This window comes from Strigops habroptila, chromosome 2 (genome assembly GCF_004027225.2).
Source record: "Strigops habroptila isolate Jane chromosome 2, bStrHab1.2.pri, whole genome shotgun sequence".
Taxonomy (NCBI): domain Eukaryota; kingdom Metazoa; phylum Chordata; class Aves; order Psittaciformes; family Psittacidae; genus Strigops; species Strigops habroptila.
In genome coordinates, this window is record NC_044278.2 from 105724888 (window position 1) to 105869066 (window position 144179).

General features: G+C 39.6%; 2 protein-coding genes across 6 annotated transcripts; one reads left to right on the forward strand and one right to left on the reverse strand.

The window, feature by feature from the left end:
- The first annotated feature begins 2370 nt into the window (after window positions 1-2370).
- Window positions 2371-18661, forward strand: CENPJ (centromere protein J). 5 transcript variants are annotated; one of them, XM_030477149.1, is made up of 17 exons: window positions 2371-2452; window positions 3599-4097; window positions 5129-5252; window positions 6062-6358; window positions 7444-7591; window positions 9109-9214; window positions 9524-11162; window positions 12608-12740; window positions 13589-13754; window positions 14497-14736; window positions 15329-15428; window positions 15974-16074; window positions 16754-16852; window positions 16964-17104; window positions 17218-17302; window positions 17415-17535; window positions 18154-18661. In XM_030477149.1, exons 2-17 carry the CDS (start codon window positions 3684-3686, stop codon window positions 18344-18346), a joined length of 4107 nt encoding a protein of 1368 aa, XP_030333009.1. In that variant the 5' UTR covers window positions 2371-2452; window positions 3599-3683; the 3' UTR covers window positions 18347-18661. The 5 variants fall into 5 exon arrangements, 4 of the variants coding, with proteins under 4 accessions (XP_030333009.1, XP_030333011.1, XP_030333013.1 ...); XM_030477151.1 differs by having other exon boundaries at window positions 9524-11144; XM_030477153.1 differs by having other exon boundaries at window positions 6062-6295.
- A 721-nt stretch (window positions 18662-19382) lies between these two features.
- RNF17 (ring finger protein 17) lies at window positions 19383-68543 on the reverse strand. The gene is made up of 38 exons (XM_030477286.1): window positions 68486-68543; window positions 67924-68005; window positions 67198-67289; window positions 66443-66501; window positions 65658-65713; window positions 64196-64286; window positions 61962-62042; window positions 60465-60565; window positions 59482-59653; window positions 58017-58093; window positions 57033-57107; window positions 55614-55888; window positions 54332-54409; window positions 51640-51798; window positions 50827-51016; window positions 50177-50342; window positions 48669-48859; window positions 47537-47675; window positions 46920-47073; window positions 46098-46213; window positions 44030-44150; window positions 43243-43360; window positions 39351-39572; window positions 38245-38395; window positions 37093-37211; window positions 36212-36302; window positions 35227-35342; window positions 34600-34907; window positions 33217-33380; window positions 32288-32407; window positions 31071-31151; window positions 30245-30370; window positions 25591-25698; window positions 23489-23645; window positions 22363-22498; window positions 20904-21093; window positions 20430-20531; window positions 19383-20069 (listed from the first exon to the last, which is right to left on the reverse strand). The coding sequence occupies exons 2-37, from the start codon at window positions 67995-67997 to the stop codon at window positions 20433-20435; spliced, it is 4773 nt and encodes a 1590-aa protein (XP_030333146.1). The 5' UTR covers window positions 67998-68005; window positions 68486-68543; the 3' UTR covers window positions 19383-20069; window positions 20430-20432.
- Between the last annotated feature and the right edge of the window lie 75636 nt (window positions 68544-144179).

Here is a 144179-nt window from a genome sequence, read left to right on the forward strand (position 1 = left end):
AGCCTGTCTGCAAAGACACCTGCCTTCTCTGTTCCCAGCACGAGAGGTATCAAATGAACCCCGATCATCTTTAGGTTCTGAGGGAGCCAAATAGTTTACACTCACCTGCTCAGGCAGCTGTCCTCCCTGAAGGATCTTCCTGCTTCCCCAACAGCGTGAGGTATAACTGGAAGGAGAACCTGGCTGTTGCAGGCAGGGAGGGCCAGGGCACACTGGTAGCTCCTTGTAAAACACCCAAAGGGACAGCAACCCTGCCAAATAAATAAACCAAGCAAAGTGTAGTCTCCTGCAGCATTCGGGGCAGTAACCATCACTGCACTTGGAAGGGGGAGGAAATAGTCGCTGCTAAAGCATAACTGAACTTTCAAATATCTGACAGAGAGCAAGAAATTGAGTTAAAACCTGTTCAAAGTCTGTCCCCAGCAGCTTTTCTCTCTGTTAAGTGAAGATTTTATTCTCATTCATTGTTGATGAATGCTACCACTGAATAGTAGCCTGTCTTCTATTTCCTTAGAGAAACAAACTTCTCAAGGAATTTTAGCAGTGTTTGGCTTTATTCTTTTTGAATGGAAACATTTCCAATATTCAAAATCAGCAAGAAAAACTATTGTATTTAATCTGTGTGTTGAGAATTAACTGCTGGTAAACACTTTTATAACTGGAATACTGCGTTGTTGCAGCACCAAATAAGGAAGCTATGTAAAGAGGAACTGCTGAAAAATTGGCACTGGCTTAAGTTTAACAATTTTAATTTATGTTGGTGGAGATCCGTAAGGCCCCAGTAGCCTCAAAAGGATTTCACACAAGCACATGAGCTTGTACTTCATGAGCAAGCCACAAATTGAACACCATTGTTAGCAATGGATTATATTTTTTGGCACAGAGAAGAAGCCAACAATAAGATTTTACCATCCAACAATAGACCATGAATAATCTGCAGTCCTGTAAGGCCTTCAGTGTGCAGGTGAACTCAAAACAAACCTCTTCTGTATCAGGGCCTGAGGGAACTAGTGGATGAAGTGGCCAAGCACTATCCATCATATTTGAGAAGTTGTGGCAGTCCAGTGAAGTCCCCACTGACTGGAAAAGGGGAAACACATCCCACATTTTTAAAAAGAGAAAAAAGGAAGATGCAGGGAACTAGAGGCCAGTCAGTCTCACCTTAATGCCTGCCAAGATCATGGAGCAGATCCTCCCAGAAACTATGCTAAGGCATATGGGCAATATGGAGGTAATTGGTGACAGCCAACATGGCTTCACTAGGAACAAATCATGCCTGACAAATTTGGTGGCCTTCTGCAATAGGGTTACAGTTGGTGGATAATGGAAGAACGACTGACATCACGTACCTGGACTTCTGCAAAACCTTTGACAGAGTCCCACATGGCATCCTTGTCTTTAAACTGGAGAGATATGGATTTGATGGGTGGACCACTTGGTGCATAAGGAATTGGCTGGATGGTCGCACAAAGGGGGTTGGACTAGATGAACTTTAAGGCCCGTTCTATGATTCTATAATTTTCCTACTGAAGATGTCAAATGGACTGAATGAGATGCTATGCTTTAAAAAAAGCACCAGCACAAATCCTTGTATTTTGTAGCACAGTAGCTTATCACTCCTAACTTATCACAGAATCCAGTCTGAGGACGATTGTGTAGACAATATATTCACAACTGGCAAAATCAAAGTACTGGGAAGTTCAGCACAAAGAACCCTGTGGAACCATGCACAGTAATGGTGGAAATCAAAACAAGCAGTAGGCAATGAGAGGTCTGCACTGGGTTTACACAACCTAGAGCTCGGTTTTGTACCTGCCTGCAACAGCTGCAAAAACAGGTCACTGCCCACAACATGCAAGTTTTTGGAGTAACTCTGCCACTTCATGGAGTTCAGAGGAAAACACTGATTTTGGTCAGTAAGATACAGCATGTCTGAAGCACAAAATGTCAGAAAGCCAGGAGGCGCTTTTTGCCTGTTTATCTTCCCTTTCCCCCCTGACTACAGCTATTTAACAATTAAAAGGGTCTCGCGGACAGCTCACTAGACACGATGCCGGGACAGCCGCTGAACACCGCCGCCGTCTGCGGCCTCTCAGCGGCGCTGCCTGACGAGAACCCCCAGCTCCCAAAGGGGCCACCAGCGGGGAGGACCCGGGAGCCGCCTCCACCTGCGGGCCGTGCCCAGGAGCGACTGCCAGGATCCCCGCCGCTCTTCCCGCCCCACACAGCCCGGCAGGACCGGGGCGACGGCGACTGCGGACGGGCAGCTGCGCTGTTGATGCCCATCAACGGCCTTTTCGCCGCGGGGGCTCTCGGGAGCTGTAGTCCCAGCGCTGAAGCACCGCCTTGCTGCTGGGCGGGAAGGCGGCGGCTCGGGACTACAACTCCCAGCATGCTCAGCGCTGGGGCGGTGCCCAGCCTATGGCGCCGGGAGGCCGTGAGATGGCGGCAGGTTTGTAATAGACGGAGCGGGGTGGTGGACGGTGTGGAGCGGGGCTGTGGCTTGAGGAGTGGTGCCGTCGCCGCCGCCGCCGCCGTCCTGGAGTCTGTGAGGGGCCGCGGGTCGGAGCTGTCGTGGTGCGGGTGCTGTGGGGCTGGGAGAGCGGCAGGTGCTTGCGGCGTCCTTGGGGCGTCGTCTGCGAGGGGGTGGCGGTGCCGCGGGCCGGGGCAGTGCCCGCGCCCGTGCCCTCGTCCGCGCCCGTGCCCTCGTCCGCGCCCGTGCCCGTGTCCGCGGGGGCAGGAGGGCGTCGGGCCTGGCCCCTCGGCTCGGCTGAGGAACGCGGCGGTGCGTCTCTTCCCACCTTCGTCCCTCCTCGCCTTGCCGGGCCGGGCCGGCTCCAGCCCTGCCAGCTGTCTCGGGTGGCGATGAGGGGCTGCTGCCCATAAACTTCAGGGGAAGCTTTTAACTGTCAGCTGCCGCGAAAGGGTCTCCTAAAGGTGACAGGAAAAATAGCGTGTGCGCCCTGTGGGCTCGTTTGCCTCAGCAGGAATCTGTTCCTCGCTCGGAGACTTCCAGTGGCGTCTCAAACAGAAGGCAGTAGAAAAGCATTTTCTTAAGGATATTTCGCTGTTTCTCTTAGTCATAGTCATTGTTTCAAACCGAAGCCTTTTTACAGTAGAAGCAGCTAACAGGCAGCATGGTTGTAGAGTTCCCATGAGAAGCTGGCACAAAAATGATAAATGCTGCATTGAAATGTTTGCAGTAAAATGTTTGTATTTAGATGGACATATTTGAAACTTGGTGTTAATATGAAGGTCCTGTGCAGGAAGTCTCTCAGCTCCTCAAATCACTTCTTTTGTTGTAGGCATTTAAAAAAAATTCTGAATCCCTCTGTGTACTACTGAAGAAAATATTATACTTTATAGTACTTGAGATAATATTAACTGCACTCAAATAAGTTTAAAAGTTGGATTATGTTGATTTCCTATATAGAAAGTGTTTGTTACTCGTTGTCCAAATTGTTTCTGTTGCCAACAGAAAAGTAGATTGTGACTTATTTTTATAAATAAACTAGGTTGGTTATAAGAGAGTAAGTTTATTTTGCTGGTAATCTGTTACTTGTAGATTTATTATTCTGTTTATCTGTTTAATTTCTAGGTGCTAAAAGTAGGTAACCATCCATATGAAATACCTGGGACTTTGAACATGATACTCTCCTAACCCTACATAACATAATATTGTTATGTTAATGCTACACCAGCAAATAACTTGGAATACAGTTTACAAGATGCCAACTGTTGAAGATCTGAGTAGTGAACAAAACTTCATTGCGCGTTGGATGTCTGATAGTTCCCGTGCTGGAGTCTTACTAGATCCTAGTTTTACTGGTTTGAAAATCAACAAAGAAAACTTGTTATCTGGACCTGAAAATATCACAGCTTTCCCTGCCGAGAGGTTGCATCTTTCAGACAGCTGTTCTGTAAGTGATGACTCCTTGTGTGAAGACTCTTGTACACTTCAGCAATATACCACTGAAACATCTTCTCCAGCAGCAGCATGTAACACAGAAACTTTTAAACCAGACTTTGTCCATGGTGGAATGGATGTTCAGAATAAATCCGATCGCAGCGATCCGCTCTTACAGAAGCTTGAACAGGTAAGAGGCCTGAAATTTGTTGATGTATATCATTAAGATTTATTTTGTTCCTGCATATGATTTGTCATACCTGGAAGTAAGCAAACTCTCTGCAACATACAGAATACAGCTTAAAGAGCAAGTCCTAAGTCAGTTATGCATGCATAGAAGTCGGTGTTCTCCCCATTGATGTGCAGTTATTGAGAGTCTACCTTCTGTTGTTTCCAGCTGGCACAGGTTCCAGTTTAAAATGAAATTGCACTCAGTGGCAGTGTGCTTGTTCTTAAAATCTTTTTACCTGGAGAGGTGCACACAGTTTTATCACAGGTGTGGTCCAGTTGTTAGTCTGTGGAAGGATTTAATCAGGCTTTCTGTCTCTCCTTTGGAGGAACTGGAAGTAGCACATATGTATGCATTGGAGATAGAGATAGGCATGGAGTCCCACCACCACTGTGGTGGTTGGTGGGGTACAGAATGCCCTGCCTTTGCATAGGCCTTGAGACAGGGCCAGGGACTCTGCTACACGAGAAAATGAAGACTGGATTACTGAATTTAACCAGTATTTTAGTTCTTTTTTTCAGGCAGCTTTGTGAATCTTAGTGTTCTCTGATGATCTTTTTCCCCCAGTCTTGGTCTTCTGTATCAGTACTGTTCACTAGGAGATCTTGGGGGGGGTGTGGGGTGGAAACCCCACCGCGCTTTCTCTAAAGCTTTAATTATTATGAAGTATTTCACATTTGAATAAAACCACAGCTTAGTAGAAGTTAATTTTAAAAAAGCAGAATTTGAATGCTTTTCCCATGCAACAGAAACGAATGTTCTGATTCCTGTTGTTTGCAGATTGGTCAATTAAAGACTAGTGGAACTGTTAACTGGACAAACTGGAAATAGCATGTGTATTCATACATAGGAAAATTCTTAATTTCCTCATGTTACACTTACCTAATGGAACATCTTTAAAACAAGAAATACCCGTTGTCTCCATGACACTAATCCTGTGGTACATTCTAAGTAAACTTAGCCTCAATGCACTTGTATTTTTGTTTGAAAAGCTGAAGGAATTGCAACAACAGAAACAGGAGCAGCTAAAGAAACAACAGATGGAACAACTTCAAAGGCTAATGGAAGAGCAGCAGAAGCTACTTAGCATGGTATCTGGCCAGACGGCAGTTCTTGGTAAGTTGGGAAAGAAACCATATGACATACTTTGAGTAAACTGAAGAATTTAATCTCATTTTCCAGTTAAAACCTGAAAGCATATTCAGTGTTCTTCACCTTAAGACTACTTGAGTAGTTATGCTGCATTGCTTCAGTGCTTGAAATTCAAGTGCTACTGTAGAAGAAATACTGTCCTGTTTTCATAAAATGCCAGCTGTAATTGTAATGTGATCAATATGTGCCCTGATGGGAGCCCTTGTTTCGAAGAACGTAATTTAAATAACAGTGTAAAACAAATGGTTGCTTTCCTTTCTGATTAGCTATTTCTCACAATACTTTTGATTGCTTTAAGCTCTCAGCATAGCCAAGCGAAGTGGTCCCTCCTTGCCTGTGCTCCCACAGCACAAATTCCTTCTGGTGATGAACTGAGCTGGACTAGGGAGCAGATCTGTATTTAAAAACAAACACTTGTAACCTGTATCAGTTTTCCAGTCTCATTTGTTGTCTGCAAGAGGAGGGGACAGTGCTGGGCTGGAAAAAGCTTTGAGAGCTGAGCAGGGGTATTTTCTCTTGTTGGCAGTATAAGTCCAACCTGACCGAAATGATTATTTTTCTTTCACTCTGCGTACCTAAGAAAATGAACTTAGGGCTTAGTTTAGGAGAACAAAAACCCAGATTGCCTAATCACTTATTCTTGATCACTAACATAAGGATGGAGCTGGGTGGTCAATCTTGCCCTTCAGTGCCATTTCTTTTGTCCTGTGGAACAGTGGTGGTGTAATACACATAGAATGACACAGACTTTTTTTTTCTCTGTTAATTTCAAGGCTATCCTCTAATAGCTGAAAGTCAAAAGCTGAGACCTGGGCATTCAGCAGGCTCAGCTACTTTACACCAGTTGCCATCATCTGGGTATCAGAACATCTTTGAAGACAGAGCTTATGCTCCGATTGGTTCTCCACATGCACAAGACACTGATTTTTTACAAAAGTTAAACAACAAAGAATGCACCTTATCTTTGAAGAACAGCCCTTCAGGAGTGCCTGCCTATGAGAAACAAGGTCTGGATGTGCCTATGAAAATGCAGAATTGTTTGAAAAATGAGGAAGACAAACACATTACTGGTTAGTCATTTATAGAAGATAACTTGTTGTGTGGTGGGTTTTTTTTCCTATTGTAGTTAATGAGTGTAATTTTCTATTACTTATTACTTATTGTGAAGATTTTATACAAGTGTTGGTTTACTTGGTTTGTGGTTTAGTTTACTGACATTTTACAGATCTCAGACTGCTCCTGTAGATGTCCATGTGGGTTTTATTAAAAGCAGCATGAGGCAAAAATCAAGTTTTTCTGTCTGTATGAAATGCTTGTCTGTTTTAGGAAAAATTTAAAACCATTATTCCTAAGGCTTGCATAAAGACTGAAAATAGCAAATAATGACAGATACTGGATATCTGAATTGTTTAGGCTGAACTGTACCCACATTTTCATGAGGAAAATGGAAAATGACAATCTGTCCAGGGATACAGAATGTCTTTAGACCAGCTCTATTGTATGGATTTGTAACTGAACTGGAATTAAGAATCAAGATGAGTTGATGGGTCCCACCATATGCCTAAAAATTCTTTGTACATCAGGAGCACTGCGAAGGGGTTCTTTCTTTCCTACACAGTTTTAACATTGGCACCAGATGACTAATCTGCTGCTATGTCTGGAAGAGTCGTTTTGGTTTGAATCTAGCAATTTAATAAGGTTAAACCTTATTAACCTGTAGAGATTATAGGGAAAAGGTACGAGATTGCATTTCATTATACTTCATAACAGCTTTAAAACTTTTAATCAGAGGGCTTGGTTCAAGAGTATGTGAAAGAATAAATTGAAACTATTTTGTACCTATATACATGGGAAACAGAAGTTTGGTAAGAAAGCTCTTCAGTATAGCAGACATCCAAATTTGTTCATTTATTTTATTTTTAAGCCATAAATTAATAACAGCAAAGAAGATGAACAATCAGGATGGGTTATTTAAGGTCTATGGAAAAGTTTAGATCTGTGGAAAAATCTTAGGGCTATTTGATGTAGGAGTTCAGACAGACTACATTACCATAAAGCTCCCTCTTGGTTTTAATCTGACCTGAATGTTGCTTCAAGTATGAGCTGAAAATCATTTTGTTGATGGCAAGGAAAAAAAATTCTATTAATTTCATAGGAAAAAACATGTGGTGTCCAGAACAAAAGAAGATGGAAATATTAATGGAGAGTGAAGATGATCACATTGATCCTTTATGTGTGGAAAGTGCAGATCTCTCTGAAAATTCAAGCAGAGGAAAACATTTGTGGACTAACACAGAGGAAAGGTAAATCAGACAATTGTTATGCAGTTTGTATCAAGTAACTTGAGTTTGGTTGAATTCTGAGTCCTGATTGAAAGGGTCTGATATTCTCAATTTGTGTAGTTTTCTCAACGAAGAATTGCATTTTGCTAGGTACTGTGGAGACCTGTAGTAAGAGAGGCTCCAGCTTGAAACTGCTTATGCTGTGAAAGATGTACTATTGTGTATTGGCTGAAGAGGTGTGTGCAGCCTGAGGTAATGGTAGTTTAGAAGCACAGGTTAGTATATATGCAGTTATAATTACTGTTCCCAATTTGATTTGTTACAATCTCCTATTCACTGGTGAAAGTAGTAAAGTGAAGGAGGAGTGTAAGGCTGTGACTTTTTAGTTTGTTACCAGGACTTATATTTGTTTAAACATCTGATATGGCTAAGAAGTAATAATAATGCCTCTGGCAGAAGCCTTTGTTTATGGAGCTGATAGAGTAACAGTAGTGGTCGGCATTGTTTTAAACCTCAGCTGTGTCTGACAGGTCATCAGTAAAACGAGAAATACTTGCTCCAGGCTATGGTGGGTTGGGCCCAGCAAGAAACTAAGCGCTCACCCAGCTGCTCACTTACTCTGTCCCCCAGAGCAGAATGGGAGAGAGCATCTGAGGAGCCAACTTGAGAAAACTTGTGGGTTGAGATGAAAACTGTTTCATAAGGAAAGAGGGGGGAAGAACCCCAAGTGGTGCATAGGCAGTCACCCTCCACCTCCCACAAGCAGAGTGATGCTCATTTGGTCTCTGAGCAACAGCTACTTTTAGAAGACCAAGCCCCCAGTTTTTACTGTTGAACATGATGTTATATTGCATGGAATGGCTCTTTGGTCAATCTGGATCAGCTGTTCTGGCTGTGTCCCCTCTCAGTGTCTTGCCCACCCCCAGCCTACTTCCTGGGGGTAGGGAGCAGCATGAAAAACCAAAGCAAGCTTTGATGCCATCCAGGCAGTGTTCAGTAATAGCTAAAACATTTGTGTGTGTCAACACTGCTGTAGTCACAAATCCAAACCACACCACCATATGGACTGCTATGAAGAAAGTTCACTCAATGCCAGCCAGACCCAGTACTGCTGTGGAGGAGGAGGAGTATCAAAGGGGGAGGTAAGGAACACTATCTCAGTAGCGTCACTGAACTGGGTAGGTGATACTGTAGAAATTGGCAGTATGACTAAAAGATGAGTGAAAGTTTGGTGATCTGGGCAGAAGAGTCATTGAGAAAACCAATGAAAGAAGAAAGACCAAAACCTGCATACAGTATCTTTTAGAGATGTGTATTAATGATGGCAGGGATTTGATAAACCATTTCTCAAAAGTGGAACAGCTAGTGTTACAATGCATTTCTCAGGTTGGTCATTAAGTGTCAAAGTATCTCATAATTTGTCATGTTTTATATAATTACACCTTAGGTCTTTGAACAGCAGTGACTTTAAACACAGTTATTTTGCATAGAAATGTAAAACTTGCTTTTTCTCTACATATTTTCTTTAATTACACTAGACCTATTAAAGCTGCGATTCAGGAGAAGAAACAGACATTTGAAGAATACCTGGAAGAACAGATACAACTAGAAGAGCAGCGTCTGGAGGAAACCCAGAAGTTACAGGTTAGGTTTTTTTTGTTTTTTATCTTTATAGTTCTTTATATTTTGTGACAAGATGTGGTAGCTGCTTTAGAAATGTGCAAGGAAGATTCTAGCATCAAAAGCTAACTCCAAATGCAGTATTCACATTCTTAAAAAAAACCAGTAAGCTCCAAATATTTCACTTGTTTAAGATGTCTTTAGAAATCCACTGGAAATGTACTATATAAACTCTTACTCATGTGGGGTTTATTTGAAGAAATCTTCAAACTCTATAAGGGGCTGTCTAACATTTTGTGTTTTACTTTATCTTTACTTTTTCTTTTTCTTCAGGAGACAAATGGATCAGCCATTCACAAACCAGTCATCAAACGACCCTTCCTGAAAAGAAGAGAAGGCTTAACAAGATTCACTAATGCCAAATCTAAAATTACAAAACCTGGAGAAAATGCCCTAAAACTTCACCAAAGGTCTTCAGATGACAGAAATGTTATTAAAGTGGACAGATCACAAATACAGAAGAAAACTGTGCCTCCTGGCAAAGAACTGCTTCCTGGGAACCCTTTTGCACCATCTAAAAAGTATAATCGTCCTGATAAAGCCAAGCATTGTCCTATTCAGAAGACCCTGATACTCAGGAATCACAATGGAAAAGATACCTTGCCATTAGAAACGAGAATGCAACCAGGAAAAAATCATGATGTACAGATGAAAGATTCTTTCCCATCAGAAATTAACAACAAAATAGAAAATAAAGAGAATATAGTAGAACTTATTAAGTCTAACACCAGTAAGATTGGAAACAAATTACCTGGCACAGAAAAGCCTCAGTTGTCTTACGAGCTGGCCAGTGCCTTTTCTAATTCTAAATGTCCTGTACGTCATCCTGTAAAAGATTCAGAACTGTCTTTTGAAGTTTCATTTCAGAATAAGCTGGAAAACTGGGAAAAGGAAAAAGAAAAAGAGAATCTAGAATTAGATGAATTTTTGTTTCTAGAACAAGCTGCAGATGAAATATCTTTCTCAAGTAATTCCTCATTTGTGCAGAGGATCTTGGATCAAGATCAGCAAACTTTAAAAGGCCGTAGAATGTCTTCTACCCCTATCAAGGCAAAACAGCAGCAAGTCAAGGCACTGGCTGTTGAACTTACAAATAAGATAAATAAAAAGGCAGACTGTATGATACAGGGAAATATGAATGATAGAGCAGTTATGCATACAGCCTCAGATTCAGGAACAGCTTTTAGGATGAAGGATCCATTGAATAAAACGGATGGTGTGATATTTTCAGCTTCTCCCATGACTGCAGCTCCTGATTTAAAAAGTAATCAGTGGATTGTAAATGAAGATAAGGGTGAGGGCAGTGATGATACTACTATAGATTCTGAGAGTGAATTAGAGTCCACATTAAAAAATGAAAATGAAGATGCTCAGACATCCTTTATGAGCCATAGAGAAAGTGATCTAGAATTTTTTGATTGTGGAGGTTCTGCTACAGATACCAGCAAAGAAAGCAAAAATGGAGATGCTGACTTTGGCATGTCAGACAAAGATTGCAGTGCACTGTCAAAGCAGAAGATTAGAAAAGCTTCAGACTGTCAAAGAAGTGTGTCTTGTATAAGTAGGAGTGAGTTTGAGTTTGATGATGAAAGAACATGGAGTGATCTTGATGAAAATCTTAACAGCGATTTACCTGAAAAGTATCCTAAAATACCTTTACAGATGGACTTTTCCAGTAAGAATGATACAGCTGTCCCAGAGAAAGCAATAAAGAGAAAAGTTGCCTCAAAGAGAGGAGATGAAATGTCCAAAGAGTCTGCAGTGGACAGCGATTCAAATGGACCTCCTGTATCAAACCTGATGAAGAAACTGTTCCCTTCACTGAAACCGAAACAGAAGGCAGGCTGTCATTCAGAGTGTGAAATCAAATCAAATGTGGAACAGGAGCCAGGAAGTGAGAGAACAGCAAGCGGTAGGAAATGTTGAAGATGACATATATTGCAAGTTTTTCCTTCTAACACTTTAGCTGCAACCTGACATTATACCAAAGGGTGTAAGTAGAGACTTCTACTGTAGGGAATGGCTCCGTTCTCACCTTTCATCTCCTCTCCTTGGTTGAGTGTCTGATGTCAGATCTAACAAATATGCAGCTCGCAGAATGAGCATGAGCAGTGCAAACCTGGCTTTTTTAAGGTATTTCTTTCCCCCTGGAGGCTAGTTTTCTGTCAGAGAAGCCCATTGAACTAACTTGATCTGGAGCTGCTTGATCACTGTTCCCAAATCAAGGGAAGTATCAAACACATGCCAAAAATTAAGTGGTACCTCCCTTTCCACTACCGTGCATGTTTACACCACAGCAGGGTAATGCTGTGCCCTGTTAGGTTGGCTTGTTCCCCTTATAAGGATGTGGCAGCCCTGTCTGTGTTTTCTGACATTAGTATTATATCTAAAGAATTTATGTGGAATATGGGAAACGTGGATTAATTTTTCTGCCTTACCCAAGCTGATGTCAATCATGCAGTTATAGTCTGGGGAAGGACTGCCTCTAAAGGCTCCTGTTGAAGATGTTGCGTTTATGTGAGATCATTAAAAATGCTGCTGTTCGGGGAAAGCATGGTGGCATAGCCTAGTATTTAAATCTCTTCCCTGTAAGGTGGTGAGATCTTGGTTTCATACTCTGCTGCAGTGAAGGTTTAGGATTTTGTTTAGGTTTTTGAGAAGTTCATAAGAAAGCTGCTACTTCTGCTTATTGTTTTGTGGAGAACTGATCTTGTAGGGTTGTCTGAGGATGCCTGCTAGATGTTGTTTGCAGGAAGAGGGGTAGGGTTTTTTTTACTGAGTCTCAGAGAATTTACAGGTGAACGAGGCAACTACCTACCTAGACTGCGGCTTCAGTGTTTAGGCTTTTCTTTTGCATATGCAGAAGTGGACTATTAAAACCCTGAGAGTGTTAGGTAGTGAATGAACAGGAAACTGGCACGGCAAAAAAGCCCACAAATCCTGTTGTTGGCCTCTGCAATAGCTCACACAGTGGTGATGGGTGTGAGCAGATTTTGTTGTGAGTAAAACTTGGAAAAACTTACAACTGTGAACTTTCCTGTTTGATGCTTGGCCCTTATACCTTCATCTAATTTCTCTGGATTGACATGAAGCTCTTCACATTCCATTTGCTAATATATTTAGTTCTACAAAGGTGATAGATGTATTTGAGCAAACGGCACCAAGTGCTTTGAAATGTCACTTCTGTGTTAGCCGAACAGTAGAAATGTTTCACAATACTACTCCTACCTCTAAAGCTGTACCGCTTGATTTTTAAATATATTTTTTAATTTTATTTTTTAACTGGTGTGGAATAATGGTTTACTTCAGCCTTACGGATGCTGCTTTGATAACTTGCACCTGGCTGTTCTTTGACAGGAAACACTGCTCCATCCCGGCTACTGAGAGAAAGACTCATCGAACTGGAAACCGAAATAGAGAGATTCAGAGCTGAAAACACAAGTCTGTCTAAACTCCGTGAAGAAAGAGAGCATGCATTGGCAAATATCAGGTAATTGTTAATGGGAACAATTCAAGCTAACATAGTATGTTCCAGACTATCCTAATGTCCAGGTACCAACAGCACAGGTAAATGATTGGTGTGTTTCAGTTACAGTGGAGACACAGGTCAAGAAACTGGTTGTTGCTCTATGTATGTATTAAACTGTAATTATTACTCACACACAAATGATAATATTAAGAACCCCTGCTAGTTTAATATAATATCCTTAAAGGCTATACTTGGGACAATTTGTATACTTTTGTTCCAAGTGATAACGCAGTCCTAAACTGGTCTTGTAAAACAAATCTTCATTCTATCATGACTGATGCTCTTTCTGTGGATCAGATGTTTGTGTGTACAAACTGAGACTATTTTCATTTGAACTGGGGGACATAGAAGTGGCATACGGAGCAGAATAATTATCTCTGGTGACTTAAATGTGGCACACCTATTCCTACCAAAGTCACTTTTGTTTTGTTTGGAAACAGCATCATGTTTTTTGGCTGATGTTTAATTTGTGACCTCCTGCTGTTAGCAGATTCTTTTTTTGAGGTACTTCTGGGGGCATGGCATTCTACTGCTTTGAAGAATGCTGGAAGATTTTAGTCAAAGCTTTGTTGAGTTAGGATAACTTTTGTGACTAGAAGATATAAAAATAGAAATTGTTGGACTTCAAACACTATGTGACAGTTCTTACTCTTTAAATAAGTAATACCATTTATAGCTTCAGTCTTCCTTGGCATAACATGCTGGATTGGAATCAATGACCACAAAATTCAGAGTCTTTATTTTCTTCCCTAAAATCCAGATGTGAAGTAGTTTTGGGTTTAAACAAATACTTTGTTTCATAATTACAGGAAAGAAATTGCAGACTTCCAACAGCAGAAAGCCCAAGAACTGGCTGAAATAGAAGAGTATAAGAAAAAGGAAAGGAAAAAACTGCAAAAGGAGCGTAAAGTTTTTGAAAAATATACGACAGAAGCAAGAGCAATTCCAGATAAAAAAGAACGTGATGAAATCCAGGTATAAAAATATATTATTCTTCTACTCCACGCAGGAACACGTAAATTCATTTAAAGGCAGTCAAGAGCTAAATTGTAACTTAATTGAAAGGTTGCAACTAGAACTGTACTTGAGTTTTATTCTGTCTATAAGTGTTGTACAATAAATACAGTAATCTACAATTTTCAAAGTCAATTTTGTTATTACTTCTAGGTCTTTAGGTATCAGAGATGTAAGAAACAAAATCCTTTGTTCCTTTATTGTCAGGATGTGTGGTATGACATATACAGACAAGTCGTATTAATCATCACACATGGATTTCCCTCCTCCTTCCCTGCAAATTTTCCTTATTGTAACAGATTGAAGTAATACTTGCTAAAGGGGCTAGGCAGATTCACGTGTGTCTTACGTGATTGTGTCCTCCCTGCTTTCCTGTGCCAAGATTTTTGAAGGGTCCTCTCAGGGGTAGCCTTAAAGATTTCATGTTTCTGTCTCAAGGGTATTTGTACTGGCCAATCTATGAAGTGCAAAGGATGTCAAGAGGGCAGCAAAGATGATTCCTGTGACTGAAGTTTAGCTTATAAAGTTGATAGTCTAAAGTAAATAATATGTCTTTCAGGGAAGAAAGCTTTTTCTGCTTTCCACCCTCTGCCCCATTAAGCTGGTCTTATTTTTTCCCCACTCTTGTGCTTTTTTTTTTTTTGTGTGGGTGTGCTTGTCATATAATAAAAACTGAAACTTCATAAACATGCATTTTTCTAAGGCTTTAAAACAGCAGATTGCAGAGTTACAGGAAGATTTAAAACGAAAAGAAGCAAAATGGTCAACCACCCATCGACGCCTGAAAGATCAAATAGAAGCTTTAGTAAATGAGAATATGGAGCTAAAAGAGGAAGTAAAAATTATGGAAAGGTTTCGTCTAGAAGCCTGGAAGAAAGTAGAAGCTGCTGGAAACAAGAGGAAAATAGAAAATCCTGGGATCAATCTAAAAAGGGGAGAATCTGTAAGTTACTAATCTTGGTATTTTTAAATTCATCTGTATGGATAATCTTGAGGTTTGGATCATAAACTTGGAATCCAGTAGCTACAACGTCAATGTTTACTTTTAATTTACTGATCTTGGAACTCCACGAGTGGTGACAGACACAGAATTTTGTTACTGTCACATTCTCTCCAAATGCGAATGTTCATAATGTGCAGCGTCCACTCTGTTGAGGAACTCCTCTTAGAAATTCAAAATGATGCAAGAGAACAATCATAGATGGGAATCTAACCTGTGAACGTCTGCAGCTTAAGGACCAGCCAGGCAAGCCCAGCAGTTCACCACTGTCTAAAGCATTTAGATTTCATTTTGAAACTGTAACACTTATTTTGGATTGCTTGCACCAAGTTAATGTTCTGCAGTTGTCCATAGCGAGGCAGCAGACAAGAGTTCCATAGGATAGCTTGGGCTACATCACACAAGCCCTCCGCTGACAAAGTCTCAAAAATGTACAGTTTGTGAGGAAAGCTTCTAGTAAATTTCATGTCACGTGGTGTGTAAATTTTGTTGCTATATGAACAGTTGCTATATGAACAGAAAAATTTCCTTTTAGTGTCTACCAAACAGATGGCCAAAAAGTCAAACTGCATCTCCGTTTCTTCCAGTTCAGAAGTGCACCAAGATAAATGGCAAAAGTTATTCTCAGACAAAAGGTATTAATGCTTGTCTATCAGAGAATTTATAACTCTTTAAAATTCATGTGGATTTTCACTTGTATTAAAAAGAGTGCATCACCACCTCAGAAGTAGGTAAGAGAATAGTTGGAATGGACTTGAGCATCTGGGTAAATACCTCGCAGGGTAGGGTTCTGGAGAAAATGGTGATGAGACCATTCTCAGAGTAAAAATGCTTCTGGTCATGTTCAGTGGTCTGGAGCATACCAGAAGCTGTGTTCTGTAATCCCAAATGGCATTCATCATGTGTTGGGGGCCGCGGAGCTGAACTGCAGTTATGGTCTCATGAGGGCGGAGTAGAGGGGCAGAATCCCCTCCCTTGACCTGCTGGTCATGCTCCTTTTGAATCAGCCCAGCACAGGGTTGGTTTCTGGGCTGCAAGTGCACACTGCTGGCTCATGTTGAGCTTGAATTCCTGTTTCTGCTGCACTTATGAAATGTAGGTGTCCTGTACAGTTTCACCTCATATATAACACTTAAACTGTAATTTCACTGTGCAAATTCTATTACATGTATCTGGGCAGGAAAGCTTTCTAGAACACCTGCATCAGGACCAGCTGCTAGTGACAGAAGCAACTCTGAGACAATGACAGCACCAGAAGATTCTTCTAGGACTTCGATGATAGTAAGTCCTGTATCTGGAGTTGATTTTTAAGGGGGAGGGGGAAAGCTTAAAATAACAGTTACTGATACTTAAACGAGTATCTGGAGCGTGACTGGTGAAACTGTTGACTCACCTTTTTATGTTCAACTGCACTTTTATTGTCATACAGGAAAACAGCTGTGCCGTAGTCAATGCTGTTTTACCTGTGTCTTGGAGTTGAATAATCTTTGGCTGAGGAAATAAAAATCTTGCACTCCCTTGAATTTTGCAAAATGTTTTACCTTTTGAGAGAGGAGATGTTTGTATGTGCCATGCAGGGCAACCATGCAAGAATCTTGTGATTAGTTGAATTAATTCTTACATTAGTTGCTGCAGGTAGCATTCAGGCTTTATGAAACTTCATCAGTTGTCTCATACCTTGCAAGGATGACTTCAGGCAGTTGAGCACCATGCTACAACACCCCACTGAATTCCACTTTAGTCCAGACTACAACCAATTATTCCTGAGTCTCTGTCTGTCTTACCACTTCAACTAACTAGGAGCTGCATGAAACCCAGATTGTGTTTATGCCTTCCTATACTTGTCTTTCTCCCCTGATGACCCTTGTTTCCTAAAATACCTGTCAGCTTAGGACAAAAAAGATGTATAAAGACAAAGCTTGATTTGGAGTTTATGCTTAGATTATTATTGTCATTTCAGGATGCTTCTCCTAATGAAGCTCATGTGTCACTACCATCTGGACCTGTATATACAGACACTGAAGAGATACAGAGAGAAACTGCTTATCCTGATGGAAAGGTAAAATGAGAGCTCAGCTATTTGAAATCCAGGAAGACATCTGTTGTGAAAGATGAATGAGAACGTGGCTGTGATGGCTCAATACTGACCTTTCCGTAATGTATTCATTAGGTTGAAAAGGTTTTGAAAAATGGCTGTCACCTCATATATTTCCCCAATGGGACATGGAAAAAAGTGGGTTCAGATGGGAAGACCATAACTATAACCTTCTTCAATGGGGATGTGAAGCAGGTTATGCCTGATCAAACAGTGGTATGTATCCTAAGTCTTCTGCATTTGTCTAGAAATACTTATTTATATGTACATGCATACACACATGTACAAAATCTCACTGGTTACAGTTAAATCTGAACTGTTTTCTGCAGATTTATTATTATGCTGATGCTAAGACTACACATACTACATACTCTGACGGCTTAGAGGTCCTGCAGTTTTCAAATGGACAAATAGGTAAAGAAATCATCCAACCCACCCTCAAAATTACTGTGCATATATATATGCATGTATATGTATGTATATATGCACATATCCACACCTGTATTTGTCTCAAAATACATTTCAGAGAAGCATTATCCTGATGGCAAGAAAGAGATTACCTTCCCTGATCAAACTATTAAAAACTTATTTACGGATGGGCAAGAAGAAAGTATTTTCCCAGACGGTACCATTGTTCGCATTCAGCGGTAAGCTTCACCTTTCAGGTACCCCCAGCCTGTACACTGGGAAGGAGCCATAGGGCTCCCTGACACAGGCAATATTTGGACATGTCTACTTCTACAAGTTCACATTTGAATATACTGTACTGTGAACATGTATTTACTGTGAACATGTATTTACTGTTAGAAATCTTGGGTTTTCTTTGGTAGCTTGGAGGAGGCACAAAGACAATGCCTGTGTGTATTGTCTCATTCCCTAACTTGAGAGATTTTTTTCAACTTGTACATAATTCTAATTCTAGAGAACATGTGAGAACATCACTCATCAGACCAAGCAGGTCTGACTGATGATACCTGATAACAGACAGTGCTCAAAACATTAAGTTTTAAACCTTTCTTGGACTGTTGCAGCAATAGATTTAGTGCAGAGAAAGTGCAGTTCTACTGCACTCAGTTTTGCAGAAACAGGTTTTTTGAGTATCAAACAGCTGCTATGGTATTCACAGGCTTTTTGGAAATACTGTATTTCTTAAGTTCTTCCTTCATTTAGGTTTGCATATTTAATGTTTGTTCAGAGATTAAGCTTAAGCCTATGTATAGTACAATGTTATTTAAAAAAACCCCAAACTTATTTATTTAATGCAGAGATGGAAGCAAAACTATAGAGTTCAATAATGGCCAGAGAGAACTACACACAGCACAGTTTAAGAGACGGGAGTATCCAGATGGTACTGTCAAGACTGTGTACATGAACGGACAGCAGGAAACAAAGTATGTCTCTGGGAGAGTAAGAGTAAAGGACAAGGATGGTAATATTATCATGGACACCAAGTTGTAGGTAATGTCAAAGTATTAGCACAGCAGCAAAACCAATGTACATTCCTGTAAACAAGAAGCAGAACCCCTTTAAGCTTGTTGTGTGTATATATTGTTTATAGTTTTCCTGAAACAAATAAATTTATTTTTTGGGGAGTGTTACTACATTGGAGCTTCTTCTAATATTTTTCCCATTTCTACTTTAAGAAGCAGTTCATTGATTCAGTGTTCTGTCATGTGTGGTTTAAAGGGTGGGGTTTTTTTTGTTTTTAAATCAGCTGTCAGAGAAAAAAGATAACAAAACTGCTCTAGGTCACCTTATTTTAGACATCTAAGAGGAATTTTCTCTATCCAAGGTAAAAAGCTGTGCTGTTGGAACCCTTGCTGTGGAAAAATACAGCAGGTGGCAAAATTCAAGAGTCTGGGTATCAGTTTACTTATTGCTTGACTTAAAAGAGTAAATGAATGGCAGCATCCCTCAGAGTTGATTAAAAAAAAAAAAAAAGTGTGGTTTGGTTTTTTTTTAATAAATAAAACTAAGAAACACATTTTGAAGATAAGCACATGACAGCTCTATAGCGTATTGCAACCCTGTACAGCACATGTCTGAGTCATACTAGAGTATGTACTAGAGCTGTGAAAGGATATGGGGCATTTGATCAATGTGTAGAAGTATCTGGAGGGAGGGTGTCAAGAGGATCGGGCCAGACTCTTCTTGGTGGTGCCAAGGGATAGGACAAGAGGCAATGGGTACAAACCTGTGGGATCTTGAGGGTATGAGTGTACGGGCTCAAACTGAAACACAGGAGGTTCCCTCTGAACATCAAGAAACACTTTTTTACTGTGTAGATGACTGACCATGGGAACTGGTTGCCCTGAGCGGTTGTGTAGTCTTCACTGTGCATGTTTTTTCATTGACGATCTAGACAGAATTCTCCATGAGGAGACTGAAAGGTGCTAAGTTTTAAATGTAAAGAATATACTACACTAGTACAATGGAGACATCCAAATAAACCTTACATACTATAGCAGTAAAGGAAAACAAGCTTTCACATGCATGCTGAGCAAGCTCCTGTTTATTCCAACACTTTCACGTGCACACGGCAGTTTCAGGAGTAGGAAGGAGGTGCAAGGACACCCAAAACACTTATCATAACAGAAACAAAGCCCCAGTGTGAACATGTTCCAGAACAAAGACAGTAACACTCCCCCCCTCTAAACTGTTCACTCTCTATACCAAAGTCATACTGGAGAAGTCTGTCACCAAATATGCCTGACACATAAATGAGAGTTACATCACAGTAATAGAACTATCATCTTCCCTCAAAGACATCTAACAAGACACTAGAACAAGTGTGCCCAGCATCAGCTTTTAATCTATTTCTTTACCACTATACACTAATGGCATCTACTCTTAAGAAAAAGGGTAGCATTGAACAGTACTTAAGTCTCTAAGGTCAAAAGAGATGACTGGGTTGTGAATATACAGCTTCACTATTTCAAGATTGGGAAGTGTTTGGGACATTATAAACATGAATTCGAAGAGCGCTTATTGAATAGGAGGAAAAAAGACTACTTAACAGAGTTGGCCAAGGAATTTTAAATCCATGTCCCCAGTATTCTCCGTAGACAATCACATAAAGCTTTTCATTAAAAATATTCCATGTTTGACTAGATATATGCACATCCATGCGGTATCCTGGATCTATCTGAGAGCCACTGGCACTGGACATTGAGGTCAAATGCTGAAAATAAAGAAAAACAATTAATTTTGGTAGTTTGGGCAGAGTACACTGCCACACATCAGCAACTTACCTCACTCAGTTAGTTACTGGCAGCAAAAGCTCTTTCTGTTGTATTGCCTTAGGGCTCTTTGTTTCAGTACCTGTTAGTTCTCAAAGCTACACTATGGGTGTCAGTAAGGGGTACTTAAAGAAATTCTATTTTTTTAAACAGCTTTTTATTTTATTAAAAAGAGTGGAAGTGTAGACAGAGGGGGTTTTTAAACAAATAAATTCTAGCTGTCAACATTACTGACAGTTTAGACTTCTGATCTAACACCTTTGCAATGGTATCAATATGTAGTTCATAATCACTGTACTTACATGTCACTCATCCAAATCTGCAAGTCCCATTTCTATCAGTTTCATATGAACTAGATTTTTGTCATCTTCATACAAAGAAATGGTGACCTCTGGTGCAAGAGCCTGAAAACCAGAAGTTCACAGAGTACCGACAGTTAACAGATTTAAATCTCAAGCTAACCAATAGCAGAAATTATTTTACTTGCTATACTCCCTGCCTAAATGGAACTGGGAACATACAAAGAATATTTCTGGTTTTAAGTAAAGGAAACTGATTTCAAACCAACAGGAATACTCAGAAACTTTTTGGCTGCAGTATTAAGAGCAGCACTGTAGGATTTTCTCTCTTCATCAGCATGCCTTCATGGTAAATGGTTCACAATTCTACATTATTAGGGTTCACAGTAAAACAAGTACTCAGAAATTAAGAGTGTGTTAGAATTTTAGGCTAAGCAAGAAGTAGGAGGGGGGGAAAGAAAAAAGAAGTGTTCTCACAACTATGGAAGCAGAGAGCTGTTTTCCTTCAATGCATTCTATCATAGCCCACAAAGCTTCCACGCTCCATTCTGGGGAATAAGGTATTCTTTCCACATTTCTGTCATATAAAGCAGGTTTAAATCCAGCCAACAGAGCTCGTACTGCCTGAACAGGATACTTCAGCAGGTGATAAGGTATGTGACGCAATCTAAAACAAAAATGGAATGTGTTTGCCTGCAATAATCCACCTGTCAAGCTGAATTGCCAGTATGGACATAGGGGCAGCTTAATGGTTCATGCAGTAGGTTTATGATGTGGAATCTGGGATCAGAATCCCTGCTCTACAATAACATGCCAGTGTCAGAATAAACAATTCACCAGGTAGGGCTAGGCCCTCTGAAGGAGTTCAGCACAGCAACTATCAAAAAGCAGGTCAGTATCACACAGGCCCCACACCTGCAGCCCACCAGGCACCCTGGCTCCCCATTACAACACTTGTGGAGGAGTCTCAAGTGCCTGACACAGATCTGAGCACAGGAATGCAAGAGCAAGTCACCACAGTGCAGGCTCCAAATCTGGTGCATCTGGAAAATGACACCTCCTTTGTGGTCCAAAGTGCTTCACACCCAGATATGCTTTAGACACACTGCTGGAAACAGGTACCTTAGTTTTATATTATCATCTTCTCATTCTTCTGTCTCAGACACAAGGGAATGGGGAAACTGAGCGGGAAAGTGCAACCCTGAAATAAAACACTCTTTCCTATGACCCTGTAGTCTGTGAAGCAGGGAATCTGTTCAAATCTCCATTTTGCCTCATCTTCAGCAAGGACCTGTAGGTTCCTCAATGAGTTCAAGAGCAAGTCAAGGTGATGAAGCAGTATATATAAAATGTGAAAATGCTTCCAGAGAGAAAATTCAGACAAGCTGGGGTGTTTGAGACACTTAGCTGACATCTGTGTGTCAGCACCAGGCAGAACAGGGATTTGAACTTTCATTTTCTACAGAAGCAGAACCAGTTGTGCCCCACTCACACACTCCCTTATCTTACTGCCCAGCTGTCTTCTGAGCAGACTGCAGTTGCACAGGATCAGAGGATTTGTTTGTACATCTGGAGGGCTCAACCCCTATTTTGTATAAGCTTCTTGGGTGCAAAAGCAGATATAAGCCTGAGCCTACTTTACAGGTTAAGTAACCTGAGAATCATGAACAAATTTCATATTATAATAGGCTTCTCAGAACAACCTGAGAAAGAGAAGCAGGTGCACAACCCCATACCCTGCAGACAGAAATTATTTAAATAGCCAACCAACTTTCTCTCCAACTGAAATTTAATGCTAAATTATTATATCTATAGTTATAGAAAAATAAGTAATAATAAACATAAACCACTTATTAGTATGTACATATTTTATAATGTAAGTGTATACACACATACGTATATAGATTTTACAAGCATTTTTTCCTTATGTATTTACCTGCTACTTGGGACAACTGAAAAACTACCGTAGTCAACAAACTGAACCAGGATCTTAACAGGGTCAGACTTCATAACGGAGAGGAGCTTTGCTCTATACCATAAACCATCCTGGTATTCTACAAGGCAAGGCATTTCTGTAAAAAGAAAAAAAAAAAACCTAACAACAAACCAACCACAAAACACCACAAAATATACTCACAGCGCAATACAAACTGACTGAGTTTGAAACTCCATTTTACTTTGTGACCAAGTTTTTGCATCTCTAATTCCTGCTACTATTTTGTTCTAGGTATCCTCCAATTCTCTCTGGACTCCACAATCATTAGTATGGAGTTTAAGTCAAGTTTCTCTGCCTCACAGGGCAATGATGAGAATTAACAGAAAACCACCTGGTAAAGATAGTGATCCAAACTGTTTAACATTTATACTTTTCAACTTCAACTAATCTGTATTTTTCAGTTAGTAAACAGATTGATCTGTAAGAGAATAGACAACAGTCTGGAAGACACAAGGCAGATGCTGCCTAAAACTTCAACCAGAATTTTACTAGTTGGTAGAACACCAGGTACTAGCAATAAGTGGTTTCTTCACAGAGTTTTAGACCCACATACTTCACGTTATTTCACGCACAACAACTGTGGACAAGAGAATGAAAGCCTATCTTTTCCCAAATGGAAAAGAATTAAAGTGAAGTGATGCTCTTTAGGGTTACGTAATTTCTAACTCTTGGTAACATGATTTTCTGTACGTAACTTGTGTCTCTTGAATATTTAATAGCAAGATTTTCAGTTACAGCTTCAGTGACAGTCACCTTAAGGGAAAAGTTTTATTACTGCCATACGCAATCTGAACTCAGTTCATCCACTTTAACACCATCAGAAGTGTGAGTTCTTTCCATCATTTTCCAGTGGAGCAGAATGACACAGAAGTCTCAATTTCATGAAAAGTAAAAAAAAGATATGAGTATAGTCTATCTTATGATTATAGTGTAGTGTTACTCCTTACTCACCAGAAGTTTTATTTAAAGATTCGTAGAAATACAGTTACTCTTATTCTTACAAAAGAATTTCAGGCTTTTTGCACACCCACATGAAACAACAGTGAAAATAAACACACTAACATACCTGTTTGGAAGTGTGTTAGAAGTGGAAAAGAGTTCACACTTTTATTGCACCACTTCAGGGCTTCATCAAGGCTCTCTAACCTCGAGTCACAGTTCGCATCTCCCCCTGTAGCAGGCTGCTTTATAAGGTTCTCCGAAGGATCAAGGCAAATATATACCTACCCAAAGAAAAGGCTCTCATATTACAAGTTTTTCAGATGACTCAGAATCTTCAAATTCCATCTGTGGTCAAGGATTATTAGAAGATTTCTGGTTCCCATCTTTATAAGGATCAGCACATCCTTGTTCCTCTTTCTTTCCTCAATTTATGAATAATTTCATACTTACAGATTTATTTCCCAAAAGCAGAACAGAGTCACGAATTATTAATGCCACATTTCAACATTAGAAAGTAAGAATGAAAGCAACACACATACTGGAGAATATGCCCACATAAGATTTCACAGCTGTCTCTCATTAGGATTCCTCCCTCCTGCTATTGATAAATAGTCTCACTCTGTAATATCAAACCAAAGATTAACTTTAAAGTTAATGAAAGAAGAATTTTTGAAATGGCGTTTTGTTTGCTATGCAAAGACATTCTATTCACCTATTTTATAATTGGGTCATCAGTATAATGCTGTAGGTTAGCAAAGGAAAGTTCAAACAACATGCAGAGGCAAATTAAAATCTATGTAACAGCTTCTAACTGAAATGCCTTTTTTACTTTTAAACAGAGCAATTTCAGAACATGATGATATTCTAATCGTAGTCCAAACAAATTAATGAATAGGTTACTATTTTTATTAAACTCAGCATTACAATTCACTAGCCAGGAAGAAAATTAATTGTAATTTTCTCATTTGTACACAAGATAAACTCCATCATGCAACTGCTACTTAAATCTACAGGAGTCTGAAGCAGCATCTAGTGTTCACAATTATATACCATGATCAAGAGTTCAAATCATTTGCACAAAAGGAACCAGAAAAATATTATAATGTTTCTCCTGTAAAAAAGGAAGCAGAATACATAATTTAGAAAAAGCCCTCTTCCAAGATACCTAAACACTTCCATCTTGTATTTAGTCAAAACAGTTGTATATTATAGAATCATAGAATCATTTAGGTAGGAAAAGACCTTTAAGATCACCGAGTCCAACTGTTAACCCAGCACTGCCAAGTCCACCGCTAAACCATGTCCCTTAAGCACCACATCTACAAGTCTTTTAAATACCTCCAGGGATGGTGACTCCACCACTTCCTTGGGCAACCTGTTCAATGCTTGACAAACCTTTTGGTGAAGAAATTCTTCCTAATATCCAATCTAAACCTCCCCGGCACAACTTAAGGCCATTTCCTCTTGTCCCATAGCTTGTTACTTGGGAGAAGAGACCAACACCCATCTTGCTATAACCTCCTTTCAGGCAGTTGTAGTTTTATAGCACTTTGGTACTATAAAACCTCTTATTTGGTTTACAGATTTACCAAAACAACGAACACTTGCACCAAGAATCCATTAAGAGTATGTTAGATTTTGTAACACCATCAGCTTCCCACCGCTTCCTTCTCTCCTATTTCATCATTCAACATTTAAAGTCCACGTAGGATTCTTTTATCTGATCAATGAACATTACATTCTGCCTTTTGCCTGGGAAACTACTTAGAAGGAAGCCGTGTGGGTTTACACAAAAATCAATGATCAATCATCGATCAAAGACAGTAAAATACAACTGTAACAGCCAGAAAATGTTCACATTACTGTATGTTCCAGTAATTTAATTTTTGGAGAATAAAGAAGAGGTAAGTTGTTACTGTTCCACCAACTTAAATCCAACAACCTGTTTGCTTATCATACAAGGTAAGTACCAAACTGCAGTATTCATAATTCTAAATATCCATTTTTTAGGGAAATGGCCAGTATTTATTTCTCTGCTGCTGCCCAAAAGGGTATTTCAAGTAGAGTTCATTCAGATAGTTGCTCTGCACAACCATCTGCATCAGTAACTCAGTAGCATTTTGCAACCTTACTAATACTTTTTGATATCACCTAAAATTGTTAGCCATGATTTCCTTTCACTGGCATGATGTGACTGCAATATATACAAGATGCTACAAAACGTACCTCCTTAGGGTTCACCAAGTGGGTAACTCTGACAGGGAAGGTATCTCCTGGAAGAGGTAGCAATGGTAACTTGTATGAAGGTGCAACAGGAACATCTCCAAGCAGCTCCTAGACCAAGAGAGACTTTACTCAAGCATCATATTTAGTAACAAAAGTGAAACTAGCTTTGGTATGATTTCTAGTTCAAAGGAGTTACCTAATAACAGTGTGTCCTTGATGCAAGAAATATTAATCAACATTTCCTTTCAATGCTGATTATGTTTTTAAAAAAGCCTCATCGAAAACAGAACTAGTTAACACTTTTAAACATAAAAAAGATGTACCTTTGAAGTTGCCCTAGCGTACTGACTTGCTAATTTGATTGCTGTTAATTCAAACATGCATTAAATATGGAATTCCCTTTAAAGAGAGAAAATCAAGAGAGAACAACTAGAATAATCACAGCGAAGTGGCACAGATTAATCTGAATGCTGTGCCCAATGTTCCTGCAGTTTGCCAGAGCAAGTTATCCCTTAAGAGAAAGGCAAAGGATAATTAGCCACCAGAATTACCACTCCTTCAAAAAGGTAATGGATCTTGCAAAGTACAGATACATACTGTTTCAGTAACACAGCATGCTCCAGTGTGTCTTCTTCTACAAATACATATTTTTATAGTTTGAATTCTGTACGCCATTAACTCATTTGCTTCATGACAAAATAAACCTTAGTGCATTGAATTATGCCTTTCTAAGGATGTATAGCATGTAGGTCAGCTGGACTGTAGGTCAGGAATACAGCTCCTATTCTGGCTTGTACTTCGATAGGGCAGGTAACAAATGGTACCATTTCTCTAAAATACTTTTTAATTTTTACATATGTACTTGGTAAAAAGTTTTCCTTATGCCCAGAACAAGAGAAGTGGAAGCAACCAGATAAATCTAACTGCAAAATGAAACAATAAATTCTGACCCTTTCTTCCCCCTGCATGATCTCATATAGAATACAGTACTAAAAATCATTATGTTCCTTATACTTAACAGGGAAAACAGAGTGCTTCCACTGAAAATATGTACACCTGAGATTAAGAAAAAAAAATTATCTTGACAAATGTTAGTAAAGAAAGGATGTCTAACTACATCATAGATACATACACACTAAATGCCAGATTCCTGCAAACAAATCAGGAACACTGTGACAGGCCACCTGACTACAACTGGCTTTAAATTGGACTTAAATTCCAGCTCCTTCCCAACTGAGCACTATACACAGCTGAGCTGGGTATCCTAGCTAGCTCTTGTGCGTCTCTTTGAAATAAAAACTGCATTTGCGTTTTTGTTGTTACAGACTTTCCTTATTGTCAGATTGGTTACTGCTAGATCTACCATGCTTAGGCACAGACAGTCCAGTTGTAAATACTGATACTAAAAAGATGTTCTGCCAAGCCATCTCTCGGAGTTACCTATTTCAAGCAGTTATCACTCATCCTTTCTGCCTTTGTGTCTGTTCTTTAAAAACCTAAAAAAACATTCCTTATGACATCTGTAAAGCCACAGCAGAAATGACGTACTCTTAATACATAATTTACACATCACATAATGCTGTATACTTAACAAGGCAACACAAGAGTGCTTCTCAGCAGGAAGAATTTCATCCAAACGACGTAAATGGTTAGCTGCAGTGCAGTGTGTTATGTTGTACTTCCTTCTCTACCACATGCAAAGCGTTGTTTATGAACAGCCTACATGAGCCCACCCTGTAGTGTGAGGCATTAAAGACATCTTCAGGATGATGAAGACCTGAAGACCTATCAGGATGATGACCTATCATCCTTCATCACCTTCAGGATGATGAAGACCTACCAAACTTCATCTGATGATAGCCTGGCAAGTCTCAGATTCTGTATTCCCCTGAAACAGACAAGGTATCTTAAACTTTACTCTCATATTGACAAAAGGAAAGCAGAAACGGCTTTCTATCTAGGTGTTTGCAAAATGTTTTTCCACTAGTCTTGTTGCAAACATCAGTGACAGAACAGGTCTTCTTGGTGTCAGGGATGGTGGGATTTATGACCCACACGGCTGGCCTTCCAACGCACTTCTACAGTCATCTGACAGCCCTGTCCTTTATCCAGATAAATCCTGATAAATTCCTAACAAGGAAACAGCAGCTTAGGATATCTGGTAGGTCTTTCAGTCATATAGATCATTGGTTTTAGAGGAAATTAACTGCCTGTTTAAAAGTAGGGAATGGGGACAGGAGGAGTAAGCCTTCCTCCAAGCTGAAGTGCCAAACCGCATAGCAATCTCTGGTCTAGAATTTGGCATGATGCATGCAGTAGGGCAATGCAAGATGCAGCATCTGCTCTTATCTAAACGAAAGTCCATGCAGAATCAAGAGGTGGAATTAGCCCTTTGTACACTGCTGTTTCTGCCTAAAGATTTCACTCTCTGCCTGAAAAGACAGTGCTAAAATTGCTGCTGAACAGCTCCTGGTGATGCTGAAAGTGTTCAGATGACAAGTCAGTAACATCAAGAACAACTTTGCATGAAATCTTTGCAGCATTGTCTGTTTTCGCAGATTATGAATTTAAAATCTGCAGACTTCAAGTACCTCACTGTAATGAGGCTGATATGCAATGCAGTTAAATAAAAAAGAAAAAAGTCTGTATAAGGAATTTTTGAACTGATTTTGGTTTAGATGGTTGGAAACGGTGCGTAGTCAACTGCTGTAGAAAAAATATATATAAAAATTGTTAGTTTAGCCCTAGCTCAGAATGAATAGATTAAAAACATGTGTGTTAAATGAAGCAAGGTCATAGTACCCCATGCCTGATTCTATGAGCACAAGGCAGCACCTGGCTACTCAGATATGACTCACAGTGGTAGAGAAACAAACAAAACCAACCAACCAAACCCCATCTCCCAAAGAGCCAAATAAAAAAATACCACGGTATAATGGTCTTGTATACATAGCTAAGTATGCAAGTGCATATGTTGTGTGTATACACACAAACACACGTGTGTACACATACACCCAGAATGAGATCCACTGCTGCAAGCTCACCACACCTGGGGTTCTGGTGTATTCCCCAATACCCTACTGCCTACTAGGGAATTTTCTGGCTAATGTCTAAGCTAGGATTGTTGTCATATGGAAACAAAGACCAGCTCCTAAACTCACCTGTGCAGCTCAACACAAATGCACCTCATAGACAATACTACACTCTGCAGCAAGACACAGGTGTAGTGGGCTCTGCTTCAGCAGCTTATTACCACTACTAATAGAAATACAACACTCACATAGTCCTTATCAGATTACTTACCTGAAGTTAATTAAATGAAGTTACAAAGCTATAAAATAAAAAAAAATATATAATGGCTATTCTATACATAATAATAGTATCCTTCAGTCAACACAGTGTATCAGTTGGCTTCTGAAGATGGCTGCTTAACCTCTACAGTTAAACCCAGAACTGATAATGTCTGAATGTTCTCAGAGGTACTTGCTTCCCACTTCCGCTATTCCTAAGGTTCTGTTTCTGGAACCAGCTTGAGCTCCTTTGCTCCTTTTATGGTCCACAACTGAACACCTTTGATATTAATTTTCCTACAAATTGTTCTGAACCACTTATTCCTGGAATGGATTTGCTTAATGCTACTATTCCTTGCAGAAAGCATTCCAGGCTTTATAAATGTTTCTTGCTTACAACCTTCTTACATGGTTTTATGATTATTTTATGCAATGGTTTTCCAAATTGCATTTTTATTTCAAGGGTACAACCTCATTTTAAGATCCACATTTAGTCTGGTGAAAGTTCTGTGTCATGTGGTGACTTTATGAAAATGCGGCAAGAGACCGATTTACAATTAGGTTTTCTACAGTTCCTAAGTTCTGATACACAGATTTTTCTAACTGCATCACAAGCCCACTGGGTACGTGCCAAGACTTACATCAGCACTGACAGCAGCATACTCCATATTGTAAAATGATTTTCTGAAGCAGAGACTCATGTTGGAAAGAAAAATACACTGGCGGGCTTAAACAGAATTAAGAGAAAAATACAACAAGCCCTTAGTAATTTAAATAAACCTGATCCTCGTATTTCAAGGGAAAAAAACCCAGAGAAAATACCTTTTTTTTTTTCTGTGTGCGCGTGTGTGTGTTAAGACATTGAAGTTTGGTGAAAATTTCAATCCTCCTCTAAGGAACACCAAACGGATGTCCCAGACACTTGGAATGAAAAGCCTGGGTAACTCCCTTAGGTATTACTAGGTTTATGTTGAAATACTTGATTGAATTTTTATTCCTTATCACTTTTGAGTATCTCCATACTTGGATATATTTCTATGATTAACTAATCCCTTCAAGTGATAAAAACATTACACTATTCCTACCACAAAATGTAATGGGACTTTAAACAGAAATGCAAAAATCTCTTTTCAGTAGGGAATCCAAGAACAAACTCCATGCTATTCCATACAATCTTGTCAACACATCGCATGTACACTTATACTACAGCCTTACTGCTGTTTACATCACAAAACTCTACAGAATTATAAAAAGAAACAACAATTCATCAAAGGTCACCACAAACAACTGAATAATCTTTTTAATGTCAGAATAGCGACAGCAAAAGACATGCTAACACATAAAACCACACAGATGAATCTCACCAGCTCTTTCATGTCCTGACAATCTTCAGCAACACAGTACTTCTGGTATGCCATGAAGGAAGAAAGCGACACTCCTCCAAAATACAGGCTGATAGACAATTTGCCCCATGGGTTATCTGGTAATTCCTACTTACACAAGACAAAATAAAGATTATAACAGGAATAGCATGACTGAGGTTTTAGACACAGTGACCAGGAAATTCAAACCTGTCCTTCCTATACACACCATACCCATCCATCAGAGATACAAAACCATTAAGGATGGCTATTAACACCAGTTATGACACAAGTAGGAATATATTTATTTCTGGAATGGCAGCACTGACAACTCACTCCTAACAGGGAAATATTACCCCATGTTTGCTCACTTAGCACTAAAACCTTCCCTTTTACAGTTTGTCATTAGAAATTACGCTATATGAAATCACAGGGTTTCAGACAATACAGATTATGTGTTTCTCTGTAATGTTAATATATTTATTTAAGCATGTCCATAGTTAATTATGCCAAATGTTAATAACTTGAATTTAGAAGAATGTATGTTATTGGTTGGTAGGTTGCTTCTAAAAATGACTACACATGATACAAACAAGGACCAAAAAATATTAATACTTCTAAAGGGACACATTTAAGGCCTGAAAACTATAATAGAGTAATTGGAGAAATAACTTTAGTTTTGGGTTTTGTTTCGTATAAGAAATACATCTACTGCTATACTACTTCACCTATTACTCCTAAGTTAAAAAAAAAAAAGGGAAGGAGAAAAACCCCCGAGAGAACAAAAAGCCTTGTTCCACAGCTACCATCTATGAATAAATTAAGCTACCTGAACATGTATTTCAACCTCTTCATTTGTAAGTAGTCCTTGAAGGCAGTCTACTGCATCCTGCTGCCAAAAATTTCCAATCTATTTGGTGAAAAGCAAGAAGCCCCCACACATTAAGATGCTGTCAAGTGATACTCTTACCATTCTTAACACAGAAAGAGGAAAATACATGACCATCACTGAAAAACTTATTTGAAAACACACATCATTAGTTTTGTCTAAAACAGTTTAAACATTATCTGCTATTTGGTACACTAAAACTAGCTGTGTGACTAAGCTGACCAGCAATTTTCACGTCTCGAAGTGGCTTAGAATGAGATGCTGCTTGCCAAGTCTAACCTTTACCATATGCAGAATAATGCATGTGTGCACAATTACCTGAAGCATAACCCAAAGATACAGAATTACCCCTGAAGATAAAACTTAACAGACAACAGAAAACACAGGATACTTTAAATATTTCTTTTATTCCCTGCAATATCTGTCTGTCCCCCAACCTGTAGGCTTATAAACCCACCTTTCTCAATCTATCAGTTGAACTGTTTCCAGCAGTAAAAAGGTTTTCTTTAAAAATAAGTTTAAAAGGAAGCTAGTCATTTCACAGAATCACAAACTGGTTGAGGTTGGAGAAGGGACCAACCAGGGGTCATTTAGTCCAACCTCCCTGCTCAAGCAGGGTCACCTACAGCATTTACTAAATGCACCATTCGAGTTTGAGTAAGATGTGATGATACGTGAAGATGTTATTTACATACCAATTACTAACAAAACCCCCTAGTATAATTCCCATATACTATTTAGCCTAACAGTTTCCCGCACAGCTAAGTTGAGAATGACAGAAACACTTTTGCAGGACTTGAAGATTTACAACTTTCTGGCAATTTTGCATTAAGAAATCCAGGCCTTACTTCTTGCAGCTGCTACTGGAAAATGAACTACCACTTCAGAGTATCATCCTGCCAACTACTGCAGTGTCCTGTCTCACAAAGATTTAATTCCAGTGACAGCTGGAATGGTCACTTCATAAAGCAATCTAGAAGCTCTTGATAATTGGCTCCCTGGCTGACATGACCCTCACCAGCTATTCTATGAATCCTTGTTGGCAAGAAAAAATTCTAGCAACTAGTCTCAACCTTTATATAGCTAAACAGTGTACTGATTTAAGTATCTACTGCTTCAAGTAGATAAAAACCCTCTCTGAGTTTACCATTACTCACTGGTATTGTCTTGTAGAGCTGACATGGTATGCAAAATGGAGGAATATCAGTATACAATGTAGTTGGATACAGATGACACTGAGGAATCCTCTCTATACAACCATGGTCTATGTACTGTACCTATATGAAAAGAAAAGCTTTCCTGAAATAATTCCTGGTTTTTAAGTCAACTTTTATAAGAGAAAGCATTCATTTACAGCACTCATTTCTCTAGAGGAATAAATAATAGTTTGCTGGTAAGTAGGTGATGTGACAAAATAGAAATGAAGGAAAGGATTAAAAAACTGGTATGGCAGGTAAATTCAGTCTCTAAACTTGTCTGGCAAGATACCTTAACTTTTGCGTAATAACCTACAACAGTTTAAAACTGAAAGAACTAAAAAATGTGTGAACTAGGATAGTGTCAGACATGCGAATCTACATTTAGAAAGCATGAGCAGACTCAAGAGTTTAGATAAATTTAACTCCTAGTTAGAAAACGTAGCTCTGTATTTGTGCAGCAGAAAGAATTAAAACCAGACAGCCACTACTTTGTGGGTGGGGGGAAGCTAAACCTAAGTGTTTTCAAAGCCTTCCACATATGCTAACAACAAAGAAAGAAAAAAAACCTAAAAGGGATTCCTTCCGGGTGATCAAGGGTAGTTTTTAACTTAACATTTATCATCACCACAAAAACTATGGGAAACATTGTGACGACTGAAATAAGTAGATACAATTCATTTTTAAAATAAATGCAGAAATCACGACACTCATCACACTTGATGAGCAGAATGAGCATCTGGACAAGCAGGTCAGCTGAATGAAAAAAGGTGTGATCGTAAATTTATTTTAGTCTTATTTGCCCTTTTTTCTTAACATACATGTGCATGAACATGTTCATCGTGTCCACGCACGCACAATCCCCCCTTCCCTCATATAACTGAACTTACCTGGAGTGTACTACCAGAGAGTTCTACAATTTTACCTCGATACCACATGGTATCTGATCCTCTTACAACACAAGCTTCTCCCCTTTTCCAGCAGTAGGGTTCCAGAAGACCAAGGCATTTGAACTTACTTTGTATTTCAGTCATCAATTTACTTAGTTCAATTTCTGGGCAGTGGGGGAGAATAATAAAAAATAAAAAAGATAAAACAATAAAATTCTGTAACTTATTGGTGCAAATCATTTCACTCACTAAACCCCAGCGGATTCAGGTGAAGACATGTATGAACATAAAACATACATGCTGCTCCAAAAATATTTTCTAACACTGATAGAACATGTATGTTCAATGCCTAGCATATGCAAACAAGTTTCTATTTAAAACAAGTAGTAAACTGCACTTTCAATTGTGAAACCATTAGTAATTCTGGACTACAATCTCAGAGACGAAGGGTCTACAAATTTTGCAACTGACACCTTGGCAGCGCTAATACAAAAGCCTCTCCATGAACAAGACAAAAGATTCCCAGAGACAGTGGCAGGACATCACGGAAGAACACAAACCAAACACGTGTTCAGAAGACCCTCTTCTGCTGTGCGTCAGTCTACAGCAACAACTGCAAGAACAATACAGTCTCGGGCAAATGGCGTTACTGTACTTTGAATGTCAAAGTCTTATGATATGATCTAATAGTTAAATGGACTTGTAGAGTGAAAAAAAAATGTTCTCATATATCAGATGAAAATGTACCTTTTTCAACCAGTATATACAGAAAATATTAAGAGATACAGAATTTAACACAGCACAAATAAAGAGCCCAAGGAAACTGGGTGCTTGCTCACACTAAAAGAAAAAGAAACAACCAACCCAGTAATATTTGAGAACCAGGCTAATTTCCAAGAATCTTTAGGACATCTTCATTACTCTTGGTAAAACGTATCACAATCTCAACACTATTAAAAAAAAAAAAAAAAAAAAAAAAAAAAAAAAAAAAAAAAAAAAGCACTTGCTGCTTTACCCAATACTGCCTGAAGAGGAAAGGCAAGTAACCTGCCCAGCTTAGGGTTTTTTGATTTCTTGGGAGGGTGGAAAGAGAGGAGAGCTGGTTTTGTTGGCTTTAAGGACAGGACACTGCCTCCTGGGGATCTGGGTTTCCTCTGCTGGACCTCTCCCCACTGCTGCAGAGCAAGGGGTGCACAGCCACGTACCCCTCACCCCCATGCCAAATGCCTTATCACCTTCCAACAGCAATCCTCCCAACAGGAATCTTCCAGAACTGCATTCTCATACAGAATGCATGTACTAGAACACATATCTGGTATACTCTGATATACCAAAGCTATCGGATTAACAGACATAAATGCATTTTCTTCTATGCAATCTTACCAGATGATTTGGGTATTATATAAATAGTTCCATCATGTCCAATGGAGCTTACTATAGCTTGAAAAACTTTTGCTTCAGGTATAACAGGGGATTTATATACTTCATCGATTCCTGAATGAAGCACTGAGTTGTATGTTTTGTATGGTATTTGTTCATGCTCAGAAACAGTGATGTTTTCCTCTGGAGCAGGGCTGTTTCTTGCACATACAGTTTTGGAATTGCAACTATCCAGTCGTGTGTTCTCTTGCTTTAAATGTACTTTAAGATGTTTCTTGGAGACTGAGCAAGCCACATCAGCTTTATCAGATCTAGCAGATTCAATCAAATCATATCAACATATTAACTGACAAAGAACTTGAAAAGTGAAAAAGAATGAATACAAGTGGAAAAAACACATGAAGATGGCAAATGCTTCTTAAAATACTATCAAACATCTTATCTACCAACCTGGAGAACAGAAACATGCAATGAATACAATTAATAATGTTATACTCAAGTAAGTTCACTAAATATGGCATTCTGTTGCTAAACATTCTGTAGAGGACAATTCAAATTTTTGTTTTATTTATTAGCTTATCATGATGTGGATTTGGGAGTCTGAAAGAACATAAAGAAAAGTATCCAAACCTTCTGTTTCTAGAAGCCAAACCCTTTTTAATAAGGTGTTCTGAAATATCAACCAATTCTCCTGCTTCATCCTTGCAAAGAATTTTCACAGGCAATGCACAAGCCCCATCACTTTCCTGGAAAAAAATGAGAGAGCAGGACAACATACTACAATACGTATTTCCTCTAAACTGCAGGTATATTTTTTTATTTCATTGGTACTAACTGCAAATCAGGTGTCGTTAAACAACTGATACCCACATCAGAAGACACAAAGTTTATTTAATCCATGTCACAGTTCCCCTCATTTTACCAACTGTTCTAAAGATGACATTAAAAAAAGTAACAGAACAAAACCCTGCTTCTTCCCTTAGCTGTTTTATTAGAATGAACTGCCAAACATTTGTTTTCCTCAGGCAGGAGCTTTAAACCTACTCATAAATAAAACTTTGCTCATCAGTACTTTTATTTCCAGTCACACTGTAAAACCTTACTAGCAGCTGCCAACAGACACCAAACAAATCAAACCCTCATAATATTTCATTTTTTTAACCATTACAAGAAATCAACTACCAATGATGTTCGTACACCATTGTATTTGTTCTTTCAGTTTCTGAGGCTTAAAAACTAATATAGTAGCTGCTGACATCACTCTCATCAAGAACACAGCATCTTTCTCTTCTGTCATAGAAGCTCTCAGCATGCAGTGATCCCAAAGATAAAAAATATTATTCTTCGGTAACTAAATACATGTAAGACTGTTCTTTCCACACTGTGTAGCCAAACTGCTCTAATGCTTCAGTGAATAACAAAAGCAGAAAAAAGAAAAAGCATCTTTTGCTGTAAAACAAACAGCAATCTATGCCAGTTCCACTCAGGATTTTTTGAAGAGTGAAAATATTTAGGCAGAAACAAATAAAAAAAAAACCCCAAACAAACAAAAAAACCCAAACAAAAACAAAACCCAAAAAACAGATAACCTGACAGAAATTCTACAAACACAAACCTGTACAGTAATTTTTACTTCTGCTCCAGTCAGGTAATAGGATAAACATTCACACGCTGTTGCAGTCCACTGCGTGCTTCCACCTGTTGGTCTGACAGAGAACGAATTATAATCTCCGTTAGTACAAGAGAAATTGGCATCTCCTGAGCTTAACCACAAAGCCTTCCCTTAACTGAGATTTGCATTTTTTTTGGGTGGTTTTTTTTTTTTTTTTTAACTACCTGAACTGTCAGGGAAAAGACGACAATCTGTTACAGTCAACAGTAAAAAGAAATGGTTATTTATCTCTGGATCTATGTGACAGGAAGAACAGAAAAACTAACTCCAAAACTTCTAAATGAGGAGGACTGTGAGTTCCAGAAGTGTACCTGTCTTAACAGAACGAAGAAAAATCCATACTTCATCTGGAAATTAGGCTTTTTATAGTCATTCAGGGAATGAGTATTACAAACATGGTTAGTTTTCCTTCACAGTATAGAAAGCACACAAACTAATGCATGGGAGAATATCCCAGTTCTGTTTTCTACAGTCTAGAAAAATCCTGTACATTTTCATGAGATCTGATTCATCTCAAACTGAGCCCAGGAAAAAAGCATTCAGAGAAATAAGAAAAATACCACTGGTCCAGGATTTTATAATTAATACTATGAATATTCTTTCTTTTTGTAGCACGACTTCTGCTTTACTGGTACGTAGCATAACCCTTAGAAAAAAACCCCCAACCCTTTCTAAAACTAATCACAGCCACCATCCTATTTCTTCTTTATTCAAAAAGCAAACCACTTAGATAATCTAAGATAATCAGGACTAACACAGGAAAATACTAAGTTATGTCATTATTTGTTTCTAATACTGCTAACTCAGTATAAGACAAAAGATACCTTATATCTGCCAAGGAACACTCTATTGCTAATGTCCTAATTATCTTCATACTTTCCTCAAGTTTTCTTAGGCAGCAGATATCCACTGTTGTTTCAGCTCCAGAATCATAAAGCATTACCTGTTTCAGACCAAGAAACACAATGAAACAGAAAAAAAAGCCCCTCTTAGTCGTATCTGTAACAATGGTAAACTGAAGCATGCCTGAACACGTAAACAAAATTCAAACATTATCAGCAGTCACTGAATGGTCTTACACTGAAGTCCTTCATCACACAACACAAATAACCACCACAGTGTACTCAAGAGGACAAAACACACAAATGTGCTCAAAGGGCATTAAACAACCTTACAGATGCTCTTACTTGAATAAGAAAATTTATTTTCCTGTGCTTCAGTTATGCACAGTTTATGCCTGTAGACCTAGGAACACTGAAATAGCTCCTCCTCCACCAACTGCTTTTTAGTCTGACATGGTTAAATAGCTCTTTGAGGGCTCTTAGCCTTAGAAAGCAGATGATGCAAAGCGGAAGTGTAAGAAGTCCCATTTCTGCTTCCTACGTTTGAGGCAAGTAGTTGTGATCCACTCCTGAAATGCCTCTTGTGATGCTCTTCTTTCCAAATGAGTGCAACAAAATGCATGTTTAAAGCAGCACTGTGTGAAAAGTTACTGTGGAAAGTGTTACACCTAAGCAGCACAGTGCACCACCATCTGTTTGGGGCTCAAGCAACAGCCTGATTATATGGGTTCCTGTGGTGGAGCACTCAGTTCAACTGGCTCCATCTTTTAGCAAGTATCATTGAGTTTGAATTAATGTGACAACCCTCAGGTTTACACAGCTTCTGGAATCTAAGCTGAACTGTTAGGCTATAGCTCGGGAATCTGTGCCACATTCCAAAGTGTAGTGCAAACATACACAAAGTCAACCTCATGAGCCTTCCTCAGCTCCCAGGAGCTAAAGTTCTCTGCTAAAGGCATGAAACAGTATTTATTTGCAGCAACATACAACGTAACTTAAACTCTTGATAAAAGCAAAAGGCTCCAAGAAAATATTAACACAGAAGTAAGAAGCAAAGATTTGACATTATTTTAATCAATGAATGCTTACAAACTTTAGAAATACAAGTTTGAACCCTGTTATGATGAGGTTTACCTCTGCGCTTGTTTCAGAGACAATCCTGCTTATTTGACCTCTTTGCCACTGTTTCAAATCATGTACATAAACAGCACAGTGCATTCCACTTTCCCACTTCACAACCTGGGGCTGGAATTCTTTGTAGATGGCAGCCATCTTCTCCTGTAAACTAACATTCAAAAAAAAAACCCCTACTTTTCTAGCAGTAGAATTTTATCCAGTGAATAAATGGTTTATTTAGTAAATCACTCTTCAAATAGCGTAAAGTTTTACTAACTGTTTAACATCTTACTGTAGTTTTTCTTCATGACATGTTAGAAAAACATGAAATGGAGCTCCAAAATACATGCAATCTGATTAAAATTCTGTGAACCTATCATGTTTTCTTAAACAATGGATTTAATCTGAGTGATCCTGACTCTTCTGTATAGCACTATTTGAAGATGCACTATTTTCTCGCAACAGCTTGAAAAGTGTCATGACACTGAATGTCATGACAAATTCAATGGGACTTTAGGTAGCTACAAGCAAGAAAGTAAAAAGATGAAAGAAAGGAGAAGTAAGAGGCAGGAAGTAAGCAATTTGCACTAAGCAAGGACATTTCCATTCCACTGTCTTCAAACACTATTACCTAAATGTTACCTAAATATCTGCCAAAGGAAGGTTGATACACTGTACCTAGAAATTGCCTTCAAACTTTTTTAACAGCATATTAGAATTGTGTGGAAAGAAATAACTTGATTGGAATTCTGTGACTTAGGATACCAGTATTATTTAACAATATTTCTAATGAAGGAATGGGGAGGAGAAAAGAAAGAGCAGAGAGACTTAATCTTTCTGGACAGTACTGCATTTATCAGGGCCCAATACTTACTACTTTTAAACTGATGTGAAATAGGAGTCATATCATGTACTTAATTTGAAATCACAAATATTTAATAAATCACAACATAGTGCCCATCTGTCTTTTGTTCCTATACTTTGCTCAATGAAGCAATGTAAAGTCAACAGCATTTCAGAGTACCCAGTATCAAATGCAACCCTAATCAGAGTTTGTTAGTTAGAACAAACTTCACCAGTTTGTAATAAGAATGCCTTGAGAAAAGTTCTTTGAATTTTAGTACCTTTTCAATATACTTTCCGATGACAGACATTGTACAAAAATTTTACTAGGAGACACAACATGACTAATTCTCACTTGTAGCTGTTTATTGCAAAGTAATCTGAAATCTGCTTCATCCATGGATTCCATGTCTATAGGATTTAAAGCTTCTGAGGTATCTGGAATTTCTTCTATAGGAACATTCCACACTTCATTAGGCCCTAAAGCAGTACTTTCAACATACCTGTAAAAAACATAAAATACTTAGAATGGAAAGTTTAAACACAGTTTAAACAAAGTGAAAAAAGAGCTCCGTAATCACACTTCAACATGACAGGAATCATTCCACATTATGACTGCTGAATGAAGAGTGACTCAGAAAAGCAGACCCCCTCCCTCCCCCAAGAAGACAAAACCAGTTCTAAATGCTATTTCTGAAACACTCATGATAGTAACATTTTTATTCTTCAGAAGGTATCCCTGCACGTTCTACTATCAGATGAAAGCACTATGCAATATGGCCTGCCAGCAGAAAAGCAAGCCTGACACATATGGGCTGCTGAACACTAATGTTTGTGTCTGGCTTAAAAGAATTACTAATATCATGCTTCTGGAAAGCAGTGTTGCCTCTGAGTAAAAGCAGCAACATTCAGCTTCTGTGATGTGTAAATATTCCTTTCAGAAATAAAAAATATTAACTTCAGCAAAACATGGAGCTGTTGGAGCAAGTCCAGAGGAGGGCCACGAGGATGATCAGGGGGCTGCAGCACCTCCCGTATGAAGACAGGCTGAGAGAGTTGGGGCTGTTCAGCCTGGAGAAGAGAAGGCTGCGTGGAGACCTCATAGCAGCCTTCCAGTATCTGAAGGGGACCTACAAGGATGCTGGGGAGGGACTGTTCATTAGGGACTGTAGTGGTAGGACAAGGGGTAATGGGTTTGAACTTCAACAGGGGAAGTTCAGGTTAGATATAAGAAAGAAGTTCTTTACAGTGAGGGTGGTGAGGCACTGGAGCAGGTTGCCCAATGAATTTGTGAATGCTCCGACCCTGAAGTGTTCAAGGCCAGGCTGGATAGAGCCTTGAACTACTTGGTCTAGTGGAAGGTGTCCCTGCCCCAGGCAGGGGGGTTGGAACTAGATGATCTTAAAGTCCTTTCTAACCCAAACCATTTTATGATTTTATGATTTACCTCTCTAGAATTCCCTGCGGAAACAAATATAATGCAACTGGTGCTAACAGCTAAGTAGAATACTGAATGAAGCATAGTCATAGTATTATCTTGATGAAAACTTGTTAAATTGTGTGAACTGGACAGAATAAATCCCAGCAGCAATCAAGAGTTGGCTGGTATGTATTTTGAGCCACAGCCCAGCTTAGTACAAATCTGTGCGAATTGCGACAACTAGAGATGCAGGAGATTACAGCTTGCAAAAACACCTGTTAATGCAGAAGAACTGGTTTCTTGTAAAAATCATCCACTAAAGGAAACAGCAAGCCTCAGTTTAACTGCTGGCCATTTCTGGGCCTCTGGAAGAAACTCCCTCCACTTTTCAGAGATCTACCACCCGTCTTTTCCTTCACATAAAGGAAACAAACTGCTCCGTCAGAGAGAAAATTCCACAGTGCCAAAGTATTGAATCATCCACTACATACTGCTACACAATTATTTATGCGAACCTTCCCGATGCAGGTATCTGGGAAGTGCTGGTTAAAACAGCTAACTCATAGAACCAGGGAAGAAATTAACACCATAGCTCGTAAAAACGCTCATCTTGCCAACAACTAGTGTGAACTATGAAAAGGACAGAGGTGATCAGCCACGGAGAGTTCTCCCAAGTGAAATACATTATATGTCTTACCACCACCTCTCTAGTAAGTCCCGTATAGCACTATCATTGCAGATCCATCAGAAAAAAACAATTAATTTAGAATGAACTTCAGACTCCAAGGTTTCTTCCTGGAATTCTGTATGGACTACTTCCTAAGCAAACGCAGGAGTAAGGTTACTGACATTTGCCTGTCAGCAAGTCGGCTTCGATAGAGCATTGTGCCCTCCTGCTTGTATTGTCTGTACGAGTTCAGAGCTAGCCTGGGTACCCCTCAACAGCATTAAACATGGAAGAGTCATTATACCCTAAAAGTGATTCTAAATGACCTAAAGCAGGTTTAAATTATTCACCAGTCTCTTGCCTCTTTTCGGACATCCATCTTCGCAAATGGGAAATTCAGTGAGAAAGCATGACAAACAGAGACCAGCCCGCACTGGAAAACAAAAGCCAAAAAACCCCTGCCTCCTCTCCCTACCCACCTGCAATGAAACACCATTCCAGCTAAACGACATGATGCACTGGGTGCAAATGGCAAGGTGTTGGTAGCTGGGGAGAAAGGCTGCAGGCATGACCTCTGAGGGAAGAAGGCAGCTGCTGCCCCTTGGCAGGGACAGGCCATTTCACAAAGCCCATTTAACAAAGGGCAGACAATGCCAGGGAGAGAGAGGAGAGAACAGAAGAGCAGTAACAGAGGGAACGCCAAGTTCAGAAGAGTAGAAGATATTTTGTGGGCGAAGAGGCACACTCCTGAAGGGACTGAAGCCCGTGGAGGGCCCATGCTAGAGCACAGGAACAAAAGAGCAAGAAGAAGCAGCAGGGAGAAACTGCCCTGACCCCAAGCCCCTACACTGCCCACTGCCTCACTGAAGGGACTGAACATAACCCCTGTAGGAGCAGGAGGAGAGGTGCTTAGAGTAAACTTGAGCCTGGGAAAGGGGGAGAGTAGGTGCTATGAATGTTTGCTGGTTTATGTTGCAATGCCTAATTAAATCTTTATGCTAATTAGTAATAACTTAGGTTAAATTAAGTCTGTTTTGCCTGCAACAGTACTTAGCAAGTGACTTCCCAGCCTTTATTTCAACACAGGAGTCGTCTTGCTCCTGTTTCGTGTATTTTCTCCCCAGTCCAACCGAAGGGCAAGTGAGCAAGCAACCAAAAAATCCAGTTACCAGTGTTACACAGAAACTTAGTTTGCACTTGTTTGCAGACCACAAGCAGACATCTAAGTATAGTTGCAACTCAACAAAATACCCTAGTGACAGTGACAAAAACAATTCAGCTTTTCAGTTTAAATAAAGCTGCTTAACTTTACAAAAATCTTACTAAAAATTGTAACCAGTAAAAGAAACTGTTACTAGGACTTACTAGTATTTCTGGCTAAGAGATGAAAATGCACTTATTTGCCTCCTTCTGAAAAAAGCAAATTCAGGGATTCCCTTTTGGAATAAAAAAAATTTCTATTTAACAATCTTTTTATTTTCCTTAGGATTCAAAAATTACGAATGAAAGCAAAATTATTGCTTTTCATGAATACAACCCATGAGTTCTCATTTTAAAAAGTCAAAAGATTAAATGCAGCAGTGCTATCTGCTTATCAGCCTCATCTCCCCCAGCAGGCTTCCCAACAATTCTGTCTGTTACTGTCATAGCTGGTTATCCAGAGTATTTGTTTTCCAGTAGCAGATGTTCCAAAGAGATGTCTTATCTCAGGTGCAAGTTAAACACACAAAAGTGCTATTTCTTGTCTTACTACAAGGGAATGGGAACCTTAATGATAAGCAGTTTAGGAAGATCTGGCACTTAAGTACACTGCAAGTATGATACAAACATTTAATCTCCAGTTCTTGAATCAATTACAATTTCAATACATTATGTTAGTCGAGATTTAGTTTGAGAATTCAACTATGCCAAACTGCAGAGTTACATGCATACTCTGTAACATATGTCAGTTAATGAATGTGATTTGTAATGAATTTATCACAAATGCGGTAAATTCCAGCCACTGGAGGTGACATACTAAAGACAGTAATTTTGTTATGCAAATTCAGTATTTCCAAATACTTTCAGTTATGCACAGTGTATTTACCCAGGTATGTTGGATGCTAGGTCTTCTTTAACTAGCTGGCAGTTAATACTAAATCTTCTTCCATGAACAGCAGAGGAGTCAAAAAGTTCAACAGATAAGATGTTATTATTTAAAATTTCTGTGGATGAATAATATAATAAGTGCTGATCAATGACAGTAAAAAGAGAATTTATGGTTTTGAAGACATGGCAAGTGGTACTGAAAGACAGAATTTTGTAAGATTACATTTGATTTATAAAAGAATTGTTTCTGAACATCAACAATACGCAGAGGCTTAGCGTGGCCCATATCTTTAAAATTAACTTAAAGTACACCAATAATTACATATATGGTTTCCAAACCACCATTCCACAGGCGGTGAAAAATAACTAGCTGCATATTAACAATAAATGGTATTGTATTGAGAAGAATCCTGCTAAGGCATATATGTGTCATCTGAAATCCCTCCCCCGCCATGTTTTAGACCAGCAGTGATCACACTCCCAGCTACCAATAGTTAAGAAGAGTCAAGGATAGCTAGTGCTTTCGGAAACAAGCCCATCTTGATAACTAGGATACTTTCATCACTTAATGCTGGTGTGGTCCGTAAGAGAAGACATAAACAGAGCTTTTGTCAGTTTTATCTGTTATGTCTCTTCCAATTAGTTCACATTCAGATATTCTCACTCCAGGCTACCTGTTGCAACTATGAACATAAGCATTTCAAGTAAATAGTATTTAAAAGCCCATGTTTCTACATTCCAGCCATTTTAATAATAAATAAATTAATACACACTTGACAACTTACCAACAACTGAACACACTGTAAGTTTATCTTCAGTCATTTCTTCAAATCTTTCCTTAGCTTCTCTGCTCCACTCATTTGCCCCTTTATAAGGCTCAATGTAAGCCAGCCTGCACCTGATTGCCTAAAGAATAACTCAAATTATGTATCTACCATCGCACATCAAGACCATCTCACTACAGCCAAATCACAGCCTTCGCTTTGCACTCATGCAGGACAAGACGACAGCATGACAAGGTTCTACATTACCACTGCTTGATTTCAGATGACACTGCCCGGCACCTGAGCGTGAACCTCAAATTCAGATACATTCTTGCTGAAATAGAAAGGCCTTACTTCTCCTTGCCTCCCTTTATGGTTAGACATAGAATTGGTACAGAGATCAGCACAGATTACTACAGAGAGTGATGAAGCAAGCCTTCATCCCGTTTTGTTTATGATGTAATAATCTAAACTGGGGCATCCAATATCAACATCGTAATACCATTGTAGAAGTCTGAATGACTAAACACAGAGACACCATAGCTCCTATATCAGAAAATTCCTGCCAGATTTGACAGGTATTAATTGGGAGGCATAAAAAAGAAAGAGACACAAAGGAAACCAGATGAGATGAAGTACTTTGATTACAGAATTTTTGTTTAGCATTTTTATTGCAAACTATGCTAACTACACTATGACTTAATTTTAAATTAATTGTGAATGTCATTGTTTCCTCCTTCTTGTTTATTGCACTGAAGGAGAGTAACACGGGTGAGGGAAAAAGAGAAAATAAAGACAATAGAAATAAGAATGTTCTGTGCAGATTTCTTAGGTCACACGTAGTCAGAAATATGAAAATAAAGACTGACAGGTTAAATAACCATTAAAAGAAAGATCTGTGGATGACAAAACCAACACTACATTAAGCATTGCTTATTCCAGGCTTCGCCAAGATTTCTGCACCATCCAAGTTCATTAAAATGCCTGCAAACTGTGTTAACGGGCTGAAGAAAGTGCAACTTTTATTCTAACTGCCTAATTCAAATCCCTTAAACAACCAACTCAGATTTAGGGCAATGTTCTTTAGCCCCTTCTCCGTTAAGTTCAAAGTGAAGAGGCCTAGTGGCATGTGCTCAAGAGCTGACAACCTCCTAACAGATTTTTTCTAAGGATTTATATTTGGTTAATAACAATCAATCAATTGGAAAATGGGATTAACACACGGCAAAAATCCCAACACCCTTATTCAATCTATTAGCTGCTCTGATGTGAAGCATTAAGACACTGCAAAAGCAAGAACATTTTGCCATTTTCAGAATGTTTCCTCTTCCTTGCTGTCAAAAAAGGCACAATTATTTTGGCTGAAACTTTCTCCGGTTATTGCGCAAAATAAACAATTAAATCCTACTTTCAGTAGATACTGGCCAATCTTAGATACAACAATCACTACTTCTGCTGCCTACAATTGGTTAAAACCCCTCTATAAAATATAGGAAGTTTTAAAGTTTAGTATAATTATGATTGGTAACCAGAACCATCAAATAAACAGCTGAAGGAAAATAATTATTTCCTACTTATGTGCATTTTTTATTTGACAGAATACTTTGCCATTGCCTTCCCCACTCATTTTTTCTCCTTGTCAAAAGAGGGAAACTCCTACAGTACCTAAAGTTAGGAAAACACCAAACTTTAAGTGCCATAAACCAAACAAAAATGTTTTGTGCTCAGTTGATTTTTTTTTTTTTTTAAAGACTATTATTAGATTATCATTTGAAAGTGGAAAAATGTAAAAATTACTTTGGCTTTTGGAGTAAAAGAAGGTATCTGAATTAAACACACATACACACACACGCACACACACACACAATGTATACGTACCTCCCCACAAGCTAACATTAGATTTCATTTAAAACTTAATTACATAATGTGCACCCAAAATATGTTAGATCAGTCACATAATAAACCCATGTGAAAAGGAACTTGCTTAACCTTTTATTTACTTCAGAATGTTAACAGTCCTCTCCTTCCCCTTCCATGCATTGAGATTCCATTAATTCCAAGTATTTAATCTGGGCAAGCACTAATTTACCTTTTCTGGAAAGCTCAGAAACTCCTTTTTCACTCTGCGTATGTCTTTACGAGTTAAGTTAGCAACGTTGCCATAGTCAACATACTTCACTGTAACTTCTTGATGACTTGGCAGCCCTTCAGGGAAAACAACCCAAGTTATTAAACCAAAAAATGGAGTACCTGATGCAGGTTAAACTACCAGAATTTCAGAGCAAAAGTCCACATTTACACCATAAAATATCACATTTTCAGATGTTCTATAACCCAATTAAAAAACTATATCCTTTAAGAGCCAGCTCTTTTGGGTTCCTGAAATGACAGTTAGCATTTTGGTGCCCTTCCATCTAATGACTTTATCAGACACTGGCACATTAAATACAGGCCAAGTAGACATGGAAGGACACAGGCATGCTACACTGCCCATACAGGCAACAGAGAGGTCAGCACAAGTACGCTCCCTGTCCTGTTCGAAATTATTATGGAGAATTATTAACCTGCATTAGTTACAACAGAGCTTGGCTATAATAGATAAATCTATAGTTTAAATTAGATGAAACATTATTTAAAATAATTATAATAGAATTTCAATAATATGTAGAAAATTAAGTATATTGCTTCTATTTGGAAAAAACAAATAAAAAAATGTATAAAACACTCCATTAATAGCAAAAGAATATAACATGAATTAGTACTAATGACTTTATGCATTTACCTGGTAGTCTATGAATGCCTAGTAAAAATAATGCCTGTTTGCCACTATTCATATCCAGTGTGTGACTCTGATCTAGTATCACATCTGATTTTGCAACCTAGCATTAGAGTGAAAGAATCAGTACTTCACCAATAATCTGTGCTCTGTACCAATTCCCATCTTCCTGTCTTGCAACACAGGCTTGTCCTTCAACTGGGCAGGTAATTTGCATGTTTTTCCTATAGCCACGTTTATATACCTCCTGAATTTTCTTTGAAAGGGCTAAAAAATCCAGACTCTCTTTCTAAAATAAGAAAAACAAAACATACATACACACCAGATGTTCTTTTTTTGTTAAGGGTATCTTTGCTCTTTTAAGGGACACTTTCTCTCTAGTAGTGTACTTTCTAGTCTTTCCCCCAAACAGTGGTTATGAATATGTGAATTAAAAAGCCTAAGAAATGTTGAGTATTGTCCTGTTCAATCACCACTGTGAACAGTAAAACACTACATGCTCATATAGGAATTAACCATGTAACATAAGCCAAATGTTAACTTCCTGTAATTTTAAGAATTCATGGAAATAATCTAGGATTAATTAGGATTGTAGGAATTAATCTCATCTATTAATTCTACAAATCCTAAAACTAGTAACAAGCGACATAAGTTAATGGAAATTGTAGCTTATTTAATGTGGAATACAAGTAGCTCAACATTAAAATATTTGTTCAGAATTTTATTTAAATAGACCTTATTTCTAAACTTACCAACTGGAGATAGAAATCACTGGGACTATTAATGTGACAAACTATGACAAAGACGCCTTCACTTTCTTGTGGAAGCTTAGGTGGACTATACTTCAAGATGGCATTATCTTCTAACTGACTGGGAAGCTGAGATCTAAACCTACGGAGAAAAAAAAAAAAAATAAAAAATTCTGAATAAATTCTGTCAAAATTAACTGAGAAGGAACCTTTTTATATTCAAATGTCAAGTTTCCATAAAAAAAACCCCACAAAATGGTCTTATAAAAATAGCTTAATTCACATTTGTATGAATAGCTTCAACTTTCCTTCTCACAGTTGGTGCAGCCAATTCTTCGCAATGCTTCTCCCATCACATGAAACGTATGAAGGATGCTATAAAGTAAAATGCTAGAATCCACTAGCAAAACCCCTTTTTTTAGACTTCCTTTTCCTCACTTATGAGAAAAAGCAATTACCTGAGGAACACAGATGCAGTAAAAAAAATCATCTCACACTGTTCTCACCACAACTAGTTATTGTCAAACATAAACAAAGACTTTTCTCTGTGTGCAGCAAAATGAACTATAATTTCCTACAGATTTGCACGCTGCACCCCTGTACCCAAACACCAAAACACTCATGCTGTTCTCCATCTCCTGCCTCCTCCACCAGTCCCTCCAAAGCAGCTCTCCTCTGTCCTAATGCCAACATCAAATTACCCTTATGCCCTGTGGTTGTTTCTCCTGTTTCTTGTGCTACATGCATCGCATCACATGGCTGGTTCTGATGTGGTGACTAACCTGCCACTGCCAACCATCCAAATTAAACATATACAAGGCTGATTTCTTTATGTTTTTTGTCCATGGTAGACAGTCAGGGCTTCTCCTTTTACCCCCTTGTTATTCAAACTTGCACAGAAAAATAAATGTGGTCATATTCTAAAATAAGATTATCTAAATAAAACCCTGACTAGTGCACAAGACTATACCACGCTGCTTATTAGTGCAGGTGAAAAAAGGAAATCAACAGGTATTGCTGAAGATTAATACATTAACATATCAGACACCCAAAACCAACTTGCTTGGTAAACTTCACAAGTATTATGCTGTTATAATTTATGGCATAAAAGTATAGACTAAAGAAAAACACATACCTTGCCAAATCTAAAAAAACTAATGCATCCTTGAGAGACAATGGCATGTTACTGCATATGTTATTAAATGGAGGTTTTTTCAAATCCACAATGAGAACACCATCCTCTTCTCTAAATATGGTCATTAAAACTGTTTTGTTATTTACCATTCCTAAAAACGTTGTCTTTGCTTTCTCTCCCCAACCTTCACTCTGTGTTAGGAAGAAATAAAAAGTTACTGAAGATGTCAGAGAATGTTAGAACAAAAAATACAAATAGTAATAAAAATAAGCAAGGAAGGGAGCACAGACACATGTGAACAGATGAAACACTGAACAGTTAAGACTGTCTAATCCATAGCCCGGACAGCACTAAACACTAATGTTCCGTGATGGATTTGCAAGTTTTTTTAACCGTACAGAACTGAGTCAGATCAAAAGGGTGCAGTTTTCAGCACACTCCTTTGAAAGTTTTGAGATTTCATCCCCTCTGATTGTTCTGATAAAACAGAATTATCATGAGCTGTTTAATGTCATACTTGCGCTTCTGCTCTCCAAGTTTGTTTCAAAGTCTATTCTTATCTTTTTGTGTCTTTCTACAAATGTATAACATGGTTTGGTCAATTAATACATTCCCCCTCTCCACAACATCCTCGACATTTTATCTACCTTGAGAAAGCCCGTCTGAATTTATTTCTCTTGGATCAAGTTAACGCATTTCTCATTTGATACTGCAAATCTGTGCTTTTTAGGTGTGACAGCACATAGAAGGAAGGGTTTTTACCCACACCTGTGAAAACTGTTTCTGATCCTTCCTATTTAAAAACTATCTCAGACAACATCAGACTGGTAAAGAAAACTCACAAAACCAACCAGCAGTTATACAGTCAGAAATGCACAGCTGCTTTGGACATAATTAATTCCCATGTGAATGTGGCAAAAATAAAGAGAGCCTAATAGATAAGTGAGTACTAAAGAAAATAATCCTGCAAGATACGTCACTTTTCTAAGGGAATAAAGGCTGACAGTACTTTATTTGTTGTTACACTGAAAGAAAACAAGTAACACTTTTCAATAGGGGGAAAAAAAAAAAATAATTAAAAGTTACAAAGGACAATCCCTGAAAAGATTCTCTCAAAAATTCTGAAGCCTTTTTTTCTGTTTGGGTGGTTTTTAAAAGTTATTAGACAGCCATGAAATACCAGTTCTTTGTTTTTAAATTCCACAAAAGAACATGTCTAGAGTAAGAGCAGTGAGATTCAAGCCTGAAGTATGTATTTGTAAACCTAGAGGCTTTTCAAGACAGACTGCTATAAGCTCATTTCCTTTGCAATGGAAGTATGCAACCCATCTTTTTAGAAGAGATGATTTAACTTTTTCTTTTAAATAAAATATACCCTGTACTCCTCTCGAACTTCCTTCTGTTTATACTGGAACAAGATCAATGTAAATTATGTATTTAAGTTCTTCAGTGTAAGTCTTTGGAGGAAAAGAAAATATCCTGAAATAGTACAAGCAGCTTTTACTTACTGAATTTTTGGGAACAACATCCTTCAATGAACACCGTACTGCTAAAGGAGGAACAGCTGCAAGTTCTGCCTCAATATTCTGATCAGGCTTCCTTATAAACAAACTAATGTCATCTGTTTCAATAGTCTGGAGAGTAGCAGGTTTCGGCCTTCCAGCAGGAACATATCTATTGTCAACAGGAATAGAAGCAGCGCTAGCCTAAAAGTAAAAAAAAAAAAAAAAAAAAAAAAAAAAAAAAAAAAAAAAAAAAAAAAACCACAAACCAAAAAACGCCCCAAACCAAACCCCAGACTCAAAATAGAGGTCATTATTACAGTAACTGGCATAATGTCATGTCATTGAAACAAAATTAAAAAGTCTCAATGAAATGCCTTTTTTTTTTTTTTTTTAACATTGAGTACTCGTGTTCTCTTTTTCAGTGCAAGTCTAAGTTAAATATTTTAATGTGCGAAGGCTTGTACAGTCGGGTACTTACATATGTTGCCACATTCCTGTGAGAAATACGTATGCACAGAATGTTAGTGTCATTTGGATATCTGATTATCTGCTTGTGTGAAGCTGATGGAGGACTTCTTAGTAATAATGATCCTCCTGATCAACAAAAGCCAAGGACAACAACTGCAGACAAAAAACTTCCTCTGTAAACATACCCTGAGAAAATTAGAACTATAGAGTTCCCAAAATCAATCAGGAATACTTCCAGCAGTGCAATATCACAAACTTTGTATCTTATTGGACCACAAGGCTCCCTCTCATTTTCACTTTTTAGGGGAATTACATCAGTGATGGTTCCACGGCACCACATTCCAGCTTCCTTACTCTTAATAAAAGTTCTACCACCTACACAGAAGCAAATAAAAAAAGAAAAACAAAATTCAATATGTGAAGATATTTCATACTGGAACTATTATTACAGTTCTGCATAATGTTCCATTGTTGCCCCTCTTCCACAGAGGGAGTAAAAGGGCTACTGCTAAAATAAGCACACAAAAGACATTAGAAACCTTACCTTGACAGCCACCAGAAGTGTTCTCCCCACACTCATTTACGCAATGTCTGTAAAGCTAGGAGGTGTCTGCCTTTTATTAAGAAGCAATTTCTGGGAAACTTTGTGTACCTCTTAGTAGTGGCAAAAACCCACTGAAGTTTAGAGCTATTACATACTTCCTATCACATTTCTAAACATCTTCTAGAAGCGAGTAACAGTCAACATGTGGGCTAGAAAAGAATTTAAATTATTTAGCAATGTATTACTGTCTTTCATTTTTACTTTGAGAATAGTTTCTATCCAGTTAGTGAACTTCAAGGGAATGTTGCTTGCATGAGAGAAAGCTAATTTACTGAAATAAGGAAAGAGCCCCCCCCCCACGGCAAGGGGGTTTGAACTAGATAATGTTTAGGACCCCTTCCAACTCAAACCATTTTACGATTCTAATGTAACCCTTTAGAAATTAATAATTTACCTAGTTCCAAAACATCTGAAGGCAAGATACGTGAACTCTTATCACAGTAGTTTTTCAATTTCTTCTCCAAAACCCCTGCTTCCCTCTTCTGTGAGTACCTCTGAACATAGAAGTGGCATGGATTTATAACATGGGTTACAAACACTAGTTCTGTCAAACCTGAGTAGGACACAAAACAGATATCAAACACTCTCGAAGTGACTCCAACAGATATTATCAGACATGAGATTAGGTTTATATTGCATTAATCATGATAACATTACCTCAAATAACTCTTAATCTGACAAGTTTGCTCACACTTGTTTCAAACTAGTTATCATGTTTTTTTTCTGATTAAATCTGCTTTTTTAAACTACCTCCCTTATGCTACACTGCAAACCAAAAAGCTCTCTCACTGCTTGCAAAGTGGTAGCCTGAATTTAAGCAGGCAATTCAGAGTTCGTATTCCCTCTATTTAACAGAGAAATAGGAAGCTTCTAGAAAGCAAATTTGAGAGATTAAGACACCTACCTTTAGGAACGGGTAAGCCAGGCACTTTTGTATAGTTATTCAGTGTAATGCATGAAGACCTAAAGCCAGCCAAGAGATGACCCTGCATAAGGCAGTACCTCTTACTAAGCATCCAAACCCTTTGTACTGCAGGTACCTCCCTTAATTTTGGATCAAAAATATAGGTTTCTCATTCTGCAGCTACTCACCAAAGCTGCTGGATAGGACAGACGGTTTTAGAAGCCCAGCAACTCAATTCCGACAAGAGTAGCAAAAGCCTCCTGCAAAGAGTGGATAGCATCATCTAGATCCAATGCCATCTTCATGACTGATCAGGGCACAGCAGCCAGATTTGCAGCATTCTAGAGCTCTGCCATCTCTGTGCCCATCTCTTGAGCTACAGCTAATTGTGGGCAAAACACAGTACAAAGAACCTGGCATCTGAAACATTCTGACCACATACACAGGACTGTGCTTGGAAGTTCAGGAAATGCAGTGTCCAGAAAAAAATGTAAGATTACTCTTTGGCATTTCCAGTGGAAAATACAGTATCTGAGTAAAATGTCTGAATGACTTGAAAGCTTTCACCTATAGGTACACTAACTCTTCTGGATCACTCCTGGTCACCATGTGAATGACGTGACGAGCCGACTAGCTTAAGTAGACCAGGAAAAGCATGTATTAATAGTCACTTCACTAGATCAGCAGAGGCTGATACCTCCAGCCAAAAAAAGTAACAGGAACTAGGCAAGTTCTGGATCACTGAATGTCTTTAAGCTGTTTGAGTATGTTCCTTTAACTAAATGCAAACAAAAAAATCCCAACAAACCGCAGCTGCCTGAAAAGGATTTGAAAAATTTACCAAATATTTGTCTGATAACTAACCCTACTAGCAGGACAGAATGAAAAACTCATTACATCAAACTTCAAATTATGCTTCCCATAATCCAAAAAGTTCCAGTATTGCACAAAATACATATTTTAGCATATTACTGATAAAATCAATTGGGTAACTCTGTGATCATTTAATCTCTTAAAATTTTGTTCTCCTAGTATACATGTGAGAAATACTCTAATTTAAGAGTCTGGTAAGGCTCAAACATCACACAACTGATAGCTGTGAGGTGTTTTCTCCATGTTAATTCTTTTTTGTCTAATACAGGGTGAGCACACGCTACACTAACTTCAGTATGGGCATCTGGAGAATTTCTATGCTAACACCTTATTTCCAAAGAATTTGTTATGGACTTAAACTGCTCAACTTCCCTAACACTGTCAAGCAAGTCTCATTAAGAGCAGCCAGTGAATTCTCAAGTTACTGGACTAGAAATTGTCAGGGGAAAAGCATATTTACATGACTCTCAGGTTAAAAAAACCCCCAACCAACAAATAATGAAAAAAGGCAGTTTCTTCAATCTTTTTTCTTCACTGCAACTACTTTATGTCCTAGAGTAAGGCACATCTTTTCCCAGCTGTTCTTCTATGTCAGCTTCTTAGGTCAGTTTCTTCTTTCCCAATACTGCAACCTCTACTCTTCCACTTTTATTATATTTACACTCAACAATCAGAGCTTGGAGCACCACACGAACTGTGCCTACAGAATTTTTGAATGAAGTAACTTATTTCCTCAATTTATCTGTTCACTCATAATTCACAAAACCAAACGGAGATGAAGGGAGGACAACAGTTCAAAATTCAGTATATGAACTACCAACCTAAGAAATGGGTCCCACTGTTCACAGCTGACACTGCTACCATTATGTCAAATATCTGCCAGGTATTGAGAAGCTCTGCCAGGGCTGAGTTCCTCAAAGTTGCTTGGCACTTCCTGTACTGCATCTTCCAACTAAGTGGTTTCATAGTAAATCTTAAAAGACAGTATTGTCTTTACATGAAAGCAGATCAGGGAGTACTTTCGCAGAGGAAAACTGCTTGTGCTAAGAATAACACCTGTACTGCAAACATGTCCCAGACTAGTTTTAACTGTAATGAGATCATGTACTCAAAGACTGCTATTACATGCGAGTAAATACATGCTAACTAAGGATGGTCAGGTCTGCTTCCTAGTACATTCCTGATCCCAACTAGAATGCTAATATATGTGCCCAACTCTTCAACAAATTCCAGTATCTGCTTTCACTACTTAAGATGATGGGTCCCTTCTATTAAACTCAACCATTTACCAGATAGGAAAACCACTAACCAGCTTTGTGTTGAAAAGGTGTTTCTGTCTCAGAGAGTTTCTTCCTCTGTTCATCAGCACAACATTCTGTGGGAAACGCTGTTTATTATTTTAGAAGAAAAGTGCAATGTATTTATACATAGGTAGTAATGCAGCAAACATAGTAAAGAGAAATTACATGTATTGTAAGGGTACTCCAACAGCAAAAATTCTATCTGGTGTGACTGAACAGAGGCACACAGTGACTATCTGCACATGGCCAGCCCAGATGGTAATTCCCAGATTACAGAACTGTCATTAAAATTTTTAGATTCAAGACATGCAAAACTCATGTAACATCGTAGTTTGAAGGAATTTTGTTCCAGTTAAGAGTTTTGTGAAGTCCACTGGGATTCTGAAATATACTGTTTTAGACAGTTGTGCCCAGGCTCTGAAATTTACTCCACCCTGATCACAGCTATGTTACCACAATCACTCTTACACACCACCCCTACCCTCTCTCATCCTCCTCAAGCATTACTAATGATAGACATTTTCTAGGTATGTTGTGGACATAGAAAACTCTGAAGTTAAGCATCTTAATTACACTGTGAGACATATCCATCTATTCCTCCCCATGCCATTACCTCATTGGCATTCCCATATTCCAGTTTGTTCCTAATGCCTTCAGCCCTAACCCTGAGCATCTCCTGGACACCTGCTTAGTGGGCTCTGCTGGACTCACTCCAAGGTAACAGTGCTGCAGGGTCCAAAACTGGGCACGGTACTCCACATTAAGTCTCACAAGAGCCTAACAGAGGGAAGAATCCCTTCCTGGACCTGTTAGCTACACTCTTACTCATACAGTCCAGGCAGTATCTGACAAACTGAAGAAGCTAAGTTATTGATAGTTCGAGTAGAACAACGCCCTGGGAGAAGATTCAGGAAGCCAAAGAACTGCCAGAAAAAGCATTCTCCAGCCAGTGTCAGAAACCAAGATAGACTGTAATAATTAAGAGTCAAAGAGAATCATCCAGGCAAACACAGGAATTTATGACACCTCTTTGAGCAAACTTGTGAGAGAGTTTTCAGTAAGCTAAGCTGGAAGAGGGCAAAAAAGAAATTACACTAGCTCAAAGGATGATGAAGTGAAACACAGGCACCATTAAAGAATGGTGATTAAAGAAATGATAAGCCAGGTATAACTACAAACACACACCACCATATAAACCACATAAATAACATCATGCTCAAGAATGGAACATTGAATGCATCCAGTATTAAAGTATTAAATATATATATAAAGAAAGTATTAAAAACTTACTTTCCAGGTCATCTTCAAATATTTCTTCTATTATGACATCAGGGCTGGATGGAGTCTTGGGTAGAGCAGGAATACTCTGCTCATGTATCATAGGAAGTGTTTCTTCTGATTGAGTATTTCCCACTTCTTTGTGAACACTGAGTTTATTTGCAAGAGCCTTTATTTTACTTTTTCTGTTACATGCTGAAAAAATGTTCGGTACAGAGGACTGACTATCGCAGTCTGACATTTCTTCTTTGTCATCAAGGATATGAGAGTGTTGTCCATTATCTTCACTGTATTTGGGAAAATATTTATTTGGAGACAAATTAAGATAATCCAGTTTGTTTTCCAAAAAGCATATAAGTCAACGCAGAAGTTTTATTAAGAACACATCACCATGTTAAGAAAACACCTCATAAGTGCTGGTTGAAATAAACTGTGTTAAATATTTGAACACCAAGACAACAAAACCAGTAATATGATTCTGAAACCTAAAAACGATTGGCACAGAAATGACACATTCTTGGTCATAGCTCAATACAAGAGCTACCCTTGCTGAAATGATCAGAGACCACAGGCACAAATACAAACTATTTGAAAGAAATGTTAATGTGACAGATAGTTCACATTAAAACCACAAGGGATGTCAGACGCTTTTGCACAGTTCCTCATCACTGTTATCTGCAGGATTTTCAAATATTACAGTATGCAAATAAGCCTTTTTTAACATGACCAGTGCTAACTACAACAGCCCTAACAGCAACTCCAGTCTAGTTTCTCAAGTTTTAGTTTCTTTAAAGACTCCAGGAAAAAATAAATAAAGGGACTAATAATTGTAATTTTTAAATGTTAGGTTTTTTCACCTGAAGTAATTTTTTTTGGCAATTGACACAAACGGTATTTAGACTGTGAAGTGGAAAGACTGTAAATCTCAGTATTTTCTGTTGATTTTAGAGATTAATTTACACTTACAGGTTTTCATATGCTGAAATGATAAACATCTCTAGTACACGTACTATGAACATGCAGACAGGGTGCTCAGGGATGCGGTTTAGTGATTCACTTGGCAGTGTTATGTTTGTGGTTGGACTCAATGATCTTAAAGGTCTTTTCCAAACAAAACAGTTTTATGACTGTACCATTCAATACCAGCCAAAGCTGAAAAGCATACAGCATAACAAAATTTTGATAACTTAAGTGATACAGTGAAATGTAGCTGGGTGAAACACAAGTAAAACTTGACAGAACTGAAACACTGAGTTAACTGGAACACTGAAAAAGAAAAGCAACTGAAGTTTTGCCTTGTTTCATTAAATTCTTAGAAACCTGCAAGTATATACAGACATTTTTTTCTTTTTAATCTCCAATAAACATTTAACCACTACAAGAACAGAAAAATTATTGTATATATATTTTTTATTAAAAAAAAATACTTACTGCCCTGTTGTTCCCCATTCAATCCTGCCCAAATTTTTTAACAAAGATGTAATCTCATCAGTGTTCAGGAAGAATCTTGAGAGAAGAAACATTACAGAAGATGAAATGAATACCTAAATCACTCTGACAGTTTGCGATGTATGGTATTTCTCAGCACACTATTAATGGAGAGGCAAAATAAGAGATAAATTACCTACTCCATTTTCATTCTTCCACTCATATTAACAACAGATTTAGTTGCTCATTTATCTTCACATTCATATTTACAACACTCTCTTGCCTTTTGCTTTCTCTCCCTCGGAGGCAGAGCACTCCAACATTCACTTACTGAGTTTTCACACCTACACTCAGTTAAGCTCAACAAATAAACAGTCCTGAAGAACAAAACAGTTAACTGAAGTCCAAAATGTATGTCCTTTTTGTTCCATTTATTGTTACACTAATGAACAGCTGTTTCACTGATGAAAGTACATTTGAGGCTAACAGACTTTTTAGGCTATCAGAACTTTAAGTATCAAATTCTTAGCTTTGCTGTCCAGTTATAACAAGCAATTTGTGAAAACTGAAGTGTAAGTAGTCCCAAAAGCAGCATTTAAGTCTTTCCTGAAGGTGAGAAACAGATTTATTTAAAAAAAAAAAAAAAAAAAAAAAAAAAATCAAGCCATTATTGCCCCAATTTATTTCTACTTATAAGGGAAAGGAGTGGAAGCTTAAAAGTGGCACAAATCTGTAAGAATTTTTTAAATTCATATATATGTTTACATAGCAGAAAACAGTATGTGCTTTCTCCCCAACGCCTCAGATGAAGGCTATTGTATATTGTTACTGATGAGTTTATGTACATCTGAACAAGTAGTTTTTCAGTAAAAGGCAAGTGAAGCAGTTTGATTTCTGTAGCTTAACTGTTACATGAACAGTTTCTGTAATTGAGATAACCAGTACATCCATTTACCTCCCAGCTTACCTCCCATTCCAGTTATTTACCTTGCAGATATTTTTTCCTCCAAACTATTCACTATTGAGAGCTCATCCTCGACTGGCAACTTTAAATTATAAATAACCTGAAATTAAGCAGCACAGTCTTAGCTTCTATTATACAAAAAGCACATTATACAGGTACCTATTATTAACAACATGACAAAGCCAGAGTATGACATCTTTAATTTTACAGAGAAAAACCCAACAGCTTCCTCATTAACAGCCAAGAGCCAATTCTCAATTATGTCTTCTTACATCGCTAAGACCTAATGGCTGAGGATTTTGTAATGTTAGCATGAAAGTAGAAGTCAGATTTTCCTTTTGTACGAAAAGCTGCTGAGAAGGTGACTTTAAGTAAGAAGGCAGGCCTGTGGGAGGCCAGTGGTGGGTGCCAGCTCCCTAAACTCAAACTGGGCAAGGTACAGGAAAATGGCAGAAAAAAAGAAGGGATGAGACTTCTTTGCCAGGCCTGATGAAAAAGATTAAGTTTCTTCATATGGAAAGTGACAACTGGATGCAGGAACACAACAGTCTGAAAACCACACTACTTCAAAAAATTATGAGTTTCTCTTTATTTTTCCCCAACACAAAGACTACAAAGGCTGCAAATGAAAGAAGTGGGTAGCACGTTGGGGGGGGGGGGGCGGGGGCGGGGAAAGGGAGCTAATTCATATATGCCTCATCATTTTAAATATTAAAATGTGCAACTCACTGCCACTGCATATGGATTCATACACATAATGCAAACACATACAGGCACACTGCCACAAGCACTATCAAGACATTCAAGTGTTACACAAGCTTATACAGAATGAGGCAATGCTTATTCAGTGTAACGACCTTGATGTATTCTACCAATTATAAAATCCTTAATCTCCAGCTTCCTGCACTCACTGAATACCCAGGTTCTTAGGTTCTTCCTCTAAGCATCTTTTCCTCTCTCGTCAGAGACAGGAGACTTCACAGGACGGACCTCTGGTCTGATATAGCACATGAGGTAGTGTGGGTTTCTATGGGCAGCAGATATGATGGGGGTGAAGAATGGTAGTAAAGGCCTGGGACCAAAAGGATCAGGAGAGTGTGGCTATGAATTCCAGAGTAGTTCAGTGAGAAGGCTAGAGAGCCCTGGAATGGGAAAGGCTTGAGAGACTCCTAAAGTGATGAAAACAATGCCCTTTCACTTATCAGTAGTGTGTCACCATTTTCCTGTCCTCCCATTCCATTTGCTGTTTCAGACAGCAAGCTCTTCAAGGCAGGAACCATCTCTTTTGTTTCAAATCAGCCACCAGACCCTAATTTGTGACTAATACTAAATATAAACTCTGTGTGTGTGTGTGTGTATAGAGGTGGGTAAGAACACACTACTGCTACAGTACTGAGGTCAGCAAAGTGAAAGACCTATCACAGAACCTTTCAATCCCAACTTGAATATATTCGTTAAATTTTTTTCACAGTGCAAGAATGTAACTACCTGAGCAAGGTCACAATAGGCTCTTACAGAAGGTGTAGCTTTCAATTCCTTTGCAATCCTAACAACACCGATTAAGCACTTTTTCTTCTCTTCAATCACTTCTCTAGCTTTTGCAATACCAGCACTGTAGTTGTTGATGCTCTTCACTAATCCTGCACATAATTTCTTTTTCCTGTATTAAAAACATGACTTTTCAGAATTTAATATGCCCTCAGCTGTACAAACTTCACCTGAACACACAATTGCAGTTATAGGACAATATAAAGTGGATACATCTCACACAGAAATACAACTTTTCCCAAACCATGAAAAGTGGAAAGCATGGAGAACTCAATATTCAGAGCAGCCACACAAAAGTTAAGAATTCACAGTGAAAAGCCAACTGGAAAAACATTTTTGTTTTTGTTCAACATTTAAACACTCTTCCGTTCAAGCCTCCTGATATTTTCATACACACCCAACTGAAAACAGTTGGCTTTTACAATTCAGTTTATGAAGATATCAGACCCCGCTCTCGGACGCTTTTCTGTAATCGTAAGCTTTGACACCCCTCTACACCTTAAATCTTCATTTTTGAAATAAAGAAATGAGTGTCCTTAGGCTTCTATCAGCTTTAAAACTCGCTGAAATAAAAAAAAAAAAAAGGAAAAAAAAAGTTATTCTTGCTGTTCTTGCTAACCCCCCACCAGATCAAAACCCCCTCAAAATTGAGCCATTTTGGAAAACTAACATCATCAAGACAAAGTTATTTTCATTTTTTAAAGAGTAGAGGCTGCATAAGCTGGTTTTTTTCAGCCATGCAAACCAGCTCCAAGATTCCATTACGGAAGGGCAAAAATACTGCACAAAATCAGACAGGTGCTATGACATACCCCTATGACGAAAACTGACATTTTATTTAGAATTCTTTTACCTGAACTAGAAACAACTTGGTAAAAATGACTGACCCCTCCATCCTACAAACCAGATTAGTACTACACTACCTTGAGAGGAGAGAAGCAGTAAGTTCATCAAATTTTCTATCTGCAGTTTCTGCAACTTTGTCTCCTTCCTGCTTCACTTTCAATTCCAAATATTTCAGCACCTGTTTTGTTCAGTATCGAATAAACATGCATTTATTATTATTCTTACCATATTTTTTTTTTTTAATTCAGAAGAGAAGCAGTAACAAGTAAGACAGTGATCAATACTCCAGCAGAAAGAGTGACACCAAACCACGTAAGACACTTAATGAGTGTCACTTAAACCAATTATAGCTCATTAATCCCCTTCCTAGTCAATTTGCACAGTCTGGATCCTCATATCAACTGAAGTCGTTAGATCTATGAGGCAAGAAACACATAGATCTTGAGCCCCCTGCCTCACTTTCATTACCTGACATTCTAATATAGCACCATACACAGATAGCCAGCACGCTGAGAGTTCTGGGTTTTCTTAAACTCATTGTCAGCATAAAAAGAAAGTTTTTCCCCTGGAAAGCATCGGTTTTGTTACTATAGATACATTTAATGAAGAGACTATGGGGCGAGGGGGGGAAAAAATCTCTGTAATGCAGCACTGCTTTGGCAATTCTTTGTCTTTGCTGAAAAACTGTCAGAAGACCACAGCTGCATGCATGCATGAGCTATTTTATTAGAGCTGCTGAAGTGGTAAGTTTTTATAAGATGTTCTTAGTGTATGAATTAGGTATTCAACATAACTTTGATTAACAGGCAGATTGGCCACTGCGACAAAACGAGAGAAAGGGAATGGAAAACAGGCTTTAAGTACATGTCATGCCACACTTACTAGGATGTATTTGCTTTAAGCTTTTGGATCATTGAACGCTTTTGTGCCTGGGTAGAATACACATGAAGAAATGGCAAAGACAGAACCACAAGCCTTTCCACAGTGCATTTAATAAGAGTTAAGTTAAAATTAAATAATTATCATTGGTACCATAGGTTACTGAGTAAAACCTTTTAACAGCATCATCCAGAACTTTAGGATTCTTCCTACATTTTGTACTGGGCATAAAAAACACATTACTTGATTTACACATTTTGCATATTGTGTCTGTCAAAATTATTACTTCTGTGGTCCATATAATTTCTTTTCCACTTTAACTTCAGAAAGAGGCACAAGAAAACTAAAAAGTTACCACAGTTGCTAGAGCAAAACCAGGTGCTGAATTTTACCCTGATCCAAGGAAACAAAAGCTTAGTACTTAAAGACTGACATGATTCTGCTAAATACATGGAATAACCTATTGACTTTAAATTATGCAGAGGCTCATGTACTCCTTTTACAGACTACTACAGCCTGGAGTTTAAAGCTGTATATTCACAGAAATAGCATAAACAGTTGAAGGACAGAAAAGATGTCAAAATGAAGGCAATAAAAGCATGTTTAAAAAGCATATTAATGCATGGCTACTCATAGCAAAAAGCTTCAGTCAAGGATAGAAATTAATAATTAATGATTTAACTTATTTCACCCACCTCATTTGCATCATGTAAGTGGCTGAGATTACAAATAGCTACGCACAAAGCTTCATCAATATCTTCTGTAATTTTGCTGTCCTGGGGAAAGATTTGCCAATGAATATGAAGTTGCTTGTACGACTAGAAGACATGGCCGAGATGGGCTAGACACATTTGCCATTTTGACAAAGCAGCATTTCATGTGACTGATTATCTGTACAAGGCTCTGAGCAGCTCTATAGCTGCCAAGAGGCCCAAAATACCGAGCTCACCTGAATTATACTGAGAACATTTACGTTGCAGTATTTCTGAAACACAGACTCTAAATTTTTGTTTGTTAAATGCACGCAATTTATTTGCACACACACATAGACACGCGCAAAAAACCTCCCACACAAATGAAAAGACAGTACATGAAGGAAAGTAAAATAAAATTACTAATGTAGAGGAAAGAAAACATGCAGGATTGAAGAACGGAATACTGCAGCCTAGAAAAAAACTGAAAATATTTAGGAATATCACTTGGGGGAAAAACAACAAAAATCCAAACATAATAAACTCCCAGCGTTATGCTGATGCGAGAAAAGACAGTAAAATACTTGCATATGGATTGGCACAAAAGCAAATGCACATACAGAAATGTCTTTGTCACTGGCACTACTAAAGCTAGTGTTAAAGAGTGCTGGTTATTTTGCTAAAAACAAAATGGTATCATGAGCTGGGAATGCACCAAAGAGCTAGGGATGGTGCTGTGTAAGTCTGTCACTATCAGGCAACCAGTTCACCTTGCTAAGAGGCAAGGTAACTAAAATGCAGACATTTCTAATTTGTAAAGGGCTCCCCACTAGTGTTAAAGAGAACACACGCACTAAAGAAATTAAAGCTTGGAGTTAAAAAACCTAAGTTCTGCTTCTGACCAGATACTGGTGTAAGCAAAAGGAGAGCTGCCCACAATATGGGAGAGACCTGTTGGTCACACACATCATCATGGAGTTCAATAAAGATGTTTGTTGTCATTTTCATCTTTAGAACAGCTTTCCCATTAACGTATCTGCACATCTCAGACCAATTATGTCTCCTTCCTAGGAGAGGAAGAAAACTCTCTTCGTACAATGATTTGGATGTTAACCATGTTAGGAACCTTCCCTATGACAACTATTCCCACTCTATTTTGAGCAGATAAAAGGAGACATAATAGGTAAAAACATCATGGAGTTACATTGCTCCCTCTCTATTTAGTGGTTCTCATTACGATCAATGATGCAGAAATAAAAATTATTCCAAAACTTGAAAGACATGGACATACTCATTCAGTGATGTAAGAAATGATACTGACAAAGATCTAGTAATCACCAAACACTCCCCAAGGAGCCTGGGAAAAAAAAAACCCCACAACCACCTAACCAACCAGAAAGTAAGTAGCAGCTAGACTATTTTGTCAAAAGAAGAGGTGACTACCATCAAAATATTACTCACTTACAACCTCAGACTTAAGATGTTTCAAAGATAACCTCATGATATTTCCTTTAATACTTTGTCAATAGTACTATATTGAATTTAAGATAACATGATAGAGCTTTATTTCAAATAGACTTTTCAAATAAATGTTAAGAAAGCCACTTTCAAACTCTGACGGGCACTACAGGAAGACTACCTAAGGAGCCAGGACAGACACCTGCAAGCTACAATTCTTTCAAGGTAACTGTGCAGGACAATGAGCACAGAAGCAAACAGGACCGGCACAGGACATAAAATTCATTTCAGTTTGTTCTGTCATTTTAAAATAACCACAACATTAGTTCACCTGGCCTAAAACTTGCACAAACCTCATTCAGAAACAGGTTAGAAACCTTAATAGAATGTTTCAAGAGAGATCCATTTGTCCAACAACGCTGTTGCCCTGAATGACTTTAGGGATGTGTTGCAAGAGCCTTGCAGCTACCTCAAATTTAAAAGAAATCAAAACCCCCTAAACAGCCTCTGGTATCTTTTAAGAAAAGCTAAATTCAAAATACACAGTTTCACAGCCAGCTGAATACACTAGCCCTTCTCAGCTATGATCCAGTTCAGTGTGACCTGCATTTATTTTGTCAAGTTATTTCATTCACACTATAGCTGCACATCAATTCTATGAGAAGATGAGAGTAACAGCACATAACTATTAAGGATGCAGGTTTTTTAAAAGTGCATTGTTAACTATGCATGTACAAAAATAACAAGTGAGAATATAAGGAAATTCCATATTAACACACCATGTCTGCTGATGGAGTTACAGCTGGTTTACCCCTCAGCCCACCATTTGAAGAAACTGGATGTGTTGTGCCTGTACTGTGACTCAAGGGCCTGCAAAACAAAACTTCAAGGAAAAAACCTACATATTTTAACTAAAATATCAATCTTCCCACAGATGCTTTAGACACAACAGGAGTATTTCAAAATCTGTCATTAAATACATACACACATATGCCTATTCTTGAAACAGTGATATACTACTAGATACCTTGTTTTCAAGAAGTTTCCTTTCTACCAGCATCATCTTAAAATTTGTATTTAGGAACTATTTTTCACTTAATTTTGGCAAGGCTGTACAAAACCTTAGCAGGTGGTCATGATTTTATCTTTAGTGAGAATAAAATGCATGACTATTAACATTCCAGGATGCATTTTTCATTTGTTGCCTAAATAATTTCTTTATCCCATCAGCTATTGGTTAGGCTGTTAAAATGCTTAGAATACATGATAAATTATACTAAAGCCACCTACTGATAACCAGTTCAAAGTCTCTTAAATGCTGGGGTATGGCCACCCACACCTGCTCTTCTGCAAAATACACATGGATCTGAACATGTGTGAAGACTCTCACAATAAGTCTGTGTAAACCAGCCTTGTAACAGGAAAGAAGCACTGCACTGATCTTCCTGTGCTTTGTTTGTTGTTTCTTATGAACTCTGAGCAGACTTGGAGAACACTCCTGCAGAGCCTGACAACCATACATGAAACCCTGAGTTTCCATTTTATTCTGGGCAAGGTTTGTGATGCACATTACATGCACCAATCCCAGAAGATAAATTTCCTGTACCTCCCTTACATAACATATCTAAGAATTATCTGGGCCTATTCTCATTTGTGTCAACATCAATCTCCATAGCAATGGCAGTGGAGGGACAGACACCCACATTATGATTTCAGGTTTGCATAGAGAGAAATAAGCAAGTGACTGTAACTTAGATTATGACAATACACCACAAAACATTGCTAGCATCTAATCTTTATAGCTGTGAACTGGTTATCTAAGCAGAAGATGCAATTGAAGCAGCAGGGGGATGGAGGGAAGGAGGCACTTCAATGATACAGTCCTTCCTGGCACAGCCTGGCATTTCAGTAGTTATCTACTCTCCCACTGAACCCTTATCAGGGAGTTACCACAGTGCTTAAAACTTACAGTTCTGAACATTTTCAAGCCAAACCAATCTGTTTCTTGCTGCCTTTCAATGAAATGTTATTTGCACAATGGTCAAGCAAGCTGTGTTCCCACAGTACTAGACATCCATACTGACAAGACATTAATGAAGTTTAAACAGCATATTAGAAGGAAAAAAAAAAAAAAAAAAAGAAATCACAGCAAGAAAACCAGCTGGAAATGCTTGCTTGGTCAAGTCCTCCCGCAGTGTGGCATCTAACACATAAACCCCATCTGAGTTAATAAAGGTTTACCTTGCTAGCCTTTGTGAGTTGCCACTGCACAGCCCATGTTTAAAATCAGTTTTGTCCTAAATTCAGAGAAAAAAAGCAAAGCAAGTTCAAATGCAGGGTTAAATGCAAGTCCCAGTTAAAAAAAAATACCAAACAAAAGTTCTATAAGCCTGTTTGCACCTCTCTCCTCCCCCCCCCCCCCCCCCCCCCCCCCCATTTCAGTGAGACCAAGCTTCAAAGGAAGTACTGCAGAACTGAGCAAGAAGAGGTGTAAACAGCTTCCATGCTGAAGCTCTGTAGTCAGCAGTGTATCTTTGTGGTAAATTAAAAGTGTTTCTAGTAAAAGGAATGCTGATCTCCTTTTTGAAATATATTCATAAGTTACAAAACATTGCGCAAAGTGGTTTTGGTTTTTTTTATATCTTTTAAGTCCTTTTATTTGGGAGCTGACAGAAAGCAAGCATTTTGTTTTCTTTAACTTACATATGCACCAGTTACTTTCTTGCACATTTTGTGCAAAGAAGAGGGTGGAACAGAACTGGCAACATGAGGCATTAATGAAGACTATAAAAATAAACCTTCCTAAAACCATACTCTGGGCATCTGAATCGCTCTACATACCTATGCTGCACAAGAAGTGCTAGCAAAGACTTGCTGGGGAGCAGGTGGTTATGAAGTGCAGGCTCTTACCTCGCAGGGGACCTGATCTTGCTTTAATAACTCTCAATGAAAATATAAAGGATCCTGTAACATCACTATTTCAGACCACCAGTGACTACCAAACAGAAAGCTTTAAATGAACTTACTTCTCCAGAAGAGAGACCAAAAAAAAAGGTGTCTTCATCCCTCACATCATCATGCAAGGCTGTAAAAACAAGCATAGGGAACACTTGACTATGAATGTTGTTAACTGCAAGGCATCTTAACCAATGAGGCAAACAGGAATGACCACTGGAGTAGCCTTCTAGACAGTACCCATCAAGACAACAGAAATTTGGACATCAACTTCTGTAATGCCAGAATTTTAAAGCTAGAAATATAAGTCCAGATAAACAGATCTGGTAGTTATCTCAGAATCACAACAAAAACCCTAACTTACTTGCACTTAATATTTACTGTATCATCTGCATGATTAGCTGTCTTGCATTGCTTCTACATTCAGGACAGAATAAACACATGAAAGGGAAGGCAAAAAGGCAACAGAAAACATACATTCAAAATGTGTATCTATAGTAGAGGGAATAAAGCATTTCATAAGGCATCCATAAATTTTATGTACTGAACACAATTTTGCAACTCTTGGAAAAAAGATACTCAAGCAGAAAATCCCAGAAAAACTAGCGTTTTTTTTTAAAACTAGACTTTTCAGTAGCTTTGTCAAGAATAACAGCAAAAGAGAGAAATCTTGATCCTTCTTGCTAACTACTGGAAATGTAAATAAACAATGCATTTATCAAATCTAGCAGCCCACCTGCTGTCTTTAACAGACTATATAAAATATAAATTAGTAGTTAACATTGCACACCACAAAGTTGCTGGAAATAAGATCCAAAAGCCTTACCTTTCACACTCACACCTTTTGACATATGACACAAATCCCTGTTTCTCCAATTTGGTTCTATAAAATCCTCTTCCAATATCTTAAGACACTGCCTTCAGAAATGGAAGTAAAGGTTTAGGATCATCAGGGATATCAATCAAACACAAATTCTGACTTCCGACTCTTAGAACTACATTTGCCTACTTTTTACAAAGTGACACTATGGAGAAGGCGCAGCTAATTAAATGCACACAAAAAAAGCGTTACCCTCTTAACTGGGGAGGCAATTGACCTCTACGATGCCGAATTCATTATCCATAAAGGTGGTACTACAGCTTTTAGACATGCACCACTTAAGGTAACTAGTACCAGCATTAATAAACCGTTAGATAACCAGTTTCAATCACATTCGTTCTACAGTTAACTAAAAATATATTGAATATATCAACAGTGATTTACTTGTAAAATATACATACAGATCAATACGCTATATTGGTAGCCTAATAACTCAGTATTTGACAACATCCAAAGATGCATTTAAAATGGCTTTTTCCCTGAACCTACTCCTAGTACTAGAACTTTCCACAAATTACATTTTACACCCATACGGTAACACACAAAAATGGACTCAACTGCAATACTGCAGCAACACAAACATTACTTATTTCTTCAATACTATTTCCTGATAATTATACTGTCAGAACTTCAAAATATTAAAGTTACTAGAGTAACCCCATCTACACATACCTTATAGCTTTCATTTTTCTTCTAGTAAGTTCTTCATTACCATCAGCCATTAAGAATTCTTTCCTTCTACTCATGATGGTATCTGGCTTTAAAAAAGTGACAAATTCTCTAAGACATACACATTTCACCACTTGAGCCAACACTACAGTTAACGCTCAAATGAAAAAGGCACAAAATTAATAGAAAACAAAAATGTGCTTTTTTACTTGAAAATCCATTCAAATGCAACAAAACATCACCCTGTTCTGCATTATCCATTATACTACTCTACCCCTAACCTTACCACTACCAGACACAGCAGGAGACACCACTACTGGTTCTCATGCCTCCTTCCTGACCGTATCTCAGCATTACTATTTACTTCTGCAGTACCCCAGTACTGCAGGGTTACGCCCTGTTGGTACACTGACCCCCTCCTTTCCTAAAGGCCTGCACTATGGCCAGTTTTTCCTTTAATTACTCGACGGGAGGGACGCGTTTTCCTCCCAGCCGGAGCCCGTTGCACCACTGCCGCTGCAGGTGCCACGAAGCCGCCGGCGCAGAGGCCGCAGCGGGGACATACCGGCACCGGCGGGAACAGGACACAACCCCCCCAACCCTGAGAGCAGGCGGCAGCTCCACAGCCCAGCCGCGCGGCACCCACCGCGCGCCAAAATAGCCTACTCACCCACCAATCACCGAGCGCCTCGCCCAGCCTGCTTCCCATCTCAGCCAATCACGGCGAGGCGGGAGGGGGAGGGCGATGGTGGTTGTGGCTGGCGCGGGAAGCTCTTGTCTCCATGTTGGCACCCTGAGGCGCGGCAGGGCTGTAGTGGCCCCAGCTGCGCAGGCTCCTTCACCACTCCCCGCTCTGCCGGGCGGCCAGGGGCCCCCTTTGGAGATGGGGTGTTTCCTGGGCTAGAAGCTATTAAGTCCATGCTTTGGGGTTACATCTAGTCTACGTGCATTCTCATTACTTGTAGAACAAATAAGAGATGTTTTTGCAGTGTTTTACTACTCTTGCTGTGGCTGTCATAAATGTAGCACGATGATTTCCAGATTTGTTTAAATCTCCTCTAGTAAAATACAGTTACATTTTAAAATTAAATGTGCACTGGTTTTCCCCTGCAACTTTTACACACTTGCCAAACCATGAGCTAGGCAAACTTTCCAAGAGGCAAGTTTGCTAGCAAAACCTAGATTGTTCATATTTTTGCACTGTTCACCCAGTAAAACTAAGTTCCACCCTTTGTGTTTCATTTTACATGTACTAAGTAAGTGTGTTTTAGGCTGGGGTTTTGACTTGGATAAGAAGGCAGAGATTGAGAGGTCACGCAAACTCTACTCCAGGTTTTCCTAAGAATAGCGAGTATGTCAGTGGTGTGACCAAGGCAAGCAGTAACTGTTGAGAAAAATGCCGAAGGAGAAGACTACAGTCCTGTCTGCTGAAAGTGCAGAAGACGACTTTCAGGAGTAATGGTGAAGAATGCATGAAAAAAGGGGCAGTAGCACTCAAAAATTAGCTGATTCTATGGAGCTAGGTCACCCACTTCTTGGTAGAACACCCAAATCAGGCAAGCTCGCATTGGTTTTGTTTTCTACACTTGAATGTGCAGGATTTGTTTGTGAAGGGCAGAATTTTCCAGAAGATATCCTCAAATGGCTTGTAAATAATTTCCCTCAGAAGCCCTCACTGTTAACCAGGATCTGATTAGACTCTACTTCATATAAAATCCTTCTGGAGATCTGTTGTCAAGTTTTACAGCCGTGACTTGGGCCCAGTCTGGTTCTCTTTGGCGTGGTTTGCCTACAGAAAGTTTGCAAGAAACATACAGTATAACTTGTGTTACCAGTAGTGTGTTTTTCAGAAATAAACTCCAAATAAGTCCTACAGAATACTGTCAAAAGACAGGGCTGGGACCTGAAATTCTTATTTCTCCTAGACATGAAAATTTATATTCAAGTTAGATAATGGTTCTATGGCACATTATTATGGTCCCATGTTCAGCTAGCCCATGCTTCACAGGCAAAAAGTAACTATCTGTCTCTCTGTCCCATAGGAGCTAAACCTTCTTCAGTTCTGTAAATATCAGTTGTCTTTTCTCTCAGATTCTCCAGTTTTTGCAATGAAGTTAAAATCTCAGGAATTTTCTCAACTTGTATTTAGCTTTTGAAATTGCTTCCTCTATTTCAAAGGTAGGGAAAGGCTTGTATACCCAGAATTTTGTATTTATTTTCTGTATTCTGTATTAATTCTGACTTAAAAATTAACTCATAAATATTATTTAAGAGCATAGTGGGTGACAGCTGAGGGGTAAAATGTGAGGTGGGTGATGGCAGACTTTTTGTGGATGTAGCAGAGAAAGGGAAGGACTTTACTTGGAAGGACTGCGTTGGTTAGAGGTCTGAATGCAATTTTAAACCAGCAGTGTACAGGGTTGTCTGAAAAGTAGCCTAACTAGCTCTTTGGTGAGAAGCCTAATTAGGCCTAATTAGTGTTTTGTTTTTTTTTTAAGGTGGCTTATCCTTGCTTATATTTCAACTTCAGTTCCACTTGGTGAGTGAACAATAGGAACAAATAGTCATGTTATAATTTTCTGCTTATGAATTTGTCAAAATTGATAATAGCTGCACATTCTGTTCTCTATGCCTTTAGAAAGAATTATAAGAGCGAAACATACATGTTATGTTACGTATCATGCCATTTGTTTATAGCTCTGTCAGCCTATACATGAAACAATAAACCTATACTGCACCTCTTCAGTTTTGCGCTCATACCACTCCCAAAATCTGAAGATCAAACTGGTAAGTGGGTTTATTACTTCTGAAAAGATAACAGTAATTTTCCAGAAAAGAAGAAACACCTTCTGTCTGTGCGTTTAGCCATTCAGGGGACATTACTGTAGTAATGCAGGCGTTGTGAAAGTCAGTGTTTCTAATGCGGATAACCACAAGATGGCAGCGTGGGTTAACCCTGGGTGCACTCATCTCGTCCTCGTTCTCCTTACCCAGGCGGGATCTCAGCACCGCACTAGTTTTGTCTGTGGTAGAAAGTCACGGTATTAGAAAGATAATACTGAACAGACTGTTTTCTTTGGTGTGGACAGTGTAGTTGGATTTAAAAATGGTAGTGAAATGCAGCTTGAAAACATATATATTGTCTTGGTCATCTTTCCAGCAAGTTCTTACTTCTTCAAATGCATCCTCCTTTCGCATAATCTGTATTTTACTGTATTTCTTAGCAAGAATTTCTGCTTTCAAAATATAATGACTAAATGCACTAAAAATGGCCAGTACTTGTTTGTTTCTTTTTGGGTTTTTTTTTTTTTTGTCACTTAGATGCTAGATTCTATGAATGTGTGTCTTGGTTATTTGGTATGTAATCACTATTGGTTTTTTTTCTCTATTGTGGCTATGTGATTACATGGTAAGTAGAAAAATAGATGTGAAGGGCTGCACATGTGTTTGGAGACACACTGCTGCAGACAGAAAAATGCAGTTATTCAGAAAAGTTTGTAGATGTGGGACATGCAGGTGTATTGGATGTATGAGTCAATGAATGAAATGCTAGTTACATAGCATTAAAAATGGAATTATCTGGTTTCTAAAGTTTACATGTCAGAAAAGTAATTTAAGAATGTGGTGGTGGTGGTCTAACAGAGACACTGATACCTGAGGGAAATGTTGTACTTAATTGCAATTTTTCACCCACAGTTTTTGGCTCATAATATTTATAATCATCTTTCTGAAGTATCCCAGTTTTAGGTTACTTATATGATGGAAGGGATTAGACTTTTCAAGATTGTCAGGTTTTTTATTAGCCAGGATGCACATGTTAGTGATTTCTAGAGTTACCCAACGTGCATAATTTGTGCTTTAACACTACAGTGAAGTTTCTATCATTAGGAATAGTTAATGTTTACAACTGTAGTATCTGGCAACAGTCACTCAAGTAAAACTTACTGTTTACTCGTCCTCAGTTAATACGTTGCTTTTATTACTGTGCCTAAAATGAATTTTTATGACCAGTTAAGGTTGATCTAAAGCTGTGCTGTTGCTGAAAGGGAAGGTCGTGCATTTTTCTGGTCCCAAGTGTGTGTTCACTCTTCTCTTATGTTACCACTACTGCTTCTTGAGCCATTCACTGAGCTGGTTCTGTAGATTGCTGTTGGGTAACCATTTAGTTCCCTAATTCATACAGAGAGCCTTGAATCCTTGCAGTCAGTGGCTGTTCTTACATGGACACGTCCTCATAGTAGTGGGTGCTTATATTCAATAGCTATTATTTTTATAATTTTCTATGAATGAAATTAATTGCAGACTATGCCAGATAGTTTTTTCTCATCCACCCTTTTGGCTAACACCAACTGTCTGTAAATGTAATGGTGGATGGTTTGGTCGTAGGTACTTCTGTGGCATCAGTGCTGAACTCACACTACTTTCTTTTCTCTACAGATTTTTTTGTTTCTGAAGCACAGTGTAAGATATTTGCTGAGTCTGTCTTCAGGTATATTAATGTAAAAATATGACCTGAAAATTCAGAGATATAAAAGCATTTAAGATGTGATTTTTGTAAGACATCTTTAATGCTTGAATCAAACTTTCATCCTTTAAAATTCCTCTTAAAAGCTGTTTACTGTGAGTATAACACAGTACTTTTTGTTTAAGTTCCATCTTTTTTTACCTTGTATAGAAACAGCAGCCACGGGTTGGATTATGAGTTGGCTTTACCTGTTGTGCTCAGCTGCTGAACCTGGGTGCCTGACAGAGGTAAGGCTGTTGCAGTTTCATCTTCCCAGGTCCAGCCAATAGTGAGGCTAAGCATGTAAAAGACTATGATGCACCTTGACCACGTAGTATAAATAGGGATGTATGGAAATAAAGACTTTTTAAACAAGCAGAAGATCTTTGGACTTCAGCTTTCGACCTCTGAAACTCAATATGTCCGTAGCAAGGCCCTAATGCATAAATAATTATCAAAGAGAGAGGCTGAAGTATGCTATGGGGTCTGGCTAAAGGCTCTGCGTAGGCATTGAAGTAGGTTTGGGGGATCCTTCAAATATATTTTTGTGTATGGAGATGTAAAGATACTAGAATCTTCCGGAAATGCGTGTTGCAGATCAGCTACTGTTAGGCTCACTGAAGATGAAAATCTGTCTCTAGGCAAACGAAGCTTTCTCTTTCGTTCCTAGAATCTTTAAGAAACTTTGCTTCACAGCAAAAATTCCATCTGAAATATTTCATGAAATATTCTCTCTAGTCCAAAGTTTTGGAGCATAAATTATTGTTTAGTTAGTACAAGAGAGGGGAAAAAAGGCTAGTTTTTTAGGGTCTAAACACATAGCTGAGAGGAACATGCTTGTGAGTGGGCTTTTTATTTGGTTTTACCCTATCATATAATGTAAGTAAGTTTAAGCTCATCCTTTATTGCTTAGGCAATTTTAAATCACAGCTTCAAAAATACTAGCAGTACATGGAGCCTTCAGGAGATTTTATTGGAGCCTAAGGAATAGCAATATTTGAACAACATGTGAACACAACACTGACAACTGCTAAACAATGCTTTTTGGAAGAAATATTTCAGCTGCATACATACATGGTTGTGTAGTCCAGAATTACTATGGCCTCTCCAGGAAAAAACCCAGAATGGCTCTCTGTGCCACTGCTTTCAGAAACCAAATGAGATTATGGACCATGTATATGTGATTCCATAGTCTTTGGAATGTAATATTGCTGAAGATGATAGTATAATACACTGTGCTGCAAAAGCTGCATGTAGTTCTGACTGAAATGTTTCTGCTTATGCATAGAAAGGACAACTCCAGCTATGTTTTATGGAGCTTTTTTGCAAGAGAGTGAAGATGTCGTAACCTGGGCACCAGACTCCCTGGTAAACTTTACAGCACACACTGAGGCTTGCAGTGTCTTCTTTTCATGTACTGCTGTCTGAACTAACTGAATCCATGGTACTTCTACCCATATTGAAACCACATTCCTTGCTGTAGTATGTTTATTATTCAAAGATGAAAATTATTTGCCAGTCACAAATAGAAGTGGTGGAGGCAAAAGCTTAGGAAAAGCATAACCGCTCTGGAAGACAGACATGCTCTCTTCTTGTATCCGTAGAGATTACGTATAGAAGAGATGCTGAAAGGTGATGTGGCTTGTGACCTACGCTGAGACTCATATGCAAAGGCTGTGGGTAGTCAGAACGCCTCACCTGAAACGGGCAGAGAAGACATTTTTCTCAGTTCTCCTTGTGGTCTTTCTAGGTCCACAGCTATGCAGTGTAGGCTGTGACGGATGCTGGGATAAATGCCATGATCTCATCCTATGATAAAGGGTAATCCCAGCAAAGCATCTTTGTTTAAGAACCACATTTATTAAAATATTTTTTTGAATCACCTATGCAAGGTGAAAGTGAAAAGATCAGCAGTATTCTTCCAGTGCCTGTACGTGATGTTTCAGCAGTTCAAGATACAAACATGCAATAAGATTTCCCTCAGAGAAGGTTGCTGAAAGTACAATTTACATGTGTGTCTGAATAAGCCTCTGAGCATCCCACTGGGCTGCTCAGCTTTGATGTCCCGTACTGGACCTCTCTGTAAGACAAAACCACTAGCTTCTTTGTCTTTTATAACCAATATATAGAAAATAGTTGGTTTTTTAAGAAGGTTTTTAGAGGTTTTACTGGTTAGAATTCTTCATAATGCATTGAAAATGGGTATTGATGAAAGGAGAGTGTGGATTATTCCTATGGTTAATAAGGTTTTGTCTGATGGTTATGAGCTGGGATATTGAAACTGATGACAGTTTAGTGCCATAATCCTTCACTAACTCTTTGTATGACCTTGAGCTAGTTAGTTAGTAGGTAATCAATTCGCCTTGTCTGTTTTGGTTGTTTTGTGATGTTTTGTCCAAAACTGTAGGAAAAGGAGTTGGAGAGCTATTAGGGGTTGTAATACCCATGAAAAATATCACATGCCATTGGTTCTGAATTCTGTTGCTTTACTGATAAAAGTGGTGTTTAAAACGAACAGGATTACCACCCTACGGCACACCCATTCCAATCCCTGGCATTGTATTTACTATCAAAGTAATTCTGCCTATTCTAAGAAGTATATTTATTTCCTAGAAGGCACTCTATGTCTTAAAGCTTTTTTGTTATTCATGTGTAAAGAAAAAGGAATGGAATCAATGACAAATGGAGAATCTGAATTTAAAGAGACTGCTAAACCAGTGGGGCACATTCTCAAGACTGAGAGTATTTTATTTTGAAATCTGTCACACTCTACACAAGGTATAATACTAAAAATTCATGAAACACAGTGTTTGTGTTGCTAGAGAAAGCTATGATTGAACGCCTCTTGTACCTACTGTTCCCAGAAGTGATCTTTGTATTGTTCATTTTTTGGGTGCACATCTGCTATTTGAGAAAGTGTAAAGTGTTGCTTCTATGTATACAGCATATGAGAATTAATACACCCAGAGCTTTTGTTGAATCCCCAAAAAGATCTGTGTTTTAAGTTTTACCTCCTTTCAAAATACAAGAAAATATCATGGGCAGAAAGTCTTTTTGTTTACCTTGGCTGGTATAGCTGGCTGCTTCATCTTTCATGTACTTACTTGTCTTTCTGATTTTTTCCTGGAATAATAATTGAAATATGTGGTTAATAACTTCTGTTGGTGAAAAAGCTGTTTTTAAGTACATTCATATAATGCTGAGCGTAAAACTGAAATTGATAATAACGTATAAGGAAAATTTACTCAAGGTCAGTGACAGGACCATACACTTTTCTTCTTTGCATTTGAAGGCAGAGATAAAATCACTGTGAATAATTAGAAATATGCAGAGATTTCCATAGAAAAAGGCTTACATGGGCTATTACTCTTAGCATGGATGTTGCTGAAGAACAGAGTATCGATACAGTTTTCTGTAAGAACATGGACAGACTAAATTCCTCGTAAGTAATATAAGAACCAGAAGGCACTTAATGAAATTATAAAATTACAGACTTAAATTAAGTGAGAAGTACCTTTGAAAACAATCCATAACAATAAAAATTACTTCCTACAGGATTACAGAATAGGTAATTTGTAATGTAAAACTCTAATATATGATCAGTCTATTTTATGGCCCATGCACGCATGATATGTTACAGCTTTGTTAGTCTCTCAGTGCTCACAGCAAGGGAGTCTACTAAGGGAAGTACCATTCCACACTGGCCTATTTTTTTATGTTTTCTCTAAACATCCACTTATGGCCACAGTAAGAGATAAGGCCACTTTTCTCAAATCGTCTCTTGGTGTGGACCAGTATATTTCTGCTTTTATTTTAATGCTAATGGATTCTGACCCCAAGAATCTAATAAAGATCTAATACAAAGTTAATATTGTAGAGTAATACTGTGATATAGTGCCTCTCTTTTTGGAAAACTAAATTCAACCATGGCACAAGATGATTCAGTACGCATACAATAAAATTTTTACATACATATAGTTATTTCAGGTGTGTCATTAGCTCTTTAATACATGTTTTAAATCCATTTATGATACCAGTGACAAACTATTTACACATCATCTATTTGATAGCATCACCAAAATACATTTTGAGTTTTAGCGTATTCCTGCCTGGGTAAACATCCCCGCCAACATTTTGGCTGATACATTATCTTTAACAAAGATGGCACTGGTTGAGTTGGGAGTAGGAAAAACATTCTTTCACATGAAGATATAATCCTTCCAATAAAGGCTGATAGCTTGCTGATGGAATGCAATGGGCAATCATGAAGAGCAGTTAAAGAACAGGCTTACATTTCCTATGATAGGCATTCTGGCACCTTACCTGATTCAGTCAAGAGCTTGTTTGTGAATATTTAACAATGTGTCTCAAGTTTGTAGCATTTCAGAGAATATGTAATGAAAATTGATGACATCTATTAATCAAGGGACAACATAACTCTACTTTCCAGTATGTGTTTGTTTGCAGTGAAGGAAAGGCTTTGCTGGATTTTCTCTCCATATTGCTTCCTCCATTTCTTCTGTAATGCTTGTCAGGCTGAAATACTGTGTGGAAGCTCTTCCTTTTAAATCACATATATTCCAGGAATCACTGGAGTTTTAAATGGAAAATGTGAAACCTTTTCTTCTGAACTGAGCAATATACACAGCCAGATTGGAGTGGTAGAGCAGTGGCTGGAACAAGGAGGAAAACAAATCCAAATTTTTCAAGCAGACTTCACAATTAGAATAATGGAAATACTAGGGTAGAATCAAAAATGCTAGAAATTCCTCAGAGTATATTTCCATGTATTTACAAAGGGAGTTCAGTCACATTCCAGGCAAAGTTGATCAGTGCATCCCTGGCCAGTTATTTTCAGTCTTTCCAAGCAGGTCATACGTCCAAGAGTCCTGGTCACATGTTTAGAAACGCAAATCAAGTTGGAGTTGCTAATGAGTCCAGGAAAGAGCCTAAAAATTGGTTTGAAAGCGTATGGGGGGGTTTTTGTTTGGTTGGTGGTAGTTTTGTTTGTTTGTTTTTCCCAAGTGCTTTTAGTGCTTTTAAAAAACCATCCATCTCAGATGGGATTCTGTATGGAGGTTGCAGTTGAGGAATGTCATTAAATAACACAGCTTGGTTCAGCAGCTTCTGGACATGGACTTGAAGGTAGATTATTTGGGAATGTGGAAGAGCTATAGTGTTTGTGAAAGTGTAGGTGGAAATGAAGGTCTTAAGAAGAGAAAGCTTGATAAAAGTGTATTCATCCCTGCATGAAATAAACTGCTGAAGATTTTACCTTTACCTTACAAGGTTTTATTTACCTTGGTTTTGTTTTCTGCTAATGTAGCAGTAGAAGCTCTTCTTAAGACTGGTAAGAGCGCCTAAGTTTTAGTAATTCTTGAGGCTAATAAGAGTATTGTGTTTTCCAGGTTTTCTCTCGTATTATTGAAAAGGTCAGCTTCCAAAGGAGTTCCAAAGCTTATACAGAATACTGTTAAGCTCTGTTGCTCTCTATTGTAACAGTTATCTCAGTAAGGCTGGGTAGAAATGAAGATGACAGCTTTATGGCTTCACTGGATTCTTCCTGCAAGATTCTCAAAGACATCACAACAAAAGGTTTTAAAACATGTTGTGCCTGACTAACTTATTCTTCTCTCTTCTGTCACCCAGCTGACACCCTCTAAAGAAAGCCAGGGCCAGAAGAATTCTGAACAGAAATGACCGTGCAGAATAATATTTTACAGATGGGACTGGTTCCCTGCAAACACTCCATGACTGCAGTTTCAGCCCATGTTTAGCCCTACTTGTGAATAAGCTGACTTGCCTAACCATTACTTGCAAATAAGCTGACAAGTATGACATGGGACACAGAGAAATGGAGAATACCAGGTCTCAGCAATTTGTGATGAAAAGCTATCGTGTCTGCAACCATAATAGGCATTTGCTATGTCACCTCAGGGGTCAGTTTATAAGCATGTGGATTCCTAGATCATTGCAACCTGGACATGATTCATCTAACCATCCTCTCGTAATTAGTGAAGAGGAACAGGCACTTTTAGAATACCAGTCTTTACATTCTCAAGGAGATGTTTAAAACAAACCAAATGAATCACACTTACAATTGCTTTTTTTTCCTCCACTGAACATAAAGGGACCTCAGACTAGCTGAGCTCAGGACACCTACATTACAACCTTTTGCTGAGATTAATTCCACCCAAATGATTCTGCTATCTAATAAGGTATCTGGAAGGGTTTTCTCTTCAACTTATACAAGAGCTCTTGCATTCTCTACATGCACATTAGCCATGTACTAGTTTGGGATTTATTAATGCTTTCAAGCACAACTGAGAGAAGACCAAAGTGCAGTTGCTTACTACAAGACTTACAAACTCTGAAGAAGTGTGCAGAAGTGGCAGGTGTGCCTGAGATCTCAGTCTCTAGGAAAAAAAGCAAAGGTTTCACCTGGAGTAATGGTTTTTTATCCACTCTGATGGCAAACTTCAGAATTGTTCTGGTATGAGAATTTACTTGAACTTTTTTCTTTTTTTTTTTTTGAAAGAGTCACATAATATCTTACGTAAAAAAAATAAATAAAAGAGATGATGGTGCTATTACTGGTTTGTCTCCATCCAGTTTAAAAACTAGGACCTACATTGTGAATTTATTTTCAAATTGCCATAAATTGAATTAATATAACTGCAGTTCTAGAGGCATTCAATTAAATTAATAACCTTACCTGAAATTAGCCTTTTGCCAGGTTTTGCAAAGATGGTACAGATTAATTCAGTCAGCTTGGCTTTTACTCATTTTTCTTTTTTTTTCTCTGTTTTATTTTAATTTCTGTTTGTAATTATTTCTGTAATTAATTGGTAAAGGTTTATGGCAAACAATGAAAAAGCCATTGACAAGAAAAACTTGTTTGTGTTTTTCTAGTAAGATAGCGTTTGCTTTCTGATGATTCAAATGGCAGGTTATGTAAACATTTCTATTTCTGATCCTTGTAAGGCTTTTGTCTCTTGTCTGTGAAGTATTTGTGGGGGAAAACATGATCATCAAGTCGGCAATCTGCCTAGGATTTCAGAATGGCATGAAAATAAATAATTACACACGATGAAAACATTTAGGATATTACATTGTGATCATTTCATATCACTGGCAGACGCATTTCAGGAAGGAAAACAACATTACATAAAGTCTAGTGGTTCAGTAAACAAGGGGATTTAAAGACTGATGGATATTGCTGTCTGTTCTCTCACTAGGATAAAGTATCAACTGTAATGCTTTAAAATTAGGTTTTCCTTTTTTGTTTTTGTTTGGTTTTTTGTCCACAACAGAGAAATCTGCAGGTGGCTTATAATAAATAGTAAGACTTTGGCAGTCTGTAGTAGCTGTTACTGGAAAGAGTAAACTAGAGGGAATGGAGGACCTAATTTCATAGAAGGACTTCCCTCCAAAATCACCTGAATTTGTGAACATCTTACCTTGGTCACGTACCTAATCATTAGGAGGAACAGAGCTACTCAGTTCCAGCCTGAACAGTATAATGTTTTTGTAATATTCATAATTCCCTTCAGAATTCAAATGTAGCTGATATTCCCCTTTATGTATTTCTTTCATCCTTGCTCTGAATAGAATGCTAATACTCATCTGAGCGTCTGCTCAGAAGGAAAGCTTGAGTTATGAGCTGCATCAAAGGAGGAAGTGAAAATGATCACTAAAAGACAAGGTGACCTAATTTAATGTAATTAATCTACTGTGTTAAAAATAGCTTAGACATGTCTGGTTTTCAGAAGTGCTACACTTCCAGAAGGCTGGTAGAAGGCAGTGACATTCGCACTTTCATAAAACAATTCATATGCCCATATGCATGTGGGAACAGAAGCTTTTGACAGCTCCTATAGAGCTTTATATGTATCTATGCTTTTAAATATTTATCCTGCTCTCTGATCTCATAAACCGGATCCACTTAATAAAAAAAGCAACTTGAAGACCTTTTTAGACAAAGCTCAAGAGATGTACATCCTTGATTTTTGTCAGCTATTGTGCTTGAAGCCCTTGAAGTAAGAAGTGCCTCTTCCATGCATCTTCTTCTAGTGTGAACCCACTTTTGTATCAAAGGAGCGCCTTTGGCTTCTCCCATTTGGGAAGCTATGTGATCACTTCATAATACTGAGTGAGTGATACAGGGTCTGTGATTCACATTGCTCTTAGCCTGAATTTGTGGGAATTTGGGTCAGAGAAAGTAGAACATCTGAACACATTCTGTCTTTGAAGAAACAGAGGAACTGCCTCATCAGTAAGAAGTCGTGCAAAAAGCAAGTTATGTGTAATGAGAAGTTGTTTGCGCTAATTTGTGACAAACAGATGTGGGCATACAGGTTTTATTTACAGGGGTGCCTCTTGCAGGCTTTATCTTCAACAATAACACAGAAGATAATAGGTATTATATACACTATGTTCTTGCAGGGTGATACAGTTAGATTCACTTCAAAGAAAGGCAAGAGTCTTTGGAACTGGGTGCTTAATGGTGCTCCAGGTTTATGGAAAAGACAAATGCTTTGCTGTATACAAGTAACGCGTCCTGTCCTGCCTTTGCCATATCTTCTCTGTGAATTCTAACCCATCAGTTTTCTGAATGGCAGCCTTTTTCAGATGTTGTTGGAAGGGAAGGTCATGTCCCAAGACCTTTAGTGCCACTTTCTTCCATCAGATGTTGCGTTGTGGATGTCCTCTCCTGAAATGTAAACTGGGCCTGTGTATGTTCTATGAAAGGATTTTGAAATTATATAGTTACAAAGTAAATGGGAGTCCATAATGGTATGTTATTGTAAACAAGGTGAGTGGCATCTGAAAGATACTTGTGTACATTTTCTGTTTCGCAGGCCTTGCTGTTCTATCTATGCCAGTTTTGGGGAAGCACATCAAGAAAAAGGTGGACTAATTGGATAGAGTCCCAGTACCACCAGCCAGACTTGTCAGGAGAGAGGAAAGCACAGCCAGTGAAAAGAAAATTAAGGGAACATGAATAACAGTAGGTTATTGGAATATATAAAGTAGGTCTTGGAATATATAAAAGGTATCAGAAAGGAAGAAGTCAATACACTGCCCTCCATGTTCACTAGAGAAGGCACAGAAGTTCCTTCTGGGAGCTTTAGTTGAACAAAGGAAGCAAAGACTGGTTAGGTTAAATACTACAGAAAAGTGTTCAAATGTTGAGAAGAGAGAAGCACTTAGTGAGATAATTTATATTTGGAACTACTGCCCACCTTAGGAATATATTAAAAAAATATCTCTCAGGAACAATATTTTGCCCTGGCTTAGAGTAAGGTGTTGGGCCATGACCTTACAATGTTCTTTCTCTGCCTGTTGCCTATGATTTTATGGTAACTACCTACAGTATTGACCTTGAAAAGGTAAAACCTCAGAGCATCAGTTTATAGAGTACCTATATTGGTTTTGGCTGGGATAGAGTTAAATTTCCTCATAGTAGCTAGTAAGGGGCTGTGTTTTGGATTTGTGCTGAAAACAGTGTTGATAACACAGGGATGTTTTAGTTACTGCTGAGCAGTGCTTACACAGAGTCAAGGCCTTTAGTTCTCCTCACACCACCCCACCAGTGGCAGGCTGGGAGTGCACAAGATGTTGGGAGGGGACACAGCTGGGACAGCTGATCCCAGCTGACCCAAGGAGTCTTCCACACCATATGGTGTCATGCTCACCAATAAAACTAGGGGGGAGGTTGGCAAGGCAGCAGCTTTACAGGATCAGACCAAAGATTGCAGTAAGCCACTAAATCAGCATGACCAAACACCTCTCTGGAGTGCCTGTATGCTGGTGCATGCTGCACAGGGACCAAACAGGAGGAGTTACAGGCCTGCATGTAGCTGCAGGGTTACAGTCTCACTGTAATCACAGCAACATGGAAGGATTGCTGCAGTGGATTGGAAACACAGGCTGGGGAGACAAGGAGAGTGAGACATACTGGAGCAAGTCCACAAAGGGCCATGGAGATGATTAAGGGCTTGAAGCATCTTCCATATGAGGAGAGGCTTATAGAGCTGGGACTGTTTGTCCTGGAGGGGACTCAGCAGTCCTCATCAGCATTTATAGATACTTGATGGGAGGGAGTAAAGAAGACAGACCCAAAGGCTTCTCAGTGGTACCCAGTGACAGGACAAGAGGCAATCCACATAAATGGAAAAATGGTGAATTCTGTTTGAAAATAAGAAAAAGTTTTCCTACTTTAAAGGTGGTCAAACATTGGAAAAGGTCACCCAGAAAGGCTGTAGAGTCCTCCTCGAAGGTATTAAAAACCCAGCTGTGGACAGCCTGTTCTAAGTGACCCTGCTTTGAGCAGAGGTGTTGGAACAGATGGTCTCCAGAGGTCCCTTCCAACCTTAGTGAATCTGGAATTCTATGAGGTAGTGATGAATAGTCAATGCGTACAAAAACAGTAGAGGTACAAATTGCTCCTTCTCCTGGTTTGTCCGTCTAGCATCTGGAGTCAATAGGTTAAATATTAATCATGTTTAATAGGCATTGATAGATCTTCTCTTCATAAATCTGTTTAATTATTTTAAAGCTATTTATGCATATGATTTGTCTGGTGTGTTATGATAATGAATGTCACAGTTTGATTAGGCATAACATAGTTCATGTGGCCAGGACTATAAAATCAGGCCAGTGAATTCCCCACAGCACAAATCTCTTAGACATTGACATCGTTAGGGAGGTTGCATAGGGATTGGAGAGAGAACATGACTTTCTGTGGGAATTAAACACTTAGGTTCTTGTGATATAATTAATGCCTTTTGTTTACATTTGCAAATCACTAGGAAATCTGGTCCTCTCTAGGCTGCTGCTGTATTTTGTTCCCTTTTCTCTTTCTGCTCCTTTCCCTTTCCTGTCTTTGAATGGCTTCTGTCCTGTTTTGTAACATTTTCCTCCATGGTGCAACTTTCAGCTTCTAACAGAGCTATTTTCACTCCAGTGCCTACCCTATCTGAACCACCAATATGACCGTGTCTTCATGAGATAGATTCCAGTTGACTTTTATCTGGTTTAAAGTAGGTAGTCCAGCGGAGGAGGATTTATGACTGCGTACTTAGGTAGATAATGTTGGATGAACTTGCCTCATGCTTGTAAGGGTCCCTGCAACCATGAGAGAGGCTAATGTGTAAAAAAAGGTGATAGATAGATTTCTAGAGATCTTTATATACCTGTATCTATGGCTATGTAAGCATTTAGATTATGCCATCTCACACATTTGAAAGCCTTTCTGTAAAGCCATATGAATTTAAAATAACACAGTGCAAAGACTAACATTAGAATGTTTATACTTCAGCACCACCATCTAATTCATATATTGAGTTAGAATCTTAGAGAACTATTCTGAAAGATTTCCTCAAACAATACAAAATGCAAATCTGCTGGTTCTACTTGCCTTGAGGCCAATGGAAATAAAGGCAGAAGGGCCTGTCTGTGTGAGAAGGTTACATTGAGATAAGATGGAGCATGTGTTTCAAAGACTGCACTTCAACATCAATACAGTTCACTTATGAAAATAAAATGTCCATAGAGGCAGCTTTGGGGAAAGAGGTTTAACTATCATAAGCTACAAAATCAGAGGAGCTGGGATTCGGAATATTTCCTGTGAAAGTCTTTCTCTGCATTGTATTGAGAAGGGAGTGAGGTACATGCACAACAGCCAAAACCAGACACAGAGATGGCAACCCATCATCAGAGCATTGCCTCCACACCCCTTTCTGCTCCCCCTGCCTCTGTGAGTCTTCTGAGCTGTAAATTAGAAAGATGAAGTGTGTGCAGGGAGCACAGCTTTCCCATGTGTGATGTAATTCAAGCAGATGGGTATTTCCAGCATAGGGGACATGGGAGGGCTGTAGTAACTATCCTGCTGTGTCTATATAGAAAAGGTCGGAAAGCATCTCTCAGCATCTCTACCATGACAGCCTTCCGTGTGGGAGGTCTGCTGCTTGGACTGAGCAGGAAGGCTGGCCTACTGTGCTGGAGGGCAGGGGAGAGCACACGCAGGTCCAACAACATGCTAGCACCTGTTGTCAGAGCTGATAGGGCTTGCATAGGAGATACCCAGTATGCGCGTGTAGTTCAAGGGGGTGTACTGCATACTCTAAGAGAACTATTGTGAACAAGGCCTGGAGAGACCTTTGTGAAGGGAAGACTTTTTAGGCTAACTGGGAGTTAGAATAGGTTATGAGGGTCCAGCACTGAGAATTAACCCACTGTTTTTGTCTTTAATAGATTTATTACAAAAAAACCCAAACTACCAAAAACTGTGAAAAGGAGGCATTCCACTACATCTTTGTGGAGAAGCAAAAGTCAGAAGCTTTCGAACGATTGCCCCTTTGACAGGCACTCCTCTGGGAGTTAGTTTAAACGCTGTTGTGTTTCTGTGGCTCTATGGCAGAGGGCTTGCAGCACTTAACTCATTTCAGGAGAAGGAACCAATGCACAAGGAGATGGGTTTTTATAAATGCATTCTCTCATATATATATATATAAAATATAGCAGCTAGCAAAATCTAATATAAACTATTCTAATCTTTGACATGGATTTTTCATTTTATAAAAAGGAAGAAAATTACCTTTTCTGTGTCAACATCAAGCATGCAAGGATGGACTGGGAAGGAGAAGGCCGCTGTTATTGCCAAAAAGTTTTGGATTAATTTTTCTTTTTCTACTAAGAGATTTCTTATATTTTATTCTCTATGATATCTGTCTTTTGTCATCTTACATAGCTCCTGTGAAACTGTTTTATTCATGGTAAAAAGTGAACACAGGGCTGAGAGACAGGGAAGAAAAGTAAATAAACAGAAGATTCAGTATAAATCCATATAATGTCAGGCAGGCAACATTAAGTAATAACTGTAGAAGCATAAAGAAATTAATTCCAAATGGTGTAGCATACTTTTTACTGTATGAAAGTGAAAAAGTTCTTGGAAACTTTGGGTCTGCCAGAGGCTACCAGCCACTCAGGAACTAACTACTGCCCTTCAGAAAAGTACGCACAAATACACAAAGATATATACAAAATATTGTCAGATCAAGGCTGTAGTGAAGACAATCCACTGGGAAGAGGTTCTTGTTCTACTGATGTAAAATTGCCTCTCTGTAAGCCAGCAGGGGATTTGCCTCCAGCACTTTAACAATAGCTGTCCCCAGGAGATTTGTGAAGAACATTGAATTCGTGTGCTAGATATCTTATAGTGGCCTTCTCAGTGGGCTACTGTCTGTGGTCTCACTATTGCAATCTTAATATGTAACATTTTGAAAGCATTCCCTATACACTTGAGAATTTAGAACAAAATCTTTTATCAAAATGATGAATTTGGTAATGAGCTGGTTGGGAGTTAATAGACACGATGAAGACAGTCTAAACAAGTGAGTGTTCTGGAATGCATATGAAACTGTGCAAAGCTAAGCAATGATAGGTGGCCACGTTAGCAAGAGCTTACTGTTAGCTGTGCAGTGGTCAAACACTAAACTGGATCTGCAGTTTTGCCATTTGGTATGAGAGACAGTCCAGGGTGCTGGAGTAGATACCTTAAAAATGATGTGAACAGAAATATGAACAGAGAGATATGAACAGTGTGGGAAATAGAAAAGGCATGACGAAAAGAGTGATCTTTATGCAGAGCTATTCTCTTCATCATTTAAAATGTTTAGAAATCTGTGCTTGGAAGGCATTTTATGTTCCTGTCTCTTCTTTTTACCACAAGTGATGAAGAGGGGGTTTCTGAAAAGGATGCTAGAACTGTATGAAGATACATACCTGCCAGTGATCCAAATGCTTCAAAATAATACCATTAAGATTTAAATGGCTGTCTTATGAAATTATTTATTGAAGCATTTTTATAAATATTGCACTTTATCAGTTCTTTGTATTTTTAGTTCTGTGTTCATTACTGTATATTGAATCGCAGATACCGGTAACCAAATTTTTAAAATAAATTTGAAGTTAAAGATTCTGATATTACGCAAGGTAAAGAACAGGTAATGCTTACATCTTGATATGCCAATATAAGGCATCATCTATCAGAACTGCCATTTGTTCCAAGCAGAACTAATTTGAACAGATCAGGCTCATTGTACAAGAGATATGATGGAAGCAAGGAGAAATAATGAAGCAAAAAGTTACTGCCTACAGTTCTTACTTTTCTGGTGGTGAGATCCATGTGTGCCTGAACTTCAATGTCTCTGCATCCTGCTGAGCTGTGTCCAGCCACTGTATAGTTGAGTTTTGGTATCAGACCAGGATTAACTTGGTTGTATTTTCTTCCTCTTCTTATTTGCTCCATTGCTTCATCTGAAAATGGACATTTTCTTCTTACTTGTTCTTTGTAGATAATGTGACCATTCACATTCTGTTGCTAGCGGTTAACATCAATAGAGAAAACAGGTTTGAGCAGTTGTGTAGGAGAAATATGCTTGCAATGTGTGATTTTCTTTAAATGGTGAGAAGCCACTGGCTTTGGGAGAGCAGTCAACTGGATGTCAAACTGTCCCAAGCATGTTCTAGGTCAACACATTTAACCATAATACTATGGTTTTGAAATGTCTTGCAATAATTTTTATGTCTTGCAAATTTTGTTACCAGTTATGGTTGCCATGATTTAAACATGTGCTGAATTAAAGAAGCTAGTTACTTGTGAAAAAATCACTCTTACTATTCTTCCCTGTGTTTTGTGCTAGCTGTTAATTGCCATGAGTATTAATAACCTTCAGAACTGCATCTAGTTCTGCTTTAAAGACTGTAAATTAAAGAAAATTCATCTCATTTATAAGAAAGTTAAATTCCTCATGAACTGTTTCTACCTATTTTTAGGCTGAAGTCTCCAGTGTCCATATCTGCATATTGAATTTCATAATGTCTTTCCTCTGCTAGCTTAAAGATCCATCTAATTTCAGGAATTTCTCTGCTGTGTTGGAACTAAATGATCTTAAGTTCCTTTCCAACCTGAACTATTCTAGGATTCTATGATCTAGAGACTGATCAAACTCTGTGTTCACCTTCCGTTAGAGAAACTGCATAGACCATGCATTTAATTATTTGATAACAAAGCTATATCTGGATGTGACACTCTTGTTTGAACAGCTTTCTGAACTTTTGTCTGTGTGACATGAGGACCAGAAAAAAAAAATTCGCTATGTACCAAATGATTACCACTTCACCACTTCTGCTGCATAGTGCCTGTTAATGCACTGTAAGGTTGTGGTTTTGCTCTCAGCTAGAATTAAGTCACTCTCAGCTCATACTGAGTTGGTTACCCTGGCACACCCTTGTCATTTTCTCTGCTTTCTAAAGTGAAGTTTCTCATACGCCAAATTATACTTTCTTTTTTCACTCAAGTTTATAGACACATGAGTTTGTCAAAGATATGTGTGTATGTATGTATTTATGTATGTATGTATTTACTTAATTATACCTTTGAAAAGCTACTTAAAGGAAAAATACCATTATAAGAGCATGAACATTGTTATGAAAGTATGGGGGGAATCAAGCAGAGATGTAAAATTTAAGTGCTCCCTTATTGTTCTTTCTTATTGTACTACAGGTTCTGAATCTAATAATGTGTCACAGACAAACAGCCGGAGATTGTGTTAGCTTCACAAAGAGGTTTTGCTTGAGTACCAAAAAGTGATAAGATAAATAGTCTTAGCAGTATAGCTTCTCTAACTGTCCATGTGGCCATATCTGTCAGATACCAAGTATTCTTAGCAAAAAGACTAAAGTTTCTGGATTGATTGTGCTGAAGTGTATGCATCAATATTTTGGGGGTCGATTCTTTCTTTTCAGTTTGCTCTTTTCATTTTCTGCTTACCAGTTTGTAACTGTCCTTCTGCAAGTCTAGTTCAAATTTTCAGGATCATTTACAGAGGTACCAAATACCAGGGAAAGTGTCAGTTTTACTTTACATCTGAGGGAAGCTCCTGACATTGTACCGTCTGAAGTATTAGAGAATGGCTGAGTTGATTTCTTCCTAAAATGTAATAATCTTTACAGCTATTACAATGTCCAAGATACCTTATTTAGTGAAGTGTTCCCCACAGAAATTCAGAAGTCATTACTGTTTCTGTCTCTCTGCTGTATTCCTCTTTTTACTTTTTATTTTTTATTTTTTTAAATTATTTTACAATTCTGTTAATGGAAGTGAAGTCAAACTGGTGTAAAACTGGTGTGAGGGAATGTAAGACCGCATCCCCTCTGACTGCACTGATGTATTGTGACCGGAGTACTCCATTCTGACATTTAGAGAAGATAATGTAACTGTGAAAATGTCATGTTCATTATCAAGAACTGAATGTCATCATCCTTTGACCACAGAGTTCTGTAAAGATTGGTAACCAAAAAAAAAAAAAAAAAAAAAAAAAGCTGGTGTGTTTTCTTTCCCCATTTGTCTTCTGGGTAGAGTTTGTGCTGCTTTGGGAACAGCACTGACATTTATATGAGAACTTAGTGGCAGGCACAAAATCACATCCTGAAAACAAACATACAGAAACTTGTTGAGACATGCTGGCAGCTAGATACTTTCAACTGTGCTGCTTTTCAGATCTCTGTAGGCAGATGTTTTGTAGAAAGCTGGTGTCACAGAAGAGATGTGAGCAATATGGATAATACTGACTTCTTGATGCTCATGAAATTCTTGACTTGTGATAGATTCTGCTCTGAGCCTAGGCAGGAGTGAATGTGAGAAAGATGATGGGTTCTTTATATGGTAGCTCCTCTGGCAAGTGACAGATTTGTACAACCTCTAGAAAAAAATGCTGTATTGCAAATGCTAATGCAGTCTCTGACCTTTGCATAATAAGAACATTGATAATGGATTTTGCAATGGTGAACTCATTAATAAAGCGTAAGGAATGGGGTTGGTATGATGGGTGTGAGGCAGATGATAGAATTTGTATCTTTAATCATCTCTTCTTAATGACTGAACTGGTTTACACACATTTATCTTGGAGGCATGGGCTGGAATTATACATCAGACCTCTACAACCTCATCAATATCCAAGTAAAGATTAATATGCTTTTCAAGATGACGGTAGACCCTTTCTACCTGGCCTGTTGTCTGAGAGGCCACAGTGCTGAAGTCTGACACAGATAGATAGGATATACTTATTAGAGGTATGCAGTTTTCTGGGAGGATGAAGGGTTAGGCCTTACACAGTGCTTTCTAGGGTTGTGTCCAGTTTTAGAGATCACTGGCAAAGTCCACTTTGAGCAGGACATGAATTAATTAATTTTCATTGAAGTGTTCTGCCAATGATCTGCTAATTTGTGCTGAATCTTGCCAACAAGAAGCAGAATATTGACTCTGTATTCACCTGGCAAGGAAGCCACTGCTGCTGGGAACAGTCCTGGCATGTCTACCAGGAAAAAGGTAAAATGTGCTCCTATAGGAATGTGTTAGCATGGATTTAGGCAGGACTTAGAAGCATTAGTGGTATATTAGTACTGTATATACTGTGTATGACAGAATCCTTCCCTGGCTGAGTTAACCTGGAGGGGAACATTGGGAGCCATGCAATGTTTGAGAAGGATCCAAAATATAAGGCAGTAAATGAATGAAACACATTCTGTGATCATCATATGCAATTATCCTTCATATAGCTGAGAATGAGACCATCACAAGAGGCATTGTAAATCCCACTAGTATTGTAGAAATAGTCTAAGAAAGTAAATACTAATCTGTAAAGTATCGAAGAGGCCATTTATTCCACCTATATAAATGTGTGAGAAGGCTGAACTCAGCCACACTGCTTGTGTTAAAAGATATTTGATGCTGTTTTTGAAATGTGGATCAGAGATCCTTGGTAGAGAGTTCTCTGGTCTCACAGTCACTTCATTTCTTATTTCACTACAGACTTATTTTGTTGACTTTTTAATAGTACAAGACTTTATAGTCACTCATATGTTTCCTGGAAGAGATTAGTTTTAGACTGAACTTAAGTTCAGGAGTGAGTTGAGTATTTAGCTGAGGCTGGGGATGTTGATAGTGATCTATTTATTTACAGTGTGGAAAGATGTAATTATTATTTTTGGAATTCATTTAGATGCCGTCAATATGTTGCCACTGTGGCATATGCGATATGTTTTAATGAAATAAATGTTGCCATGGACACTTATTTAAAATATATATTGCCCGTCAACCCTCTAAAGACTGAAATGCAATCTGTGATGAGGCAAAAGGTTCAAAGTAAAGAACAAAGAACTGCACAAGGGATTTCATATGGTGAGGAATCTGCTCTGAGTTTCTCCAAGTAACACCTATTACTTCAGCTTTATGTTTTGATTACGTGTAAGAGAGACAGAAGTAAGATTGCTGAAAATCTGTTTGTGTTTTTTTTTTTTTTTAATGAAACTGTCTGCAAAATGAGTAAAATGATAACAGGAGGTCTGTTTTCTACTAACCATATCAATTATGTGCTCCCGTTGTTCCATTCCCTTGTGCTGGGTGTGTACTTGGAAATATCGTGAGCTGTTTATTTTGAACACCAGATCCAAAACACCCAGGTTTGCCCTTCAGCTTGTGTATACATGTGTATTCATCCAGTATGTATGTATGGCATATCCCGTTGCTCTGATACCATAGTAGAATATCTGAGGTGGAGTTGCCATGTGGCCCAGATGTGCCTAGTGACTAGCCAGATTGGAGTCCAGAGGTGTTCCCAGAACGTTTGGATAGCCTTTTCCAATACTATACGTATTTAGATGAAGTAGTTTGGTCTTTTAGCTTCTACTGTATATAGTTGCAACTAGTGAGTGTTTAGTCTTTTGCCCCTTGCTCATCAAATACCAAAAGTTGTCTCAGCCAGCTACTGCATTGCAAAGAGGCACCAGCATCAGCCTCACTGTGTGTACATGTACAAACATGCCGATAGCATACTAGGAAGAGGAGCCAGAGGAACTGTCTCCCTCTGGACAGAGAGTTCTTATGTCTCCTTATGTCTCCCCATTGCTGCAGCTGTGCCACCTCTTCTGCTACCTGACTTACATTTCCACATGCTGCTGAAGGAAAGGATAATACGTAGCCCCACGTTACCCACCCAGCCTGCTTTGAGATCCTAGTCTGTGGCCTGGCACCTCCTGTTGTGGTGTGTAAGCACTCGGTAGGAATGCAGAACAGTGCACCCTGGGCTGCCACAAGGCATCCTTGGGGATGGACAGTACAGGAGTCAGGACTGCCAGAGCCAGTCCACCTCCTCTCATCACCGGTAACAAGACTAAAGCCTGGGTCCATTTACATTCACACTTGGGTTCCTGTGTTGAAGGGAGAGAAAAAGCCTGTCCTGAATGTTCTTCAGATCAACGCTTTAAAGAGATGGGAACTCACATTAACCCTGCCATGTTGTCGTTGAGGGAAATAGAACAATTAAGTTTTTTGTGGGGCACCTAATCAGATTTATAATTGAATAAAAGAAATCCCTCCAAACCAAAGACTTTGGACCTCCAAAGCCATCTACCCATAGCTGCAGTCCTGAGAAGGCTTTGGGACTTGCATCTTGCAGGTAGTGCCTGGGCAATGGTAGCTGGAAACCAGCCCAGTCTCCTTGGGGAAGATACGGGAATGCTGTTTCATGTTGAAGGTTTGAGTTTATAGGGTTCTGGCCTTCCTTTTTCTTCCCAGTTGGCTGAGTTGCCAGGGTAGACACTCCTCTGTCTGGATTTTGGCAAGCAGCTTTTTTGTCGTATCTGTGCTTTATGAAATCTATCAGAGGATCCCTAAGGGTCTGATATGGAGGGTGGCAGCCTTCCCTCCATGAGGCAGCATTTGCAAGGGGACTGACAGATGTGTCTAAGAGAGAAGATAACGAAATCAAGAAAGCCAGCTGGCCATGTAATTTTTTTATATACTTACCACTGGCACCCACACTTTCCTTCTGTCATTAAACATATTTCACCTCTCCCTAGCATGACTGTAAGAACATAAACCAGTTTCCCCTCCAGTGCAACTTTCAGGCAATAACATTTTTCACAGATACCCTTTAATAAGTATGTAGCACCCACTGGTTCTTCGGTACATCTTGCGTGAAGACTTTCCTGAAGTGTTAGGGAAATACAGGCTGGAAGGCTTATTAATCCTACAGGCAGGCTCCTTTCTCCCTAGAGAAAGACAATTGCTGTTAACTTCAGCTGAAAGCACTGACCTCTGCAGTACCTCTGTGGTCCTCATGTGGTCCTCTCTGTCCTTATGATTCTCTGAAACATCAAGCTATGGTGTTTGGAGCATCTTGCCTCATTAGCAGCCTGTCCAATGAATCGATATGAATCACAATTTTGTGTGCTTATTTTGTGGCAAAGGGGAAATGTATTTAGTCACCTCCTATGCTTGCATCTTTTCATAAAGTTTTACTTGTGGCATCCGAAAGTGTCAAATTAAGGTACTGCTTTGCATTAGAGAGAAACAATAGAAAATCATAGAGTTCATTATGAAACATTCTAACTGTATTTAGGAGAAATCACACTGTTCAGAATAAGACCACCTGATTATTTGTGGAATAATAGAATATCCTGTGTTCCAAGGGACTGACTGGGTATAATGATCTGATTGCAGCTCTGGTACATAGTATGCCGAAAACCACTTGCTCTTAGTTAATTTTTTTCTAAAGCGACTCAAATTCTTCCTCCACTTGCATCTACAGGCATCTGACTTTTTTTGAAGAAGGGCCATTCCCATTTATTCAAAACAGAACTTTGCTTAACTCAAGATTGCAGTTACAAGATGAGAATATATCGTTCTCACAAATGTCTTTACCATACACAGGGATTGGAAATTGCAGTGACACAACCTCTGGGAAATGACATCAGCTATATTAACCATAAAAATGTCTCTTAGGAATTAGACAGAAGGGAAAAAAAAAACCCCAAACAGTGAGAAAGTGTACTGTCAGAAGCAAATGTCAATTGGCATAAAAACTAATAGAATCATGCATCTTCCTTTCTAAATTCTACTATTACGTTTGTTCAATCTTGCATTACACAAAAAGCTCTGTTAGGTAGAAAGGATTTGTGATAAGACTGAAATCGCTATCTCACCAGTCACTAGGACTGGAAGTGTTCCTGTTACACTGCTTACTGGATTTGAAGTAATATGTTGCAATAGTAGGAAGAACAAATTTTCTTTGACATAGAAACTGTAAGATATGAAAGAATAAAAATAATATTCCTTTGATCATAGTAGGCTCATGAAGTCCTGCTAACTCTAAGAGGGGTCAACAGCAGATGCTTAGGTAAAAATGTAAGAAATGAGCAGCACTTAATGATGCTATTTCCTACCATTTTGGTAAGGAGGAGTAACAATTTCCCACAGTTTTGAAGATGTAGTTGCCTGTGCAGTGACTTGTGATACTTTTTGTCTTCCAGTACTTTCAAAATAATGCATTTCTTACAATGTTATAAAGTTATTTCATGGAATTACCCCATAGCCTCATTCCTAAGTAGCAATTGTCAATTATAAACATGCAATTATGATTTTCCTCCTTTGTAACATTTTAGATTTGCCTCTACCAAACTTAATCTGTCATTTTCTCTTTCAGTCAATTAGTGAGAAGACTCTTCTGCATTTCTGCAGTCAGCTGGCATCTCTATTACCTTGCATGGCTTGGTATTGTTAACAAACATTGGCAAGCCTTATGTATATTATCTATCTCTTTACAGATATGGTGAAAAGTGTGGCCCTAAGAAGAGCTTCACAGTGACCTCCCACAACATGAAAAGTGAGTAAATATTTTTACTCTTTGTTTTCTAGCCATGTAGCCATGTGAGGACCTTTCCTCTTTTCCACTTTTATTTGCTTCTTTAAGAATGTCTCACAGTAAGCCCTGCCAGATGTGTTTTGGAAGTGAAATTAGATTATATCAAATGCATCTTCTTTGTCCATATGTTTATTAGAAGTATAATCAGATCATTCCAGTAGATTTGTAATGCTTGGCATCTGTGAAGGCTGTGTTGATCTTCCTCATTTTGTACCTGTCAATTATATGCCTTAGAAGAGTTGCTACCAGTTTCCCCAGGGTAGAGGTTGAGGTTATTTGCTTATAGTTCCTCAAACCTCTTTTGAAAGCCTTTGTAAAAACTATTGCCATTTTTCTGGTCATGAGGCAGTTTTAAGGGATTTAGTGGTTTGGCTTTTTTATCTTTGAGAGTACCTTTAGAAATCATGATTTCTTACCATCTTTTCCCATCCAGTTGGTACTGCTCCTTCCTTTTTTTTACTCCATAACCACTTCTGTTGACACTTCAAGTTGAGACAGATCTTCCATGTGCTTACCATAAAAAGTGTTCTGATGGCTACCAGCATATCCTCCCCTCTCCCTGCCTGTCCTAGCAAATGCAGTTAGAAAATACACTTGGCTCTTCTGCTATGGCTTCTTTTTTACTGAGACTTTCTGTTGTAACTTCACCATTTATTGTCTCCACTGAGTCTCTAATTTGTTTCTTGCTCTTTACTATGTTTGAAAATTTATGATGCTTTTATTCCTTACCATGTTTCAGTTCCAGTTATTTGGCTGTTTCTGTCTACTTACCTGAATTCTGACAAAACATTGCAGCTATCATCATAAGAACTGTTGCTTGTGGAACTGTCTGGATTTTATTGTTTTCTTATTTACAACAGGTCAAGCTAAGAACAACACTAAAATCAGTAGAGTTAATCGCTGATCTTTTTAAAGGAAAAGAAGAGTTAGAAACCTTAGATTTGCTGAAGCGTTTCTGTGACCTCTACATCCAAGAATCCCACATCTGTTGGTCTAGCAAGCCCAGGATATGGTCCTACCTCAATCTCTAATAAAGAAATAATGATACATAAAATTGCAGCCTAATGCAACTGAGTACTGGGTGCAGTTCTAGACCTCACCATTTACGAAGAACGTGAAGGTACTTGAATGTGTCCAGGAGGGCAACAAAGCTGGTGACAGGGCTGGAAGGCATGTCCTGTGAAGAGTAGCTGAGGACACTGGGTTTGTCTGCTTCAGAGAAAAGGAGGCTGAGGGGTGACCTCATTGCTCTGTACAGCTCTTCCCAAGGAGGGGAAATGGAGAGGAAGGTGCTGATCTCTTCTCGCTGGGATCCATTGGTAGGACGTGTGGGAATGATTCAGAGCTGCACCTGGGGTGTTTTAGACTAGACATTAAGAAGCATTTCTTTACCTAGAGGGTGGCCAAAACCAGGCTTCCTAGAGAGGTGACTAATGCCCTATGCCCATCAGTGTTTCAGAGGCATTTGGACAACACCCTTAATAACATACTTTAACTTTTGGCCAGCCCCGAAGTGGTCAAGCAGTTGGACTTGATGATCATTGCAGGTCTCTTCCAACTTCCAGTTCTTTTCTCACTACTTCCTTCTTTCCCTGCTGAGGAAATACTGGATGACATTTCTTCCCAGCCCGGCACTAGCAGAAGGGATTGAATGGGTATCACGTCCCATCATAGGCATTGGCTCTGTCACTCTGTGGAAAGGAAGCCTGTGCCTTCTGATGGGGGTGAGAGATGTAGATTGTCTCTGGATCATTTGGGCATCTGAACAGATTTGTGAAGAACGTGTGAACTGGTGTTTGAAACTCTTCTGCATTCATCCAGTTTATTTGGGTTTCCACAGGATAGCAAAAGACCACATCTCTGACATCAGTGAGGCTCAAAGATCAAGCCCTCAGCCTGAAGCAGGGTGTGCTCCTGAACTAAATCTTGTTTATGTGTGCAATACCTGCTCATTTCCTTGTGATTTCCACCCACTCCAACCCCACCCCTCCCCCAAATACTGGTTTTTAAAAATACCTGAGTCGTTTCTTTTGGAGAAATGTAACAAAACACAAAGAGCCTGAGAACAACGACACTCCATCAGGAGTCCATCTGGCCCAATACTCTCCAGTGGCACCCCATACATGTCTGTAAAGGAAAATAGATGAGGAGTGCAGGTCTACTTTTGTCAGGGTCCGGAGGGTGTTCATAGGCCTCGATGCCTGGGACCGGCCTCCCTTGGGACCTGCACTGCAGGTAGCCCCTCAGACCTGCGTCAGAGCTTCTCATGCAGAACTATATGCATAACATACCATAGCTGTTCTGTTCTATTCTATTCTGTTCTGTTCCATTCCATTCTCTTCTGCTTTATTCCATTCCATTCCCTGCACTCACAATGAGTTATATAATGATGAGACCATTATTTACCTGAAATGCCAAGGGGTTTTCAGCACCAAAAACGCTTTCAAAGACACAAATCAGAAAGGTTACAGGTGGAAAGAGTATTTTGTTTATTTATAAAGTTATTTTATTTATCTTATTTTAATTTAGTTTAGTTTAGTTAATTTTAGCCTAGTTTAGTTTAGATAATATTTTCTTTTTCTAAATCTTTCAGAGCTGATGCTCACAAGCATTAACTCGATGCACATGCATAGCCAGCAGCAGGCTGACGCATCCTTCAGTTTAGCTTGAAAAAACATCCCTTGCAGCCTGACAAAGGAAAGCTGGGGCAGGAGTGGTGCCGTGTTGCTGAGAGAGCAGTGCAAGAACCCAGCCAGAATGGGCCGGGAAAGACCTGACAAGGGGTGGTGCTCAATGCTACAGAGGACAGCAGCAAGTCCCGGGGCCATGCTGGGGCCACCCTGGGAGTCCAGAACGCTGCCTCCCCCCGGATGCGGGGCACGAGGGCCAGCTGCGTGGAGCACGAGCAGCTGCCTTTGGGCCACAATAGCCCAAAGGAGCCCCATAGAGGGGCTGTGCTCGGCTGCGGAGGAAGGCAAAAAACCCCGGGGACACTTGCCAGTCCACCCTGGGGGCAAAAAAGCCTTCCCCCCCCAGCTGCAGGACACGAGGGGCCACCTGCGTGGTACATGAGCACCAGGCAATAACGCAGCCAGAACGGATCGAGGAGCCCTGACAAGTGGTCATGCTCAGTCCTCAGAGGAAGGCAAAAAACCCCCAGGGACCAGGGCCAATCTGCCCGGGGGGAAAATTCCTTCCTGACCCCAGCACTGGCGATCGGCTACTCCCTGAGCACGTGAGCAAGACCTGCTCCTGGTCCATGGGCTGGTTATGGCTCTAAGTGGGGGGACACTGGCACTGCCTGTTCTGCCTCCAGCTGCAGCCATCTCAGGTGCTTCCCACAACAGCAAAATGCTGCTGGCGTGATCAACCCTCGGGGCAAGAATCCTTCCTGTGCCTGGCAATGGGAGCCCCAAAGCACTAGGGGAGGGCGCTGGGCCATCTGTGGATCCTATTTCTTATGGCTACTGCCACTATCTCCCCAGAAGATGAGGACAGCGATCTCCCTGAAGACTGAAGCAGGATTTCCATCCCTCCGATGAGCTGTGAGTGTGACCCCTCCAGGAGCTGGAATTGCAGCAGAGAACCTCCAGCAGCTTCAGGCAGTCTTCTCTCCTCAGCCCCTCCAAGTAAATCCACTGGTTCCTCAAGGAATTCCTCTTGGATGCCTTCAGGCTGCCAGCTCTGTCCTGGTGGCAGCGCCAGGCACTCTGGCAGTGGGACACAGGAGGATGCTGCCTTATACTGACCCAGAGCACTGTGATGCTGCGTTGGCAGCTGTTGGCATTATGACACGGGGGTGACGGGGCCCCCGTGGCCCTGCCCAGTGCAGCCCTGCTGCTGCCCCTTCGCCCAGCGTGCCTTGGAGAAAGGCCTTTGGGGTGCTGGCCCTGAGGCAGTACCTGTGCCCAGGAGGCCCAGGGGGATGTCCCTGCCCATGGCGGCCACACACTGGGCACCTCTGCTGGATGTCCCTGTAAATTAATCTGTATGTTCAGACTGCATCAATAAAGGCTTTTATAGCACGTACAGTCATTTGAGTGTGGCGATCCCAGAGGTGAAAGAAAGGGGCTTTGGTTCCCTCTGCATGAATTTTGCAGAAATGTAGAGAGCATACAGGATTTCCTCACCATTCCTTATCAATACACCAAGTGGCATTTGCTATTACGCTGCTTATAGTGAGGTCTTCTTCTTGGAAAGAAGAAGAAGAATTTAAGAAATCTCTTCAGCGTTTGTTACACAGGGTGTTTAGATATTTGCTTGTGTTTATTAATGTTCATGTGTCTAGTTTGGGGGTTTACCCCACACACGGACTGTGAGAATGAAGACCTTAGGCCCACAGTAGGAGAGGATCAGGTCTGAGATCATCTTAAGAACCTGAATGTGCACAAGTCCATGGGACCAGATGAAATCCTTCCACGGGTCCTGAAGGAGCTGGCAAATGAAGTTGCTAAGCCACTGTCCATCGTATTTGAAAAATCATGGCAGTCAGGTGAAGCTCCCGATGACTGGAAAAAGGGAAATATAACCCCCACTTTCAAGAAGGGGAAAATGGAAGACCCAGGGAACTACAGACCAGTCAGTCTCACCTCTGTGCCTGGCAAAATCTTGGAGCAGATTCTCCTGGAAATCATGCTAAGGCACATGAAAAACAACGAGGTGGTTAGTCTTCCAGTATCTGAAGGGGGCCTACAAGAATGCTGGGGAGGGACTCTTCATCAGGGACTGTGGTGATAGGACGAGGGGTAACGGATTCAAACTTAAACAGGGGAAGTTTAGATTAGATATAAGGAAGAAGTTCTTTACTGTGAGGGTGGCAAGGCACTGGAATGGGTTGCCCAAGGAAGTTGTGAATGCTCCATCCCTGGCAGTGTTCAAGGCCAGGGTGGACGGGGTCTTGGGTGACATGGTCTAGTGTGAGGTGTCCCTGCCCATGGCAGGGGGGTTGGAACTAGATCATCTTAAGGTCCTTTCCAACCCTAACCGTTCTATGATTCTATGATTCTATGCCCTTTTAGATCCCCATTCAGAGCATAACGAAAGTCTGACACATGTTGAAAACGACAGTACAAGACTTGTGTCTCTAAGAATTTGTACCCAAATGCTTACTTGGACTGTGCACCCTTTGGCAAAGAAACTATGATCCAAATAATCCTTGTGCCAACCAGAGTCCAATCAGTTCTGTTGTTCTAGACACACAATTTTACAACCCCCCTGTTCTCTAGCTTTTGAGTATCTTGTTTTTCACTAAGGTCATCCAGATGACTTCCAAAATATGGGGTACAAAATTATCAGGAGCATTTGAAATTCTGTGCTTGTAATTCTTGCTTTAAGCTCAGAGGAATACTGGACAGAATAATGTTACTGAAAACAGCATGAACATATCCTGATCCATCATGTAAAGAATGTGGCGAAATGTCTTCCTGTTCTTCAGGTAATACCATTTCAGGCTTTCCCTTTGTATGGGCCATCAGTGAACATGATACTGAACTGGCTGATCTAGTTTGAAAGGCTGAGGCACCTGTTCTTTGCTTATAGGCTTTTACTGCAAGCCCAGCAGTTGAATAGAGTATGTTAAATTTAAAATACCAAAATGGAAAGATTTGGGAAAACTTTTTGTTGCCTATCCCTCACTTTTCAGACCTCTGGCAGTATTCCACCTATTCTGGATCACAGGTGAAATAACTTAAATAAGGAAAATATAAAAATATAATATACACTCTGGATATAAACAGAATTTAGAAATAAAATTTATGAAACTTCCCTGACTCTAAATTTATCACTTGCAAAATTTTACAATTAGTGAGACAAAACAAGCCAAATTGTGCTTCTGTTGCAAAGAGGAAAAGCAGATTGGTTTTGAGTGGACTGGTTCCCAGATTGTCTCAGATGAGTGACAGTGAGCTCTGATGTTTGAACTAGAGTGAAGGAAATTAAAAGAAATCCTCTTCCTCTTCCAATTTTTTAAACTAATTTGGGAAAATTTTCTGCCTCCTCACTATGGAAAGAAGGTGGGTGTAAGTGAGAGATAAGTAGAGGATACCTGTCATATGGCTTTACTAAAATGTAATATCATATGATTAATTTGTAGGAACAGTAATTGTCATACATAATTGTACTAATGTGGTATCTGCTTATAAGATATATTTACCTTTGGTTAAATTCTTCATGCCTTTGAAAGAGGCAGAAGATTATGTATTTAATTTCAGCCCCAAGGAGATGCATCTTTGCTGCTTTAGGTGTTTTGAAGATATGTTATCTCAGCCATTATACCTAGGAGTCTGGCTTTGTTCCCACTTTCTTCTCTGACTCTTCTTCACCAAAACACAATGCAGACCTTTCCTGTTTCCTTTATTTAGCTGACAAGTACAGGAATATCTCCTTCCCTGAAGGAATCTGATTGTGACCTTGGGCTATGTAGCTTGCTGGAGTCTTCTCTTTATGCAGCACAAGCCCCATTATATTTTCTCACTAACCAGAAGAACTGTTAAGTCAGAAGTACTCAGAACAGCTGGGATGCTGTTCATAAGGGGTGAGTAGGTTCCCACTATGAAAAAGAAAGATCCCATTACTAGTGTAGGTCCACACTGGAACCTTGTTTAGAAATGCTGGAGAAGTAACTGCAGAACCACAGTGTTGTATTAACTTTGGCAAAGATGGGAGGGCTACAGCTTTCCTTTCTCAGAGTCAGCTATATAATATAGAACTGGAGAATGGTTAGAGTTGGAAAGGACCTTAAGATCATCTAGTTCCACCCCCCCTGCCATGGGCAGGCATGTCTCACCCTAGACCATGTTGCCCAAAGCTCTCTCCAACCTGGCCTTGAACACTGCCAGGGATGGAGAATTTACCACTTCTTTGGGCAACCTGTTCCAGTGCATCACAACCCTCACAGCAAAGAACTTCTTCCTTATATCTAACCTGAACTTCTCCTGTTTAAACCCATTACCCCTTGTCCTATCATTACAGTCTGTAATGAAGAGTCCCTCTCAGTAACCTTGTAGGCCCCCTTCAGATATTGGAAGGCTGCTATGAGGTCTCCACGCAGCCTTCTCTTCTCCAGGCTGAACAGCCCCAAATTTCTCAGCCTGTCTTCATATGGGAGATGCTCCAGCCCCCTGATCATCCTCTTGGCCCTCCTCTGGGCTCATATATATATATGTGTATATATATATATATATAAAAAAAATAGTCAAAGCTTCTCTGAAGTAAGCAACAACTGATAACAAGGGTCATCCTCAACTGATAACAAGGGTCACCCTAAATGCTCACATGATATGAAGAAATGGTTTGTGGGAATGAGAACTGTTAGGTTACAGAATCACTTCTGAAAGGAGACAGGAGGAACACTGAGACCTGCATCATTTATAATTGGCAGGGTATAAAATGTACTGAAACTGTAAATAAGAAAATGTAAACACAATCATGTAGTTATAAGGAGGCAGACTTCATTGTCCGCTTCATGTTCTTCCTCTCTGACTGCAGTGATTCTTGCCTAAGTTATTACTCTTCCTGTTATTAATGACCTCAGGATTCATTCAGAATCTGAAAACAGGTCATGTCAAGACAGAGAATGAGGAGAAATTATTGGCAATATGAGGACAAGTTTTTTTTCTTTTTTGAAGTAGGTAAATCTTGCTCTGGTCTCATTTGGCTGTTAGCAGATGGCAATGCACTCCTATTCTTGGCATATTATTTTAGCAGGCTCTTTGAGCAAATGCATATGGGGGCGGAAGTTATGATGCAGTTCTGAAGTCAAAAAATAACTTATAACTCAAGCTTTATATATTTAAGCTATTATGAGCAGCTGTGAAAACACATATTTATTTTGACTATTTGCCTTAGCTTCAAAATTTGTAATTGGAATGAGAAATCACAGGGTGTTCCCTTTCTATTTCCTTTTTAAGGATTTGTGTGCAGGGCTTCTTTATACCTGTGGATTCCAGAGCTGTAAGTAATGCAATAAAAGTCTGATCCAGATCTCACTGAAATCGGCAAGTGGCTTTCCATGGGCTTTATGAGGCTTTCTGATGGACATTCTCTAGCTTTGGAACAAGCTGGATGCTTTACTGTTTTCACTTCTACATGAAAAACTTGGCCTATTTTGAGGGTCTTGTTTAGAAGCTGGGGCAAGACTTATCTCCCTTTCAGGCTTTGACATGCTTGAGAAAGTTGCACATCTGCAACCTTGCAGAGTTGCAACTCTGTCTACTGGGCTTTAAACTTAAGTAGAAATGACACTTATGAGGGGCCTAATATCTGGCCTGAAATAGGTTTTAGGAAGATGCTGAGCTCTTGGGCTGGGCTACTCTGAGCATGCACCAAAACACAGGGTGCCAAGAGGATTTGCAGTCCCACCCATCCAACTGGGGAGTTTTGGCAGTAATAGACTAGAGCGTTCTGACTTGGTTCTTGGATTGGGAGACATAAGCTTTCTCCATGATCCCAGTGAGAACATTTCTGCATTTTGCTATTTTTGTATTTCTACCATCTGATTTGTAGTCTACCATCTGCTTCACCTCCTTTGTTTAGCAACTGAATGAAAGAGTTGTTTTAAAATCCAAAGTGGGACTGTAGAGTGATTCATGACCAGGTATAACAGGAATAGCTCATTCTTAACTCATTTGAGAGTTTGTTTAAATATTAAGAGTACCTTTCCAGAAAGTACAGGAACCTGCAAATTCAGATAATCAGAAGAAATTTGTACCATAAGCCCCAAGGAACCATAGATTAAAATGTAATGCTAAGTGGATCCATGTAACTGACTTCATCACCTACAAATGAAAAAAGAACAGTTGTGTTCTGCCACGATTTTCTGGGACCTTAAAGAGAGCTCCGTGGAGTGAAAGCCAATAGATGGGTCTGCTTGGAAACACTTGGTGTTGCTGGAGTGGAAACTAGAAGGTATGGAAACCCTATACCTTCTAGTGGTATGGGGTTTCCCAGTGAGTGCTCAACAGCTGTAGGCTTCACTCATTTTTTCTGGTCCCTTTTATGGGGAGGAGGATCTCTCTTTTAAAGAGAGAAACTGTGGTATCCATGACTATGAGATGCTAATCTCTGTAAGTATAAACCACTGTGAACCACTATGTACGTCTTGCCACTCAACAGGAGACAGTTTATATTGCTTAGCTGTGGCTGCTGAGATTAAATCTTCTCCATGCAGTGACTAAGGAATTCTGAAAAGGGTTGATTATATCCACACTGTGCTTACTTTAAGCTCATTAAATTACAATTAAAGTGATATCTGTGAAGCTTATTGAAAATTTAAATTGCTTTTAAGGTTTCTATAGGCTGTTTCAAAATAATTAAGTTTGCTGTGTAGGATATACTATCTGGTTTGAAGAAAGCATGTGTTTTAAAACCATTGAAAATTAGTGTGATAACAGACTGTTATTCTTTTCTTCAGTAGTAATGACAACACCAAGTTAAGTGGTGCAGTTGACACACTGGAGGGAAGGGATGCCATCCAGAGGGACCTTGACACAATTGAGAGGTGGGCCAGTGCCAGCCTCATGAAGTTCAACAGGCCAAGTGCAAGGTCTGTCACCTGGGCCGGGGCAACCCCAAGCACACATTGTGACTGGGCAGAGAATGGATTGAGAGCAGCGCTGAGGAGAAGGACTTCGGGTGTTGGCTGACGAGAAGCCCAACATGAGCCAACAGTGTGTGCTTGCAGCCCAGAAACCAACCATGTCCTGGGCTGCGTCAAAAGAAGCGTGACCAGCAGGTCAAAGGAGGTGATCCTGCCCCTCTACTCTGCTCTGGTGAGACCCCGCCTGCAGGTCTGCCTTCAGCTCTGAGGCCCCCAATGCAAGAGGGACGTGGAGCTGTTGGAGCAAGTCCAGAGGAGGCCATGAAGATGATCAGAGGCTGGAGCATCTCTCCTGTGAAGACAGGCTGAGAGTTGTGCTTGTTCAGCCCGGAGAAGAGAAGGCTCCAGGGAGACCTTAGAGCAGCTTCCAATGCCTAAAGGGGCTACAAGAAATCTGGAGAGAGACTTTTGAAAAGGGCATGTAGTGACAGGACAAGGGGGAATGGCTTTAAGGAGAAAGAGGGTAGATTTAGATCAGATATTAGGAAAAAGTTCTTTACTATGAGGGTGGTGAGGGGCTGGAACGGGTTGCCCAGAAAAGTTGTGGATGCCCCATCCCTGGAAGTGTTCAACGCCTACACCTTTCCTATATAGAGTTCCCACTTGCTTTGAGAGAGGGATGAGACAGGAACCAAAGGGGTCTTCTCCCGCCAAGAAGTGTGTTCCACACACCTTATAGGATGACCCCAGTACTCAGGAGGGGTGGAGGTTTTCTCCACCATGGATTTTTCTCTGGTCTGATCTCAAAGGTATTAGCCTGCAACAATATCTGTGAATTGAAGGCTTGGGAGGCATACACGTTAGCCTTATCATGCTTCAGTTGTGCTCTAATTTCTTTGTCTGTTCAAAAACCCCCCATAACCTCTCGATTTGCTGTCTTCTTTTCCTTCACTCACTCCCTTCATTGCTCTCCTCTCTCTCCCTATCAGCATTTGTCCCTGAATGAGGTTGTTGGAGTCTAAATGGTGAGTGGAAGCTTGCAACCATGGAGAAGGCCTGAGTGAGGCACCTGTGCAGTTGTCTGCTGGTATGCCTGGGCTTTTGTGTGATTGACTCCTGCTCTCTGCTTGTTTGGTGCCAAATTATGCAGAATGTGCATAGGATTCTTACAAAGTCAATGTTGAAGCGAAATGCCTCACTTAGCTGTCTATAGTCCCTCTTGTAATATGTCTCAACCTCTCCATTTATGTATGGAAAGCCTTAGGGAGTGGAGGAAACCTTTGCAGGGTCTGTAGACTTGTTAAAAAAATCAACTTCCCTATGAGAAGTGGTGCTAGTGTGAATTGCTGATAATATAGGGGCTTAATGCCATGGCTGCTGTTGCAGATCTGTGGACCTGCATAATCATGTACCTGAACCTGGCTGCTTTGAGAGTTAGATTTGTCGTGCTCATTTACTGTGCCACATGTTTATTTGTATTGCATTTTATGTAATTCTTTAATGAGAACAAGTTTCCAGAGAAATACATTGATTCACATTGTCAGTGGCAAAAATTTCACGTGCAAGAATTTCTAGGCTTTTAGAATTTGATTTTTGATGTGGACATGAAAAGTCTGCATGTGACTAAGTTGTTCCATACTTTTATTCATCAACATCACTGAATACTATGAATTCCCTTTCCAGAAGTATCTCGAACTAGGGATTTTTACTGCTTTCAAAACAATTTCCCTTATATTTTCTTTACAATTTTCACTCATTTGTAATTTTTTAATAATTTTGTTCTGAAGTATTATGTTTTATCTAAACTGCTTCTTGTGTGGCAGTGAAATGCCATGTGAATGCCCAGGTACTTTTTCATACGGATAAGAGTCCACAAGTATCTCAAATTTGGATCACCATTTTGTTAGGATGTTGTTGATGTAGCAAAACCAATTTTGGGCATTAAGTTCACAAACATCATTGATTTTGCTGTTTGTGGAGCTTAAGTTTCTCTTTTAACATAATACAATACAGACATTTAACTGCAATTGTCAACATTGTCTCAGAACTCTTTCATCTAAAATGATGAACACAACATGGTAGAGTTGTGATGTCATATGTGAAAGGGCACCTTTTTTAGCTGTATCCTGCTGGATATTTTGATGCATTCAATACTTCTAAACCTAAATCTTCAAGAATGACATAGCAGAAAACAATATAGTTTCTTTTATGTAGTCCTTGTCAGACAGGAGCTTTCCATATGAACAATAGAACATGCCACCTAATAGTATGTTAAATAGTAAAGTCAGGTTTAGTTCTTGTTGCTGTGCATCCCATTAAAATGGATTAGGGGCTTTTGAGAGAATTACAAGTTAATTAAAAGAATAAACTCATTCTTCTTCTTAAAATATTGTAATATCACATGACTTCAGTCAAACGTTATTTCCTAGGCATACTCCTCAAGTAGTAAGAATTCTTTTTTCTTCCACTTTGAAAACCAGCTTTTTGTGATGCCTTTCAAAGTGGCATTTAACAATAAACATTCTACAAAATCTTTTCTGTTTAATAATGTTTTGCTCTTTCATTCAATCACTATGTGCTTGAGTATAATTTTTGAGAACATCTACCAGCACTTTCTTTTACTTTCTTACATCTTGACTTCACCATTATGAAGCTAAACAAGGATCATAGTGTATGTATATAACACTGCAAAATTTGTAACATTTTTTTTAGGCACTTTTAACTGCATTGTCAATTTACTTTTCCAGAATTTAAATAATAATATCAATTGTATTGAAAGAGTTGAACAGCTTGCTTCTAGAATAGGATGCAAGTAGGACTTGGCACTAACTCACACAGAGAAATAGCCTCTGGGTTATGCCATACCACCAGTCTTCATTCCTTCTCTTCAGAAAGTTTGCATGTAGGGAGGCTTTGAATAGGTGTGTTATGAAATAAATCCTTTTATATCAGATGTACTGTAGACATTATTACTGGTTCCCACCCAAATCTCTCTCAGGGCCAGTAGTGCTGGTGTTTCATTGCTACTGGCCTAGATGTCTGCTGCAGCGGGTGAGTCCCTGGGCTTTTGTAGCGCTGAAGTGAGGTGTCTGGAGGAGATGAACAGAAGGTGCCCTGTTCTCTCCAGTTCCTTTCACTTTATAGGCCGTTTGGTTCTCCTCTCATTGTTTTCCATTTAGTTTCTGGGGATGTTTGTTCCATCTTTTGAACACTTCTCATTTCTGTGCCACTTTTGTTGTCATTCTAGGTCTGCAGTCCTCTTGCCCAACTATCTTTACCACTCTCAGAATAAACTCTGCAGATCATTTCAGTAAAACATTGCTGGCAACAGTCGTGCTTTTAATTTGTCGATCTTTACAAAACGAAAGTCTTCAAATAAATGTATAAAGATAAATTAGAACGTGAATAAATACAGACTGAGCAAATGACAGTTCTTGGAATGAAATATATTGCACTGAACTTGCAAATAATGATCCTACAAGTTTTTGGGGCATTACATTGGTGTAATTCTAACTAAATTCCCCAACTTTAAATAATAATGATGTAAATCAAACTAACCAGCATCTGGAATTCCTCAGAGCTGATGTCAGCAAGGGACTTTCAGTAATTTCAGAGGAAAGATATTTGTAAGCTGAAAAAACATTTTTATTATGTTTAAGATAGACCTATTATCCTAAAGCCTTTTAAAAAAATGTATTTGCACAGTATTAAGACAAAACTGAAGGGAACTTCTGTGAAGTAACAGAAACTCCAAGTATATTCTTGTCCAGAGACAAATTTGACTCTGATGTCTAAAGTACAACTTCCTTGAACTGTTTTCTATGTTGGCAGAAGAACATTTCTTATTCTTACATCTTGAAGTACGCAGATGGCCTGTGTCAATGCAGTCACCTTTGTTGCTTAACAGAGAAGAGAACAGATGATCGAGGTTAAATTAGGAATGTGAAAGTGCTAAGTAAGAAAGCGCTAGAGAGAGATCAGTTCATTTCTCTCATCTCCGAGTCCATGTAGAAAATGTGGAGGCCTGTGGTCTACAGGGTCATAAGGGGTGAATGCTGGAGCAACTGGAGGCTATGAAAAGGCAAGCTGGAAGGCACTGACTTCAAACAGACCTTTATATGTCAAACAGGAAGAAGAGGAGTCTTCAAAAGTGCAGTAATAGAAATAAAATAAAAAAAAGAAAAAGGCAAGAATACAAAGTGTGGGACCATGTAGTTGAGAAGTAACATAAAAACTTCTGCAGTAGTGTAGGAATTCACTAAGAAAGACCTGACCAGAAAAAAAGAGTTATTAAGAGCTGGATGTAATTAGCAACAATCATGGGACCAGAATGAGCAACAACTGTGTTACAGATGTGCAATACACGAATATGTTCCCATGATGAACAAGGCAAGATGTTTCCATTGGATATAATCTCATCAACAAGTGCTCCCCTGGAGTGTTGCTCTCTGGTGTGGCAGTGAATGCTCAAGGAAGAGTTAACTGAAGAGGAGTGGATACAGGGAAGGGTTTTTTGCATGATGGAGGGAATAGAAAGGATATTTGTTGAGAGAAATAAAAAAGGCTTGGTTGCTTCGTATGAACTGAAGTTAACAAGTGGACATTATTGCTCCCTATAATTTAACCAGAGGTGGCAGAAAGGAGAGGACAGGAGGAAACGAAAGAGTGACATAAATGCTGAAGAAGAAACAAGGTTATTTAAACATATCAACAATTTTGGCACAAGACCTAATCTTGCCTTGAAAATTCTCACTCACACAGACAACATATTATTTTGCTGGAAATAGAGTCCTTCAGGCAGTAATTCAGTTTTTCAGTAATGGCAGAGTATATGCCATAGAAGAGCAGGAAAGGTTGGGCACCAGAAGACCTCAGGGGAGGCACTGGGGTTCTGTGGTGGGTCAGGGAGAGGCCAAGAGAGTGAAGAAGGGCTGGCCACTTCTTGTGTGGCTGTGGGAGGTAGAGCTAAAAAAAGTATTAAAAGTATTAGGGGAAGCTTTCGGTCAGGTCATAGGCCAGTATCTCTCTAGAGGTGTTGAGCTAGGTGACTGGGAGGGATAGTCGTAACTTGATGAGGAACTTTGGGTGTGGGTAATGTGATGGCAGACATCAGTTTCTGTGTGATGTGGAAGGCTCTGTGTGTAAATGGGAAGGTTTTTGCTGTTTTCCTCCTGTGCTCTTCGAGAGAAAGGAAAACCTTAGCCCACCTCACTGCCAAGGCTCAATAGAACCTTCCATGGGAAATGAGAAGAATACTTTTTGCCATCATGGAAAAGAGGAACAGAGGAAAAGAACAAGAGTAGCGGAAACAAAATACCTCACAAATTTAAAGGTGAAACTTGTTCACCTCATGAATGTCTTTATGGAACCTCTACTGCAGAGCAAGGCAAGACTCAGTGACCCTGGACATCCTTTCTAGACCTGTATTTCTATGAAAAAAATACTCTTAAGTTCTGTCTTCTGTTGGATTAAATGTTTTATGCTCAATGAAAGCACTATTAATGTCTATACACATCAGTGGTTTCTACAGGAAAAATCACAAGGCATGTGCAGCCAAAGGGGTGCCCTAGAAATGAAAGTGCTATTATGAGAATATCTGGCCCACCCTGTGACCTTCTCTTCTCTCTTGCCTTACTACAGATCTGCATTATAGCATGCTAAACTCCTTCTCCATAGGTTTAAGCAGGAACAGAGGAGCAAAACTGAATAAAGCGATGCTACTTTGAGGTAGGTTTTCTGTTCATACTGTAGCAAAGGATCAAAGGGCCAACTTTCACCAAATCACTTTTGCTTTTCACCAAATCATAATCAAATATCACTTTGATTTTATTCCCTTTCAGACGAAGAGATACTGGAAAAATCCCTTTAAATTAAAATCTCTATGATTTTCATTACACAAAAAATATGAAGTGCTGAATGCAGGGTGATTTTGTCCATGAAGATAAGCATTAACAGCATGAAACTGAACAACTATCAGTCAAGTTGGTCATCTTTATCTGCATCATTAATGAAAATGTTTTTTGTCAGAAAGAGGGCTTTGGCTGAGTGGTCATGATAAAAGCTTTTGACATCTATTCTGATGAATAGTTTCCCTGAATTTTCAAGAGACAGCTCTTTTCTCCTGTCAGACATAATTCTTCCAGAAACAACAAATATGCTTTGAGTATATATTGTGGAGGGAGGTCAGCTGTGATGTGAAATAGCAAACTCTGCTAATGCTGGACTTGCTTTCCCTGTGTCATGCCAAAAATGGAGGTTTATCATCTGCAACCTTCAGAAGACTCCTAGAAAGAGGCCTTTGGGTTGTTTTCATAAGAAGGCTTTCTCCTATTCCCCAGGAAGATCTCCCACCCCATTTAGAATACCTGCCCAAGTGTAGATTGAACAACTTTTAAGAAAGAAAAGGAAAAGCTGTGATGGGTGTTGAAGCATTCAGTGCCTCCTCAGCCAGAAAGCTTTCCACAAGGCAACTGGTGTTGGCAAGGAGTGCAGCCTCCACCCCAAAGCTATTCCTTGTGCAGTTAAACAAGCTGTTGGACTCCTTTCCAGGCAACATATAAGGTTTTGCTTGGAAAGAGAAAATCAAGGTCAATCCATGAAGACCATGAGCAATCAATAGTGGATTTTGCAGCAGGGAGATGGGCTGTGTGGTTATAGTGCGGTACCCCAACCCACAGTGGGCAATTCTGTTGCCCAGCTGAGGTCAATAGAATTGTTTTATTTTGCCTTTTTTTTTTTTTTTTTTTTTTTTTTTTAATGAAGAGGGAGGATAAAGGTCATGTAGAAATCCCAGCTCTTACTTCTTGTTTATGAATGCAATCAATAGATCTGCTTTAAATTAAGGAACCAGTTCTGCCTTTCTGCTGTCAAGGATTAATGTCAGCTTTAATGAGGCCAAGCTTCTCCTTGGATGAGAAAGTCTCTCCCAGATCAACAACTGAGATCTGAATCAAACCCATGAGTACTTTGAACTTGAGTGACATTCTTTACCTTCCTTTCTTTGAACACTGGAAAAACCAATCTGATTATGTGCTACGCATCAAGGAACACATATTCAGATGCAAATAGAGTTGTTGTGTGGCCAGTATGGGACTGGTTTTCAAAAGGGTAGAGCATTCATAGCGCAGATTCAGGTCTGTGAAACAATAATGCTCAACACCTCTGAAGAAACCAAGGCCAAGTTATTTTAAACTGAGCTTCTCTCTACGTGAATGAAGTTCATGAAATCTAGTGGTTAGCTTGAAAATGTGTATGCCAGTGATTTCCTCATAAACACATTGAACCTAATAACATATTTGAAGTGCCAGAAGCAATTTGGTCAGTCTAGCATTTCTTTCTAGTAGTTCTTTCTTCCCTGTCTTTATTTTTCTCTCTGTCTCTCATGGGCACAATGTTTATGAGAAAAATATAACCATGAGGGCAGTGCCATGAAGGTGTTTTTGCTTTCAAGGCATCTTTGTACGTATTAGCAGGGGACATACTGAGTAGTCACTTAAGCATAAAGGTCAGCATAGCACATGTATACACTCACAACTGCCAGACCTGCACAGGGTTTTTCTGTTAAACAGTAGAGATTAAATTTGTATTGCTAAAGGAGAAATTACCGTGTACAACACAAGCAGCATCCAGCATCAAGGAGCCATAGATGAAGATTAGCTCTTGAAAGAGAAAGCCACCCACCTTCTGTTTTCTGACATTGCAAGAAGCACAGCAATAGGATGGAGGTAGGTGCTCCCTTGTTCTGCAAAAAGTGTTTAGGTTAAGTGGGAACAAGTAAACAAGCCTGAGACAGCAGTTTATTCTGCTCTATGACAGTGCCTACTGTTGTCTGTCTGTGGGTAGACAGTAAGAGGAAAAAGATACCTGTTTATGTGAGTAGCTGCAGAAATGCTAAAATACAGCCATGAAAGCATCCTTTACCTTTGCTATTACAAAGAGCTTTCTATTATGCGACACCAGATCTTCCCATAAACCTTGCTTTCAATCTGTGCTCTTTGCTGTGGTTATGAGAAATTAGTGTGGAGCACTGCAGGAGCCACAGTTGCAGTCAGTAATGTGTACTGATCTTTCATACTCTGGGAACTCATCTGCACCTGAAGTTCAGCCATGGGGATGGCTGCACTGATGCAAACTCTTGGTGCAGACACAACTTGCAGTACTGCAGTACAAGTCATTTAGAGCTGGTGTGGACTGTGCTTACCTGGAAGAATTGCATCGGCACAGTTACCACCAGTGGCAGATGTGCCTCCAAACGAGAGGTGGGTTACAGACACGAGTGACCTCCACTCATGGAGCTGCCTGCTTTTAAAAGCCAGGTTTTGTGCTGGCTGGGACATCTGCAGCGTGTGCTTCTTGCACGCTGCATGTTCATACCCCATCAGACAGCATTAGCTTCCTTATCTTAACAAATGTAGGTGTCTGTGGGTATGTTGAAGCAATCACGTGGCAAATCCTGTTGTGTTTGCCCCCTCCTGCTCCTTGCTGATTCTGCCATCCTTGATGAACTGTTCCCCCATCTCGGCTGGCAGCCTTCCAGGCGCTGCATGCCCTGCTTTCTGGGGCTGCGGCTGCTCTCACATAACTGCGTAGGCATCTTGATCTGGCACAGTGTGCTGTGAAGCTCATTTAATTTGCACCACGCTCTCTCGATCGGCAGTATGTAAGACAAAGAAACATATGGGCCTTTATCGTTGTCATTACTGTAATGATGATTACCCAGGGAAAAAGGGAAGATAGTTAAGAGCAAAATCTAAATGACAAGATTCTTACATTAACATGCCATTCTAATCAAGTAATCTGTTTTAAGTAATTACATTATGATTACTCAAAAGGTATTCATCTTAAGATCCAGAAATCTAAGTTTATGTAAGGCCAAAGCCCTGTAGCGTCTGTGTTATTACTGCAATGCATATGTTATTGTCTGGACTAGAGATGGAAAGACTTTTTCTAGAACATTTGCTTTGCAGTGAAAGTAGGTTTCTTTACTGCTTATAAATACCTTGAATCAATCACTTCTTCTAAAACAAGAATTCCCCCTTCTTCTTTTGAGATTTTACAGACAGGTGTATTTAAATATCTGTGGTAAATTTCTCTAATTTCTGCTATGTTAAAAAGAAGACAGGAACAACTTCTATATGAATGTGCAACAGTTAATGATAATCAATATTTTGCCTAATGTACTGATACCTATGTAAATCATAAGGATTAGCTAAGGAATTTTCCTTTTATGCTTAGATGATATGTAACATTGCACAGTAGCTGAATAAACCTAACTTAGTCTTGCTCTGATGTTTTTGAAATACCTACTTACTAGCAGTTTGTCATGTATTTCTAATGACAGTCATGGTAAATTTAGACTGTTTTGTTCTGTTACTATGTCATCTAATTAGTTTAAGCATATGGCAAAGAACAGAATCTACAGTTCGTAGTGGACTTAAATGCAGTTCTGGGTTCACAACTGCATAATTAATTTCATTTATTGCTGCAAAAATGCATGTATGACTTATCTGCCTTTATTAGATAGATTATTTGAAAAGTTGTTTCCCTTTAATATCGCTCTGCTTCATCTGAAATCTTGTTCTCAAGTACATCAGCCAGTTTGATCTGCTGAGAGCTTCAGGGCAGCCCTCATTCCCAGTGAAATACTTTTCAAGAAGTATTTAGTATGTTGTAAGGTCAGACCATAGGTTTGGGTTACTGCTAAACTTGCATGAACCTTTTCCCTCGCTTCTTTGAGGAGGCTTTTCTCTAGCCATTGTCCTTCTGCCTATGATCCTTTGTGGTGGCTGCCTTCAAGAATACCTGCACCTATTTGCCTTCTACTCTCCAGTTCTTTACTGGTCTCTTTTGCTTCTCTGACAGTGCTATTTTCCCCTGTAGCTGTGTATTTACTTCTGTAAAGCCTTTTGGACACAATTTACATATTGTCAATTTACATGTTAGTCAAAATAAGACTATCTTGCATGAAGTTTGGACTTACTCTGCATCCACAGCTGGTAGTAATAGAAAAACTGAAACATTATCAAGCTGATTGGGGTATTGCTTGAACAAAAAGCTGTGATTTCATACAGAGTCTCAATTTTTATTTTTATTTTTAATAGAAAGCTCTAACATGTCTTTATGTGCAATTTCATTAAAAAGGCACATGCTTCAGTTTTGTTTGGCAGGCAACAATCGGCACTAACAGCCCAATGACCAGCATTTGGCAAGTACCCTGTCCAGAACACGTATTTGCTGGGTAAACAAGTTATATGGAGTTAGGAAACTGCTGATTTGATGGTGCAAAGACTGTGAATATCTTCTCATGTAGAAATCATGTGGTGCCTTTCTCATAAACCCTACAGGTAGAGTATGTGTCATTCTTTAACACTGCTATGGGGAAAATTGCAAAATGGAAAAAATACTAATAAGCTTTTCCAGACGGCAGTATAAAAACATTATTGCTTCTGTTACTATGTCTGCTATTTATTATATCTCCTGTTACCCAAGCATGGCTTAACTCTATCGTAAGTTTCCCTGGGTTCTGTTCTGTTGGAAATGCCTAGGACAGAAACATGGAGAAGGTCTTCTGCTGAAGGTAGCTTCATTTTCATATTTTTGTATTAAAATGCTAGGGATTTTTGACGCCACTTATCTGGTTCTGAGATTTACAACTAATATTTTTAGTGGGATTCTAATTCTTCCAGTTTTGACATTAACCATATAGAAGGGAAGGGAAGGCCACAAAACATCAAGATATAGAGACATTTTTAAAGTCATGGTTTAGTTAAACTGTTAGGCTCAAGTCTTTTTTGTTGGTATGACAGCAGGTGATGCCATTATGTATGCTGTGAGCCAGTACTGCACAAATGCTCTGGAAAACAGTTTCTCAATGCCCAGTCAGATAACTGTAAGGGAAAAGGCACTTTCCCTGGAAGTCACATTGAAAACCATTGCAGAAGAACGACTGATGCCCAGGAGGTGCCTGGTGAGGGATTCAAGAGGAAACAGAGGCCTCCAGGCAGTCTGTAGGCTGGATCTAACCTTCATTCCCATCGCCAGAAGCCTGCAGCCTCCTGCCAACTTTCCTGGTAGCCCCTCAGCCACATCTTCTCCAGTACCTTGATGTATATTCACTACATGATGTGCCTTGCTGTGCGTAGGTCCTCATACACATCCATGTTAAGGCCTGTGAACATATTACAACTGTAAATAGTGGCCTAACTGGGCTAATCCTTCTATGATGGAGCCACGGAACTGATGGACAGCGGCAGAGCAGTTGATGTCATCTACCTGGACTTGTGCAAAGCATTCGACACTGTCCCTCATGACATCCTTGTCTCTAAATTGGAGAGACATCAATTTGATAGATGGACCACTCGGTGGATAAAAAACTGGCTCGATGGCCGCACGCAAAGAGTTGTGGTAAATGGCTCGATGTCCAGTTGGAAACCTGTAACGAGTGGTGTCCCTCAGGGATTGGTGTTGGGACCGGTCCTGTTCAACATCTTTGTCGGTGACATGGACAGCGGGATTGAGTGCGCCCTCAGCAAGTTTGCCGATGACACCAAGCTGTGTGGTTCGGTTGATACGCTGAAGGGAAGGGATGCCATCCAGAGGGACCTTGACACGCTTGTGAGGTGGTCCGATGCCAACCTTATGAAGTTTAACCAAGGCAAGTGCAAGGTCCTACATCTGGGTCGGGGCAACCCCAGGCACTGCTACAGACTGGGCAGAGAAGAGATTCAGAGCAGCCCTGCAGAAAAGGACTTGGGGGTGTTGGTTGACGAGAAGCTTAACATGAGCCGGCAGTGTGCGCTTGCAGCCCAGAAAGCCAACCGTATCCTGGGCTGCATCAAAAGAAGCGTGGCCAGCAGGTCGAAGGAGGTGTTCCTGCCCCTCTACTCTGCTCTTGTGAGACCTCACTTGGAGTACTGCGTACAGTTCTGGTGTCCTCAACATAAAAAGGACATGGAGCTGTTGGAGCAAGTCCAGAGGAGGGCCATGAGGATGATAAGAGGGCTGGAGCACCTCCCATATGAAGACAGGCTGAGAAAGTTGGGGCTGTTCAGCCTGGAGAAGAGAAGGCTGCGTGGTGACCTCATAGCAGCCTTCCAGTATCTGAAGGGGGTCTACAAGGATGCTGGGGAGGGACTCTTCCTTAGGGACTGTAGTGGTAGGACAAGGGGTAATGGGTTCAAACTTCAACAGAGGAAGTTTAGATTAGATATAAGGAAGAAGTTCTTTACAGTGAGGGTGGTGAAGCACTGGAATGGGTTGCCCAGGGAGGTTGTGGATGCTCCATCCCTGGCGGTGTTCAAGGCCAGGTTGGACAGAGCCTTGAGCCACATGGTTTAGGGCAAGGTGTCCCTGCCCATGGCAGGGGGGTTGGAACTAGATGATCTTAAGGTCCTTTCCAACCCTTACGATTCTATGATTCTATGATTCTAATGATTGTTCCCTTAACAAGACGCTGGACCCAGACCAGTACTATCCAGAGAAGGGGCATCAGTCTGCTGGAAACTGTATCAATCGAATTAATTGTTGGGGAAAGTCAGTGAAATCCAGTAGAGACATTTTGGATTCACACCAAGGAATTAAGCTTGAATTGCTTTTTTCTAGACTCTTTTTATCACTGGGAGAAGGATTTGCTTGACAGGTATTGGAATGGGACCAGCTGAACAAGTGCTAAATATATGGCAACTTAGTACTGTTTCAGAAGTCAAGGTTAAAATCAGAGCTACCATTTGGCCATGCGAGAGGCTTATAAGGTGAATAGCCTATGAGACTGGATACAATTTTCTGTTGTGGACTCTTCTGCTAAGTGGACTTTTCCTCCAGAAGAAAATGGTGTGAAGGCTCTGAGGAGTCAAAGACTAGAGCCATATAGCTCCCCAGGAGGGATGAAGTTTTTGCTCACACTGCACAGAATGAACCAGAGCATGCTGGCTGAAATTAATAGGATCACTAAGGAAGGATTTCTGGCCAGCAAAAAGGCATTTATCTGAAGGTGTTAAAGTCCTGTAATCTGTGAGATCAATGGTTCAAGAATCCACCTCTTCTGGAGTATCTCTGTTACACGTTAGTAGAAATGATACCCTGAGCAAGGTTTTTATATTTTTCTCCCCTCTGGTATCAGTGAATACATTTCATTACAAAAACTGCCTGGAATTCTTTTCCCCAGATTTATGGGAATTTGCTTTTCCCAAGGACATGCTGATGTTATATGTATTTGGCACTAATGATTTTGAAATGAGTTATTACCGAGTCCGAGAGTTGGCTCATCTGCATGTTGCTGGCTTGCTCGCTCTTCGACTTAATGAATTGCTGGGTTGGATTTTGAGAGAGTTTCTGGGAGAACAGCTTCTGGGAAATCTAGTCCTTGATCTGTCCCAGGGTAGATGAACGTCTGACATCTCTAACAACTCGCTTCCCCTAGTGACTTGAAATGTCTGTGCTCCTAGATCAGTTCAGTTGCCTCTGTTGTCTCCTGCTTGCAGCAATCCCATAATCCCCTGAGACAGCCATCAGATGGTGTAATGGCACCTCTAACAAAGAGGGGGTAGATATTGATATCTAGCAGTCTATTAATTAAAGAATTGAGGGTGAAAAGAGAGATAGCTTTTGTTTGAGGTGGGAGAAGGAAATTAAGCTGGCAAAGATGTGTGGCATTTGTGTCCATGCACGTAAAGGAAGCTGGAAGCAAGTGGTCACCCACTGCTGAACAGTCTGAATTAGTCCCTCTTTAGCTGAAATGGTAAAAAGCTTTGAAGAGATATTGTTAAGGTTGAATATTAAAATGCACCTCACCACTTCTCATCAGAAATACCTGGGTTAGGGAGAGAGTTAAGTGAGGTTTTCTGTGTCTCTAAAGCCCAGACAATTTTTCTACTCACCCCTCAAAGATGCAGGTTACAAGATGCTTTGGGCTGGGGCCCTGGTAGTGTTGGGTAGAGTCTTTGACACTTTCTTGGTTTGTTTGCTTAGAAAAATTTGTCCTATTTGAATAGATTTTCTTTCCCACACTATGCACCCTGGCTGATTGAAATGCTGAAGGACTTTCTCTTAACCTGCATGAGGACTGTCGTAAAAACCAAGCACTTTAGAGCAACAAAGAAAAGGCGACCTTGAAAATCTGTTTAGCTCATCTTTCCTCCCTCAGCCAGGGTTAACTTGTGTCTGTATGACTAATGACTCCTAATTATCCAACATTTTCTTAAAAGCTTATTATAGGGACCCCACAGTCTTCTCTTCCAGTGTATCACTATGCCTGTAAAGTAAGGAGGAGTTTCTTCCCGCCTGCTCCTTAATGGACTCCCAGATGACTGTTTCTTCATGGAGAGTGCCCAATCCTGGACATGGTGCTCCAATCAAAGTTTCACTAAAACTCTTTACAATTGCAAGTTACAGTTCCTGTGACTTGCAAGATATGCCCTTACTTAAGACTTGCTAGTAAGTTTTTTGTCTTTTATTTTCTGTTATCACAGCTACCTTGGCTGATGGAGTAATACAGAATATTGCTACTGTCTAGTTAGAACAACTTGTCTTCCTGCTTTTTTGTATTATAAAGTGATATCATCAGGTGTTAGGTGAAACCAAATGCTAGAGCCCATACCATGGTTAAGGGTCAGTGTCAGCAAATGGAGAACTAGAGCAGGGAGGCAGGTTGGGCATCCCTGCAGAAACATGCAAGACCCGTGCTTTCTGTGCAGCTTCCTGTGTTTGTGACTTTGCCTCCCTGCCCAGGTCTGGCACAGGGTCAATCTGTGCAATGTGGATTTGCTGGTAGAAAGAGAGGTGTCATGACTCCTCATGACACACCACTGTGACAGTAACAGCAAAATGGAAGGTGAGGTCAAAGATGAGGAGGAAGAAATACAATCATTCTCTTCCATACCAGTCTGTCTGGTCCCTTGCAATGGGTGTAAACTAACACACTGCTGTGAACCTGCAGTTAAATTGGCTGGCTTTGCCCTCTGTGTCTTCGTAAGATACTGGGAAGTTGCTTATGCTGTTTCTGCCAGTGAGCTGATGTATTTGTTCTGGTAAAAAGCTTTTTTAAAAAAATATAATTAGAATACATAAAGCACTCATACATGTTAATGCCAAAGGAATACATTTAAAGACAATATTATAGTGTTAGAGCTAAGTATTTTGATGATAAAACTGGTATACTCAGTTTTTCAAAGTCAGTCATTCTCAGTACAGTTTGTTTGCAGGAAAGTTGGTGTTCTGCCATGGTCTTGGGTACAGGGAGGCTCAGTCACAAGCATAAAAAGGTTTATCTGTTTCTATAATCCTTCTTCCTTGTTTAGCTGTTGAGATCATTGCAGATGGATGATTGTGCTATGGCCCCAGCAGAAAGAAATACTTCTGAGACAGGGTAACCAAAAATAGACAAAAGGTTAAAACGACAGAAAAAATATAAGTAATTATAGGGAGTAACACACAATAGAACTTTTTATCCAGGTTTAATTTCCACTGACATTAAATCAGCTATTTCTTTCGCTTTCTGACATATCTGCTTTTGAAGCAGGCAAAACTTTCAGAAGTAATTGAAATTAAGAAGTTTGGAAAGTTTGAAAACTGGAAAACACGTTGTTTTTTACTTGCTTTCCTATGTCCACATGGCTGCCGAGAGAGGAGCAGCAGCTGGTCAGACAGACAGTTCGTGAAACACAGAAACAAAAAAAGCAAGACTTGCCTGTGAAGGACTGGAAACAAGCTCCCCCCATGGAATTTAGAGTTGCAAACACTAAGTGTTTCTTTTTGATGTGATTAATGGCACATTCTTTCAATGTCTCCATGAATTGGTCAAGAATTGGCAAGTAATAAAATGATATTTGGTGGCTTATCAGAGCCACTGCCAAAATGTATGACTGTTAATGCAAGGCAACCCTTGAGATAAATAAATAAGTGGCTGTCCATCCTCCTAGGGAAGGACTTGAGCATTTCTTGCTTTGGCTTTTCAGAATAAGCTGCTGGTGTGGTCCTTGCTGAGACCTCGCTTGAGCTATGACGGCCATGCTCTGCAGGATGACCTCTGCCTCTTTGCAGATGCTTTATTTGAATTATTTGGCACAAGAAAACTGCCTGAGCACCGGCTGTCACTGCTACTGTCCTGCTGGTCTTGCTAGATGCTGGTTTGTACCATGGCAACAGTAACGTCTCTATTGCTTTCAACCTTCTCATGTTCTTGCTGTGCTTTCTTTTGATTTTCTGACATTCTGACACTTGGTAATAATAAAGCTGTCAATGGTATCACCAACTGATCATTTAATAGAGGATCAAGAAGTCTGACAAGAGCAAAGGGGATGCCAGTTTTCCAGTGGCAGGCTAATTTATTCAAAGTACTTTAAAAATTAATTCCATTCCTGTTCCATGCAGATGATGCCCAACACGGCCAGTACCTGCAGGATGAGATGCAGGGTGCAGAAGGATTCAGCATGCAGGAATTCTGATAAGTAAATGATTTAGCTACAAGCCAAGCTAATAGCTAAAACCTTTTTGCTAAATATCCTGAGGCAGAGCCTGTAGGAATGAGTTGGAATTACTATTTATTTGAGTAGGCTTTGAATCAAATTTTCAGTTCCTGATCCATATTCCTAGGTGGTCTCAGCAAACAGATAAGCTGTTTCAGAAGAGCTCAGCTCAGCAGCAGGCATTCCCAGGAAGACTCATTTTCAGAGGATGCTGGGTGCCACTTTGTGCTGAAGCATACAACGCTGCTTGTTTTAAGGAATATTTTTCAGGTCTGCTACAAACAGATCTTTTAGTAATCAATCCCCAGGAGATTGTTTTGCTTCAGTACATTAAAATTGTAGCTGTAATTTTTGTTGTTGTTTTTGGTGGGGTTTTTTTGGTTTGGGGTTTTTTGGTTTTTTTTTTTCAGTAAACAGTGATTTTAAGTTTGTCTTTTGTGTTCAGCAAACACATTCAGAACCTAGTTTACAGAGGGGAGAGTTTGTTGCTTTCCGAAAGGGAGGCATGTTTAGATATCTCCAAAATGAGGCATTCAAATCCACTAGTCGCTTAAAACACCTAGAAAAGCTTATGAGGTGCAACACAATTTGAAAACATTTTATATACCACTTGAAAATTAACAGGGGATTGTTCCTGAGACTGGATGGCAGTCGTTAGAAAAGTTGTTATCTGTGATTTGCAGAGAAAGACCTGGGTGGCCCTCGTTGATATTTTAACATCCCTTTGCCAAGTGTTCTTTGTCACCCAGGAGAGCAAATACAGTGGACAGCAGTGGTTTTCAACTGAGGTGAAAAGTAACACATAGATTATATTTTGAAAAATACTAGATTTTGTTTATTCTGTAAATATTTTTATAGCCAAGAGGGTAGACAGGCAAATTGGATGAATAAAAATGTTTGTTAGTAATATGCTTCAATGCATAGGCCAGTGACAGGGCATAAGACGACTAAGTATTTCATCATTCCATTTCCTCTGAAGCATCAGGTAATTAATTAAATTGGACTGATTTGTTCCAGTGTGTCAATCTCTATGTTCATGTGACAGATAAAGACCACGCATAGCAAATCATGCATTTAGAAATCAACTTGATGATTTAAAAGAAATTATTTTCACCTTTTAATCTCTTCTACCCTCTTGTGACACTCTGAATATCATCCTAAACAATGTCAAGCACTTCCAGGATTTCCTCCATAACCTAGTCTTTCCAAGATGTGTTTCAGAGTCTTGGCTAACGTCAATGGCCATGTCTTGGGAGTGTGGCTGGAGATCAGATGCTGCAGCAGCACTGGTGAATCTGGCTTCATCTCTGCTCATCCTGACCTTTCTTAATGCTGTATCTTAACAAGATCCTTTCTGATTCCTTTTATATGTCTTTTGACATTCAGAGGGTGGTGGGTAGGGTACACAGCAGCAGAGCCCAGGCTGTGCTGTACTCTGTCTGACCCTGTAGATTTCAAAGTGTGCGTTTCCCTGCCCAGCCTACCATTCCACATGCCTTAGCTCTTATCCTGCCAGATCCCAGCTGACATTGCTTTGCACACCTGCTGGCAGGGACATGGTTATTTTTGTTCTGTTTACAACAGTGAACAATTCTGCCTTTGATTACATTGGTTTTTGAGCATATTCACAATTATTTTATCTTTTCACTTTAGGTATTCCTTAGGCTGAAAGCTGAGTTGAACCAGTAGTACAAGGAGAAGATGCAGATCCATGCCCTTGTCTCCTTTTCTACCAGAGGAAACATTCCAGCTGGTAATGCACCTTCTCCTGGAGGCCTGACATCATTTTACTTCTCTGAGCGTATTAGTTCAGTTTTAGAGGCCCAGCATTCCTCCTGGGCTGACAAACCATTTATTTCATAAGTCCCGTAAGTTCTGTCTGGTCACAATGTGGTATTGTAAGCTGACAGCTTTTCCTCTGCACCCTTTCTACTTCTGTTGTCAAAAACTTCCCATGTGCAACCCATGGGACCATATCAATGCTTTTTTTTTCACAAAGAATTAGAAGGCAAAAAAAATCCCCAAACCACCAAAAGCTCCAAGTTTTCAAAGGCGATTTACAAACCTATAACCTAAGCCCTCCTGAAAGGTCTATAATGGTCTAGGACTGCTGAAGGTCAAGGACTTGGACATTTGAGCGGTACTTTTGAAAACTGTGTGCATCATGACTATAAGGAAACATGATCAGACAGGTCTTTTGGTATTAGCCATATTTTTTGCTTTGTGGTTAGCCATATTTTTGCTTTTAGAACTGATAGGTGACAGTGCCAGAACAAGTCCTCTGGACAAATATGGAGAAGATCACTAAAGTCCCATAGTCAAATAATCATGGAAGGCAATAATATTGTCCAGTCAGATAAGGAGTTAAAGGGTTTTAGTTGGTAGATATTGCAAACTTATCACCAGTACTGTGTTGTTCAAAGCACACATATTAAAATCTACTAAATTCAGTAATAATTCCCAAGGCCATAATATGACAGGAATTTATTGCGGAGCTGTGGTGACCTGTTTGGGTTCTCCTCATGATATCCAGAGATGATGACAAGACAAGCCTTTCAGAAGAGATGGAGAGTAGCAGACAGAGGTGGGGCTTCTGGGAATTGGTATTGTTTCTGCAGATCAGATTTCCATGCCATATATGAGCAAAGTGCTATTTAAAAAAAAGTAATCTCTAATTACAGTAACTTATTAAACTGTAATGAAAAATTATGCTTTATTTAACTGCTCCTATGAAGTTTGTACTGCATTCATTCAAGGTAATTTTCATATTGCCTCCTTTATCTGGGAAGAGATCTCTCCAAAATAGCAGGATAGTTAATCTGAAAGAGAAGTGATCAAAGCATTCGTTTTAATTGCTTTAAATGGACATGAGAAAACAATGAAGTCTGTTCTTCCACTTCCTTATTATTTTAATCTGTAATTTTAAGGATTTTTGTGCACTATTTTCCAGCTGATATGAGCCTGCAAATCCAGCTCACAATTATTTTAATTGCTGGCAGCCATTATGAGGAGAATACACGTCTGTATTGCACACAAGCTGTTGGGTTTATCTCTGCTGTCATGTAGCCATCTGAAAGATATGATATGGTTTTAGCTAGTCATTGAGGTTTTCTCATTCCCTGTTCTGGAGAGAGGTGGGCATCTCCAAGAAGTGAATCATCCCATTGTAAGACAGGTCTTTGATTTTACCTGGTCTCATTTTTCTTTAGTTTTTCACAAAATGTAATGACACTTCAGCAGATGTATCGGGTTGGGTTGGCTCTTGCTTCAAGATACAGGCTGTGATCTTGAAGTAAGAGGCTGTGATGGGATCATGGACCCCAGTTTCCTGGGATCCTAAATCAGAGTCTGCCTTTGGTACAAGACAGATGAACTGTTGGGAATATAAAGAGATTTATAACTGGTTTCCACTGGAACAACTAAGATCCAGCTATCTTTAGGGATGTTTTCATTTCAACACACCAACAAAACCTGAAGAAAATTGTTCTACCAGGACTTTTTAATGTTTAGCTTTAATGAGATGAATGGATTGTAATTCAGGAGAATTTGGATTCATCTTCTAGCTTTGTGGCTGTGAGACTGGAAGAGTAATGTCACCTTTGTGTTTGCTGATCCTTCTGTTCTTTATTTGTGTTGCACTCTGGTGGCCTCGTCATGGTACCTGCATGAAGTACCATCACAGTAAAACCACCAATAATATGCATTTATTAAGCCAATCTGCTGCTACATTGTATCATTTGTTATGGAGACTGATAAATACTTTTCAATTTCACACTCAATGAAGTATTAATTTAAAATCAACTTCATTGTAATTCAGTACATTATTTCTTCATTAAAGAAAAGCTGTCCTTTTCATCCTGTCAGCATTAATGATTAATTACTTAGTCTAAACTTGCTTTTCCTGTAGTAACGTGCATTTTCATGAGCAATATTACAATGGCTCATGATCATTATGCATCCTCTATAGATTGAAAATATAATCGGACCCTAAAGCACGGTAGGTGCTGGTGAGATAAGTAGAACTGTATCTATCTATTAACAGTAGACAAAGCATTAACCTGCTGGCCAGCTGGCTGGAAAGCAGCATGGCAGAGAACCCAACTGGGCATGGATCTGACCAACGGGCTGTAGGTGACCCTGCTTTGAGCATGGGCTTGGACTAGGTGATCTGCAGGCGTATCTTCTAACCTCAGCTATTCTGTGATTCTGTTATTATTAGGATCTCTTCCAGTGTAAATATGGTAGAAAAAGGGTATATAAGTATTATTACATGGTTATTCTGCTCACCTGTTTTAGCTAAACCTAGGCATAAGAATCCTAAAATATCTACTTACCTTGGTTTTAGTTCAGTAAGAGCCATAACAGAACCCTTTTCAAAAGAAGTTTTTATTTGGAGGCTTTTCTCCAGGCAAAGGGTCAGTAACAACCCAGAATGCATAGGCAGAAGAAAACAAGCCTGTGGAGCAAATGAAAGCCCAATTACAGATAGAATTCTCCAACTACAGGAGAAGCTATTAAACATAACCTCTAACTGTAAAAATAGATGCCAGTGTTAGCACACTGCCTTGGAGATAATAACTATTATAAATTATTTTTCATATATTTCACTTGCCTTGTACATGATGATCTCACTAAAATAGGCTAATTCTGTCTTCTCACACAAGGATGTCACTGTTTTCTCCTGCTACTTCACACTGGAATAATTCCACTGCTAATATGGATTCACTCTCACTTTGCACTACATATACAAAAGGAAAAATAGGTCCCCCTTCTGAACATCAAGCAATACTCATTAAAATGTTATTCCCTTCAGCTTCAAGAGATACTTTATTTCTCTTCAGGAGTCAAAAACCTGTGTTCATGTATTTATGAAAAACTTTCTTCATGTATTTATGAGAATCCTCCCTGTTAATATCATTACCTGCCTCATAGGTGAGAAAGTGCCCTTTTGACACCGACTTTGTTAACACTCCTTTAATGGTCTATTTGTGCAAAAATGCATGTATGTATTTGCATACATATTTTAGAATTTCAAAATTGCAAGACAGACCCATAGTTCTGTTGCAAAGTAAAGGAAGGTAAAGCTAATATTGCTACTCATTTCTGTGGTCCAATCCAAACCATTTCTTTGTGAAAGTGTCTCTGCCCTCCTGGAGAGCCCTGTGAACAGCCAGGATTCTGTGTAGATGCATGAAGCTGGGTGATGTGTCTGTACCTTTGCTTGCTGGAACTAATAGCAATGCAGCAAACCTGTTGATTAGGATAGATAGATTCTCAGTTTCTTAATCTTGCCTCCACTGAAGCCAGAACCAAAATTTATTTCAATATGAATGACTCTTCCCTTATCTGTGTTTCTGCCTATGGACCCATGAAGACTGTTCAGATTTACCCAGGCAAAGACTCTGACATCAACAATATATAAATTAAATGCATAACGGGCCACCTTCTATTCTGACCTTTTCCTACTGTAAGTAGGATTTTGCTGACATCGTGTGTATCTATCTAGAGCAACATTTTTGGAAAAGGAATCAATCCCAATTTTCAAGTATGCATAGAGGATTTCACTGTAACCCCCAGAGAGCCATTCCTATGAGTAATTGCTCCTGCATTTAACTTAAGCTTCCACCTACTGGATACTCATTACTTGTGGGTTTTTTTCAGCATAATAAAAAAAGTAGAAGGAACTGTCAAAGAACCTCATTATGACATTTTCTGAGGTATTAAAAAATGATGATCAAATCTCTCTAAAATATGCTTCTTGGAAAATTGAGAGATTATGCTTTTATCAGTCTGGCAGCTTTTGGTCCACATCATGCCATGTTGATATTGCCTGGTTATATTTTGTTTAAAATGTCATGCAGTCTGAAGTCAACTTGTTTATGTAAGTCTGCTGTTACTACATCAACACTAGTCTTTTTATCATCCAAATATATAATCCTGTAAAAAAATTTCACTCAGCTGTTTCATCAAATGTGTTTACTATAAACCCACATTGATATTCAAAGATTGCATTAACTTCTGTCATTTTGTATTAACTGAGTGGTTGTTACATGCATTCTTATTTTTGTGGGGATCAGTGTCAAGCTAATGAGCTTGTAAGTCCAGAGGTCACACAAGCTCAACGCTATTTCTCTGAATGTCAAGAACTTTTAAAAGAACCTAGGCATTTTAATGTCCACATTTCTTAATGACTGAATTAAAAACCTCAGCATGAACAATCCAGAAAACTCCTAGGATGGCTCCTTCAAAGTTGCACATGCAGTTTAGGCAGATATGCTTAAATAAATGCTTAACAACTGTTGATGGATTCTATAGATATGTATCAAATAAAAGACAGGCTAGGGACAATGTAGGCCCTCTCCAGAAGCTATCAGGAGAACTGGCTACCATGGATTTGGAGAAGGCTGAGGTTCTTAATGACTTCTTTGCCTCAGTCTTCACCAGCAAATGCTCTGACCACACAACCCAAGTCTTGGAAAGCAAATGCAGGGACTGTGAGAACAAAGACCTTAGGCCCACTGTAGGAGAGGATCAGGTTCGAGACCATCTTAAGAACCTGAACGTGCACAAGTCCATGGGACCTGATGAAATCCATCCACGGGTCCTGAAGGAGCTGGCGAATGAAGTTGCTAAGCCACTGTCCATCATATTCGAAAAATCCTGGCAGTCAGGTGAAGTTCCCGATGACTGGAAGAAGGGTAATATAACCCCCATTTTCAAGAAGGGGAAGGTGGAAGACCCGGGGAACTACAGACCAGTCAGCCTCACCTCTGTGCCTGGCAAAATCTTGGAACAGTTTCTCCTGGAAAACATGCTAAGGCACATGAAAAACAATGAGGTGGTTGGTGACAGCCAACATGGCTTCACTAAGGGGAAATCCTGCCTGACCAATTTGGTGGCCTTCTATGATGGAGCCACGGAACTGATGGACAGCGGCAGAGCAGTTGATGTCATCTACCTGGACTTGTGCAAAGCGTTCGACACTGTCCCACATGACATCCTTGTCTCTAAATTGGAGAGACATCAATTTGATAGATGGACCACTCGGTGGATAAAAAACTGGCTCGATGGCCGCACGCAAAGAGTTGTGGTAAATGGCTCGATGTCCAGTTGGAAACCTGTAACGAGTGGTGTCCCTCAGGGATCGGTGTTGGGACCGGTCCTGTTCAACATCTTTGTCGGTGACATGGACAGTGGGATTGAGTGCGCCCTCAGCAAGTTTGCCGACGACACCAAGCTGTGTGGTTCGGTTGATACGCTGGAGGGAAGGGATGCCATCCAGAGGGACCTTGACACGCTTGTGAGGTGGTCCGATGCCAACCTTATGAAGTTTAACCAAGGCAAGTGCAAGGTCCTACATCTGGGTCGGGGCAACCCCAGGCGCTGCTACAGACTGGGCAGAGAAGAGATTCAGAGCAGCCCTGCAGAAAAGGACTTGGGGGTGTTGGTTGACGAGAAGCTTAACATGAGCCGGCAGTGTGCGCTTGCAGCCCAGAAAGCCGACCGTATCCTGGGCTGCATCAAAAGAAGCGTGGCCAGCAGGTCGAAGGAGGTGATCCTGCCCCTCTACTCTGCTCTTGTGAGACCCCACTTGGAGTACTGCGTACAGTTCTGGTGTCCTCAACATAAAAAGGACATGGAGCTGTTGGAGCGAGTCCAGAGGAGGGCCATGAGGATGATAAGAGGGCTGGAGCACCTCCCATATGAAGACAGGCTGAGAAAGTTGGGGCTGTTCAGCCTGGAGAAGAGAAGGCTGCGTGGTGACCTCATAGCAGCCTTCCAGTATCTGAAGGGGGTCTACAAGGATGCTGGGGAGGGACTCTTCCTTAGGGACTGTAGTGGTAGGACAAGGGGTAATGGGTTCAAACTTAAACAGGGGAAGTTTAGATTAGATATAAGGAAGAAGTTCTTTACAGTGAGGGTGGTGAAGCACTGGAATGGGTTGCCCAGGGAGGTTGTGGATGCTCCATCCCTGGCGGTGTTCAAGGCCAGGCTGGACAGAGCCTTGAGCCACATGGTTTAGGGCAAGGTGTCCCTGCCCATGGCAGGGGGGTTGGAACTAGATGATCTTAAGGTCCTTTCCAACCCTTACGATTCTATGATTCTATGATTCTATAGTCGCTTGTTGCTCTGTTGAAACAAAAGTATTTTGTCATTATTTGTTATCAATATGTTTTCTTTACCCATAGAAGAATGGAAACAATTATTGAACATTTTTGCCTACTTTTCATAATTGTCCAAGACTAACATTTATATACAACACAGGAATTTAATTATTTATATAGTTCGTGTTATACCTGAGATGTGCAAACCCCAGCATATTACTTATAAGTCTGAAGCTCATGGAAGTGTCTTTATGGCTTTGCTTTCCTTTTTAGTTTTCCTAAATTTCTCTTTTTTAATGTGAATATGCATAATTGCATTGCTGCAATGATCCCTGCTTTACTTTTTAAGCCAGGCTGATTTGCTACCAGCCAGGCCTTATTCTTCATTAGGGCACTGGCCATTTGGGCACCTAGGGAAGTGTTCTAACCTGTCTATGGTCATTCATGTTTTTTTAATGGAATTCATTCTCATAACTGACTTTTAGTGCATATCAATCTTTGACTTTGTGAAACTAGCCCTTTCAAGATGCCAAGTTTAGTGAAGACATCTGCTCTATGAATTGTAATCAATGCACAACCACTTTTTCTGGAGCAGCCACTCCAATTGAAGCAACCTTTTCTATAATCAGCTTTATTTTTCTGTGTCAAGATGAAGCCAAATATAGATCTTTTTTTCCACATCTTCCATCAGGAAAGTCAAATGCATATTTTTAGAAATTTTAGGCATCACTTAGTACTGGCAGCATAAAAAATTGAGTACATATCACTCAAATCAAACGGACTATCAGAACACTTTTATTCCCGCTGTATGAATTGTAATATTTTTTAAGGAGCTGCTATGTAGCAGATATCAGCTATTGTCTTCTTATATATGCCTTATACAGTAGAATATGAATTGCTAATTGAAAACTATTTGCTTCTGAGCCATCACAACTACAAGGACAGGTAGTGTTATTTTTGACATAAGGGTGGAATTTATGTGACCACATATATTTCCCTGTAGATGTTCGCATCTGCTCTAGTTATTGCCATCTTGCCTCCTTTGCGGCCAGCAAACAGGCACATTCAGACCACACTCTTCATCCTAGATCTGAAGCTGTGTCTCTGCCCTTGGCCACCAAAGGAACCGAATTTAACAGAGAGGAATTTCACCTAGAGCATCATTCCCTGTTTGGAGAGCTCAACCCTACCCACCAAACCATGGCAGGTTTTTGTTTACAATGCAGGTGCTTACCATGGAAATACAGTGGTATAGCTGAGCTGTACCAGGAGGGATTTTTGCTGCTTTATCAAGTTAGCTGGAGCACCAGCTTCTGCACAATGCACTGAAGATTTAGCAAGTTGTACTTTGGTGCATGATGAAGTCCAGGCTTCTCTCAACACTGTAACTGGCTACATCAGCATGACCTGGTATTTGCAGGAGTTTCAGATATTAGAGTTTTAGGCTATGTCTTCATTGTGAAAGAAGATGACCTTTGCTTCAGAAAATGTTAACAACCAAGGCCAGAATACCATTATACAGATGAATCCTCAGCCCCTAACCTTCTTTCTGGGGAAAGAACTGTTTTTAAGTAGAATTAATTAACTATCTGAAATTTCTGTGAAAGGAAGTCAGTTTGCAGTTTTTACTGGCTAATCAGATTGAGACAGCGAGTTAGCCTCTTCTAATTACCTTCCATGGTAAAAATAATTGTTTCATTAGGAGAGGGTCCCTGTGCGCAGTTGGTTTGCAGAGCAGAGGGCTGAGTGGGATGTGTCTGCCCTCTCTGCTAGAAAAAAGTGGCAAGGAGATGTGACTGCCATTGGGAAAAACAATGGTGTGGATATAAGGTGTCAGTAATCTCTATTACTGATACAGAATCCTTTCAGATTAATGGAGAATTAATCACTTATTTCCACAGGCTTTATCATCAACAGTTGATGAGCGTGGTAGGGTTTGAAAGGCCCCTAGAATCTGTAGCTTGACTTCCTATTATTAAGAGGTTTTGAGTGAGTTTCTCTTCTCTGTATCTGAGTAAGTCTACTAAATCTACCCACAGACACACTGTATGTTTTACACAATGCTCCATTTGATGTGGTTAAAAACTTCTTGTATTCACACCCATTACTTTCCTTCTGCTGAATTTGCTATCCAAAGGTACAAGGCTGTGTTTTTACTTCCTGAGTCACTCCAGCCTTTCCTTTGCTCAAAGGGCATTTTCCTTTCCTAATCCTTTTGTGCGTGGTTCTTTTCAATGCATTGCATGATTCTCTGTAGTTTTCACGCTCCAAAGCACAAAAGCCTGGTGAAACAACCCTGCTGTTAATTGTTAAAAACAAAGTTGCGGTTAATCTTAATATTTCAGCTTCCCATATTGGCTGTTACCAGACAATAAAATCCCTCTTGTTCCTTTCACCTACTCTGACAAAGAGGGCTTTCATGTAACACCCAGAGAAGTGAATGGGTTAGACTTGGCTTCCAAAATCCACAGCCCTGTAGGTGGATCCTTTCTAAAGTCTTTGATCTTTGTGAAGCAACACTATGAGGTGGTACAGTCTGTTCCTTACAGACTATTTGAGAAAATAAAAATTCAAGGAGAGCTAAGGGCTTCTAGCTACACCAGCTTCCCATATCCCATTGAAACCAGTGGGGCTGCTGACTGGATGAAAGTTTGCTTCCTTTGGCAGACCATAGTGGCTTTGAATTGATGAAGGGTTTCATCCTCTGGACTAAATTTCTCTGTATCCCCTGCCATGCTCCCAGCCTCCGTTTCCAGCTGTCTTCTCCCGATCTGGATCCTTGTACAGTGTTCCTCATGCCCTATGCTGTAATTGCTGCCTTATTTCTTTTTCCTTCTCTCCAACATCTTCTTGCCCCATAATTTGAGTTTTCCTGCTGGAGCCCTTGCTGCGATGGTCAGCCAGGTACCTGCCTCTCCTTGCCTTGTGCAAGGAGCCTGACCCATAATGGAGTTGGGTGAGCCACATTGTGTGACTGTGATGCAGAGATGGGACTGTGGGGCAGAGATGGCGGGGAGCAGGGAGAGAGAGGGGACTGAAGCAAACGACACATCTAAGCTGTAAGCGTGTAACTTACAAAGTTGGACCGAGCAGGTAAATATAGCACTCAGCAGCTGTGTATGCCCAAGAAAAGCATGGCACCGTTCAGTGCAGGAGGAGCCAAAGGTGGCAAACCCTCCATCTCGGCTGGCTCGTACCCATGAGGTTGAAATGGTGGTGAGTGACAGAGCTCAATGTACAAAAATTAGTAATTGGGGTGATCCTGAGAGCAGACTTACATGGCTGATCCAGCCATTTTGCTGATAAAGTTATTTTTTACCTGCTTTTGTGGTCACTTTGGCAGCAACTGCTAGTGTTGGCTCAAGAAACCCATGAAGATTGAATCACAAATTTGCTGTGGATGAGTAATAACTTACTAATGTCTAGTTATAATTTTGTTTCTTCTTAGTTTAAAAGTGATTTACAGAAATGGTTACTTAAATCCTTTTACAGAGAAGAGGTCCGAGACATGGGGAAGTGAAACCAAATCTGTTGAGCCCCCAAGCTGTCCTGGAGGAAACCCGCATCTTAGCCCAGAGATGCGCAGAATGCTTATATCACTCTCCCTTGAAGCCCATCTTTACTTATCTGATAATCTTAGCAGACCTTTTAACATTTTCTTGTACATTACCAGAAATACCGGGGTTTTTCTTACCTTTTCTTTATTGTTGCTTGTGCTGCTTTGGAATCCAATTAAAACAGAGTTGAAAGTGCTTTCTTGTGGCTTTCTAGATCATTGTCATCCCAAACAGGGAACTGAAGGAAATGGCTTTAGATATCCTATTCTTAGCAGCTATTGAAAAATGTCAGGAACACCACTGAGCTGTCTATGACAACAGACTTCTTGCACCAGCCCACATACAGAGACATTTGCAGTACTGTGATTTCTATAAGAGTATAGCTGTTTAAGCAAGTATCTCAGCTGTATGAAACTTACCTGGCCTGTGCAAAATGTCATTTAACAAAGGTAATAGATCCAGCTATAACTTTGATAATATTTAGCTGAAAGCCTTCATTTTCATACAATTGAAGGTTGATGCAGCTGGACAGATAAATTAATAACCTTTCTTCACATGAACAGCGAACCCATTCCTAATGCAAGTGTGTTTGTATTTTACCAGTACTTGGGTTTAAAAATATTTTCAGTATTTAATAAATATAACATTAACACGCATGCCATTGCCACTGACATAGGCAAGGCATAGTAAGAAACACATTTGTTTGTTTCTTTAATGAATTCACTTTTGGGATAGAGTTCTCCTGTTGTAACTAGTGCATCACAGTTTAAGATAGGAAAAGAAAATAAGGAAATTGTAGGTATATGTAGGGAGGATCTAAGCTGGATAATTACACTGATTCAAGCTTGAAAGCAGCCAAGCATTGCCTTTCTTTGCCTTGCTTTGCCTTGCCTTGCCTTGCCTTATTTATATGTTATGCTAATTTCTCAACAACACAGCACCTTCCAGGAGTGAATTCTTTGACATGACTAATATGTAATATGCCTTTTCTGCTTCCTTCAGTGGAATAGAATTTAACAGATGGTGGTTTAATTTTGACTGTCTGAAGAAGATATATCCATATGTGTGCGTGTGGCTTTTTTGGATGAGACAGGGTCAAAGAAATGTGTTCTGCCCTGTGAATAACAGGCAGAGAGGCTTGGGACTGACTGTCTTTAGTTTCAATGCAAGTGCCCCTCAATGTTTACTGCTGTCTCCTGAGGAAGTTTGGGGATTTTTCTCCCCTTGTACAGAGAAGTTTTTATTCTTACCTTAGTAAGTTTTATTGTGCTGATGACATGAAGTATCAGCTGGAGACTTCATCTAGAAGTAGGTGCAGTATGCAGTGTGCCTTAGAGACCTGTCTGGGATCTTGATTTCAGATTTATTACTCAGGGGAAGCTTAGGAGAGGCAGTGTGGGAGAGTGAGGGTAGTTTGATTTGTTTCTTAGAACTAGCGTGGGGGAGGATATCTCAGACATGAACCTCGTGTGCTAACTGGAGTCTTCCAAGTCCTGAAAGTCACATCCAATGTATTGCTTATTTGACACACCTCATTAACTATGCTGCTGGTATTGTTACTATTATGTCACAGTCAAGCAAGGAGGTAACAAAGCTGTGGAACACAATGGCCAGACCATAGCGTGCAGGGAATGAAATCTTCTAACCAACCACAGAAAATTAAGTGATTTGGGGCCTCTGATGCTTTCTTGTTTTCAGGAGGTCAAGTTTTCATTTCTTGCAGCACAAAATGATATTGAGTTTCTGGAAAATTGAGAGTGAATACATTTTAAATTTAGCAAGGAATTTACTATTGATATCGCATGGCTTTCACCATAGAAACTGGAAAAATATGAACTGGATGGAACAAAAAACCCCTCATCCTTATATTTCATCATGAAAATACATGTATCTAATAACTTTGCTACTTACATGAAAGTAAATAACTGATTAAAAGAAGTGTTAGTAGAAAGCACAAATCCAGAACAGCTGCCTTGAAACAAGTGCTACATTTGCAGTGCATGGTAGGACTGGGGAATTTGGCACAGACTTTGTGTACCTGGAAGATGTATGTGGAAACATGCTGCAGAGAGCAAAGTGTCAAGCAGCACACTTCAGCTCACTTTAAAGACTTCACATTTCCAATTACTGCAGTGACTTCGAATCTCAAAGCTGAAAATATTGCTCATGCAGTGCTCAAAATAATTTCCTCTGGAAGATGAAAGGCAGCGCTCAGGTTTGGGAAATCTCTTGAATTAGCTTAAGTAGTTTTGAAATCCAAAATTATGAAATTCCAAAAAGGCTCTCTAGCAGTTAGATCAAATTCAGTCTTCTTGATAAAAGTTAACATGTAATTTTCCCTGAGAGGGGCAGATAGTAGAAATGGAAATGTTTTGCTATGATGAATTAATCTATCAGATTGTCTTCTTGTCTGTAGCGAAGTTTTCTAAGTGCTTTTTCCAGCCATATATTCAGTGCCACTGGAGAAAGATCTTCTGTAAGTTTCTCTGCCATGCTATTCCAGTGTAATAAGCTTTCCAATTAGTTAATACTTGCTAATGTTCAGGCTCCATTTTTCTTTCCAACTCCATGTGGTGATAATCCTAGCTTTATGACCTACAGCCCAAGCTTACTTACATCTTCAGGGCTATTAATAGAGGTGGTAAAAATGCAGAATTCCTGTCTGTGGGGCTTTTTCTCACTATGGAATGTGTCTTTGTTCTGAGCCTGGAACTGCAGAAGTTCTGAACATACGTCACTATAAGTAACATAAAATATTAAATTGATTTTATATTGTTTTGAAACATCTTAAATTTCGTCTGTAAATCACATGGTTTTCCCTTCATGTTTTAATGAAACAGTGCCATTCTCTGAATAAGAAAAAAAGGATAAGCACTGTGTAAATTCAAGAGGTGCAACTGTTTGCATTATTGATATCTTGGAGTGTTTTCCTCTATATTGAAAACATTTGATCGTAGCACAGGAGATGGTGCTAAACGAATGAGATGTTATGGAGGAATTTGGTTTCTTAAAAATATGTTTTGTTTGTTTGGTTTTTTTTTCTTTTTTGTTTGGGGCTTTTTTGTGTGTGTGTGTTTTTATTTATTTATTTATTTATTTGGTTTTGTTTGTTTTGTTTTTTTCTGGGAGAAGCTTGTCCCACAATTTTTTGACCAGAACTTGTGACAACCAGAATTAGGATGCTTAGTGGAGAGCCTGGCAAGAGTAACCTGGCAGGCCAGAGAAACATTATCCAGGTTTCTTCACCAGAAACTGTGAGTTTTAAGAACTTCAGCAGCATGGTTTCTGCACAGATTTTTCTATCATCTGTACCTCTGAATCTGTAGGTAATCATAGCAGGAAATTGAAGCTAGCTCTTATTCCTCCCTGACTGACACTGCTGTTAATCAGTAATAACTTCACTGAAATCAATGCAGTTATAGGTGATTGGTGAATTGAGGTCTGGGTCCTCAAAGCCAGGAGGCTTTCAGGGTGTTAACTTACAAGGGTGCAATAATATCCTGAGCAATGAATTAGCAAAGAAGGTAGACCATGGTTTGGGCTGACGAAGGACACACATCTGGTATCTTTCTCTACAAAAGGCTGCCGGGTATGGTAGAGGCATAAGAGTCTATTTCAGCTGAAATAAAAATTCCGTTACATTGAATTTCTGTAACTTATACATTCTAGAGTGTGTATACAAGTATATAATATTTTCTTCTTGGATATCTTCTGTTATGTTGAAAGCACATAGTTCATCCCTTTTTACTAAATTCCAGTAGGTTAAACAATCTGCTAACATGGTCTCTAGAGTGTCTGATTACAATAAAAACCAGTTTGGTCCAGATGGGTGACCAAAGGGAGAATCATTTCTGGTTCAGAAGGTACGTATTAGTCAGTGTTTTAAAATCTGTGATGAAATATGGGATGGGCAGAATGAATACCACCTGTCTCACATCTTTGCTTTCTGCTGTCTGAGAGACACCCACTGATGATCAGTGTTGCTGCTCAGGAGCTGAATAATCTGCCTAGGAAGTGAGAGAAACAGCATCATGTACAAATATTGACATTTGATCTTTAAAGATTTTAAAAATCACACAGTAAATTATCAGTGTGTGGAGACTTCCTGATTATCCTAATAATATTTCTGTAGTTATGTTCATATTAAAAGGAGAAGGGAATATTCGCAGTCATTCTTGTGAGAAGAGAACCAAATCTGCCTCCCACTGCATTCAGTGACATTTTCACAATGGGTGTCAGTAAGACCAGGATTGACACCCATAGCCATTTGTATGGAAAACATCTACCTGTAAGGACAGATTGATGTAATGTGTAATAAATTCCCAAAGTCCCCTTTTAATTAATGAGTCCAACATTCATATGGAGATAATTGCATGTAACACGTTATTTGTATTCCATTAAATTAGACTGAGCCATTTTCATCTGAGGACAGGTTCCAAACATCTGCTTCTAGAAAGCATCATTATTGCTTGTTTGTACAGGACTAACCAAGTGCCAGCTGCTTTACCAGCAGATAGGAGCCAGGTCCTTGCTCCAAAAAGTGGCCAGTAGCAGGCTGGGCAGAGCCAGAGGTGAAGGGGAGACATTGCTTTCTACTCAGTACTGGTTAGGCCATATCTGCCAACCCTATACAGGACAGACACCAATAGACCAGATCCTGTTCTGGTGGAGAGTCTGGGGCAGAGATGGCTTGTGTGAGCTCCTAGAGAAGATGCCAGTGCCTCTGGGGCAATCACTGAGGAGGTGGCACAAGGTGGAAGGATGTGTCTCCATGAGGACAGTCAGTCAGAGGTGCAGGTTCCCCAGAGTGGTTGTGCAGTCTCTGCCCTTGAATGACGAATCCCTGAGCAGCCTGGTCTGACCTCAAAGCTGACCTTTGTGTGGGACATCAGGGGACTAATGTCCACATGCACTGCAGGTATCTTCCTGTAAAGGACAGGTTTCCAACTGGAAGGTGACTTTGGTTAATCCAATTAAATTGTTGAGTATTTGAAGCAAAACTGAGTAAGACTAAACGCCATTAAGGGAAGCCTTTGTTCTACCACCCCAGCTTTCTCACTGAGGAGCTACAGTGACCTATTGAGGTTCCTTCCTGGGTAACACCACAATTGGTGAGAGGGAAATTAAACCTTCATATCTAAGTTTGCTAATCCTGTATTTCTAATTTATGCTGACCACACACTAGAGAAGCTCAGACATGTGACATGACTCAGGTTAAGAGTGATCATGAAAATCTGCTCTTATGAGCCTATCAGCACATCCCTTGCAGTGACTGTGACTGCCTGTAGCTGCCTGTAGCTCCTCTTCTTCTGCAAATGAGACACACTGGCGAGGGCAATGTTCTCATGTGCTTGATTAACTGCATCATGCACCTTTCTACCAGGGTGCCTTTCTGCTGGGAGGACAATTTCCCTGCTATATCCTCTGCTTCTATCTCCATGTCTGTAGGAAGCCCGAGGAAGGAGATTTGACCTTGAAGGGTTATTGCTATATAAGGAATGTACACATGTTTTTGTAAAGCATGAGGAGCCAGGGGAGCTTGAAGTTCCTTTTCAGGAACAGCTCAGCAATATTTTGCTGCATTTGATTTAAATATGAAAGACCATTTTTCTCACATCTTGGCTGACATGTACCCTGGCACTTTTCTTGGAGTCTATTGTTAGAACACATGGCAAATATCAAACAGGTAACTGTGGGACAGGAGCAGTGGAGGACCAGCACATTGTTTTTTGAAGTCTGGTTTTCTGCCAAGGACCAGTAATGCTCCTGTCTGAAGTCAGTGTGATCATGGGGCTAATGGGAGAAGCAGCTGTACATTAGTGGCAGAAAGCATTTTTGAGTTGGAGCTCAAAACCAGGCTGCAGTTCAGCATAACATCCAGAGAGAGACTATAGATATGGCTGAGAAAGACCTTTAATTTGTGGATCCGTTTAGCCCCTACTCTCAAACACGAATTCTAGATGTTGCTTTTTTCTGTAGGTAATACCTAGAGGTGGGCATTGCCCTGTCTCACGTGAAGAGGTATCAGCAGTTGTATGTTGCCATTGTGTCACATAGCAGGACACATAAGCCAGGCCAGGCATTGCTAATGGAGGAAATGAAAGTTACATAGTTTACAGAGAAGAAATCTAGTTCTTTTTGAATTCATTATCCTGAAAACTTAATATGTAATGGAATTCGATACCACTACTTTGGTACAAAAAGATGCAAACCCAGTGTGTTATGAAGAGTAGCTATGACAACTGTTAGGGTGATGGTGTGAAGGCAATTGTCCCATCTTGCTGGATGAGACTGTCTGATTATTTTTGTATAACTTTTCTCCATCAGTTGTATTTTTTTTTCTATTACTAGATTCTATTGTCTTCATCTCTTTGTTTTGGTTTCTACAGAGCCTAGCCCAGCACATAACTAGCGCTCCAATGTCCTAGGATGAACTGGTGATTACTATTTTTGCTGCTGTAATTCAGAATATCATCTTGTATCTGTACACATGTTCTGTGCAGATTTGCACAAGATCTACCTTTGCTGAGGTTTTTATTTTAAGGAACAGGGCTTCAGCATTTCCCCTGAAATAAAAATTTGCAATAATCTCCTTTCAGGGACTATTAAGATGTTTTATTTCAATAGTATCACTTTGATTCATTTTGGTTTGCCTTTAATATTGCCATTCAGTATGAAACACAGTGCAGCTTATTTAACATTAAATGCTATGTACCATATAACCCATTATTAGCTCCCTGTTTTATTACGGTAAACAATCAAACTGAAATGCATCAAAACAACTCTCTTGGAAGAAAAAAGTCACAGTGGTTACAGTGGAGCATTTTTGTTTGTCTAAACAAAACCTGCAGCCATTTTTCTATTGGAAGACTTAATGGGAATGGATGTATTTCATTGAAATGCTCCACTTCCAGGTGCAGCTTTCAGCAGAAAACAGTCTAAACCCAATCAAATATGCTTTGAGCAGCTCCTTATGAAATATCTGAGGATTTTGCTGACATGTACAGTAGCAACCTGGGTTAAAAAGACAGGTGCTACCCACCATTGAAAAGGTCCAGCCTTATGCAGAACTTACTTAAACAAGGGACCACATACACTGTCCTAACAGTGATGGATTTGTCTAATCCCATGAAAGGGTGAGGTCTTCCAAGTTAGGCAGTGAAATGCTGATAAAGCACTGAGCACAGTAACAAGCAATGGGTTCATAGTCCCGATCAGTAGTTTCTGATCTAAAATACATCATCTTTGTCCTGCTCAGTCCCAGAGGCAAATTTAAACCTTCCGTTGACTGGCACAGAAACGATATGAGCAGAGATATTTTGAAAGATTCCAGTCTAGACTTAAATAAAATGTAAGGCATCAGGTGGAATAAAGAGCACTGGATAAATTGAATTGGACTCCTACTTGAAGGCAAAGCATGTTTGTCAGCTCAGGCTGGGGCTGAGATTTTCTCACTATGACACAGCTTGGCACAGCAGTCTGGGTGCATTACATGGCATGTTTTCACTCCTCCTGATGCCAGAAGTAGGAGGCTGAACCAGATGAACCCCTGGTCGTTTTTGGTAGAGCAGTTTCTGTGTAGGCATGTAATCTGAACAACAATGCATTGTCTCTCTAAGGCTCCCTAGTAAACAAACTAATTTGCTGTTCATGATGTACTTCTGTATTTTGTCAAAACGGTATTTTTTTGCCAAAAATATAAATGTACAAATGCTAACAACTCAGTCTTTTGGCTATCCCCACTATGACAGCTCCATGATTAAGAGGGTACTAAATTATTTTAATGTTTATTTATGCTTTCTCTCAATCTCCTCTGGTCTGCGTTTTCAGCTCATTCTTTTCTGTGTTCAAGCTAACCCTAGATTAGCTAATTTGCATGCACAACCTCAGCTATTACCTCTATTTTGGTGACTCACAATAGCCTTTCTATGGCCACATAAATTGAATTATGTACCTTTGTAAATAATTGTTCATGGTGGAATCTGGTGAAATTCTGAATCAAACTGGACTGTAATTTTTATTTCTGGCCTTAAAATCAGTGAAGAATCTCATATGTAGCTGGCATTTCATCAAATATTGCTGATCTTCAGTCCTCAGTGAAGGTTCTTGTAGATGTTGCTCTGCTGAATTATTCTGTATTTCTGCTGCTGCTCAAATGCAGACTTGAAATTTAATTACTTTAGTTCGCTCAGAATCCTTTTCACCTCTTACGCCCTGTAATGGGGCACCAAGTCAGCCAAAGCTTTGAAGTGGATTTGCACAGGCATTTTCCATAAGGTAAGCTCTGCATAAAAACCATCTTGGACTTACCAACTCAAATGACCGGCTGACCTCCCCGTATGCAGGTTTCCTTTAATTTTCTTCCATTTATGCATTTCTTTCTGGTTTTTTTCTTTTTTTTCAGTTTTTGTCTCTTAACTCTGCAAGGTGACCAGATGCTAAAAGCCTCTCTTTCTCCTCGCCTTCCCCCTGCAGCCAGGCTACAACCAGGCTATCACAGCTGCTCTCTTACTTACCTGTGGAAAATGCATGGGACTCTGCTTACCTGCTGGCTGACAGGAAGATTCTCAGAATAGGATAAGTTGAGCGTCAAGGCAATAAAATACTATAAAGTTGCAATAAAAAAAAATTGCAATGATTTAATCATACTGAATTTAATTCAGCAGCCTATCCCACCTATTACTTTTGTCACAGTTCTATTCTTGGAACCAGTTCCAGGGATCTTTGAAAACAACTGAAGATTTTTTATGGAATATAGGTTGCGGTTTAAGTGTTGGCTTCCCAAAGGACATTAAGAAGGTGCTAATTGTCAGTCTTTCTCTTGTCTAAGTGGAATACAAGAAATATGCCACTATCTTTTTGAGATCGCAGTTACAAGTGTGCTTCCTGGAAATGTTTCTACACCATCGCTCTGAAGCCTAGCAGTATTTACTGAGAACTTGTGTGATGAAATGCAAGAATAGATTTTGTATTTTTTCTGCTTTCCTTGGTAATTCTGGAACAAAACTCTTCAGCTTTCCATCTACACAACTTCTAGATGCCATAAAATTTATTATAAAACCAACTGATGCTGACACCTTTTTCATTCAGCTCTTACAAGTAGAAAGGTTACATTTGCATGAAAGTACATTTGCATTTTCCTCTTTACAGAATAAATGTAACTATATACGAAGCAGAAATAAAGATACTTGTTGGTTATTAACCTCTTCCATCTGTGATATGCGAGGCTTTAATATATAAGGAGTTGCATTTAACGAGACACTTAAAGCTCTGTGGAATGCTTGAAAAACATGAAGATAGATATATAGAAACCTGGGCTGGAGCAGGTAAGAAGACACTTGGTTTTCACATTTCTTAAAACATTATTTACTTTTCTGTCTTTAGGATTCAGGATCTCCCCCTTAAATTTCAGTAGTGGAGTTTTAGTATGGAATTCAATTGATTAAACTTAGGTGCCTATTGATACTTAGGCTCTCCGGGATATCCAGGAGAGTTGCATGGGACTGGCAGATATTATAGAAGACCTGTGAAGGACCCTTATCTTCTGGGGTAGCCGCTGAAGTTGGGATACTTAAAAGCAGCTCAAGATGCTTTTCTGTAGGCAGGAGTCAAGCCTCCGGTCAATACAGGCAGGGGAGTTCAGGCAACCATGTATATCCTTATCTGTTTTATGGTGAACTGAATCTCTCTCTGGGCTCCCTGACTGACTTGGTTATATCTCTACTGACAGCAAAGCGAGCTGAGATACCTAATGCCCATGTAGAATTCTAAATTTAGCCATATTAGTCTGTGAGTTGAATCCTACCTGAAGAGTTCAAAATGTAGATGTGCCAGAACTGGTATACCGATATTTCCATTGTCAGGTTTCATCAGCCAGCACTGGAATGGCTTTCTTTGATGTGTGATTTTATCCAGAGCAACTGGTGAAAAATGTACTGTGGGTCTCTACTAAATGCTGTCGATTCTTCATTTGTTCTCAGCTGGGTTACAGCTGCAGCTGTTTGCTCTTTATTCTGGGAATTCAGATAATTGATTTTCTTCTTCCTCTCTTCTCCCTGCCCCTCTCTCCACACGTAGGATCATAAAACTTTTTAAGTTACAAAAGACACTTGAGATCGTCAAGTTCAACCATACATCAAGCACTGCCAAGTCCACCACTAAACCATGTCCCTAAGCACCACATTTACACATCTTTTAAATACCTCCAGGGATGGTGACTCAGCCACTTCCCCGGGCAGCCTGTTCCAATGCTTGACAACCCTTTCGGTGAATGACTTTTCCCTAATATCCAATCTAAACTCCCCTGGCAAAATCTGAGGCCATTTCCTCTTGTCTTATTGCTTGTTACTCGGGAAAAGAGAACAACCCCCACCTCACTACAACCTCTTTTCAGGTAATTATAGAGAGTGATAAGGTCTCCCCTGAGTGTCCTTTTCTCCAGACTGAACAACCCCAGTTCCCTCAGCTGTTCCTCATCAGACTTGTTCTCCAGACCCTTCACCAGCTTAATTGCCCTTCTCTGCACCCGCTCAAGCACCTCAATGTCTCTCTTGTAGTGAGGGGCCCAGAACTGAACACAGGATTCAAGGTGCGGCCTCACCAATGGCAAGTACAGACAATCACTGTCCTGGCCCTACTGGACACACTATTTCTGATACAAGCCAGGATGCCGTTGGCCTCCTTGGCTGCCTGGGCACAAGCTGGCTCATGTTCAGCTGTCTGTTGACCAACACCCTGAAGTCCTTTTCTGCTGAGCAGCTTTCCAGCCACTCTTCCCCCAGACTGTAGTTTTGTGGGGGGTTGTTGTGACCAAAGTGCAGGTCCCAGCACTGATCCTGTTGGACCTCATGCAATTGACCACAGCCCATTCATTCAGCCTGTCCAGATCCCTCTGCAGAGCCTTCCTACCCTTTAGCAGATCGACGCTCCTGCCCAACTTGGTGTCATCTGCAAACTTACTGAGGGTGCACTCGATCCCCTCGTCCAGATCATTGGTAAAGAGATTAAACAGACCTGGCCCCAATACTGAGCCCTGGGGAACTGAACTTGTGATACATCCTTCTCTGCTTTGACTCTTTTATTTATGTCTCTATCATATACATAAATGGATGGTATTTGTTTTAATTTGGCACTATATATTAACAATTATCAGGTGCTCATATTGGTTGGCGCTGTTGTTTACCACCTCTAGTACAGTGCATTCAGTGTTTTTAAATATCATTGGACTGTCAGGGGAAGATGCTGGCTGACAAAGAGCAGGTTTGCTAGAAAAATATGCATTACAATATCTGACAGAGATCCATGGAGACTGTTAATCCACATCCATTTTACTATAAGCTTCTTATTTCAAAATATGCACTGTTCAGAGGAACACTAGGACAGATGGAGAAGAAAGGCTAGAAAAGCCTGGGGTATTTACTGTAGTGCTGTAGACACAGCCTCCTACCTGGTGATATTGCTGTCATGCTAGATGTATTTTTTAGCTCAGTGTTTGTTAAACAGAAAGAGAGGCTCTTTTATTTAACAGTTCATTCTGTGGAACTATTTGTTCACAAGGTCTAAGGATACCGTTGATGTCCTGGGTAGCATTTTCTCTGCCAGGCAGGAAATTGCTCTAATGTAAAAGGCTGGGTACAAACTATTCCAGAGATCATAATAGCTGTTGTGCTGGCTCACACAGGCACAGCACTATCACTGTAATAGTCTTGAAAGCTTCTTAATAGGTAATGCTGACCAAACTCAAATGTGTTAGATCTCCCTGCATTATCATTACAGAACACTCTGCTGTCAAAAAGTAAATTGCAACAAGTGAGAATGGGATCAAAATACCACATTCTGAGTATTTACGTTCTGTTTTTTTTACTTTACACAAAATAATTCCCCTTGAATGCCATTTAAGCACATGAATATTGCAGGTTTCATGCAGATTTATGAAGGCTTGGTTCATTTCTATATTACCCAATTTCTTCTCAGCTGCTAGTGTGAGGAGGGAATTGTGTTTGTGTGCATAGACTCTGCTCAGCATATGGTCTACAGCCAGCAGCAGATAACACCTCCCAGCTGTTGAATCCTCCAGAACTGCTCTCACAGATTACTTAGTCCCTTCAGAGTCTGTTTACCATAAGGCTCACCCTTAAAGGAGTGAAAAACCTGGCCGTTTGCAAAGAATATAGCAATAAGTAGCAAGATAAAAAAACCCCAACCCTCTGTAATGTAACGTACATGTAGTTACGTGTCAGTACCCTCTGTTGCACTGATGTGAATTTGGAGAACCTCTGCTGACTCAGTAGCACCTATTTTAAACTTACTCCTAATTATGGATGGCAGG

Bases quoted from the DNA above. Each gene is read 5' to 3' on its own strand.
- RNF17 (XM_030477286.1), bottom strand. From the start codon at position 67,997: ATGAGTAGAAGGAAAGAATTCTTAATGGCTGATGGTAATGAAGAACTT. The intron at 55,889-57,032 runs GTAAGTATTTTT...TCCCAAATACAG, and splicing joins GAATGGGGAACAACAGGGCA to TGAAGATAATGGACAACACT. The intron at 47,676-48,668 runs GTATGTGTTTTT...TTTTCTCCGTAG, and splicing joins GTTTTTTTAGATTTGGCAAG to GTTTAGATCTCAGCTTCCCA.
- CENPJ (XM_030477149.1), top strand. From the start codon at position 3,684: ATGTTAATGCTACACCAGCAAATAACTTGGAATACAGTTTACAAGATG. The intron at 12,741-13,588 runs GTAATTGTTAAT...TCATAATTACAG, and splicing joins CATGCATTGGCAAATATCAG to GAAAGAAATTGCAGACTTCC. The intron at 15,429-15,973 runs GTATTAATGCTT...GTATCTGGGCAG, and splicing joins AAGTTATTCTCAGACAAAAG to GAAAGCTTTCTAGAACACCT.